The sequence below is a fragment of the Hyperoodon ampullatus genome (assembly GCF_949752795.1).
Source record: "Hyperoodon ampullatus genome assembly, chromosome: 2".
Classification (NCBI taxonomy): domain Eukaryota; kingdom Metazoa; phylum Chordata; class Mammalia; order Artiodactyla; family Ziphiidae; genus Hyperoodon; species Hyperoodon ampullatus.
This window is the reverse complement of record NC_136915.1, coordinates 103,570,170-103,712,428: the sequence shown is the minus strand read 5'-3', so window position 1 is coordinate 103,712,428 and position 142,259 is coordinate 103,570,170. Positions and strand designations below refer to the sequence as shown.

Below are 142,259 nucleotides of genomic sequence, written 5' to 3'. Positions count from 1 at the left end.
ATGGGAGGAATTAATTGTTCCTAGTTCTTGGGAACACAGGGGACTGCTTTTCCTCCCCCCTCTATTGCTCATGACACATGACAAATTTATCTGTTTTTAGTTAAAAGAGACCCAGCCAGAAGATAAAGACATAGAGATCAAGGGAACAAAATAGAAAGTCTAGAAATAGACTCACACAAACACAGTCATTTGATCTTTGATAAAGTGTAAACACATTTCAGTGGAGGGAAGATATTTCTTTCCACTAATGTGTATTGGAAAAATTGGTTGTCCATAGGAAAAGAAATAAACCTTGATATAAATCTCATACCCTACATAAAGATTAACTCAAAGTGGATCATAGATCTAAATGAGAAACATAAGCTAAATCCTTGTGACCCGAGGTTAGGCCAAGAGTTCTTAGGAATGATAAAAAAAAATTGATAAGTTAGACTTCATCAAATTTAAGAACTTTTGTTCTTCAAAAGATACTGTCATGAGAATGAAGAGACAAGATATGCACTAGGAGGATATATTTGAAAACTACATACCCAACAAAGGACTTGTATCCAGAATATGTAAAGAACTCTCAAACTTAATAAGAGAACAACACAACTTAAAAATGAGTAAAGGGCTTGAACAGACACTTCACCAAAGAGGATATAAGGATGGCAAATAAGCATGTGAAAATATAGTCAGTATCATTAGACATTGAGGAAATGCAAATTAAAAACACAAAAAGATACAATTACGTACTTAATTGAATGGCTAAAATGAAAAAATGGTGACAATACCTAGTGTTGACAAGTATACGGAGCAACTGAAACTCTCGCACATTTCTGATGGGAATGAAAAATGGTTTGGTAATTTCTTATGAAGTTAAATATATATTTGACCCCCAGCAATTCCACTCCTAGGCATATAGCCTAGAGAAATGAAAACCTGGTTTACACAAAAACCTGTACATGATTGTTCACAGCACTGTTATTTGTGACAGTCAAAAGTTGGATGCCACCCCAAAGCTTCTCAACAGGTGAATTGATAAACTGTGGTACATCCATAGCATATAATAATATACAACAATAAAAAGGAACAAATTATTCATATACACAACTTGGATGAATCTTAAATACATTGTGCTGAGTGAGAGAACCCAGTTTCAAAAAGTTACATATTGTATGATTCCATTAATTTGGCATTCTCAAAAATTCTTTTAAAAAGTCCAAGTTATAGTGGTGGAGAACAGATCAGTGGTTGCCAGGGGTCTTGGGGTGAGGTGAGGGTGTGACTACCAAGGAATAGCATGAGAGAGGTTTTTGGAATGGTCTAACTGTTCTGTGTTCTGATTTTGGTGAGGTTTTCATGAATGTGTAGATATGTTAAAATTCATACAACTTTTCACCAGAAAAAAAAGTGTTATTATAGATCATTTTTAAATAAAGAAATGCAAAGATATTGATTATAATGAAAATACAATCAAGTTACCAGGTCCTCATAGATAATACATTTTGTGTTATTTTATGGGAAAATGTAAGTATTGTGTAATCAAATAGTATCTTTTTAAAAAAAATTTTAGAGCAGTTTTAGATTCACAGAAAAATTGGGAGGAAGGTAGAGATTTCCCATATACTCCCTCCCCCAAGACATGCATAGCCTCCTCCATTATCAACATCTGCCACCAGAGTGGTACATTTGTCACAGTTGATGAACCTACACTGTCACACCATTATCACCCAAAGTCCTAATTTACATTATGGTTGACTCTTGGTGTTATGCATTTATGGGTTTGGACAAATGTATCCATCATTATAATATTGTACAAAGTGTTTTCACTGACCTAAAAATAACCTGTGTTCTGCCAATCATCCCTCCTCCACCCCCAGCCCCCACCAACTCCTGGCAACTATTCTTTTTTACAGTCTCCACAGTTTCACCCTTTCCAGAATGTCATATAGTTGGAATCATATAGTATGTAGCCTTTTTAGATTGGCTTCTTTCGCTTAGTAATATGCGTTTAAGTTCCTCCATGTCTTTTCATGGCTTGATAGCTCATTCTTTTTAGTGCTAAATAATATTCCATTGTCTGGATGTACCACAGTTTATTTATCCATCGCCTACTGAAAGACATCATGGTTGCTTCCAAGTTTTGGAAATTATGCATAAAGCTGCTACAAACATCCAGTTACAGGTTTTTATGTGGATGTAAGTTTTCAGCTCCTTTGGGTAAATACCAAAGAGGGTAATTGCTGGATCGTATGACAAGGATATATTTGGTTTTGTAAGAATCCACCAAACTGTCTTCCAAAGTGGTTGTACCATTTTGTGTTTCCACCAGCAATGATTATAATTTCCTGCTCCTCCACATCCTCTCCAGCATTTTGTACTGTCAGTGTTTCAGATTTTACCCATTCTTATAGTTGTGTAGTGGTATCTCATTGTTGTTTTAATTAGCATTTCTCTGATGACTTATAAGGTGGAGCATCTTCTCATATGCTTATCTGCTATCTGTATGGCAGTGGTGAGGTGTCTTGCTAAGGTCTTTGGCACATTTTCTAACTGGATTTTTTGTTTTCTTTTTTTTTTTTTTTTTTTTTTTTGCAGTACGCAGGCCTCTCACTGTTGTGGCCTCTCCCTCCCATTGCAGAGCACAGGCTCTGGACGCGCAGGCTCAGTGGCCATGGCTCACAGGCCCAGTTGCTCCACGGCATGTGGGATCTTCCCGGACCGGGGCACAAACCCGTGTATCCTGCATCGGCAGGCAGACTCTCAACCACTGCACCACCAGAAAAGCCCTCTTCTTAAATTTTAAGAGTTCTTTGTATATTTTGGGTAATAGTCCTTCATCAGATGTGTCTTTGGCAAATATTTTCTCTCAGTCTGTGGCTTGTCTTCTCATTCACTTGCCATTGTCTCTCATAGATCAGAAGTTTTTACTTTTAATGAAGTCCAGTTTATTCATTAGTTCTTTCACAGATGGTGCCTTTGGTATTTTATGTAAAAAGTCATCACCATACCCACAGTCATCCAGGTTTTCTCTTAAGCTATATTCTAGGATTTTTACAGTTTTGTTTTTTACATTTAGGCCTATTATCCATTTTGAGTTAGTTTTTGTGAAGAGTGTATGTGTCTAGATTCTTTTTTCTTTTCTTTTTTGGCATATGGATGTCCATTGTCCCAGCATTATTTGTTGAAAATATTATGTTTCATTGTATTACCTTTGCTCTTTTGTTAAAGATCAATTGACTATATTTATAGGGGTCTGTTTCTGGGTTCTCCATTCTGTTCATCCATCTATTTGTCTATTCTTTTGTCAATACTACACTGTCTTAATTACTGTAGCTCTACAGTAAGTCTTGAAGTATTGTCAGTCCTCCACCTTTGTTCTCTCCTTCAATATTATGTTAGCTATTTGTGTCTTTTGCCTTTCCATATAAACTTTAGAATCAATTTCTCAATATCCACAAAATGACTTGCTGGGATTTTTATTGGGATTGCATTTAATCAAGTTGGGAAAAACTGACATCTTGACAATGTTAAGTCTTCCTATCCATGTACATAGAATATCTCTTCATTTATTTATGGATCTTGTACCTAAGTATTCCATTTTGGGGGGATGCTAATGTAAATGGCATTGTATTTTTAACTTCAAATTCCACTTGCTCATTGCTGATATATAGGAAAGCCATTGGCTTTGTATATTAACCTTATATTCTGCAACCTGTCTATAATTGCTTATTAGTTGCAGGGGTTATTTTCTGTTGATTTTTTCAGATTTTCTACATAGAGGATCATGTCACCTGAGAACAAAGAAAGTTTTATTTTTCCTTTTTAAATCTGTATACCTTTTATTTCCTTTTCTTGTCTGTATACCTTTTATTTCCTTTTCTTGCCTTATTGCATTAGCAAGGACTTCCAGTATGATGTTGATAAGGAGTGGTGAGAGGGGACATTATTGTTTTGTTCTTGATCTTAGTGGGAAATCTTCTAGTTTCTCACCATTGAATATGATGTTAGCTGTAGGTTTTTTGTAGATATTCTTTACCAAGTTGAAGAAGTTACCCTCTATTCTTAGTTTACTGAGAATTTTTATCTCAAACCAGTGTTAAATTTTGTCAGATACTTTTTTTGTTTCTATTGATATGATCATGTGATTTTTCTTTCTTAGGCTGTTGATGTGATAAATTATATTATTTAATTTTTGAATGTTGAACCAGCCTTGCGTACCTGGGATAAATCCTACTTGGTCTTGGTGTATAATTCTTTCTATACATCGTTACTGATATTTTGTTGAAGATTTCTGCATCTGTGTTCATAAGAGATATGGGTCTATAGTTTTCTTTCCTTGTAATGTCTTTGTCTCATTTGAGTATTAGGCTAGTGCTGGCCTCATAGAATGAATTAGGGAGTATTCCTTCTGCTTCTATCCTCTGAAAGAAATTTTAGGGAGTTGGTATAATTTCTTCCTTAAATGTTCAGTAGAATTTACCAGTGAACACACATGGGCCTGGTGCTTTGTTTTGCAAGGTTATTAATTATTGATTCAATTTCTTTAAAACATATAGGCCTATTCAGATTGCCTATTTCTTCTTCTATGAGTTTTAGCAAATTATGTCTTTCTAGGAATGGGTCCATTTCATCAAGGTGATTACATCTGTGGGCATAGAGTTGTTCATAGTATTTCTTTATTATCCTTTTAATGTTCATAGGACTTGTAGTGATATCCCCTTTCTTTTTTTTTTAAATTATTTATTTATTTATTTTTGGCTGTGTTGGGTCTCCATTGCTGCACAGGGGCTTTCCCTAGTTGCGGCGAGCGGGGGCCACTCTTCATCGCGGTGCACAGGCCTTTGTGGTGGCTTCTCTTGTTGTGGAGCACGGGCCCCAGGCGCACAGGATTCAGCAGTTGTGGCTCACCGGCTCCAGAGCGCAGTCTCAGCAGCCGTGGTGCACCAGCTTAGTTGCTCCATAGCATGTGGGAACTTCCCGGACCAGGGCTCAAACCCATGTTCCCTGCACTGGCAGGCAGATTCTTAACCAATGCACCACCAGGGAAGTCCCATCCCTCTTTCATTTCTGATATTAGTAATTTCTGTCCTCTTTTTTTCTTAGTCTGGCTAGAGGCTTATCAATTTTATTGATCTTTTCAAAGAATCAGTTTTAGTTTTGTTGATTTTCACTATTGATTTTCTATTTTCAATTTCATTTATTTCTGCTCTAATTCTTATTCTTTTCTTCTGTGTATTTTGGATTTTTTTCCTAGTTTCCTAAGGTGGAAACTTAGATTATTGATTTTAGATCTTTCTTCCTTTTTAATATATCCATTCAATGCCATAAAATTCCCTCTAAGCACTGCTTTCACTGCATCCCACAAATTTTGATAGGTTGTGTTTTTTCATTTAGTTCAAAATATTTTACAATTTCTCCTGAGATTTCTTCTTTGACCCATGTATTATTTAGAAGTGTGTTGTTTATTTAATCTCCATGCATTTGGGGATTTTCCAGTTATCTGTTATTGTTTTTTTAGTTTAATTCCATTATGGTTTGACAGCAAACATTGTATGATTTCTGTTCTTTTAAATTTGCTTTATGGCCCAGAATGTGGTCTGTCTTGGTGAATGTTCCATCTGAGTTCAAGAAGAATGTGTATTCTGCTGTTGGATAACATAGTCTGTAGATATCAATTATATTTGGTATTTTTATTAGATAAATATTTAGTTGTTTTTTAACAACTAACAACTTTTAACAAGTTGATGGTGTTATTGAATTCAACTATGTCCTTACTGATTTTCTGCTTGCTGGATCTGTCCATTTCTGATAGAGGAGTATTGATGTCTCCAGCTACGATAATGGTGTCATCTATTTCTCCTTGCAATTCTGTTGGTTTTTGCCTCACATAGTTTGACACTCTGTTGTTAGGTGCATACATGTTAAAGACTGCTATGTCTTCTTGGAGAATTGACTCCTTTATCATTACATAATGTCCTTCTTTACCCCTGATAACTTTCCTTGCTTTGAAGTCTGCTGTCTGAAATTAATACAATTATTCCTGCTTTCTTTTGATTAGAGATAGCATGGAGTATTTTCTCCATATATTTACCTTTTATCTTTATATTTAAAGTGGGTTTCTTGTAGACAACATATACTTGGGCCTTGGGTCTTGTTTTTTGATCCACTCTGACAATCTTTGTCTTTTAATTGGTGAATTTAGATCATTGACATTCAAAGTGATTATTGATATAGTTGGATTCATATCTAACATGTTTGTTACTGTTTTCTATTTGTTGCCCTTATTCTTTGTGCCTGTTTTTGTCTTCCACTCTTTTTTCTGCCTTTTGGGGTTTTAATTAAGCATTTTTTGTGATTCCATTTTCTCTCTTTTCTTAGCATATCAGTTAATTAATAAGTTAACTTATTTTAACATTTTTTAAGTGGTTGACCTAGAGTTTGCAATATACACTTATAACTAACCCAAGTCTACTTTCAAAGAACACTATACCACTTCACAGGTGGTGTGAGTACCTTATAATAACGAAATAATCCTAATTTCTTCCTCTCATCCCTTGTATCATTGTTATCATTCATTTATATATAAGCATACATAAATGTGTGTGTATACATATAAATGTATTATATATATACACACACATATATATAATATACAGAAATACACATAGTCAGATTCATTGTTGCCATTATTATTTTGAACAAATTGTTTTCTGTTAGATCAATTAAGAATAAGAAAAATAAGTTTTTATTTTCCTTCTTGTATTCCTCCTTCAATGCTCTTCTTTTTTTATGTAGATCCAAGTTTTTGACTTATATTATTTTCCTTCTCTAAAGAACTTCAACTTCTTTAACATTTCTTGCAAGGCAAGTCTAATGGTAACATATTCTCTTAATTTTTGTTTGTCCAAGAAAGTCTTTCTTTCTCCTTCATTTCTGAAGAATACTATATTGGTGGTTTTTATTCTCTCAACACTTTAAATATTTCACTCCACCCTTTTCTTACATCATTTCTGAGAAATCAGATGTAATTTCTTTGTTCTTTTATAGGTCAGTGTTTTTTTCCTTGTCTTTGATTTTCTGTAATTTGGATATGATACACCTAGGTACAGTTTTTATGGCATTTATTACACTTGGTATTCTCTGAGCTTCCTGGATCTGTGGTGTGGTATCTGCAATTTATTGGGGGGAAATTACCAGTCATTATTGTTTCAAATATTCTGTTTGTTTCTTTTCCTTCTGGTATTCTCATTATGTGTATTTACACATTTTGCAATTTTCCCACAGTCCTTAACTATTTTTTTTATACTCTTTGTTCTCTTTATTTTTCAGTTTTGGAGGTTTCTATTAAGATAGTCTCTAGCTCAGAGATTTTTTTCCCTCAGCCATGTCCAGTCTACTAATAAGCCCATCAAAGGCATTTTCATTTGTTTCAATGTTTTGGGGTTTTTTTTCTTCTCTAGCACTTCTTTTTGGTTTTTAGAATTTCCTTCTCTCTGCTTACATTACCCATCCGTTATTATATGCTGTCTACTTTATCCAATAGAACCCTTAGCATATTAATTATAGTTGTTTTAAATTCCCTATCTGAAAGTTCTGACATCTTTGCCATGTCTGATTCAAACTGTGTTTTTTGTTGCTTCATATGCCTTGTAATTTTTTCTTGTCAAACATAATGTGCTGGGTAAAAGAACTGATGTAAATAGGCTCTAGTAATGTGGTGGTGGGAAAATATTCTAGAGTCCTATGATCAGTCTTTTAGTGAGCCTGTGCCTTGGACCATGGACTTCACTAGTGTTTCTCATGGTTTTTTTCCTCCTTCCTGAAGCGGGACAGGATGGCTAGAGTGGACTGGAGTTGTCTATCCTCCTTCTCCCTTATGGAAAGTTAGAGCTTACTAGAGTTTCCCTTCTCTCAGGTCTGATGATAACCCAGCAGGTTAGGTTTTGGTTAACCAGTTTCTGCTGAGGACAGGCCTTGCTAAAAAGAATAGATTGCTCTGGTTCATTTTCCCTCCCCTGCAGGAAGCACGAGGGATTTTTGGTTTTGTTTTGTTTTGTTCTTTCTGATATTTACTGTGAGGATCTGGTGGAGAACCTAAAGGTAAGTCTCACAAAATTGTGAAGGCCCTCCCATGACCAGGTCCCTGGAGTTTTCTGCATTGAGCTTCCAGCAATTCATCAATTACAGTGCAGGTTTCCCTACCTTGGTGCTGGTTCCCATGGTGGTTTCTATGTCCATGCCTCTGCTCTGTGACTCCCTGTATTTGCTTGTCTGTCTCTTCAATTTGGGGGAGAGTGGTCTGCCTTGTGTTATCTCCTCTTTTACTAATCCAAGAGGAGTTGCTGATTTTTCAGTCTGCTCAGCCTTTTTTGTCATTGTAAGCGTCGAGTAGTAACTTCCAAGCTCTTTACATGTGGAACCAGAGACCAGATATCCAATAGTGTCTGTTTTGAACTCTCATTATTAGATCTCAAATATTGCTAGTTATTAAAATGCTAATAGTAATTTAAAATTTTAAAATCAGACAGCTAACAAGTCAGATTTAAATAATTAAGTCTAATATTATGAGTGAAAATCAGGCGGGTAATTCTGCATAAGTAAATGTGCTATTACTGCCTTGGACAGTGGTCTTTCTGAATAATATATTTTAAACAGACATTTTGGAAATTTTTAAGAATATGTAGAACAAAGAGGAGAGGGAGAAAAATATGCAGTGAAATTAACAGTTGTTATTTGTGGATGGTGGAATAATTATGGGCTTATTTCTTTTTGTGAATTGGTTTTTATACATTTTCTACAAAGAGCATATGCTATTTATAATCAGAAAAAAGGTGTAAATGCTACAAATGCTATTTAAAATAAAACAAAATGAATTCATTTCTTGATGCTTCTTTTTATATTTGCTTTCCAGTTTTGCCAACATTATTCTGCATAATCAGAAAACAGACCCAATCTTATAAATGTTCAAAAGTAGGAAAATACTATTAGTGCAACTGTAACGTATATATTTCTATGTTGGTTTTCTTTATTAAGATGTATCATGCTGAGGCAGGAAAGATATAATCAGAAAAAGAAACAAATGTAGGTCAGAGGCAGTAAGAGAACATTCATAATCATTTTGCAGTACATGTCTATCTTTTCAAGGTAGCTACACAACTTCAAGGGCAAGCATTTAATATTTGAAAGTACACTGGGAGTCAGAATGGCCATCATCAAGAAATCTAGAAACAATAAATGCTGGAGAGGGTGTGGAGAAAAGGGAACACTCTTGCACTGCTGGTGGGAATGTGAATTGGTACAGCCACTATGGAGAACAGTATGGAGGTTCCTTAAAAAACTAAAAATAGAACTACCATATGACCCAGCAATCCCACTACTAGGCATATACCCTGAGAAAACCATAATTCAAAAAGAGACATGTACCAAAATGTTCATTGCAGCTCTATTCACAATAGCCCGGAGCTGGAAACAACCTAAGTGTCCATCATCGGATGAATGGATAAAGAAGATGTGGCACATATATACAATGGAATATTACTCAGCCATAAAAAGAAACGAAACTGAGCTATTTGTAATGAGGTGGATAGACCTAGAGTCTGTCATACAGAGTGAAGTAAGTCAGAAAGAGAAAGACAAATACCGTATGCTAACACATATATATGGAATTAAAAAAAAAAAATGTCATGAAGAACCTAGGGGTAAAACGGGAATAAAGACACAGACCTACTTGAGAATGGACTTGAGGATATGGGGAAGGGGAAGGGTAAACTGTGACAAAGGGAAAGAGAGGCATGGACATATATACACTACCAAACGTAAGGTAGATAGATAGTGGGAAGCAGCCGCAGAGCACAGGGAGATCAGCTCGGTGCTTTGTGACCGCCTGGAGGGGTGGGATGGGGAGGGTGGGAGGGAGGGAGATGCATGAGGGAGGGGATGTGGGAACAGATGTATATGTATGACTGATTCACTTTGTTATAAAGCAGAAACTAATAAAAAAAAAAAAAAAGAGAAAAAAAAAAAAAAAAAAAAGAAAGTACACTGGGAAATTTTAAAAGAATCTTCAGATGATACAACCAAACTCATTGCCCTCCTGCTTTGTCCAAGTCCTGTGTTGGGTGCCCAAAATGCAAAGATCCTATTGATTCCATAGGTTCCTCCCTCAGGTAAAATTAGAGAGTTGAGGCCATAGTATAAAGAGTGGTTATCATCAGTCCTATACTGAAGAGTCAAGCCCCAGCTGGCCCAGACAGGAATTGCTGTAGGGAAGCATGGGAGGGAAGGCTGAGTGTACACCGAGGAGGTGAGTGATAAGAGAGGTAGGTGGGAGGCGGCATCCTAAGCCAGGGATAACAGCTGGGCACAGGTATAGAGACATAGCCAGGGACTGTGGTCAGAGCAGAACACCTGAAGGATGCCAGATTAGCTTGAAGAGATTACACAAGGCACTGAATTCAAGGCTAAGGTATTTTGATTTTTCCTTGTAGGCAATGGAGAGCCTTTGAAGGATTTTAGACACTGATAGGACAGAAGTTGTTCTTTAAAGTGATTTATTTTGCAGCTAGTTGTCTATGAGATTATCCATCTCTATTAGCTTGTCAGCCTTGCAGGCATAGATTGTGTCTGTTGTTGTGGGACTCAGGGCTGATACTGGCTGCTTTAACACCACTGTGCAAATCAGGAAGGGTGGCCCCTCTGGGTAGACTCAGTCCTACAAGGCCAATGCTTGGTGAGCTGACCATACCTGTGTGAAAAAGATCTTCCAGGAAGAAGCAGCCCTCACAAAGGCTTATGGCTTGACGAGGAAATAGGAGAGAATTATATACAATTTCTCTGTATCTCCCTAACAATATAGTGTGGAAATTCCCACCCCCTTACCCTGCCATGTTTACTGCTATAGACAGAATTCACTCCTTAAGCAGTTATATAATAGTCTATAGTATAAGCATGTCACAATTTACTCCACTTCTGATGGGCATTCCCTTTGTTTCCAGGTTTCTGCCTGGAAACAAACAATGCTGCAATTCATCTATATTTTTTGAGAGTTTAGAATGGCTTAAATAATGTAAGGAATGTCTTTTCTTCAAAGCTTAGATACAACTCAGCTGCCAAAGCATTTTAGCTTGGTCCTTTTAAAAATAAAAAAAATTATTTTTGAACATCTCTCAATACTAATGATATGTTTAATTTTTCTACCTCTTCTAGGGTCAATGTTGGCAGTTTATAGTTGACTCAAAAAGCATCCATTTCCTCTAAATTTTCAAGTTTATTGTCACAAACTTTTATATAATAATATTCCTTTATGATTATTTTCATTTCTTCATACTAAACCCTCGATGTTTCTCCCAAATCTGCTCTTTGTCCAGTTTTATGAAGATGAGAAAAAGGAACCATCATCATCCCAAATTTAAAGTCATCTTTGTCTTTTTCCTATCCTTCACCTCCCACATTCAATCTTCCATTCAATCCTGTCTGCCTCTAAAATAACTCTTAGGTCCATCCATCCATTCCTCCTGACCGCCATTGCCATTGCTTCTCTACCTCACCCTTGGGAATCTAATTCAAAGAAATAAATGATCATATATGAAGATACCAGATACAAGTAATAATGACAACACCATCAATAATAATAGCTAACATATACTAAAAACATTTTATATGCCAGATACCATTTAAAATATTTTACAAATATTAAGCCATTTTATCTACATGACAACCCAGTGAGATAAGTACTATTACTTTTCTCATTTTACAAATGTACTAGAAAATGTAAATACAAGGATGTTTATTACAGCATTATTTATAATAAAGACAAAAGGGTTGCCTATCATTGCTGGAATAGTTGAATAAAATGTGACCATCAAATGGAAGCAACCTGGGACTTCCTTGGTGGCACAGTGGTTAAGAATCCGCCTGCCAATGCAGAGGACATGGGTTTGAGTCCTGGTCCAGGAAGATCCCACATGCCGCGGAGCAACTAAGCCTGTGCGCCACAACTACTGAGCCTGTGCTCTAGAGCCCACAGGCCACAACTACTGAGCCCGCGTGCCACAACTACTGAAGCCCATGCGCCTAGAGCCCATGCTCCACAACAAGAGAAGCCACCACAATAAGCCCGCACACAGCAATGAAGAGTAGCCCCCACTCTCCACAACTAGAGAAAGCCCATGTGCAGCAACAAAGACCCAACGCAGCCAAAAATAAAATACAATAAAATAAATTTTTTAAAAAATGGAAGCAACCTGAGTGTTCAACAACAGATGAATGGATAAAGAAGATGTGGTATATATATATACAATGGAGTACTACTCAGCCATAAAAAAGAATGAAAATTTGCCATTTGCAGCAACATGGGTGGACTTGGAGTGTATTGTGCTAAGTGAAATAAGTCAGAGAAAGACAAATCCTATATGATATTACTGATATGTGGAATCTAAAAAATACAGCAAACTAGTGAATATAACAAAAAAGAAGCAGACGTATAGAGAACAAACTAGTGGTTACCAGTGGGGAGAGGGAAGGAGGGAGGGGCAATATAAGGGTAGGGGAGTAAAAGGTACAAAGTATTAGGTATAAAATAAGCTACAAGGATATATTGTATAACACAAGAAATATAGTCAATATTTTATAATAACTATAAATGGAGTATAATCTTTAAAAAAATTGTTTAGGGACTTCCCCAGTGGTCCAGAGGTCTCTTCCAATGCATCAGATGTGGGTTCGATCCCTGGTCAGGAACTAAGATCCCACATGCTGCAGGGCAACTAAGCCTGAGTGCCACAACTAGAAGGCCCGTGCACCACAACTACAGCGTGCTCTGGAGCCCATGCACCACAACTAGAGAGAACCCCGCACACCTCAAGGAAAGATCCTGCATGCCGCAACTAAGACCCAATGCAGCCAAAAATAAATAAATAAATATTTTTAAAAGTTAAAAAATATCAGACCATTCACATCATACAACAGCGTGTAACTATTTAAAAGAATGATTTGGATTAGTTCTCAACCCTGGTTACACACAGAATCATCTGAGTAGCTTCTGAAAAACATGCTTGGGTCCCACCCCAAACCAATTAAATCAGTCTCTGGGGGTCAGTTAGGGTGACAGTCATTGAGTTATATTTGGCAGTTAACTTGGAGGGATGTCCATAACAAATTACTAAAGATGCCAGGAAGGTTGCATTTCATAATGCCATTTAAAAAATGTTATTTATTTATTTATTTATTTTATTAATTTTTTGGCTGCATTGGGTTTTCATTGCTGTGCGTGGGCTTTCTGTAGTTGCGGTGAGCGGGGGCTGCTCTTTGTTGCAGTGCATGGGCTTCTCATTGCAGTGGCTTCTCTTGTTGCAGAGCATGGGCTCTAGGGACACAGGCTTCAGTAGCTGCAGCACATGGACCCTAGAGCTTGTGGGCTTCAGTAGTTGCAGCACATGGGCTCAGTAGTTGTGGCTTGCAGGCTTAGTTGCTCTGCGGCATGTGGGATCTTCCCGGACCAGCATTCGAACCCGTGTCCCCTGCACTGGCAGGCGAATTCTTAACCACTGCGCCACCAGGGAAGTCCCCATAATGCGATTTTTTAAAACAACGACAAGCAAACAACCCCAATCTGAGTGTATATCTTTCTTCTACATTTATATTTGGTGTATATAGACACACTATTTGATATAGATAAAAAATATATATACTTATATAAAATGTCATATATTATATATAGTATACATATATCATATATAATAATACATGGGAAAAGTATATATATATGAACATGAAAAAAGTACAGATATATACACACATTGTTGTTATTGGTTAAGAAATGGGGTACAGGGCTTCCCTGGTGGCGCAGTGGTTGAGAGTCCGCCTGCCGATGCAGGAGACACTGGTTCGTGCCCCGGTCCGGGAAGATCCCACATGCCGTGGAGTGGCTAGGCCCATGAGCCATGGCCGCTGAGCCTGCGCGTCCAGAGCCTGTGCTCCGCAACGGGAGAGGCCACAACAGTGAGAGGCCCGCGTACCACAAAAAAAAAAAAAAAGAAATGGGGTACAAATGGCTTGTAAGTGGGAGACAGAGAGGGAGGAGGCGGAGGGAAGATGGGAAGAAACTAAAAAAGCAAAAGAAGCTTAAGGCTGCTCTTCACCAGGTAAAACAGCATATATTCTGATAGTAGTTATCTCAAGAAGGTAAAATTTCAGGTAATTTTTTTTACAGTTCCCTGCATAAAAAACATTTTCTATAAGCGTGCATCACTTATATAATCAGAAAAAACTTTCACATTATCTTCTTTTTTTTAAAGCTGTCTTTTGCTTATGGCTTTAGCACACACAGTGCTCTCTGCTGGAACAATGCTTCTCTGATTCTTTGCCTGGCTAACTGTTCCTTATCCTTAAGGCCTCAACTTACATGTCAGTTCCTCAGAATTCCTTTGAGTTGGATCAGAATGTGTTCTATCACTCTCAATCCTGTCCCACTGCCCTTTGATTTCAGAGCACTTATCACAGTTAGAGATTAAATGTGTGGCATTTAGACCACATCTGTTCCCTGCTCTAGAGTGGAAGCCACAAGAGGTCAGGGACGAGGTCTGCTTGGCTCTTAGTAAACTCCCAGTGCCTTGCCTAGGGCTGGACACACAGAGGTCTCAGAAAAACCTTGGTAAGTGTTTGGATCATTTCTCTGAACTTAATAACTTTCCACATGTTCCTACCTTGTGCTTTAATGAGATTTTGTGCTCTCTGATGTCTGGGACTGTGTCTTCCACCTCTCAGCACTCTCCTGAGTGCTCAGCAGATCTCTGGCTGATTGGACATGCTGATAAACCTTGATTTCTCCAGGAGCATAAGCATATTTCCTACCATTCCGCTGCTGCTGTCTCCTTCTCCTGCTGCTCTGGGAGAAAGATAAATGGGGATAAAGTTCCCAACTACCCCAGGAGTTTCAGTTCTTTTGAATACATTTCAGCTCTTTTGACTATACTTAGATGGTCATTAGTTGCCAAGTATTGTAAATTACAGGTCTTTTTTTTTGGGGGGGGAAGTGGGGGAGGGCTTTCCCTACTATCCCCTCTTATTATGAACTTATGTTGCCCCCCTGCTCAATTCATGTGTTGAATTCCTAACCCCTAGTATCTCAGAATGTGACTGTATTTGGAATCAGGGCCTTTAAAGAGGTAATGAAGTTAAAATGAGGCCATTTGAGTAGGGTACAAATCCAATCTGACTAGTGTCCTTATAAAAAGAGGGAGAAACATCAGGGATGCATGTGAACAGAGGAAAGGCCATGTGCAGACACAGTGAGAAGGTGGCCATCTGCAAGCCAAGGAGAGCCCTCAAGAGAAACCAAACCTGTTGACTCCTTGATCTTGGACTTGTAATCTCCAGAACTGTGAGAAAAGAATTTCCACTGTTAAGCCACCCAGTCTGTGGTATTTTGTTCCAGCAGCCACTGCACACCAGTACTCCTCTGTTGAAGACCTCATGTGGGTTCCCCAGGGCTAAACAGGCCTAAACAAAGGCACCGCCCTTTGTTCACTCCCTGACATCAGTCAACCAATTGCCCCAGGAAGGGCAACAACATTTCAGCTGGTGTCTTCTGAAGGGTGAGCTTCTTACTTTTCTGGGACATGTTTCTGCTACTCTTTCCACCTCTACCAGAAGCTGGGGACAGCTTTTTCTTTACTCAGGACTTTCAATCCTACGACCACAGAAAGCTCACTCTTACACCACAATTCCCTCTTTGTTATTTTTCTTCAAATGAGTCTCCCAAAAAGTCTTGATAACATAGCATTCTTTTTTAAAAAATTAATTAATTAATTAATTAATTAATTAATTAATTAATTAATTTTTGGTTGCTGTTGGGTCTTCATTGCTGTATGCAGGCTTTCCCTAGTTGTGGTGAGCAGGGGCTACTCTTCGTTGTAGTGTGTGGTCTTCTTATTGTAGTGGCTTCTCTTGTTGTGGAACATGAGCTCTAGGCGCGCGAGCTTCAGTAGTTGTGGTGCACGGGCTCCAGCAGTCGCAGCTCAGGCTCAGTAGTTGTGGGGGATGGGCTTATTTGCTCCACGGTATGTGGGATTTTCCTGGACCAGGGCTCGAACCTGTGGTCCCTGCATTGGCAGGAGGATTCTCAACCACTGCGCCACCAGGAAGTCCAATAACATATCATTCTTGATTTAGACCCCCAACTTGGAACCTACTAAAGTAAAATCTTTCTTTTGAGCTTTCTCTCAGGACTTTAGGAAACCTAGAAAGCCCACAAAGGCTACATGAGGAACAATGCCCTTTCTTTCCTCTCAGAGTGCATGCTGCGGGCTTCATCACCAAAAGAAACACTCAGACCCCCTTCTCTGCTTCACTACTCAGAAACCACAATATTTGTTCTTGAAACATGATTAAGGAAACCAAATGCCAAGGAAAACATAGCTTTTTACCATGGGTTTATGGAAGTTTATAATCTACAGTCAATGTTGAGAAAAAAAAATTTGGCCTTTTGGGCAGATGTTCCTTCAATAAAAGTGATCAAGGTCAACCCATCCAGAGAAAACAATAACAACAATAAGAAAAGAATGAATGAAGTTTGATTCCTAAACATCAAGGAGTCTTTATTATTAAACATTAAAAAAAAAATCATGGTGGAACAAAGTGCCAAGTGACTGGTGCCAATTGAAGTAACTCTTACATTTTGCTTTAGTTCCTAAGCTTATCATAAAACACTAAAATTTTTCTTACTACCAAGTCTCTGTCTCAGTATGTAAGCCTCCTTAGGGTCATGGGATAATGGAGTGAACACAGAGACAAGTCTGATTTGCAGAACCATAGGATATTTTACTGTCTTCATTTTATACTCTAGCATCAAGAGAGGCAACATGATATTACAAGCCCTATTCAGAGGAAGGCTATAACAAAGTCCTATTAACAAAAGATATGTAGGTTAAGTCCTATTCTTCCACATTGCAATGTCTATCACAGATCATTCTCTCCCATCACTATGACAACCCCCATCAGTCATAAGCAGCCAGAATACTATCAACCAAGAAGTAAAGAGTAAGCCTTTATCCCCAGCTCGTGTGGGTTTATTTCAAATCATGATCTTGTTTCTCAGTAAATTCTTGCCTTATTACATCAAGTAGCCAATCATTAGCACTGGAGAGATTCAAGGGCTTCTGGGCTCTTGGCACCAAAAACTGCTTAGATTCTGATTTCCTTTTTAATATCCAATTAAGGGTAAGATTACATAAATCCTCAGCTTCCCAGTTAAGTCTAACTATACCACAATCATTAAATGAGACTAAAATGATCTAAAATAAAAGGCAATGCTGAATGACACTGGGCAACAAATTAATCATAAACAGGCCTTACTAAAAAGGAAATGAAAGAAATAGCATAAAGGCTAACCAGGTCTGCAGTTTTTGTACCACAGCTTGGGGACCCAGTATAGCTCAACATAACTTCTTTTGATTAACTTCTTCTAGAAGCTTCCCAAACCAAAATATCTGTTAAAACTATTTCAGGTTAATTGAGACGACCCAGGTAAAGATAGAACAATCCATGGCTGTAATTATGAGGGGATTATAACAGCTTTTGTCCACAAGCTGGGGGCAAAGTAATTATTCTTCATATAGTTTTTAACCCTAAATTGGGTAAAAGCCAATCACTCACAGCAAGACTGCTATGTAGGGTGGATAGAAGAACACATAACTGACAAATCTGTCTGCCATTTGGAGGTCTATCAATAAGTAGGTTTTAATCTTTTGATAAGTGAATTTTGTATTTCCTACTTTAAAGCCTTAAGTAAAATCTTTCAGGGTAGCTATGTGTATTGAAGTTAAGCTGTAGAACACTGAGAACAATTTTCTTTACATTAAGTATGGCGCCACACTGAAGAGTTCCAAACTCATGGAAGGGAAACAAAAGGACTGTTTTCATGATGAGAGAAACACAGACACTTAATTGTCATATAAGGTGATAATAAGTACAACAGTGATAAGTACGAGCAAGACCATTAACGGTGCTAAAGTAAATAAGATCAATACTGTCCAGCAGGTTAAGGAAAACCTCACTGAAGAAGGAACACTTAGACTGAGTCTTGAAAAGTTAAAAAAATTCCATGAGGGAGTTTAGTAAAATGATCTCTATTTGAAGATGACATAATCTTGTATATAAAAAATCATAAGGAATCCACACACACACAAATCTATTAGTGCTAATAAACAAGTTCAGCAAAGTTGATGGATATAAGCTCAAAACCAATATACTAAATCAGTTAAGTCAGTTTTATTAATATACACTTAGAAATGAACAATCTGAACATGAAATTAAAATAATTCAATTTATAATAGCATAAAAAAGAATAAAATACTTAGGAATAAATTTAACAAAAGAAGTATAAGACTTGTACACTGAAAATTAAAAAACACTGACAGAAATTAAATAATACTTAAGTAGGTAGAAAGATATTTCATGTTCATTGAATGGAAGACTTACTATGGTTAAGATGGAAATACCCCCCAGACTGATCTACAAATTCAGCACAATCTCTACAAAAATTCCCACTACCTTTTGGGGCAGAAATTGACAAGCTGATTCTAAAATTTATATGCAAGTACAAGGGACAAAGAATAGCCAAAGAAATCTTGAAGAAGAACAAAGTTGAAGGAATCATGCTTCCTGATCTAAACTTACTACAAAGCAACTATAATCATGACTGTGTGACACTGGCATTAAGTACAGACATCTAGAACAATGGAATAGAATTCAGAGTTCAGGGGCAAAAACCCATATGTCTACGACCAAATGATTTTCAATAAGAATGTCAAGACAATTTGATGGGAAAGAACAATCCTTCAAAAAATCGTGTTGAGACAATGGATATTCATAGGCAAAAGAATGAATGTGGATCCATACCTCATACCATATACAAAATTAAATAAAAATGGAACAAAGATCTAAATGTAAGAACTATAAAACTCTTTGAAGAAAATATAGGTGTAAATCTTCATGACCTTGGAATAGCGATTATGTCTTAGACATGATATCTAAAGCACAAACAATTAAAGAAAAATAGATAAACTAGACTTCATAAAAATTAAAAACTATTGTGCTTCAAAGATCACTATTAAAATGTGAAAAGATAACCTACAGGATGGGAGAATATATTTGCAATGTATATTTCTGAAAGAGTCTGGTATCCAGAGTCTATAAAGAAGTCTTAAAACTCAACAATAAAAAGACAGTTAATTAAGAAATGGGCAAAGGATCGGAATACACATTTCAACAAAGTAGACATACAAATAAGCCAATAAACACATGAAATGATATTCAACACCATTAGTCATTAGGAAAATGCAAATTAAAACCACAATGAGATGTGACTTCACATCCAGCAAGATGGCTATACTCAAAAAGACAGACAATAACAAATGTTGGGAGGATAAGGGGAAGTTAGAATCCTCATAAATTGCTGGTGGGAATGTAACATGGTGCAGCCACATTGGGAGACAATTTTGCAGGACCTCAAAAAGTTAAACAGAAAGTTATCTGATGACCCAGCACTCCTAGGTATATACCCAAGATAAATGAAAACATATGTCCACACATAAATCTGTACCTGAATGTTCATAGCAGCATTACTAATAATAGCCCAAACGTAGAAACAACCTAATTGTCCACTGACTGATGAATGAATAAATAAAATGTAGTGTATCCATACAATGGAATATCATTTGGCAATAAAAAAGAATAAAATACGGATAGATACATGCCACAATATGGATGAAGCTTGAAAACATGCTAAGTAAAAGGAGCCAGACACAAAGGGCCACAAGTTATATGAAGCATCTATTATAAGTCCATAGAGACAGAAAATAGATTAGTAATTGCCAGTGGCTGGGAACAAGTGGGAATGGGGAACCACTGCCAGTGGGTACAAGGTTTCTTTTTGGGGTAATGAAAATAATCTGGAATTAGAGAGTGGTGATAGTTAATGCTAAAAAAAACAGTGAATCATACATTTTAAAAGAGTGGATATTATGGTATGTGAATTACATCTCAATAAAAAAATAAAGAAAACATGGAGTCACAACAACTTTCCTAAAGCATTCTCTATACGCTTCCTGTTATAGGAGTTATCAAAACTGGATTGATAATAAAACTGCTACATTTCTGTGTCTCCTCAACCAGTCTTAAAAGATCCTTAAAATTAGAATTTATTAGAAAGATTCTGTTTTCCTAGAGTCCAGCATAATGCTTAGCAGAACGTAGGCTTAAGGTATTTAAGCAACTGGAATGAGTTAGTCGTTGCTGGAATGAGGTGAAAAAGTGGTCGGATTTGAGACCCTAGAGGTCAGCAGTGTCCAGATAATGGCTGGGCCTAACATGAAGCGGCATCTGAACTTTGTCCTGTAGGTACTGGGGAACGCTTGAGAGTTTTTAAGCTGGGGAGTAAAATGATAACATTTGCATCTAGAAATAAATCCCTCTGATGGCATAAAGATGGCAACCAAATAGAGATATTAAGTTAGGAGGCACTGAGTGACCATAGACTTCCAATCAAATGACAAAATACACCCAGGCATCACAAACCCTCCTCTACTCTCACCCCCAAGCCAACTGAATTGACTAATGAAAAAATGTTTGTTTTTTAATTCACATTGGAACTAGCCTGCAGAGGGATACAAATTGGAAGACACCGAGAGCCAATTCCCTGTAATGATAGTGAGGATGGGATATATGTTATAATAGGTAGGTATGGGTTCTGCCGAAATCCATTAATCACCCTAACTTGGAAAGCGAGGGTAGGATACTAGCTAGAGGAGATGTGCTTCACCTCTCCCACTTCCCAGTTGTGAGGCACCAGTCTCAGAGGCTATTGTATTGGAAGTCTCTAGGTGAGAAGAAGCCCAACCAGATTGTAAGCCTGCTAGACCTGGGAGGATAAACTAGTAAGAACCGGGATGCATGCACATTGACCCCCTGGGGTGGCAGCTAAACCAAACAGAAAATTAAATTCAGTAAACCAGACCCTGGCTTTGAGGTTTTGCCCAGCCTGAAGGAGACAGATTTCCTCTGCTGAAACAGCCTGCAGACCAAGCTCTGTCTCCCCTCCATTCAGGTCCTGGGACATTGAATTACTTAGGTAAACTTTTATCAACAATTTCCCAAAGATAAAATCCAGGGAGTAAAATTCTAATAGTATTCAGGTGAGGGGATTCTCCAGTAAGAATCCAAGAAATTTGCTGGCAAGCATCAGGACTGGATTTGTCCTTTTGGTTCACAAACACTTAATAATTAACATGGGATTGTGAAAATATTATATAACCTAAAAACATGCAGGAAGAGCATCATTCAAGACATGGAGCATGAGGATATTTGTGAAAGTACTATAAGAAAGAAGATTTAGGGGGTTTCTGCTTTCATGTTGTATATAAAATTTTAAAAAACACATGGAATTGATTAAATCAAAGGCAAAAGATAAAACTCTAAGGCAAGAGGGATCTGGCTGGACTAGTTTAATAAAGATTGTGAGAAATATAACAATAATCAAAGTGAATTTAAAACAATTAAAAACAGAAAGAGAAGAATCTGCATTACTGTAAGTCAAATTAATCATGTGGACAAAATTGAGAAACCTCCTCTAATGCAAAGAAAAAGGACAAAAATATTAACATAATGGGAAGATGATGGATATAAAGAAAAGAAAATGGAAATCCTACATATGGTGTACCTTAAGAAGAGAGAAGAAATAGAACAGAAGCAATAATTAAATTAAAAAATAGAAGGAAGCTCCTTCCAATGAAAAAAGACCTGAATCCAGAGGATAAAGGACTCACATGTTCTATACAACATAACTGAAGAGACAAGATTAGTTAGGTGTGTCCAGGCAAATCTTTACAATTTAAATGATAAGTAGGGGGCTTCCCTGGTGGCGCAGTGGTTAAGAATCCACCTGCCAATGCAGGAGACATGGGTTTGGGCCCTGGTCCGGGAAGATCCCACATGCCGCGGAGCAACTAAGCCTGTGTGCCACAACTACTGAGCCTGAGCTCTAGAGCCCAAAAGACAAAACTACTGAGCCCGCGTGCCACAACTACTGAGGCCTGTGCGCCTAGAGCCTGTGCTCCACAACAAAAGAAGCCACCGTAATGAGAAGCCCATGCACTGCAACGAAAAGTAGCCCCTGCTCGTCACAACTAGAGAAAAGCCCACGCGCAGCAACGAAGACTCAACACAGCCAAAAATAAATAAATAAATAAATAAATAAATTTACAATAAATAAATAAATAAATGATAAGTAAAGAATTCTACTGTATGCAGGATGGAGAAAAATAACCTTAGAAGGAGCAAAAAATGAGATAGCCTCAGACTTCTCTACAACAATGAGTGACAGACTGCAATCAAGCAAACCGACAAAGTTTTTGGGGAAAATATTTTTATTCGTCATGAAGACAGCAAAAATATCCTCAGACATATACAAATTTAGAAAGTATACCACTATGCAGCTATCGTGAAAAATTTACTCAAATTCATGAGGACAACTGGATTTCCACATGCAAAAGAATGAAGTTGGATCCCTACCTTAAACAGCACACAAAATTTAACTCAAAATGGATCAACGACCTAAACATAAACACAGTAACCATAAAACTCTTAGCAGAAAACATAAGGGAAAAGCTTTATGACATTGGATTTGGCAACAGTTTCTTGGATATGACACCAAAAGCATAGGTGACAAAAGTAAAAAGAAATTGGACTATATCAAAATTTAAAACTTGTGCATCACAGGGATATCAGCTCCATGCTTTGTGAAAACCTAGAGGGGTGGGATAGGGAGGGTGGAAAGGAGGCTCAAGAGGGAGGGATACGGGGATATATGTATACATATAGCTGATTCACTTTGTTGTACAGCAGAAACTAACACAAGATTGTAAAGCAATTATACTCCAATAAAGATGTAAAAAACAAAAACAAAAAAACTTGTGCATCAAAAATCATTGTCAAGAAAGTGAAAACACAATCCACATAATGAGAGAAAATATTTGCAAATCATATATCTGATAGGGGAATGATATATAGGATATATAAAGAACTTCTACAACTCAGCAACAACAAAACAATTAAAAAATGGGCAAAGGACGTGAATATCATTTCTCTAAAGAAGATCTACAAATAGCCAATGAGCACATGAAAAGACGCTCAACATCACTAATCATTAGGGAAATGCAAAACAAAACCACAATGAAGTACCACTTCACACCCTTTAGGAAAACTGTAATTTAAAAAATCAGAAAATAATAAATGTTGGCGAGGATGTGGAGAAATTGGAACCCTTGTACATTGCTGCTGGGAATGTAAAATCGTGTAGCTGCTGTGAAATATAGCATGGCAATTCCTCAAAGAATTAAACATATAGTTACTACCTGATCCAGAAATTTCACTTCTGGGTATTGTACTCAAAAGAAATCAAAGCAGAGAGTTGGACAGATATCGCACGCCCATGTTCATGGCAGTATTATTCACAACAGCCAAAAGGTAGAAGCAATCCAAGTGCCCATCAATAGATGAATGGATAAACAAAATATGGTATATACAAACAATGGAATGGTACATGACGTTAGAAAGGAAGGAAATTCTGACAACATGCAACAACATGGATGAATCTTGAAGACATTTTACTGAGTGAAATAAGCCAGTCACAAAAGGACAAATATTGTACCATCCCACTTGTGTGAGGTACCTAAAGTAGTCAAATTCATAGAGTCAGGAAGTAGAAAAGTGGTTCCCAGGGGCTGGGGAGAGAAAGAATGGGGATTTAGTGCTTATTGAATAGAGTTTCAGTTTGGGAAGATGAAAAAAATTCTCGAGATAGATGCTGGTGATTGTTGTACAACAATGTGAATGTACTTAATGCCACAGAACTGTACACTTAAAAGTGATTAAAATGGTAAATTTCATGTTATGTATATTTTATCACAATAAAAAAACACAATTCATATAGAAAAAGATAGAAAATATATAATATAGCAAGAAAATACACAAGCCAGAAAACATAAGATGACAGAAGCCCGAAATATCAATTATGACAATAAATATCAGTGGGTTAAACTCCCTTATAGACTTGCATATGGAACACAGTCATTTCAATTTTCTGCTATTTTTAATAGGCATTGTGAATATGTAGTAATCAAGTAAGAATCTTCATGTACAATTACTAACATTAAGAATAATCATATAAAGCATAAAATACTAGAAGTCCAAAAAGAATTTGGCATAAACACAGTTGTGGTAGGAAGTTTTAACACTCCTCTTTCAGTCCCTGGCAGATCAAGTAGGCAAAAATTAAAACAGAAACATGAACAGTCTTATCAAGTGCTCGTAAAAAACACGGAAAAATCATGGCAAAGAGAATCTTAAATATTCTAAAAAGAAACTGTACTGACTACATATTTTGACCAGTGCAAAACAACAACAAAAAGTAATAATGATTATATACAAAATAATTCCAACTACCTGGAAATTTTTAAAAAATAATTAAAAACAACAGAAACACAAAGACACTTCAGTTAATCTCATCAAGTAAAAAAAAGACAATTACAATATACAAAATAGGAATCAGAAAGATATAGTCACAGATATAAAGAGATTACTCTGTTAAACCACATACCAATTAATTCAACACCTGAATAAAGTGGATAATGTCCTAGAAAAAATTAATGAGGAAAATCGACTCAAAACAAGTAAGAACATTTTAAGGGCAACCGCTATAGAAGAAATGATAAAACTGTTAAGAAGGTGTCAGGCTCAATTTACTGGTGACTCTTTTAAACTTCCAGGGAATATACAGTTCTCATAAATTTTTTTACAGAGCACCAGAAAAGTACAGAAAATAATTCTAGACCCATACATCTAGACTTCACAAATGAAAACATTTGTCATTTTTTGCTAATGATTTTTTTAAAAAGTGTAATTGACATAATACTACTCATAAAGTTGAAGTCTTCTTACTTTCTGCCTTTCCCAAGCCCCATTCCCTCCCACCCACCTCCCTTCTTCTGCCTGAAAAACCCTTGACCATGCACGAGCTCTGGATCCTTACAGGTTCTGAGATAAAGGTGGCATTTTTAATCTGTGGGGATAATATGAACCACTGAGATGAAAGAAAAATGCTCAGCTATTCAGGAATAAAAAAAAAAAAAAAGCCAGGCTCCTATATCCTTTCATACACCAAAATAAATTACAAGTAAATGAAGGAGTTACATATAAAAACAAATCACAAAAGAAACCAGAAGAAAAAGGAGATCAACATTTATCTAAACTTGTGTATATGAAGAACATATGCTGAAGGTCCTGAAAACTTTAAATAAAAATTAAAAACTTCAAAATTAGAAAACATAATTCCACAATATAGAATAAGCAGAGTATCCGAGTAGGCAATCCATAGAAGAATAAATACAAATGGTTAATAAACATAAAAAAAAAAAAAAAAAAAAAACCCGGGACTTTCCTGGTGGCGCAGTGGTTAAGAAGCCACCTGCCAATGCAGGGGACATGGGTTCGAGCCCTGGTCCGGGGAGATCCCACATGCCACAGGGCAACTAAGCCCGTGCACCACAACTACTGAGCCTGCGCTCTAGAGCCCGTGAGCCACAACTACTGAAGCCCACGTGCCACAACTACTAAAGCCCACGCACCTAGAGCCAGGGCTCCGCAGCAAGAGAAGCCACCACAATGAGAAGCCTGCGCACCACAATGAAGAGTAGCCCTGTTCACAGCAACCAGAGAAAGCCCGCGCTCAGCAACGAAGACCGAATGCAGCCAAAGATAGATTAATTAATTAATTAATTAATTAATTTAAAAAAAAAGATTACATCTCTAATTACAAAAACATGCAGGGCTTCCCTGGTGGCGCAGTGGTTGAGAATCCGCCTGCCGATGCAGGGGACACGGGTTCGCGCCCCAGTCTGGGAAGATCCCACATGCTGCGGAGCAGCTGGGCCCGTGAGCCATGGCCACTGAGCCTGCGCGTCCGAGCCTGTGCTCCGCAACGGGAGAGGCCACAACAGTGAGAGGCCCGCGTACCGCAAAAAAACACATGCAAATGAAATTCTAAGGATGAGATACTCCTTCATCTGGCCCATCCCCCAATTTGATAATTTGGCAAAAATTAGAAAAAGGTAATAGTGCTTAGAAGCCAGCTGGAAATGTGGCCCTCATGTTTATTAACAAGGGCAATGTAAACTGACAGGATAATTTTCATCAAAACTTTAAAGAAATCCTGCCCATTGACCCAATGAGTCTGCATCTTAAAATTTATATGAAGGAAACATAAGGGGTATGCCAACTCTCTGTATGCCTCATTTATAATAGGAAACTATGGACATAAACTAAATAACAACTGGACGCTGGCAAATAAGTTACAATTCATCTATATGATGGAATACTTTGTAGCCTTTAACAGTTATACAGTAAAATAATATTTAATAACAGAAAAATGTTTGTGATATTATTGATAGATAGAAAAAAGTAGGTCACAACATTACCCATACATGTAGAAAAAGTTAAAATGGTCTTCTCTGGGTGGTGGGAGTGCATCCAATTTTTACTTTCTATGTTACCTTTCTTTCCATTGATTCTTTTTTTTTAAAGTTAACATACTGATATTTTTATAATCAGAGAAAAGATATACAAATAATAAAATTCAATATTCAAAGTGGATGGCATTGAGATTGCTCAGGGAGAGTATATAAAGTGGAAAGGGAAAAGGGCAAGGGATAGAACCCATGGGAACAACTAGATACAAATGAGTGGTAATATTTGTTTGTTCTCAAAACAGTAAGACCTGTCCATCAACCTTAAGGGTGGTCCACATATTGTAACTGAATTTGCTTCCTGTTCCTTCACCTAAGGCTCCCTTGAGTTTCAACGATTTAAACACAGATGCCACTCTGGCCAGAGCACAGTCTTCCTGAGCACACCTACAGCCAGAAAGAATCCTCAAGAATCATTCCCTCTCCCTACAGCCCAGAGAATGGTGCAATCGGTGTTCGTGGCTTCCTCTCCCCAGTTCCCTTATAGAGCTCTAGATGGGAAACACACACAAACACACACACACACACACACACACCCTAACTGCCTCTCTCCCACACTTACCCTTCCAAGCTGGTTCCAAAAGGGAAAGAGAGAAGATCTGCCGTCCAGGGCTAGAGGAAATTGATCTTATAGTCCTTCCTCTCCTCCCACCAGGAGGCTACCGGCTCCTCCCCAAACCAGGATTCCTCAGGAAAGTGGGAGGGGAAAGGGGGAAGGGAGCTTACAGATCTTCAAGGAAGATAAGAAGGAAGTGGTCTTACCAAAGTCTTATTTCCTCAGTTACATGATTAGGTGGCAGATGAACTGGACCAGATTGAAAATATGTTTTCTTGAAACATTCCTTATCAATTTCATTTTTGGAAAAAAATATGGCACCATGAGAGTTCACTTTATTTTTAAACATTTAAAAAAATGTGTGTATTAAATCCTTGTTTTAAAATCTTTGGCAGTTTCTAGGTAGTAGAATTTATTGAAGCCCTCCTACTTGGCAGCTGGAGTTTTACATACACATTACTTAGTAATCAGCACAAGGACTTATAATAAAAATGATATTATTAATATTTCATGTTAAAGAAAAGGAAAATGAGAATGAGAAAAAAAAAATCTCTCTTGATTCTAAAACCATATTCCTGCAATACTGTGACGATTTCAGAGGGTACTTAAAATATCTTTTGGGAATATTCTGAACTACTCCAAAGCTAAAAGTTATTAAGAATCAAATAAAGAAATTTAATGAGGAATGTGGGGGAAAAAATGGTGGCAGTCGGGAAGGCCTGGTCTTTTACACTGGACTTTTAACTGATAAAGGGAAACAGTATTTACAAGAGGAAATGTTTAGGTGTCCTTTTGCTGATAGCAGCACGCTTACTCTCCCCAGATAACAGGCTTTAGCTTGTTAATTAATTTTAATTGATGGCATAATTAAAAGCATAGGGTGAGGGACAGCTCAAAAGTTCCGTAACTTAGACTTCCTTGAAATCACTATCAAAAGTCTCAGCCTGCGACCTCACTGCTCAAGAAATTTTTCATTGAAAAAGAAATCCATTTCTGTCACTAGCAAGTTTCCCAAACTTGGATCCCAGAGGCCATCTCAATTTCACCAAGGCCTTTTCATCTTTGTAGTACTTAAATCCCTCTGGGAAGGCTCACAGCTTGAGAAACCCACCTGACTGACCTTTGACAACTCCAAGCCTACGACAATGCCTAGTACACAGTAGGCGCTCAGTGAATTTTTCTTGAATATATTTGGTGAAATGGTAGGTTAATAGTTGCCCTAAAGTGAATAATGAAAGTAACCTCAAAGGGTACTCCAGAGATACGGAGAATTTTTCCATCTTCTCTATGAGATCATAGCTGGATTTGGCCCATTAATGAGGAGTTGGAATCTTGATGAGCTTCTGAATCCACATTTTTGACTGACAAATGTATTCCTTTACTGATTTAATTGTGGAGAGAAAAAAAACCTCAATGCTTCTAAAATACAGGGAGAATCATTAACCAATTAGAATCCTTAAAATGCTCTGCCTCCAGAAAGAGCCTAAGCAAAATGTCTGGGCCTTGGCATAAGACAAAATGGGATCTAGACTGAACACTGCCTCTTATTAGCTGTGACCTTGAAAAAGTTATGTAATGCCCCTAAGCTTCGTTGTTTTCATCAGCAGAGCAAGAATTATACACGACCTAATAGAATTGTTGTGAGAATTTTAAGACATAACCACAGAATGTATTGACATGGTGACATGGTTCATGGTACTCAATGCATAGTACTCAATGCATAGTAGTTATAATCACCATCATCAGTATCATCAAACAGCCTATGGAAAATATAAGGCCTGGCTAAAATTTAAGAGCCCCGCTAGAATTGTAGTGGTATAGCTTAGTCACTTAAGAAATGACCTCTGGTTGGTGGGAATGTAAATTGATACAGCCACTATGGAGAAGAGTATGGAGGTTCCTTAAAAAACTAAAAATAGAACTACCATATGACCCAGCAATCCCACTACTGGGCATATACCCTGAGAAAACCATAATTCAAAAAGAGTCATGTACCACAATGTTCATTGAAGCTCTGTTTACAATAGCCAGGACATGGAAGCAACCTAAGTGTCCATCAACAGATGAATGGATAAAGAAGATGTGGCACATATATACAATGGAATATTAATCAGCCATAAAAAGAAACGAAATTGAGTTATTTGTAGTGAGGTGGATGGACCTAGAGTCTGTCATACAGAGTGAAGTGAGTCAGAAAGAGAAAAACAAATACTGTATGCTAACACATATATATGGAATCTAAAAATAAAAAATGGTTATGAAGAACCTAGCGGCAGGACAGGAATAAAGATGCAGATGTACAGAATGGACTTGAGGACACGGGGAGGGGGAAGGGTATGCTGGGACGAAGTGAGAGAGTGGCATGGATATATATATACTACCAAATGTAAAATTGATAGCTAGTGGGCAGCAGCCACATAACACAGGGAGATCAGCTCGGTGCTTTGCGACCACCTATGGGGTGTGATAGGGAGGGTGGGAGGGAGGGAGATGCATGAGGGAAGGGATATGGGGACATATGTATATGTATAGCTGATTCACTTTGTTATAAAGCAGAAACTAACACACCATTGTAAAGCAATTATGCTCCAATAAAGATGTTTAAAAAAAAAAAAGAAAAAAAAAAAGAAATGGCCTCTGAAGTCAGATAATCCAGGCTTTGCCAACTATTAGTTGCCTGATTTGAGGAGGTGACTTAACTAGGGCCTCAGTTTTCTCATCCATAAAATGGAATCCATAGTATACGTTTCATAGTTTTCTTCTGAGGATTGGATGTACCAAGAAATAGAAGCTGTTTAGAGTGATGCTCAATACATGTTCTTTCTTTTAACCCAGCACCAAGAATAGGACACAGCACATAGTAGGTACTCTAAATATTTTATGAATAAGTAAATGATTTTTTTCCCTGAAATAATCTTTTGAATACAAGGAAACTAATTAAGGAAATCTTTTGATCTTTTGTGCACATCTTCCTAGGATAAACTTGAAGCTATCTGGGTGGTTTGAAAGAAAATTTAAAGACATACAAAGCCTAGGTGGTCACTCCACTTCTCATTGGATGTCATTTTATGACACTTTTGTCAACAAAACCTGTTAATGATTCTATACCTCTGCTTAACTCAAATACTTTGTTCCAAAAGACAAAACAACACTACCTCTGCTCTCTGATTTTTTTCCCCAAATTCTCTGCTGCTGTCCAGGTCTTCAACTTTTTACCAAGTCATTCTTTCCTTTATCAGTTAAATCCTTATCAAGCCTCATCTCTCTCCTGATGGACTGGATTGGGAAGATAATAAATTCTTTCACTGTGAGAAATGCATCTGCTATGCTCTGACTCTGCTTTGATATTGGCAAATCAATCATTATAGAATTCTATAGCTCAACAGCATCTGAATGCATTTTCTGGCCTTGAAGATGCTTTGGAACTTACCAATAATAAATAGTTTCTGGATATGGCAGGAGAGAAGTAAGTACAACTAGCGTAACTGTCCAGCATTCCCCTTAGGCTTTACTCTGAGTTGTTTTCAGGTATTTATTCATTCCTCTGACAAAGCATTCCTCTGATAAATCAAGGAAAACTTATATTTTAGTCAACATTAAAGCCAACTTCTGAATCACCTAGCAAACAGGAAAATCTAGACATTGATCCAACTCCTAAAAACTTTTTTCTTACTGGGCTGATCCCTCAAGCACGTGGAATCAAATTGACAGTCTGAACTTTTTACATGTTGTTTCCACTAGATGAATTATTTTAGGAGATCTGAATATTACAACATTGAAGGTTATACCAAAAATTCCTCCAAAGAATACCTTCATAGGGTAGAACGTCTCTCTATGGGGAGAGGGAGATGCCTCAGTGAAAAGCAAAGAATCACCAAATTAAAATTATCCTACAACTCAGTGGGAAGAATCGTATTTTAGTAATAAGCCTATAAATACATGGACAAGATTGTTATTTAATAATCAACCCTTCTTTGCTTACTTCTATTTTCAAGGTAGACATTTTAGACCAAGGTAGACATTTAAAAGGGATCATTTCTCTCTTGAACATATTCTAATCCTAACTCTTAACTTTGCTCAAAATGGTGATTTACGTGATAGGAAGGTTAACGTGGAATGAAGGTTTTTCTAGTTTCCTATGAGTAGTTTTCTCAGAGCTAAATAATCCATAGACCTTCTTTTCAAATTGATCTTGGGGAAGAGTATCCCGTTTGAGAATATTACTTGATAGGTCAGTTAAGCAAACCTGGACTACCTTGTGTCCAGGTATTCACTCATTTAAAAATTTAATAAATGCCTACCATGTCCCCAATACTGTGCTAGTTCTTAGAATTACTAAGATGAGTAAGATACAGCCCCCTTGGTTGCTTTTGAGTTCAATGTACTGACTGAGCTCACAGGAAAGAGAGGTGAGGGATTCATGCATTTCTTTAAAAGTATATGAATGCCTAATAAACACTGGGTCCAGTGTTATGGGCAGGAATGTAGTAGGAAAAAAGACAGACATGCACCCAATTTTCATAGAGCTTATGGCTTAGTAGGGAAGACATCGTTTATTAAATTACACAGTAAGTACTATAATTATGGAAAAGTATAGGATGCTTAAGAGCATGTAACAAAGGTAGAGATAATAACAATTGATTTTGATAAGAAAACTGGAAATTGTTAAGATACAGCAACAAAAAAAAAAACTCAGAAATAAAGTCTTAGTAGGTTCAAATTCTTTTGTAAGCAGTTCATTTTTTCAAACAGTAACTGGAAGACTTCAGGCTTAGACAACTGGGTCTATAAACTCAATAATAAAAGTAGATTTGAGGCTGTTACCTGTGGTCTGGGTCCAGGTTCTCTTGATAATGACTAGGTTTTCCCATAAAACTTAAAATTATACACTGATGACCCCAGCAGGTCTCATCTACTCAGAAAACTTTAATGACACACACTTAAGACACCTGTGATAAGCTGAATACTGGCCCCCAAAGATAGCCACATGCTAATCACCAGAACCTGTGAATGTTACCTTTTACAGCAAAAGGGACTTTGCAGATGTGATTAAGGATCTTGAAGTGGGGAGATGAGCCTGAATCATCTGGGTAGGCCTGATGTAGTCACAAAGGTCCTTATAAGAGGGAGGCAGAAGGTCAGAGCGAGTAGAAGGCCGTGTTAGACAACAAGACTGGAGTGATGTGGCCAGGAGCGAGGAATGCTGCAGCCTCTAGAAGCTGCGAGAGAAGCTGCAAGAGACAAAGGAATGGATATCCCCCAACGCCCCCCCCACCAAGAACTCAGGAAAAAACAGGCCTGCTGACATCTTCATTCTAACCCCTTATGATTCACTTCGTTGCCTAACCTCCAAAACTGTAATAGAATAAATCTGTGCTGTCTAAAGTTTGTGGTATTTTGTTATAGCAGCAATAGGAAACTAATATAACACCCGATTATTTATGTAAACTAAAAAGGGTCTTGGGAGTCTTTATGGAAAAGTTCATTTGATTGGCATTTCTTAACCACCCGTCTATTCTGCTGCCATTCTGCCAGTAAAAGCAAAATACTCTTCCTCTTCCTCCTCCTGTTGGTTATAGCATCCATTCAGAGAAAACTATAATGGAAAACTTAATGACAATAAATAGTACGGGAAGGATATTATTTGAAAGTGAACTGCTGCTCTCTACCAATTTCCTTCCCTGTTAACTGCAGAATTAAGTTTTCCAATCTATCTCTGCTGTATTAGAGGCAAGCATATCATAGACATAACAATTCATTTCAGTTCACCATTCTTCTATTTTGTATTTTCAGGGAAATTAGTGGGGGGAGATGTGAGACTTTAAAATATTTGGGGATCATCGTCAACCTGTTTCTTTAAGAAATATCATCAATATGGTGAAATGCTGCCCTTGATGTTACTAGTATTTCCTCAGAACCCATTGAAAGAATCAGAGCGGTTGAGGGAGGTCGTTTGGCAGATCACACTCCACTTGCAGGCAATGTAAAACATGTTATAGTCCCTCTTATATTCATATACATATAACTTGATCCTGCTACACAACTAAATAGATGCATGCCATCTGCAATAGCCAATAGGAAAGCAAACATCCTATATATGGTTAAATGCATCTCTAATAATTAAAGTGGCTCTAGGAAACAAATGAATCTATTATATTATCACCGGCAAGCATATTGTAGCTTCTACAATTTAAAAACCCTAATCTGACATGACAAATATTTACCATCTTTCAAGTGCTTCCCAGTGCTGGACAGTTTACCTCTCCGGATCCACTCCTCGACCTATGCTGTGTGGACTGTATCAATGGGCTTCCTTCTGCATACTGCCTTCTGTTCTGTGGTTTCTGGAAGCTCTGCTTACATATTGGTAAATCATTCATTGATTAAACTCACTTCCAAATTGTGTGCATTTTTGCCCATCTTACACAATCATTACACTCAATTTCTTGAAGTTATATTTTGAAGCAAAGAAATTCCATCAACATCTATTCTATTCAAAATCAATTGTTCTGCAAAGTCTAGAATGAAGTTATTTTAATACTACTTTGGCTACATCTGCCCTTGACATTTTTTAATAAATAAGTAATCTCTTCTAAGCTTTGTATTACAGAGCTCTAGGGTCTCAGCTGAGAAGTCCAAATGTTTCCACAGATGCAAAGCTCTTTTCCAAGAGAAATTTAGACCTATAGGGAAGAGGGATAACACTTCATTTGGGTGGGAATAACAGAATTCTGCAACAGAATATCAACAGTCTTGACTGTAAAGTATGGCCTAAAAAGCATTTGAATCTCTTTAACTGGCAAATACTCCTGTCACTCACTTAAGAATTTAACCATGAAATAACTTTGATCTAGCAAAAATTTTGTTTCACTTTTTCCAACTGCTTGGTTTGATTTGCATATGAATTGTGAAATCACTTTTGTGTGTCTTCACCAACATTTTTTTCATTTTAAAGTAAAATATAATACCATAGAAAATACAATGCAATGTATCTAGTAAGTATTATTTTATAAAACTTTTTTTGGTGATATATATATGTGTGGATATGTATGTGTGTGTACTGTGTGTCACAGTGTGAAAGTTTTCTTAAACTTTTAGTCAAAATATCTGAAAACTCTTCCACGACATAGATATAGAAGCAAAATTCCTGTCATAGAACATTTACATTGTTCAACCTCACTTGCTACTGACAATCTAGGTGATGATTAAATTTATACTATCAGGATGTAAGTAAATTCCTTTTTCTTCATATCTTCAAAATTTGGTATTAGACTTTTTCTCCAATCTAATTGATTTTATATAACTTAATCTTTTTTCAATTTGCATTTCTCTGATCCTCTACTGAGGCTGAGCATCTATTATCTGTGAACTGCCTAAAAATATTTTTGTAAACTTTGTTTCTCTTTCTCATCTGCACTAATTCTTTCTATATTCTGGATATTGATCCTGGTTTTTTTTTTTACAGCAGTTGCAAGTATTTTCTTCCTGTCTATTGCTTTTCTTTTAACTTTGTGGTGTGTCTAGTCATACACAAAGAAGTTTTAAATTTAGATGCAGTGAAACATATCAATCTGTCTCTTTAAAAATGATATGTGATTTTTACTTCTTGTCTGAAAAATCCCTCAATCCCCCAAGGTCATAAGAACATTCTCCTATACCACTTTATAGTTGTTTTAAAGTTTTGACTTTTTCCATTTAGGTCTTCAACTTATTTGGAATTTTTGTTATGGTGAGAAGGTCCTAATTTAGTTTTCTTTGATATGGAAACCCAGTAGTTCCCACATCAATAATTGAATAGTTCGTTCTTTTCCCACTGATTTGTCATGCCATCTTCAAAAAATGCCAAATTGTTATATATGTTTGGTCTTGTTCTGGGATCTATTATGTTCTATTGATCTGCTTATCTATTGCTACACTGACACCACAGCTTCAAAAGTTTCAATATCTAGGAAGTTGAGTCCCTTCTGCTTGCTCTTATTTTTTGGGATTGTTAAATACTTTCGAATAATTCCTTTTTTTTAAAGTTTAATATTATTTATTTATTTTTGGCTGCATTGGGTCTTCATTGCTGTGCGCGGGCTTTCTCTAGTTGCGGCAAGCAGGGGCTACTCTTCGCTGCGGTGCGCGGACTTCTCATTGCAGTGGCTTCCCTTGTTGTGGAGCACAGGCTCTAGGTGCGCAGGCTTCAGTAGTTGGGGCACACAGGCTCAGTAGTTGTGGTTCGCAGACTCTAGAGCACGGGCTCAGCAGTTGTGGCGCACGGGCTTAGTTGCTCTGCGGCATGTGGGATCTTCCCAGACCAGGGCTTGAACCCGTGTCCCCTGCATTGGCAGGTGGATTCTTAACCACTGCACCAAGAGGGAAGCCCCAAATCATTACTTTTCTTTACTAGAATTATTTTGCCAGTTTCTATGCAAAAAATCTTGTCAAGATTTTAATCAATATTGCCCCTGTCAACATCTCTGGTGAAACTGCCTCAGCAAGACCAAATGCCTCCATCCCTGGAGACCAGAGCAGGAAAAAACGATGCATCACAAATATGGTCTCCACCTTCCAAATTCCATCTGAATCTGACTGATGGAAACTTAATTGCACCTAGAAGCCTAGCTGCAAAGGGTGTTTGGGAAATGTACATCTTAGCTTTAAAGCCTCTGCAGTACAAGAAGACAGAGAAGAACCAAGGGTTTTTAAACTACAGTAGGTCATGAAATCGGTTTAGTGGGTGACAAGTGGCATTTTAAAAAACAAAATGGGACAGAATATAAGCTATCAGCGTACCAAGCAAGAATAAGCATGTTTCATGAAAGTTTTATGTATATATTTTAATATATTTTAAATATATATATAGTAAGTATTGTAAGGCAGGGAGAAAGAGACAGAGATAGAGACAGAGACAGAAACAGAGACAGAGACAGAGATTAGAAAGAGGTGGAGGAACAGGGAAGAGAAAGAATATGTAAAATACATTTCTTATTGTGGTCATTATCAAGAAAGACTGAAGGTCCCGGGAAGGTGAAGAGATGCTTAGGTCAATTCACCTTACGTGCTACAATACCCCTTATACTGCTAAGGAAGTTTCCTTTTACTCCTTGTCTGCTAGTAGCTTTTATTTTAAATAGGTGTTGAATTTTGTCAAATAATCTTCATGCACCTATTGAGATAATCATAAGATCTTTCCCTTTAACATACTACACAGATGCATTTTCTAACAATGCAGTATCTTTGCATTTTTCTCTTTCCAGAAATACTTTTATAGTTTTCTTTTGTACCCACTGACTCCCTAACTTTGCTACAGCCCCTGACCCACATACCACCCATAATTTCTAGCAGATTCTATATTTGCTCAATTTGTCAAAGATGCTACTGTGTACATCCTGATATGTTCTGTAAGAACAAAAGGTCTACATTTTATAATTCTTTATCATATTCACAAGAAACCAAAATACCTGCATTTTATTTTGTTAAAAAAATCCTTTATACGTATCCAATTTAAGAATAATCTAGTAAGAATTAGTAATGGAAGAGTAAGTCCTATTAGAAAGCTGCAGTTTAATTCAGTTTAATTAGTAGAGAGAATTATTTCAACATGTTTTCGTTAGGAATATGAATCTATTAAAAGTACCTTTATCAATTTGACCTCCATAAAAATACTTGCCCAGATTACATTTACTTAAGTAGTGTACCAGAAACTTTCATTTGCTTCTTATTTCTTGTATTTTATTTGTTCATTTTTAAGTACTAAAGAATGTCTACGTTGCTTGAAATCAGCCAAATGACAAATACTGCATTTTCAATGGGCAGTGGTTTTAACTCAACAATCAGGAAACTACAAAACAGTTTCTTTCAACATATCCATGTGGTGCCAGGGTTCTGGACAAGCTGTTGATAAGACCTTTGACCCTGGAAGCCCTGGAATTTCTTATGTGTCTTATGGTTTTCTTGCTGCTAAAAGGAGAAAAGAAATTTAATTTTGAATACAATAAAAAATTTAAAAGGATACCTTTTACAGATCATCTGAACAAACAAAATGTTACCAGTAAGAGTTTTCTAATAACTTAATCAATACAAATATGCTCATGTGCACCATCTCTACAATCACTATTTTTCAACAGTTAATAGCAAAAGGAAAAAATCTGTTTTTATAAAAGGCAAAGGGATGAAGAAACAGTAATTATTTTTTTAAATTAATTTATTTTTGGCTGTGTTGGGTCTTCGTTGCTGCGTGCAGGCTTTCTCTAGTTGCGGCGAGTGGGGGCTACTCCTCGTTGTGGTGCGCAGGCTTCTCATTGCGGTGGCTTCTCTTGTTGTGGAGCACGGGCTCTAGGCATGCGGGCTTCAGGAGTTGTGGCACGCGGGCTCAGTAGTTGTGGCTCATGGACTCTAGAGCACAGGCTCAGTAGTTGTGGCGCATGGGCTTAGTTGCTCCGTGGCATGTGGGATCTTCCTGGACCAGGGCTCAAACCTATGTCCCCTGCATTGGCAGGTGGATTCTTAACCACTGTGCCACCAGGGAAGTCCCCAAAACAGTAATTATTAAACTCTGCCAAAAGACCATCTAGGAAGAAGCAAAATTTAGTGACACATCTGATGTGAGCAGCTGATAGCCCAGCCTTAGCAACGTGTTCAAACTGTGTACCCTTCCTTCCCTTCTTCTACCCTGGAGCTGGGAAAAGAGAACACCCAGGGGCAGAACTAATGGAATCCTCAGTTATCTAGCCAGAGGCAGAGGGAACCCCAGTGCCAATAGAAAGATGGATTCCCAGTTGGTCTTCAAAGAGAACAAAGCCATGACACTGGTTGTCTCTGGGTGTTGGGCCTATGAGTAATACATTTTTAAACTTCTAGTTTCCACATGTTTTTATAATGGGATTATTACTCTTATAATGCAAAGAGGGCTCCAACCAACCAAGAATCACCTATGTGTTGGTTTCTTGTTTTACGTTTAACTTCACGACGAAGAGCTTCTAAGTGTCCTTGTAAGTTCTTCCTTTCTTCCTCTCTTGATGGTGGGCAGGGTCTCCATTTCCCAGAGAAAGACAGCGAGATTCCACATTTGGGGGTTTGGGTCAGATTTGCCTGTGATTTACAAAAATGATACTGGGAGGAGTTTTACAATTTCCCTGATGGCTAGAAACAGTAATACTGTGTTCTGGGCACAGCAGCGAGAAATAAACAGTAGTAGAGATGGCCCCTATTCATAAAGAGCCCACTACATAATCAAGGGCATGAAGGACATAAAAATACTTTAACAAAGGTACAAGCTGGTATAGTGCAAACCAAGAGGTCAATGGAAGAGGACAGGAGAGGGCTGGAGCCAATGCGAGGTGAGTCCTCCAAGATTTCCAGAAACAGACTCAGTGATGACTTCTCTTCATCTCCAGTTAAATTTCTTTTTCTCCAAGGGATTAACAGAAATGGAAATTCTGAAAACACAGAAATTTTCCCAGTTGGGAAAGTGACCTAAAGCAACACTGTCCAAACTTGTTGACTCCAGGTTAACACTCCTATTTGAGATAATACTCAGGTTTCATGGGAAACACTTTCAGCACATGATTTTAGGAAACTGAGTACGACTCTGATTTGAAAGCTGGCAGTACTTAATGAAAACCAACATTTACTAGGAAATTACTGAGTCTTCCATTCTAGCTAACCAAACAGGCTGGAGCTGATCTAGGACTAGACGAGTTCAAGTTCTTAAATGTTGCCCAAGCCCCTCCTTGCATAACACTGAAAACAAAACAAACAGAAAATTGTGAAAGATAATTTTCTTTTCTTCCTTATTGAAAACAGCACTTTTTTTTTCCTTTTTAACATCCAAAGTCTTGACATGTCACTTTTTAACTGCCCTCCCCCTTTATAAAACTTCGTCATTTACTGGGCATGGTTTGGAAGTTATTGCTGGTACTAGAATCTGAGATGGAAATTTTTCTCCAGGTGCACACAAGTGGGAACTGAAGAAATTACACAATTCGAGTATCAAAGGGAGCTGCCAGGGAGAGGCAGCCACACCTCGGACCCTGAACATTACTCTGGTGCAGCTGGCTTTTCCTAGAGGGTCATCTGTGGGACTGACTGAAAGCACAGGGAGCTCAAGCCAATCACTGGGCCAGGAACCAAGCTAGGGGCCCAAATTTCATCCGTTGGGATGAAGGTGGAGGGCCTCAGGCCACACAAATGACCTCTCAGTGCTTTTCTTCTGGCACAAAAAATGAATGAAATGCTAACACCAACCTGCCTCAAAAGATTCCTGGTGAGGAACAACTGAGAGGGGCGGATGTCAAATTTGGTGGACAGATTACGCGTTAATGGTGAGAAGAAATTTTACATATTTGCCTTTAGGTCACAATGGAGTTGAAAGGCAATGTAATCAAACTTCTAGAAACAAATGAGCTTACCACTCTGGCATGTGGACTTCAGCAATCTGGCCAGAGGTCATGATTTTGAGCTAAACCCGAATGGTGGGCAGTTAACAACTATTCACTTGATGCAGTGATGTCCTGTTTCTTGAAATCTCTTCTCCAACTTCCTTGGTGCCTAAAAAACATCAGGCCACACTGAGTACCTTCGATGTTTGTTCAAGCCTATCTTTCCACAGCTCCCTTCAGTTTCCTGGGAGAACCTGCCCTCGTTGGAGGCAGAGAAGATGACCCTCTGCGTCTGAGGAGGAATCTGGGGCACGTCACTTGATCATCTGTGTCTCTTCATCCGCATCGTAAAACTCTTCCTCTTCCTCACTCTCACTCCCTAAAGGGCTCTCCTTGTCCACAGACTAAAGCAGGAAAGGAGAAAAGGGCAGGGAAATGATGTCATGACATTTCTAAAATTAAATTACTGTCTAGCATTCAACTGACAAATGTACACTGATGACATTTATTCCCCTAAGAATTAGCCCCTAAAGTGTTCTAAGAAAGCTAATAAATCATCTTTATTTCTCTGACAATCAGCTGCTATCAGGTCCCACCTTTTTTTCCCAGCAGTTTTGCTCAGTTCTATTTAATATAACCAGATATTCTTTTTTTTGTTCTTTTCCCCCAAAACTATCATCATTCGAATGGTAAATCTGAATGACTAAGAAAAATTCCATCATACCTGAGGGGGATCCAAGGTCTGTAAAGATAACGCCTCCTCCCCCAGCCTCCGATATGAGTACACCTGAAGGTCAGAAAACGTCTCTAGCAATGGACTGTTAAGGGTTTCTGGCAATAATAAACTCAGGAGGCCTGAGGTCAGCCCCGTGGCTCCAAAGACAATGAAGGGTAAAGACCACTGCACGTACTTCTATGGGGGCAGGGAGTGGAATGAAAACAAACAAAAACTCAGTGTTAGTTTCCTAGCAGATGACATCAGCAGTCTTATGACCCAGGACCTGCCATGTTTACTGTCCAGGTCCTGCCTCCTCACTAGAATACACCAGAAAGCCCGTCTTCTTTCCCCTTAGAGAATTACCCCAGGAAACCAGAGCCAGTCCTCAGGCACAGAGACAGGAGTGAGCAGATCAAAAGGACAGAGCTGGCCTGTGGAGCAGACACAGCAGACAGTTCATGCACGGGCTGGGGACTGTGGGTAAGGGGCTTGGCTGTCTGAGCAGGGCAGACACACGACCAGAGTGCGTGGTGAGTCGGACACTCAGCTTCCACTCCAGGTCGAGTGGCCTGCAGCAGTGATCTCCACACACAGGAGACACCCCACATATTTGCTGACAATGACGAACTTTAACGTTCTCAACCCTGGAATGGGCCAAACAGTCCCACATATGTGTTCTGATTCACTAAGCACCAGAACTGAGAGGCACGGGGCTTAAAGGTGTAAACACCCTGAAAAGGAAGAGAAAGGCCTAGAGAAACCTATACACATGGTTTGGACATGGTAGCGGGCCGGTCCAAAAGACGTTCTCAGGAAAATTTAAATACAAACATACAATTTCAAGGATAACACCAAGATTCTTGCAGGACGGGGCTCTGGGGGATTTCTGAGCTGATTACCATTCCTGAGTTCCTGCACAGGAGCCACCCAGCTTTATCACCTTCCGGTTTGGGCTTCCAAATTCGGTGGCTAGTTAGGATGTCCCTTCTGATCATCTTTTCCTGATTTTTCAAAGGTGAAGAGATGATGGAGGAGGAGAGGGAGGCATGGGGAGGGGACAGGAGGGGGACGAAAAACTCTGACCTCCGGCCCCCCGCGTGCAAACATGTGCCCAGAACTATGGGCCTGTTGTTGAATCAAGGGGAACGTTCACCTCTTCTCAACTTAGTGGGACTCAGGGAAGACACAGCGCTGGGTGTTATAATGTTCTAGGACAGCGGTCCAAAGTCGGGCATCATTAATGATAAACACCTAGTGTTGGACACATTTTGCAAAATGGAACTAATATGACTCCTTCCTAAGAAGGGTCTTGTGATCTAAAATTGAGCATGATAGTGGGAGGCAGCCACACAGCATAGGGAGATCAGCTCTGTGCTTTGTGACCACCTAGAGGGGTGGGATAGGGAGGGTGGGAGGGAGGGAGACGCAAGAGGGAAGAGATATGGTGATATATGTATATGTACAGCTGATTCACTTTGTTATAAAGCAGAAACTAACACAGCATTGTAAAGCAATTATACTCCAATAAAGATGTGGGAAAGAAAAAAAAAAGAAAATTGAGCATGAAACACAGAGAAATACTCAGAAAAAGGAAGTGTATCCCACTTCCTCAAGAAAAGGCTACAGTGGCATTTCAGAGACGTCCTGTACTAGGATGAGGCGAGTAGTTGCCTGAGTGATGAGCAATTGTCTCCAGAACAGGCTCAAAGCCCCACGTCAAACCTAATCACGCTTCAACAAGTCTTGGCTGGGAAAGTCCTAGAGGAGACCAAGCAGAGACGTGCACAGGGGCTCCATGGGATCTTTCTCAGAACATGGACATTTTGAGATTGGATGGAGTTTACTTTATCTCCCTTTCACCTTCTTCTCTTCTAATTTTCTTTTCCGAGTGGTGTGCTGTGTTCTCTGTTATTTAATACAGGATACCAATGCCTACAGCATACGGTTGTGGTGAAGACTGCATGATATGATGTATGTAAAGGGCTTAGCACAGAGCTCAGCACACAGCAGGAACTTAGGAAATGTTCACTAATCAACTAACGTACAAATGGGGACAGGAAGGGGCAGGCTGGCATTAGCTAACTCTCTAATGAATACAGCCAATCCCTGGGAAGGGTCCATCTGCCCTCATCGATCCTTAATCTAAAAGGCACAAGGTGCACATTTGTGTCAGGCTGATCTTAAAACGGCAGCTGTTTGTTACCTCTTTCTACTCAAAAGCACATACATTTCCAAAGCAGAGAATCAAGAAAAACAAACTAGGAGTACAAACCAACCAGTGAGGGGATGAAGGGAGCAATAATCCCACCAACTCGGGAGAACATGGAACAAGCTCCAAGCCCAACATTCCTGAAAGGCAAAAGGAAAAGGAAAAAAAAAGTCAGTAAGTCCTAGGGGGACAATTTAAAGACTCTAAGGGATAGTGGGCTCAGAATAACAAATCCCAAAGTGGAAGTGCAGGATGCTACAGAGCAGTACTGCCCACTAGAACTTTCTGTGATGCTGCAAATGTTCTGTACTCGCCCTGTCCAATACAGAAGCCCCCAGACACAGGCAGCTACTGAGAGCTCAATGCAACTAAGAATGAGGAACTGAATTTTTAATTCATTTCATTTTAATTAATTTAAACTTAAATAGCCACATGTGATATTGGACAGTGCAGGTATGGAAGTCGTTGCAGAAATGAGCATGTGAATATTTCTTGTTAAATGTTCTCCTGGGTTCTCATGTCTTAGGTCTCTTATCAGTTAAAACATCCATAGAAGAACCAGGGTTTAATGATCTAAAGTCCGCCCATTTCTTTAAACTCAACTAATTAACTATGAAAGGATCAGGCATATAAATAGGAATTGATTGGACATATAGTCTCAGGAAACCAAGAACATTACCTTCTTGCGGAATGTGGGTGGCAAGGAGTGGGAGGAAATGAGAATGATAGTGATTATAGGTAGGGTGACCGTACAGCACCCTGTTATCCCAGCCGAATTGTTAATAATGCCCACATTCGCTCTCAAAAGTGTCCCAGTTTGGAACTAACCGGTCACCCTAGTTTTATAGGCAATAGCCAGAGAAAGCAGGTTCTGGGAATAATCAGGGAATGACAAGCCAATCACAGACGACCTGATCTCTTACTGGGAAAAAGGCAGACAGAACCATTACGCTTCTTGCATGGATAAGGGAAAAAGAAGGATCTTTTTGGAATGATCCTCAAAAAAAGACTGGGAAAATGCCGACTGGGGGACTATGGTCCAGCCCACAGAGGCCGTTCTCTAAAGACTAAGCTGCATCCCTGCCCTTCAAATTTAGGTTTGTTTTTTTGTTTTCAGACTTATTTTATGAGGGGAAACTTAGGATGGAATATGTTGGGTTTTTTGGTTTTGTTTCTGAATATGTTATTTTTGATATAAGCACGTCCTACTCATTGAAAACTACCTTTAACAACTAATATGTAAATATAATATTCACTTATAACTATAGGGAATTATCTTTATTTATTTATTTATTTATTTTTGGCTGCACTGGGTCTTTGTTGCTGCCCGCGGGCCTTCTCCAGTTGCGGCGAGTGAGGGCTACTCTTTGTTGCGGTGCATGGGCTTCTCATTGCAGTGGCTTCTCTTGTTGTGGAGCACAGGCTCTAGGCACGCGGGCTTCAATAGTTGTGCCATGTGGGCTCAGGAGTTGTGGCGCACGGGCTTAGTTGCTTCGCGGCGTGTGGGATCTTCCCGGACCAGGAATTGTACCTATGTCCCCTGCGTTGGCAGGCGGATTCTTAACCAGTGCACCACCAGGGAAGTCTCATCTTTTTTTAAATGTGTATTTTTTGTGCTAAAATATAGGCTCTTTGATAACAGGGACCTTGTCTCCTGGTCCATTGTGTACCTGACACAGGAGGGTTGACTGAATAACTCACATGCACTGAAATAAAAATGACATCTGAGCACTATTTGGGTGATGGGATACGTTTAGTGTAGAGTACTTCTCTCAAGATTGACAGGGAATTCAGCCCAAGATAAAGTTACGTTTTCCTCAGCCAAGTGGGCAAGAGCAGTCTCCACAGGTTCTGGGCTCACAACTGCTTGCTGAGTTACTGCAAGCCCACACTCGCTGTGCTCCAGGTGAAGTGAGGACCATGCCTCTGTCAATGCAAACATCTACAACAGAATTCAGGACATGGGAAGGAGAAGTCTGTGTGTGAGGCATACCTGATGACCGTGGGGTACAGCTCCGAGGTGTAGATATACACGACATTGAAGGCAGCGCTGATGGTCAGCTTCCCCAGCAGGGACAAGGAATGGCTGTTCACCACTGCGAACACACCTGTGTCTGAGGAGGACAAGTGCCACATCTGTGAGGTCCTCGGTGGAGAAAAATTCATCTAAGTGACACACTTAACTCTGAAGGAGCGAGAGACATTTGTGATGATCCCAAACAGTGAAGAGGTCATATAACCAGACACACATTCAGAAGGTTTAGTCATCACACACAGCACACAGCAAATATTTCTCAGCATTTTGGCCATCCCCAGGAAATCTTACACAGTGGCTGTCGTGATGTGTGATTAAACCTGCACAACCTAAATGTCCATCAAGAGATGAATGGATAAAGGAGATGTGATATATATACATATATACATACACACACAATGGAATACTACTCAGCCATAAAAAAGAATGAAATAATGCCATTTGCAGCAACATGGATGGACCTAGAGATTATCATACTAAGCGAAGTAAGTCACACAGCGAAAGACAAATACCATATGATATCACTTATATGTGGAATCTAAAATATGACACAAATGAACATGTCTGTGAAACAAAAACAGACTCAACAGATATAGAGAAGAGAATTGTGGTCACCAAGGAGGAGGGGTGGGGGAGGGAAAGATTGGGAGTTTGGGATTAGCAGATGCAAACTATTATATAGAGAATGGATAAACAACAAGGTCCTACTGTTTAGCACAGGGAACTATATTCAGTATCCTGTAAAAGCCATAATGGAAAAGAATATGAAAAAAGAATATATGTATAACTAAATCACTTTGCTGTACAGCAGAAATTAACACGTTGTAAATCAACTATACTTCGATAAAATTAAAAAACAAAACAAAACAAAAAAAACCCTGCAGTCACTCCTGAATGACAGAGCTCCCTGAAAACTTCTGTACTGGGGTCAAGTAAGCTTCACAGAAGTCAAGTTCCACCTATCTAAGGGTATTACTTGCCTCTCCTTTCTTCCCAACCTCATTCAACAATCAATGATGTAAAAGGTTGATCAGCATGACAAGCCCTGACACATGAGAGGAGTGTCTCAAAAAACTCCTATCTTCAGTTTGCATTCCTTGGTGTTCCATTGTAAAGATAAGGAATAATCCCACTAAACTACTACCGGAAGATATAAAACATTAACGTTCTTTAAAGAACAAGACTCTAAATGTGGAACTACTTTTCATCTTTCCTCCTCCCCAACTTATTACTTGAAGATTACTAATCAATAATGATATTTCAGTTTCTTAATGTAACGTTTTTTACATAAAATCCAAAAATACAGTTTATGCTAGTTCACATCCCCATCAAAAATGCTATCAAGGGCTTCCCTGGTGGCGCAGTGGTTGAGAGCCCGCCTGCCAATGCAGGGGACATGGGTTTGTGTCCCGGTCCGGGAAGATCCCACATGCCGCGGAGCGGCTGGGCCCGTGAGCCGTGGCCGCTGAGCCTGCGCGTCCGGAGCCTGTGCTCTGCAACGGGAGAGGCCACAACAGTGAGAGGCCTGCGTACCGCAAAAAAAAAAAAAAAAAAATGCTATCAATTGTCCAGTGGTTCTTTCCTTTATTAATACTCTCTTCTCTGGGATCTTACAATTTAATTATTCCCTTTCAAACATATTTAACCTCTCCCCTTCAGCAACCCACTAGGCCATAACCTTCAAAATAACAGTTTTCTTCTCCTTGGAAAAAGCAAAAATTCTCATTGGCTCCATTGCACTTTCTCCCCTTCACCATCAAACATCTCCAGTGAGTGACTGACCCTCCATTTCCTCAAACGCATCTGCTCTGTACATCACTACAATGTGGCCTCCAATACCATCCTCTCCTGAAACTCCTATTCTTGAAGGTCAGCAGCAATGTCCTGATCACCAAAGTAATTGCCTCTCATTCTCTTTGACATTTCTGACTAATAGAACATGCCTGTCCCTTCCTTGGGACTGCATACCTGGCCCATCCAAACCACTCTTTCCTTAAATAACTCAAATGCAATATTCTTTCCTGCCCTTGACCTCCATGGCGCCCATTTCCCAATCCATGCAAATGGCATGCTTTAGACACTCTCCTGTAGTTGCTTACTTTTCCATCTTGTCTGCCCCCAAATATATTTTGAGTTGTCTCAGGCTAAGGCCTTGTTTGTATCTGTTTCCCTCACGGCACCTCCCATAGTCTGATCACAGTGGTGCTCACTAAATATTTATTGAAAGAGTAAGTATAAGGACTATAACAGGGATTAATTTAAGTGAAAAGAATCTGTGCTTATGTTCTTTCAATGTTTGAGGAGGGAGGCACATAATATATCCCATTCCAAAATAAGTTTCACATTCCCAGCTTGACTATGAAATAAAACTTCAACTACTTTAAAGATGGCATTCTGAATACAGTGGCCCAGGCACTGCCAAACTCGACCATCTGGGGCCTTCTTCTCTTCTGCCAGGCTATTTGGAAGAATATGTCAGCAATTTTAAGTACTGAATATATTATTTTAAGCCATGAGGTGCTTCTGGAAAAAGAATCATGCTCAAGGTATAGGTCTGGACTTTTGATATCTAACAACTTCAAGTAAACCAATAATGAGGGCAAATTAAATTCATCAATGATTTTCCAGAAAACTGAGTGAGTCAGGAAGAGGTCCTGGGTGGCACTGAAGCAAACAGAAATGTGCACATTTGCTTGACCGCAAATGATCTTTGGGACTGTTTTCAACCCATACAGGATGGCACCTTCCAGAACTGTGTTGGAGATACTCTACAACATCTTTAAAACAGGTTAGGGGATTGCCATCCTGAAAATTAAATTAAAATAACATGTCGCAGAAGGCTTACCATCTAAACACCCACAAGATCCAAGGCTGGAAGATTTCTCCCCTGTGAGGCTCAGGACACTTCCAGCAGTGGCCCATCTGGGGAGCCTGGCTCCAGCCGCATACCCACAAGTGCTCCCATCAGCCTGACACCTCATCTGATGCTTGAAACTTCTCTCCTTGTTCCTGCCAGTGGAGTCTGCAGTGGCCATTTGAACCTGGGGGAACTCACTCTCTCCCAAGATAGCCCATGTCAATTTCAGACAGCTCTGTTTATTAGAAAATTACTTCTTAGCCTGCCTGTGGAGCTGCCGGTCTATCAGTCATCATGAGTTAATATTTAGGAAGGCTTTGCGGCCACTGGGCTGGTTCCCTGGATTTCTGACCTTGGTTTTTATCTGAAAATGAAATTAGATATTATTGGCTATTATCAATGTATGTTCAAAGTGACTGTTTAGGAAAAAAGAGTGATTTAAAAGGAAAAATTAAGCTCAATTATCTTTGGGAGAAAAAAAAGGGAATTTTCAAACCATTTGTATTCTTCAAAGTACTGAACTTCAGGGGTTTTAAGTTGATTCCAATGATGAAGATACTACGGACATCATTTTCAGAACTAGTTACCTGAAGTTTTCTCAGAGTCCACTAGGATCACCAGAACAAAATACCTCAGTATGTTACAGTCACATTTCACTGACCCAAATAAGAAAAATTAAACTTAATCATCCACTTCATTCACTGGGTGATTATAGTAAATTTTTATTGTTATGAATATGTTAAAAATCTTTAAGACAGCTGTAGGTCCTGTACTATGATACATAAGTTGGGCAAAGAACCACAATTCATTTTGCTTTCCTTTGGCTTTTTTCTAAAGAAAAATACCACATATGCCGAAAATTCTGTCACTACAGTTTTGCCATTTCTAGAATTTCACATGAATGAAATAATTCAGTTTGTAGGCTTTTGTGCCTGGCTTCTTTTAGTTAGCATAATGCTTTTGAAATTCATCCACATTGCTCCCTGCATCAGTAGGTCATAGCTCATTGCTTTGTTGTTGGTGAGTAATTCACTGTATGGATATAACACAATTTGTTTATCCATTCCTCAGCTGAGGGGCATTTGGGTTCCTTCCAGTTTGGGGCTATTATTAATAAAGCTACTATGAACATCAAAGTCCTTTTGTGGATCTCTGTTTCTGCTTCTTTTGGGTAAAGTTTAATCAGACAGTAAATTTATGTTTCTCTTTAAAATAAGCTGCTAATGTTATCCAAAGTCTCTGTACTATTTTACATTTCTATCAGCAGTGTATGAGAGTTCCAGTTCTTTCTTATCACTGCCAACATTTGGTATGGTCAGTCTTTTTAATTTTAGCCATTCTAATAGGTGTGCAGTGGTATCTCATTGTGGTTTTAATTTCCATTTCCCTAATGTCTAATGATGTTGAACATCTTTTCCCATGCTTATTTTCCATATTTATATTTCCATATTTATATTTTGCAGAAGTGTCTATTTAAACCTTTTTCCCATTGTTTTTTCATTACTGAACTGTAAGAGTCCATTCTATCTTCTGGGTACAAGTTCTTTATCAGGTATACGTTTTACAAATATTTTTCCCAGTCTGTGCTTTGCTTTTCATTTCCTTAATAATGTCTTTTAAAAAGCAAAAGTTTTAATTTTGATGAAGTCTAAGTTATGAACTTTTTTGTGTGCTTTTTGCGTCATATTTAAGAAATCTTTGCCCAAAGGCACTGAGATTTTCTTCCATGTTCTCTTTTAGAAGTTGTGTAGTTTTAGCCTTTATACTGTCGACTGAAAAAAAAGAAACACAACCTAAAAGTTGACAATTATGTTTTATTCCAGGGACACACTGAGAACTTACAACTGGGAGACAGCCTCTCAGATAGTTCTGAGGGACTGTTCTGGAGAGTAAGAGAGGACCCAGGATATATAGGAGTTTTTGCAAAAAAAGTCAGGTAGTCAGAACATCAAAAGATTACTGCCAGTTAAGGAAAAAACAGATATCTCAGGTTAATGAGTTTAGCACTTTTCTATGCATGGGAAAATGCAAGAATCTGGGCTCACTGAAATCATTCTTTTGATATGCACCTTAACTATCTAGGGCCAATATCCTGTTTTCTCCATCCTGAATCACCTCAGGGTGCATCACAGGGATAACCGATATGGTGGCTGATGGTCTGATGGCTGCAACATCCTTTGTTTACTGATATGGCTGGTGATTCTTTCTCCACAACATTTAGACATACCATTCATTTCAAGTGAATTACTGCATATGATGGGATGTGCAGGTTGAAGATAAATTTTTTACATATGGATATCCAATTATTCCAGCATGGTTTATTGAAAAGATTGTCTTTTCCTCACTGAATTGACTTGTCATCAAAAATCAACTGACCATGTATATTTTTCTCTATGTGTGTTATGATTGAATGAAACATTTTAAAAACGTGAATAAAATCTCAGCCCCCTCAAAAATAAAATAAAAATCAAATGACCATATATATAGGTCTATTTCATATTCAATTCTATTATCTATGCATCCACCATTATGCCAATATCACAGTCTTTTTTTTTTTTTTTTTTTTTTTTAAATTTTCAGGCCATGCTTTATGGCTTGTGGGATCTTAGTTCCTCAACCAGGTATCGAACCCAGGCCACAGCAGTGAAAGTGCCGAGTCCAGGGAATACCACTACTGTCTTAACATAATTTTGTAGTAAGTTTTAAAATCAGTTGGGATAAAGTCCTCCAACTTAATTTTTCTTGGTAAAAATTATTTTGGATATAATTTGCAGTTCCACAAAAATTTTAGTATTAACTTGTCAGTATCTATCAGCAAAAAGAAGCCTGGGGGAAATTTTATTGGGATTGTGCTGAAGGTAGATTGATTTGGGGAGAACTGACATCTTAGTATTTTCTGATCCTTGAGCATGGTAAGCTCTTCATTTATTTTATTATTACCATTACCACCAATTCATTTATTTAGTCTTCTTTAACTTCTCTCATCAATGTTATATATTTTACAGTTTTCTATAGGTCTCATACATATTTTTAAGTTTCTATTCCTAAATATTTCATTTTTTATTTTTTATAAATGGCATTGTTTTACTTCAATTTTTAATTGTTTGTTGTTAATATATAGAACTAAAATTATGTGTCAAAAGACTCTGCTAAACTCATTTCTTAATTCTAATAGACTTTTTTTTAGGATTTTCTATGGAGACAATCATGAAGTCTTGTGAATAAAGACAGTTTTAGTTCTTCCTTTTCATTTTGGATCCCCCTAATTTCTTTTTATTGCCTTGTTGTATTCACTAATAATTTCAGTACAATGCTCCAAAGAAGTGGCAAGAATGGATATCCTTGCCTTTTTCCCAGTCTTAGGGAACAAGCATTTAGTTTTTCACCATTAAACGTGATGTTAGCTGTAGGTTTTCCTTTATCAGGCTAAGGAAACTTCTACTTGCTGCTAGTTTTTGTAAAGAATGGGTGTTGAAACCTGACAAGTGCTTTTCCTACTTGTATTGAAATGATCAGATTATTTTTTTTTTCTTTTTGGTCTTTTAATATGGTGAATAACACTGATTAGCTTTTGAATGTTAAACCAACTGTGCATTTGTGGGATAAATCCTGCTTGGTCATGATGTAGTATACCTTTTTTATTCATTGTTGAATTTGCTAATGTTTAGTTAATAGATTTTTGCATCTATATTAATGAGAGATATTGGTCTGTAGTTTTCTCATAATGTCTTTGTTTGGTTTTAATATCAGGGTAATTGCTGACCTCACACACTGGGTTGGAAGAGTATTCACTCTTTTTTTTTATTTTCTGGAAGAATGTGTAGAATTATATTATTTCTTCCTTATGTGTTTCATAATTTACCAGTGAAGCCATCTGGGCCTGGAATTCTCTTTGTGGGAATGTTTTAAACTACAAATTAGATATCTTTACTGGATAAAGGGTTATTCAGGTTATCTATGGTTTTGTACACTTTGGTAGTTTGTATCTTTCAAGGAATCTATCCATTTTACCTAAGTTGAATTTATTGGCATAAAAATGTTTATAATATTCCCTTATAAATGTCTATAGTTTCTGTAATGATGTCCCTCTTTCATTCCTGATACTGGTAATCTGTTTCTTCTTTCTTTTTCCTTTATTAGTGTGGCTAGTGGCTTATTGATTTTATTGATCTCAAACAACCAGCTTTTGGTTTCATTGATTTTTCTCTATTATTTTCATGTTTTTATTTTATTGATTTTTACTTATATTTATTATTTCCTTCCTTTTGCTTACTTTGTGTTTAATTTGTCAGTCTTTTTTTTTTTTAATTTGCCTTCTATTCTCTTAAGGGAGATGCTTAGATCATTGATTTGAAAACTTCCTTTTTTCTGATACTTTTTTTTTTAAATTTATTTTTGGCTGTGTTGGGTCTTTGTTGCTGCACGTGGGCTTTCTCTAGTTGTGGCGAGCAGGGGCTACTCTTCATTGCAGTGTGTGGGCTTCTCATTGTGGTGGCTTCTCTTGTTGCGGAGCATGGGCTCTAGGCACACGGGCTTCAGTAGTTGCAGCACACGGGCTCAGCAGTTGTGGCACACTAGCCCTAGAGCTCGCGATCTTCAGTAGTTGTGGCGTGGCTCAGTAGTTGTGGAGCGCAGGCTCAGTAGTTGTGGCTCACAGGCTCTAGACCACAGGCTCAGCAGCTGTGGCACAGAGGCTTAGCTGCTCTGCAGCATGTGGGATCTTCCCGGACCAGGGATTGAACCTGTGTCCCCTGCATTGGCAGGCAGATTCTTAACCACTGTGCCACCAGGGAAGCCCGATACATTTTTTAATTATACAAATTTCCCTCTAAGAGCTGCTTTACTGCATCCCATAAACTCAACATGTTGTACTTTAATTATTGTTTAATTAAAATTTTTCTAATTTCCTTTCTGATTTCTTCTTTGACCCATGTGTTTTTAGAAGAATGTTTTTTGAAATCCAAGTATTTGAGGATTTCCTGAAAGCTTTCTGTTACTGATTTCTACTTTAATTCCATTATGGTCAAAGAACTTATTTTTGTAAGATTTCAATCCTTTTAAATTTATTGAAACTTGTTTTATGGCCCAGAACATGGTCTCTCTTGGTACATGTTCTGGGTGTGCACTTCAGACAGAATGCATATTCTGCTGTTTTAGGTAGTGTGTCTGACAAATGACAATTAGGTTATGTAGGCTATTTAAGTCTCCATATCCTAATTCTTTTCTGTCAGTTTTTCTATCAGTCATTGAGAGAGAGTACTGAAATATCCAACTGTAATGTTGATTTGTCTATTTCTCCTTTCAGTTCTGTCCATTTTGCTTCCTGTGCTTTGAATGTTATCAGACACACACATAATCAGGATTGTAACATCTTCTTGATGAACTGACCACTTTCTCATAATGCGTTTATAGTTTTCATCAAATCTGGAAAGTAGTAGACCATCATTTCTGCAAGTATCTTTGTTTTTTACTTCCTTCTCAGGTTCCAATTGCATAACTGTTGGGCTTGGTGTTGTCCTACCACTTTTGTTTGTTTCATTCTGCAGCTTCTTTTGTTATATCTTCCTCACTGATCTTTTCTTCTGTGGTTCATCTCATCTACTGCCTTTTTTATATATATAATGTATGTTTCATCCCTAGATGTAATGTGTGCCTCTTTTTCTATCTTCTCTTTCTCTGCTCATTATTATCTTGCTTTCTTCTACCTTCGTAAACATATGCAGTATATTTATAATAGCTGTTTTAAGGTCCCTGCCTCCTCATTCTATTGTCTGTGTCATTTTTGGTTCTGTTTCTATTGACATTTCTCCTGGTTGTAGGAGGTATTTTCCTGCTCATTTGCATGCCTGGTAATACTGACTGGATGCCAGAGGTTGTGAATGTTACACTGTTAGGTGCTGGATTTTATTGTATTCCTTTACATATTGTTGCTCTTTTTCCTGGAATGCAGTTAAGTTACTGGGAATCACTTGATCCTCTGAATTTTTTAAGCACTTTTAGAGCAAGCTCTGCTATAGCAGAATAGCCTATAGTGTTGGGCTACTTTGACCCAGGAGGTCTTTGCCCAGTGCTCCACGTCTGGCTAAAGGCAACACGAACTAGACATGGCCCTAGGTTCCAGGAATTGTTCAACTTGTTCCTTTCTGGTGGCCACCTCCCCAGCCTCAGTAGCTTCCTCAAATGCATGCCCAGATCAGTAAGCAGTCAAGGGCTCAGAGATCTTCTGCAGATCTCTAGAATTTTTCCTCCATATATTCCTCTATATATCTTACTACTCTCCAGTATTTTGCCCAGGAAATTCTAGCCATATTGGCCTTCCCAAGCTTTACTATCTGTCTTATCAATTTGGTAAGAGCACCAGGATTTGCTGGGTGTCCCTTTGTGCACTGAGGCCTGGAGACCTGAGCTAGGGCACTCTTAGGGCATATCTTGTTTCATTTCTCTCAGGGATCACTTCTGTCTTCTGCAGCCTGTTGTCCAATGTCTGAAAATCAGTGTTTCTTATATTTTGTCTGATTTTATAGTTGTTTAAAACAGGAGGTTAGCTGGTCTCCTTTACTATCATAGCCTGCTAAAATTAAAGTTCCTATAGCATTCTGTTGTCAATTCTCATATGGCACCTTCTGTTTTTATTGTTTTTGTTTCTGTTTTTATGAATCATTCATTTTCCTCACTAGGTTATAAGCTCTTTGAGGCCAGGAACCAGGTCATATTTATAAATAGTACCCTGTACATAGCAGGCCCTAGAGAAGTCAAATGAATAAAGAATGGGCAGGCTGAGGTTGAACAAAGCAATGAGAGATAAAGGTTCTGCTAGAGCTGAGTCTGAGGACACTCCCTTCAACTGTGAAACTGTTTATCTAGTCATGTGCTGTGACTTCCCAGTATTCAGATTCTCTGGCAGGATCACAACTGCCAGAAACCTCCTTGCCAACCTCCTTACCCAGTGCCACCCTGATAAGCCAGGTTCTTGAACTCTGGCCAATTCCCATCAGGCCTGCCCATTGAAGAGTTAAGAATGGGTCCTAGTCAGGCAGCATTAATTCTCTAAGGCTATGGTTTTACCATGTGCAATGAATACTCCGGTCTTAAAACTCTAAGAGGACAAATAAGCATTCCCAAAAAAGCACTGATTTTAGAGTCATCGAGAGACGTGGGATCTGAATCCCAGGTGTGCTGCTTACTTGCTGTGCAACCTTGGACAAGTTGCTTGACCTACCTGAGCTTTAGTTTCCTTAGGAAATGGGGATAAGAGGTAATACCTCTATGTATGAAGAGAACCCAGCACATAGTTAACACCTAATAAGTGGTCGCCAGGGGACTTCCCTGGTGGCACTGTGGTTAAGACTCCTCACTCCCAATGCAGGGGGCCCCGGTTCGATTCCTGGTCAGGGAACTAGATCCCACATGCATGCTACAACTAAGAGTTCTCATGCCACAACTAAGGAGCCCGCCTGCCGCAACTAAGACCCAGCACAACCAAACAAATAATAAGTAAAATAAATATTAAAAAAAAATAAATGGTCGCCAGTATTACAGCTTAATTAGGACCCTTTAAGCAAGGATAGAGATCAGGTAAAATGTATGAGGACCAATCTGTGGAAGAAATTAGTGGCCACTTGGTAACACTGCTCCCAGGGGAGAACATTTACTTGGAGGTCAACCAGGGTGCAAATATGTACTGAATAGGATACTTTTGTCCAATAATTATCAACCATAGGCTAAGGAATGCCAAGCAATCTATTTTCTAGCTTACTGGCTGTCTCTTACAGAGGTATACCTATGTCTGTGCCTCAGACACTGAGCATCACAGTCATACGTAGATGTTAAAAAAAGAGATGGTAGGTAGAGGGCCACCTAAGTTGACAGAGAGAGCAAATGCATGTTTGGTGGGAAAAAGTGAGGGCAAATGAGCATAAGAAGCAGTGAGAAAATGAGTGGTCACCAAGCTCACATAAGATGGTAACAGACATTTTCAAACTGCTAGATCTCTTTCTTAATATATATTTATCAGAACTTTCACAACAGGTAGCCTAAACCTCGGCACTTTGAAAAAATTGAGATTTAAAAGAAAGCTATCAAAATATTTTGAAGAATAAATATGAAAGGTTCAAAGAAAGTTTAAAGAATAAATACTTTTAGCTTAAAGTAGCAAAGATTCAGGAATAGCTAGATGACTCCCTGCAAAGAGAGAAAGGATTATGCAAAGAGGGGTGACCATCTGTTCTCTATCTCTAGTGATGAATAAAATGAAAGGAAATGGGCTCAGCTGTAGTGGAAGAGGCTCATTCTAACCTTTGCGTGGCTATTAAAAATAGAAACTACTTGCTAAGGAACATTATGGAACTTCTTTCTCTGGAAATCTTCAGAAATAGACTACATCCACTTTTCTAAGTATGACAGGAATCCTGTTCCTGGGGCGCATCTGTGGGTGTGTAAGACAGATGTGCTGTGTTTGTTACTCAGTGTCCACCAAGGGCATGATCCACAAGGGGCTCAGCTGCTTGCTTAGGACAGACTGGAAGTGAGCACAGTGTGGTGACCGGTCTAGACGGGTGACCATGAATCTGCTTTCCCTTTGGGTTTGTGTAGAAAGAGCTGTGTGCAGAGGCCCAGGGTGTGGGTTACCTGGAGTACAGATACGTGGGAGAGAGGAAAGACATGAATCGGCCTGGCTTGCCGAGGTGTGACTGCTTACAGGGGCATTTAGAGTAACAAGGAAAAGTTTCTCTCTATAGAGTAATAAATAGACCACTGGATACTACAGGTAGAAAACAACTGAATTTCTAGGTTGTCCATGAGAAACAGAATCTGCTGAACTGAAAGTTGCAGTGATTTGAAGCCCATCAATGTCTTGTCCCAGACAAAGAGAACTGGGCACTTAGTTCTACAAGCCCACGGCAGGGCAACAGCTGAGGAGTTTCTCCTTTTGTTGGCACTAGCACAGGTAACAACTAAGACTTTTTTTTTTTTGTACATGAAAGAGTATTTATTGAAAACATGGTTACTGACAGGAAGCTCCTGGCTACTCTCAGGTTACAATCTTGGCTCACAACTGGAAGTGTTTTTTATTTTTGGCCTTCCATTTTATTTTCCCTCAAACATTCCATCCTAGGATAGGTAGATCTTATATAAATATATATACATGTCTGTATAAGTATGGCCTATAGTAAAGAAAACATAGTACACTCTTCATTGGGCAGTACCCACCATGCTAGGCTACCAACACTGAATGCCACTGTGCCCACGCATGTCCAAGGAGAGGGGCTGTGCGTGTGGTTTACAAGTGCTGCAGCACCAGGGAAGCCTCAATGGCAAACTTACTGAATTCTCTAGTTTCCAGGATTCCATGAAAATCACATTAAGGCTGTTCTATTTTTTTTAGTTAATTAATTTATTTATTTTTGGCTGCATTGGGTCTTCGTTGCTGTGCACAGGCTTTCCCTAGTTGTGGTGAGCGGGGGCTGCTCTTCGTTGTGGTGCACAGGCTGCTCACTGTGGTGGCTTCTCTTGTTGTGCAGCACGGGCTCTAGGTGCGCAGGCTTCAGTAGTTGTGGCATGTGGGCTCAGCAGTTGTGGCTCGCGGGCTTAGTTGCTCCACGGCATGTGGGATCTTCCCAGACCAGGGCTTGAACCCATGTCTCCTGAATTGGCAGGCAGATTCTTAACCATTGCGCCACCAGGGGAGTCCCCAAGGCTGTTCTAAATATTGAGTAAAATCCTAACTACTGAACCAATAGTGCTCTGGATTTAAGGCACAGAACTCCAGGTGGCAGCTAGCAGCACAGCAGGTATACTGGAGGGCTGCATAACTAGGACACGTGGCCTTGGAGTCTTCAGTGAGACGCTGGTACACCTGACCCTTAAGGAGAAGCGATCACCAAAGGAGCACTTAATACGTGGTGTGCTCCGACGGGAAATGAAATCGTCAGCTGCATTTCTAGTCGTTATCAAAACTTTATGTTAGGGAGTCCCCTGGTGGTCCAGTGGTTAGGACTCGGAGCTTTCACTGCCGGGGACCGGGTTCAATCCCCGGGGAACTAAGATCACACAGGCCGCACGGTGCGGCCAAAAAAGAAAAATTTATGTTAAAACATTTCACAATGATTCCCACCTGAAGAACAAGCTCCATGGTGGAACCCTGTCAAAACCCAAAAGTCCCCAAAACAGGGCTTTCATTGCACCCTATTCCCTAGCAGCAGAGAGTTTGTTATGACCCACTTCTTATGGTTGAAAATCACTGCTAAAACCACAGTTTTTGATGGTAATAGAGGGCATGTCTCAGGTGTGCTAGTGTGGAAAAGAGGCTGAGGACCAGCACTATCTATAGAATTTCTATAGAGGGGCAGAAGTCATGTTAGATATGGATGCCAAAGGGACCTTTTTTTAAAGCTGTGTTTACATAGCAAAGCTACAGATATAAAAATAGCAAGTTTCCTAAGGACGTTTTATTCACACTTTCTATAAGAATGAGAGAAGGTCAATTGTCACCAACAGTGACTATTATTCTTATTGTGCTGTTGTTATTATCAGGGTGCCTTGGGAGTACTGATGGAGACAATGAGGGGTGCTGAAGCCACCGTGGAGAACCAGTGCCTCTCATCTTCAGTCTCGTGACTGGCTGGAATGAGGAGGGCAATCTGCAGCCTTGGACAGAGTCTCCTTCTGTGCAGAACTAAATGGCCCACATCATCATCAAATAAACAACTCCAACATCACCAGTACTGCAGTCCAGACACCCCAGATGGTAGCTTAATCGCCTGAAAGAATTAATAGTGCACCTCTAAGCACATTATTCACCCAGAGAATAGTTTAGGCATTGGAAAGAATCTGGCCCATTATACCCCACACCATTGCTAAATAATATGCAATCACAGAAATGAAGCACGGCATATGGTGATCGCTCCACTATATTGAGATTCATTGTAATAAAAGTACTATTCAAAACCCTCATGTAGAAATTGGAAAGGCATACCTTTCTTTTCTGGAAGAAACATGACAATAAGACAAGCCAGTCCTCCTAGGCACAGAAATGCTGCTAATGTCCGCTTCCGACCAAACCTAAATAATACAAAGAAATTCACGTTTCCCTTGAGAATCTTATACATTCATCTGCTTCATCCCCCTAACCTTCCTTTTTAAATGTCCTCACTTTCATTATATGTTCATCTTTTCTTAAGGAGTGGGTGGCACATGTGACTGACCAGGACATAAAATAAGTAACCATCACAAAGCAAAGGAAAACTTGCTGGATGGCGGGTTTAAATCATGTGTGCAGGAAAAGAATAGGGAATCATTCTATCTATTTCTGTGAGGGCTTACTATGTTTCAGGCACTTTCTGTGCTAAAATGCTTTCTGTCTATGTTATCTTACTTAATGCTAATAATAAACCTGTAAGGCATATGCTGTTATATTCTCCATCTTCTAGAGAATAACACTGAGACATGGAGAAAGGAGTCTTCCAGCTCGTTTCATTTTCTGGTTACTTGTATCTTAAGCAGTTAAAATTTTAAACACACCTCTGTCTCTTTTAAAAAGACAAACAGAAAGAAACTCTTGTTAGTATGTCAGAAGTAAGTGAAATTTATTGCACACTTTCTTGGGAGAAATAATTTTCAAATAAGAGCTCTAGACTTAGAAGAAAGATATGAACATTAATAAGCCTTCCTTTACTAGGAGCCGGCAATGTGCTAGGTCCTGTTAGGAGCTTCAATGTTATTGTAATTTTTATAACAATTTTTTGAGGGGAATTTTATAATCCCTGGTTTAAGGATAACTACATGGAGGTTTAGCAAGGTAACTTCTCAAAGTTATAAAACTAACACGAGGCTAAGACTAGATTTGGATGCAGGTCTGCCTGATCCCCAAGGTGGTGTTCCTTCCCTCTGCTTCAGATTTTAATCCTGACTCTGGTGCGGATGCCTGGGAGACAGGGAAGGACTCAGGTCTCCAGGTTATTGTGCTTAATTTAACAGTCAGTACTGAATGCCTTTCAAGTGATAGCCATCATTCTAGGCAGGCACTAGGGATGCAAAGACACGTAGGACACACACCCCCATCGACTCTGTCCTTGTAACACTGTCCATGGTCACCAGAGGGGGTTACAGGAAGCTGTAACAGGAAGCACACCGGGGATGGTGGGAACAGATTTCTGAATACTCTGCCTGGCTCAGCCCTTGGACCATGATGAGAGCACACTCAGTCACTAACAGAGGGGTCAGCAGAGGCAACTGGGACCACCCACTAGAGAAAAGCCCTTCAATTGAACAGAATCCAAAACTGCCCTTTAAAATGCGCTGACCACAATATCCATGACGACAGCACCCAGTGCAATGTTAAAGGAATGTTGTTTTTGGTAAAAATGATGATTTCTGGAGAATGAGAAATGGCAAAATCCAACTGATTCCTAGCTCACAATTTTCAGTTGCCCTGGTCAGGGGTTCAATAACAGAAGGAATCTGAGAAAGCTGAGGAAAGGGTGCTCTATAAAAGAACTTTTAAAAAATATTTCAAAACTGTGCCCACTGACAATGAACAGCAAAAGCAGGATCTCTTCTTCCTCTCAGCAAAGTCCAGGGGATCTTAAGAGGAAAGAAAAGTCTTTTTTCGTTCCTCCAACTCTTTGTCTTGTGTAAGAGCTTCTAAATGATAGTGACTGGATCACGGAGCTCTACCTCCATCGAGTCAATATTCCCACATGTTGGGATGAACAAACCACACACAGACTGCTCAGAAACAGTTGGGTGGTAATGTCTTAATATTGGGTTAAAAACCTATGAAGACCTAAATAGACATTTCCCCAAAGAAGACGTACAGATGGCCAATAAGCACGTGAAAAGATGCTCAACATCACTAATTATTAGAGAAATGCAAATCAAAACTACATTGAGGCATCACCTCATACTGGTCAGAATGGCCATCATCAAAAAGTCTACAAACAATACATGCTGGAGAGGGTGTGAGGAAAAGGGAACCCTCCTACGCTGTTGGTGGACCACTATGGAAAACAGTATGGAGGTTCCTTAAAAAAACTAAAAATAGAGCTACAATATGACCCAGTAATCCGACTCCTGGGCATATATCTGGAGAAAACTCTAATTCGAAAAGATACACGCACCTCAATGTTCATAGCAGCACTATTTACAATAGCCAAGACATGGAAGCAACCTAGATGCCCATCAACAGATGAATGGATAAAGAAGATGTGGTATATATATATATGATGGAGTATTACTCAGTCATAAAAAAGAATGAAACAATGCCATTTGCAGCAACATGAATGGACTATCACACTGAGTAAGTCAGACAGAGAAATACAAATATCATATCACTTATACATGGAATCTAAAATATGACACAAATGAACTTATCTACAAAACAGAAACAGACTCACAGACATAGAAAACAAACTTATGGTTACCAAAGGGGAAGGGCAGGGAGGGATAAATTAGGAGTTTGGGATTAGCAGATACAAACTACTGTAGATAAAATAGATAAATAACAAGGTCCTACTGTACAGCACAGGGAACTATATTCAGTATCTTGTAATAAACTATAATGGAAGAAATTATGAAAAAGAATATGTATATGTATATCTGAATCATTTTGCTATATACCAGAAACTAACACAACATGGTGAATCAACTATACTTCAGTAAAAAAAACCGACATAATAACTCATAAACTTGAAGCCCAAGAAATAACACACTAAAAAATGAATTCTCACTGTGTTTGGTCTGAAAAGAATTCTAATCACCATGGAGTACTTAGCAGATTCTGCATATGGACAAAGACAATAATACTTAGATATTTATGTATGTTAGTGTGTGTGTGTCCTCTACGTGGTGCACTGCATATCCACCCATACTCACCATTTTTGGTTAATCAAGTAGATGCAGATAGGGTAAGATGGAATCTCTATGAGGCCAGACAGGGCCAAGTTGGCATAAATACTTCCACCTAGATCACCTGCACTGAGAGTTAGGCCATAATACACCAAGCTGCACACAAACCTGCAATTGGGGGAGAAAGACAAGAAAGACATTGAAAAAGCCGATAAGAATTTACCAGAGAAGATTCAAATCTTGGTTCAATAATGCCATCTGGCTCAAGCAGTAAGCCTGACTCTCCCACTAAGCTTTCTATCCTAATATAATTTCTATACTAGGACAAAATAAAAAGTAAAGGGGCCTTGGAAATGATTTGAGCTACATGCAGATGCTCTATAAAGCGAATGTGTGGCCAGCTCCTGACAGAGGAGACATCACTTGTGCCTTCATCACACTTTTCTGCATTTAAATGAAGACAGTGACTCTATTCTTACTGTATTTAATTCAACAACTTATAGAACACTTGCCCTAGGCAATTGTGATATTATCGAAATGACTCTAGAATAAATAACTCCCAGAGAGAAAGCCAACAGAGGATGGTGTTGAGAACAGATGCTGATAAGTGCCTGGGTCACCAGCGGGTGGCCTGCAGGCCAGGGTGACAGGGACTCTAACCCCTGACCAAGTTCTCAACCCCTCCTGGCATTCAGCAAGTGCATACGCTATAGACGCCCAGAACAGGAAAGAGAAGACAAGGGCCACGGTAGAGGCAGGCCCCTCTAGGATGATCAAAGCACTGCATCTATTTCTGCACGCCACCGCCGAAACACTGAGGGGGCGCCTCCTAGGAGGCAGGCATTGTGCCAGGCACAGAGCCCACGTCCCGCAGCCCAGGAGCTACGCTGGAGCAAGGGCCATCCTGAAACTCCAGGTTGGGGAATAAAAGGAACTTCTTCCAGAGTGAAGGGACTATAGTAGCCCCTGCTTATCCGCTGGGGATACGTTCCAAGACTCCCAGTGGACGCCTGAAACCTCAGATAGTACCGAACCCTATATACACTATGCTTTTTCCTAGCCATACACCTATGATAAGGTTTAATTTATAAATTAGGCCCAGTAAGAGGGCATCCAAATTGCTGCCATGACTACTCTCGTGCTTTGGGGCCACTATTAAGTAAAATGAGGGTGACTTGAACACAAGCACTGCGATACCGGAGAGTCGATCTGATAAGAAAGACAGTGACTAAGTGGCTAATGGGCAGGATATGCTGGACAAAGGGATGATTCAGGTCCCACATGGGATGGAGCGGGACGGTGTGAGATTTCATCACGCTACTCAGAATGGCATGCAATTTAAAACTTATGAGTTGTTTCTTTCTGGAATTTTCCGTTTAATATTTTCAGACTGCAACTGACCTTGGGTAACTGAAACCACAGAAAGCAAAACCTTTTGTGCCTAGGAAATTGAAGTATTAAAAATAAAACAAACTAGAATAGAACGAAAATAAACCCTGACTAGGCTTTGTTAATATACGAATACATTTTGTAAACCATAAATTTTTTAAAGTAATTTTTAATGCAGTATAGTTGCTTTACAACGTTGTGTTAGTTTCTGCTGTACAGCAAAGGGAATCAACTATACGTATACATATATCCCCTCTTATTTGGATTTCCTTCCCATTTAGGTCACCACAGAGCATTGAGTAGAGTTCCCTGTGCTATACAGTAGGTTCTCATCAATTATCTATTTTATACATAGATCAATAGTGTATATATGTCAATCCCAATCTCCCAATTCATCCCACACCCCCTCCTTTTCCCCCTTTGTAAACCATAAATTTCTATACAAATAGTAAAAGACCTGGGCTTCGGAAGTTCATTAGTTTTTATGTTTTTACAATTCATTTTGACAAGTGTTTATTATGAGGAAATTCCCATTTGCTTCTCTTTTCCTTAGAAAAAGTCCAATGAGCTGCAGCTATGATGAGACCAACAGGAAAGGGAAAGCTTTCTTTCCGTCTCTGCCGAAACAGCAAGATGGGCCAAATGCCCTGAGCTATTAAGAATGGGCCACAGGAACCAAGGAGAGGGATGGGGAGGGACGACAGAACCCTGGAGCTGGCCTGCTTAGTGACTCATCCCTCTCTGGCAAATCAGCCCAGGCAGCAGCTACTTCCCATTACTTCTTCCTGGGTGGAGCTGTCATTCATATACTGAGGATGACGAGCAGAGTCATAGCTGGGACATCGGGAAGGATGCAAGGTGACACTGAATTTTCTGTTTTCCCTGTCCCCAAGCACTTTGCCTGTAAGCAGCTGGCTAGACAACTTAAAATATTTTCCTGAAGTACTTAAAAAATCCTTTCCATCTGCAGTAGAGACCCCCCACCTTATATAACGCTATTCCTAATGTGTTGTATGTGTTAGTGTGTATCTATTCTGCATTTAAAATAGAAATCCAAGTGAAGTATTCCAGCAATGGAAACACACATACATATTTAAACTAAGTTGTGAAGGTAGCAAGCAGAGCACAAATAAACAGAGCCAGTTCAAGACACTAAAGGAATTTAGTTACCAGCTGGTGGTGAGAGAAAATGGGGAGAACATGGGCAAGGAAGGCCTATGGTCTCAGACTCTGTTTGCAGATTTCTTTGCTGGTAGAGTTGGTCGTTGGGATGCATAATTATAGCTATTCAAATCATTCCAATCCTGTTTATGGGCCCCAAACAAAATTTAAAATGCTTGCGTAATATTTAACAGTATATTTAGGGCATTAAAGAACTATTTAAAAAGGCACTACTGTGGGAAATAACCAAAGGAACAGATGTTAAGCACAGAGGTATAATTTTACTCCCCAGTTAAGGTTTTCTTCAATGACAGATCAACAAAGAAGATTTTAGAATTCTATAGCATCTTCAAAAAGAACAGCAGTATGTGGAATGACACTGTCTCTGTTATCGTGTATTTTAACATTCTGAGCCGGGGGGAAGAAGTTTATTTGAGAACAGCTCCTTTGGCCGTGTAAGACATAAAATAAACATGAACATTCTCCCTAGCTCTAAGTCTAGTTTGTTTGTTTTTCTGTCTGTCTGTTTTTTATCCCCTGAAGGCCAGAACCCAAAAATTAATATTCCTGGAAAAAACAAAAACTTAAAAACAAGAAGTAAATAATCCCTAAGAAAGTAGATACTTCCTTCAAGGCAGAGGGTTTGACTGACTGTCTACTTGACATACAAATGCAGTTTTATGGAGCCTTAAGTACCTGAACATACTTTGTAAGGATTTCCTGTACAATTGGTGGAACCTCAAATTAGTAGCTCCTACGCTGTACTGTCAGGTTTGGCTTTAAAAAAGTATGAAATAATGCCATTTGCAGCAACATGGATGGACCTAGAGATTGTCATACTGAGTGAAGTGAGTCAGACAGAGAAAGATAAATATCATATGATGTCGCTTATATGTGGAATTAAAAAAAAAAGGCTACAAATGAACTTATCTACAAAACAGAAAAAGAGTTACAAATACAGAAAATAAACTTATGGTTACTGGGGGCAAGGCGGGAAGAGGGGTAAACTGGAGATTGTGATTGACACATACACATTACTATATATAAAACAGATAACTAATGAGGACCTAACTGTATAGCACAGGGAACTCTACTCAATACTCTGTAATGGCCTATATGGGAAAAAAATCTTAAAAAGAGTGGATATATGTATACGTATGACTGATTCACTTTGTTGTACACCTGAAACTAACACAACATTGTAGATCAACTATACTCCAATAAAAATTTTAAATAAATAAATAAATAAAGGCTCCCTTAATCTCCATGCCTCCAAACTTGTGTCCTTCATTCAACATTTCTTATGCATCTGTGATATTCCAGCACTAGGCTGGCTCAGTGGGGACGGTGGCAGCTGATGTGACCTGGCCCCTAACCATACAGGTGGTAGCCAGGGTTTGGTTGGGTGGGAAAAGAGAATCAAGATATAGAAAACTATCTTGGCAGTTTCTTATTCTCAATATACTGTTCTTTTTAGCTTTATATATAAGATTAATTTCATATAAAACGACTCTCCTCTTTTCCCAAGTGAAAAATGTAGGTTTCTATGCAGGCTTCTTGCCAAATACAGGCAAACCATAGCATAACAGTCCTCTAGGCCAGTAAATATGATGATCGTGTCCAATCCTGGACCAAGTTACATTTATGGCACTTTAACAGAATGAATAATATTAAAACCTATGGTACTCCACAAATTCTATGTATGAACCATCCATTTCTCCCCTTTCCACAATTTAATTCTTTAAATGGCGCAATCTTGAACCATTCAGTGCAATTTACATTAATGCTGAGAACATTTTGAGGGCAGGTCAGAATCAGCCAAACTAGAAAATCAGGTTCAGAGAGTAGTAATCTGTTCATTCACTGACTTGCACGTGTGGCTTTGAGGCTGTAACCTCACACTCCAAGGATCTCATTCCCACCAAGCATAACGTTCAGCCCACCTGTTGAGTGAGTGAGTGGGATGCCGCACAAAAATGCAGTATAGGGTGTTGCAATTAGAATGTACTATCTAAGTGCCTGAGGCCAAAACCAAGGGGAGGTGCCTCCAAGTCCTCCTTAGAAAGTTCTGTCTCTGGTGTGCTTCCTTGCTTTCCTTTTTTTGGAGTGGGGAAGGGAGACTTAAAAATTTACATTAAATACCTCATAAGTTCAGTAAACCTGCTGCCAGGCACCATCATTTCCTCCTTGAAGGGGAGGATGCTGAGAAAGCACAGGTGAGCACAACACCAAAGCTGGGGGATCGGGGGAAGGTTTGTTTCTCTGAAAACAACTTCAGGATGAAGAAAAGAGTGAAATTTTCTGTAACCCTGAAGAAATAACTGATTATCAATAACCTGAGCTGCAGATCAACAGAAGAGCCCTTAGAGAGAATTACCAGATGAACATCAGGGTCAGAGTATGCCCCAAGAGGACTCGGTAGCGGAACAGGTCCAGGACACTTCCCGTCTCCTTGCAGCTCCTGTTGGCCGGGTGTGTTAGCGAGAAGGTACACTTGAGCTGGCGGTTCCTCTTGGCGATGAGGTGCAGTGCAGCTTCAGCCTCACGCAGTCGACCCTGGGAGTATAACCAACGAGGTGATTCAGGAATGAATCTGAAAGAGATGTCATCAAAGGCTGTATATTCGTATAGGTACACGTGCACCAGAAGGAGACAAATCACCCACGCCGTACGTGGTCCCCAAACCACAACCGGATTCCACGTTAGGTCTAAAGCTTGACTCTCCCAATGACATGTGGAAGACAGAGAGGGCTGCTGTCAACAGCTGCCATCATTAAATGATGGCCTCCTTTACCAATGGAAACCAAAAACACACTCCCAAAATTGCAGTAAAAAAGTAAACAGTATGCGTTTACTTTTAAGTAAATGTTAATATATGAATGGCAAGTTAAGTTTACAGTACTGAGTAATTCTTCAGAAAGCACATGTTCGAGATATGGCTCTAAATCATAGCCAAGTGTTGCTAGAATAATACTGTAGAGTGGGTTTTTAAAGTTCTGAAAAAGCCTCACAAAGAAGATTAAAATCTCTATTATTCATCAGAAAAGAATTTTTAAGTGTTTTCAACACAGTGATATGTTATTTAAAAGGTAGAGATTATTTTAAGACTACACATAAAAATGAAAAAGGGTTTATCACATCTTAGCTACTTTTGAGCTTTAAAGCTTTAAAATACTCCAATCAGCTAACACATTCACTTAATATGTCCTGAGGATATTTCATGATCCCCCAAGACCTTCAAGAATAAAAGTTTATTTTCTGGTTAACTTCTCCAGTTCCAAAACAACAGTTACTTCTTACTATAGCTACAAAGTATTGAACATTTCTATTGCCACAGATATCTTTCAACACTTTCAAGACTTAGATATTACGTATCTTTTCTCCTCTTCACAGTTCTGCATGCTTTTAGAGGACTTTTCAAAAACCAAAGGGTGGCAGGAACATGGAAGCCTTGTTTACAAAACACAACATCAAGTACCTTTTGATCTAATCTGATATTATTTTCCTAAAATGAAACTTGCATGAATAATACTAAAAAAGGCTATTTAAGGTGCCTTTCAGAACTCCCCATGCCTTTCAGTAAGGATAGGTGAATTGGCAACAAACACCACAGGATCTGGAACTTCATGGACAGCCAGGTCATCAATAACCATTTACTGAACACTTTCATTTTGTACAGAGCAATGTAATAGGTGCTGAGAGCAAAGACACGGAAACAAAAAAGCAGGCATTTTCCCAGGAGTTCTGCTACTGGGGAGAGATTATTCATGTACAACATTTGGTTGTCAACAAAAGCAAGAACAAAGGCCTCTACAACATCCTAAAAAATTCTTTTATTTACTTTTTCACTGCTATCTGATGATTGTTACTAATACACAAGTAAATAATCAAGTAAAATATTGTTTTCTTGGAAGTTATGTCTGCCGATCATCACTGGATCCACTGGCCCTGTCCACCAGCCCATACATGAGGTACCTATGTAAAACTACCTGATCAAGTCTAAATACAAATGAAAAGAATATAAGACTAGTGGGGTGAATATAAAGAGTATACTTGGGATAGAAATATAAATGAAATGCTAGAAAGTCTATGACAGTAAAACTGAAAGCTGAGGAGCCCTAAGAGGAGTGAAAAAGGACCAACAAGGAAAGAGTCAAAATATAGGAAGTCATTATTATCTTTGGATAATTTAAGTCATTTTTCCCCTTCCTATTAAGCTTCTCTGTGTTTTCAGAATTGTTTATAGCAATAAAAATTACTTTTAAAACTATATAAATCATGTTTAATGATGATATTTGAGAGATGTTCAGGCTTTGGAAATTTGACTCTTGAGTTAATAAAACAATTTCTACTTGGGAAAGGGTTTATCTGGATTATGTAAACTTAGGACCTGATATTTCTCCACATTTTGAGAAGCCTATAAGCTTCTCAGTAACAAAGCCTCACCTAGTTGCCAGTGGACAGATTTGGGAACATGAGTTCTAACACACGCTGATTGCACGTGCAAAACAGTAAGACATGTTTTTAAAAGAAAAAGCAGGCCCTTGAACATGCTGCCTGCACAGTGCTGTGCTCACCTTTAGAAGCTACAGTGCTAATTTAACAATGAGGCCTCTGCTCAAAAATGTCCTGTGAATTTCTTTAAAGGTGGAAAACCTTTGTAAATTAAGGGGGCACTGGTTTCTAAAGTAAAACTATCCAAATTCAAGTACTGTGAAAATAAGGAATTTTTAAGCTAAGTAATAATGTCTCTAGTAAAACAAACAAGGTATGTCTCTAAAATAACATGACTTTTTCTGATGTTGCTGATGGCTAACGCAGGCTAATTCCAAAGGTTTTTTGTGCCAGCATCTGCCCAATGGATACGAAGTGTCTACCGTGTGGAGGAAGGCCCAGAGCTCTGGAGCTGGGGGAAATGCAGCTGAGCAAAGAGCCTGTGCTATCAGAGAGCTCCTGCTTTATAAAGAGGACAGGCTCTGGGTGAGGCAGAAATAAGGGGCCACTTGAAGGGTGCCAGTTTAGTGCTGCAGAATTAAGAAAAGAAAGAGAATGACTGGAGGTCTGACCTGGAAAAGTGTGGAGGGAGTGGCATTTGAGCAAACTGGGAACGCTATTAACTAATAAAGAAGGGGGATGGGGAGAAGGGCGTTGAAGGAGCCAGCAATAGCACTGAGTAGGAGACACGGAGGCAGCCAAGCCTAAGCTGTAAACTGGAACAGAGAGCAGCTTAGTGTGCCTGGAGCAGTGTGTGTGAGATGGGATGGGAGGGAAACTGGAGGCCGACTGCAGCAAGCCTTACTTTCTAGGCCTGATGGAACACACATATATTGTGATTTTACATGCTCTTTTCTCTGCTTTCTATTTTTCATGACCTGAATTAATTTCCCAGTGAGTCAATGTCCCCACCTAGCACTAAGCAGTAACAAACAGACTACACATTCTGAAAATGAAAAGCAGAATGGCTTGGATCATCCAGTGAAGTCACTCTGCTATTGAAGGAGAGATGAAAGCCAGCCTGATTAAGAAGTATGTGGCTTATTAAATATTTAAAAAGAAAATTCGTTGATCTACTGACATTTACATGAATGCTTATTAATTCAAGGAATTATACTAGGAACCCATTTATTCCAAAAATTTACAATACACAAACTAATAAAATATGGTTAGTTTTCCTTTCTAATAAAATTATGTCACACTATTTCACATAACTAAATGCATTTCATAAATTTTGCCTTTCTAAATATATGTTAACTATTTCTACTATATTCATTTTTGTACTTAACAATCCTCTTACTTTCAAAGAGAGAATGAAAACAGATTTCAGGTCAATTCCCACCAAATCTCAGTTAGTAGAACTTGAATAAAGAATTACTATACCAAATCGCTATCTGAGTGAAAATTCTATTACGGGTATCTCTCACTTCACAGAAGAAAGCTGGTACTATTGGCTGAAAACTGTATTTATCTCAAAGATTTTAATGATTAAAATTAGAGGTCTGATACCTGAGGGGAGAAAACCTTTCAGAAGCACAATAAAACTTCTGGTGAAATAGGCCTAAGTTGGTGGCTCATCTTACAGCCTTTGAGGACCATGGTGTGATACCCTGGATGAGTTTTTTTGTAGAACGCTGCCCTGAGCAGGGCATCACCCTTTTACTGCTTTGAGTCCATGCACTCTAAGGATTTCTCCCATATCTGAGTATCTTCCCATGTCCACATGTAGAGGCCCTGTAATTATACTCATCCGTGGGATGAAGAGGTGTCACTATATATTCAATATGCACAGATTGCTCTATAATATCATACCTCAGTCGCACCCCTAGCACGTGATCTGACCAAGCCTGAAGATCTTTAAGCTTGAAGCATTAGGTTAAAAAAGAAATTGGTACCCTCCATTGGCAATATGAAGGTTAAAATGCACTCTACTGAGAGGTTACTTTAAACAAGGGGTACCTGCATTCTGAATTAATTAAGCATCTCTCTTCCCAGGAGCTGCCAAGCATTGGAGCGCTTGCGGAATTTAGTTCTTCACCAAAGTCAGTTCAGGCAAACTCCTGAAAGGGAATAACGCTGCTCATTGACCCGCATCCTCTTAAGACATTCCTTCTGCTTATTAAATTAAAAGTCTAAGAGGAAAAACTACTTACAAAGATAAGAGAAAGACCACTGTTCCCTGCAGGTTAACCAGAATGGCTAGGGTTCTCCAGGAGCGGATGAAGTATCCCAACAGGGCATATTGGGCGATGCCGACTGCGAAGAAGAGGCCACCGATCGACCCTAATTCAGGAAAAGAGACCTGTTACTGGGGAAAGGACCATCTGCAGCCCCATTTCCAACCCAGGTCACGGAGTCAATCCCTTCCTTGTGAGATATCAGCAGAAAGAAAAACCTACACAAATATGGATGATCAGGTGATATAACTAGAAGAGAGGCCAGAAAATTAGTGGAAAAGAAGGAAGGACAGATGAAAAATACAAACCACATGTGGTCAAGATGAATTTTAAGGGCCTGCCCAAGTGCTTTCTGCATTGATGTTGCACTGACATCCACCTGAACTTGTGGCTGAGGCTTGGAAATATTGTTTGCTACATGGTGGGAAGGTTTTTAGGTCATGAGACTATGACAATGCTGGGACTGCATCTTTATCACAGGGGCTGTCCCTGAAATCCTTATCTTAAATCACAACCTACTCCCCAGTTCTCCCTATTGTCCTTCTCCACTTAATTTATCACCATCATATATATCACCATCAGTTATATTTGTTTCTTGTCTGTCTATCCCAAGTAGAATATAAGTTCTATGAAGCATGAATTTTTGTCAGCACACTGATAGAAAAAACATCAACTATGGGGTTGTTAAGGATCCTATGGTTTTTGAAATAAATGCTGAATGGGTACAAACCCACTGCCTTGCCCAATATACTTGCAAATTCTATACCTCTGACATACTTTCTGTACCTGCTACTATTAGTAGTAGTTAAATCTATCGCTATTTACTTATATCATAGCTACTATTTATCGAGTATTAAGCCTTATCCATACCTTGTCCTATAATGCAGGTAACATTATTAGCTATATACAGCCATATAGCTCAGACAAGTTCGGTGCCATTGCCTAAAGACACAGGGCTGTGTGTGGCCCAGACAGGAGGCGTTGTCCCCTGGTCTGTCTGACTGGAGAGCCTGTACTCTGTACCATTCCCCTCCCCATCACCACCCTTCTGGGGAAAGGCAGGCTCCTGTGGGCATCCCACAGCAATAGGACTTGTTACAAGAATTTTGTACAACAATCCTATAAGACAAATGTTTCTTTTATTCTTGTCCATAGATTATTAACCTATAACAAAAACAATGCCTTGTATGCTGTCTGCCCTAGTGAGGAAAAGGGGGACGCAGAAGGGAAAGCTGCTGTGACAGCAAGTTCAGTGTGCTCAGAAAACCAATCAGAGCATGTGGTCCGCTAAGTAAGGGAATGCGGACTTCCAATCCCTGTGATTTCCCTGGAAACTTAAGATAATCAATAGCTATTACAGGTTCATTACAGTGCACTGAATAGCACCTGGTTTCCAAGAACAAGGCTTTCTGTCATTGCTCAGAACAGTCCTGAGTACTCAGTGTCCACTGACAACAATGAAGGCAAAAAGACGAGAGACCACAGGATGGGACCACTTCAGAGGGACCAAGTTCAGACCCCAGTTCTGCCACATGCTGCTGTGTGACTTTAGGCAAATCACCTAATGTCTCTGAGCCTCAGTTTCCTTATCAAGGAAAGAGAAATAATAATATCTACTCCAAAGGGTAGTTATTGGTTTCAAATGAAACAATGCATGCAGTACAAATGTGAGGACGTTATATCATCCTACTGTTAAAATGGGTATAGCCCCTTATGTCTATTAACCTCCCCCAAAAAGCCATCTAGAAGCCTCCTCTACCTAGCCTCCTCTATCAATAATTATAAAATACTGTCCACCTAGCACTCCTTTCTAATTCCAAGAACGCTTTCCCTTTTTCAAAGAGATGATCTCCCCATACTTTACCCCTGTGGTTCAAGTCAGGGCTGCCAGTCATGGGCCTCTTGCTGGGACCATCAGAGCTCCTACCAAGGATTTTAAATACTGGATGTGGTGGTGAAACCTGAGAGCTGCTGGGCCCCATCCCTGACTGAGCAGAGTAAGCTTCTCAGAGATGATGGGAAACAGAAATGAGATGCATCTGACTTCTGGGTTCCAGGTATCGCAAGGGCCTGGCTCTTCTGTGGTTTGGTTGTGTTAACCAAATGATTTCCCTTTATACCTAAGCTCATCACGGTTGAAACTCTGTCTCAGAAAGACTTGGTATCAACTGGATATAATGGATAGGAGGAAATGATTAAAAGGTTCTAGTTTAATGGCTTTAAATAAAATCATGACATTACTATAGAGAGAGGTCTCAGAAGAGGATGGAGATTTTAGGTAAAAGAAAGCAATATGTTTAATTTGAGGTGCCAATAGATATTTATATCTAATATCCAGCAAGAAGCTGCAAGTGTATGCCCCGAAATGACAACAGGGATAAGGTGAGGATACAGGTGTGGTAAGGCTCTAGGTCATTTGGTTAAAAAATTTAATTAGAAAAAAAAGAATACTTCAAATCACCACTTTTGCACATTGTAATTCTGGAGAACCATAGGTGGCTGTGTAACTGTTTATGGGCATTTGGGTATTTATGCCTATTTTTCAGATTTCTTTTCTGCTTATTTTAAATTAATTTCATGTCTGCTATTCCCACTCAGTTCGCACTAGTAAAAGCCAAATTTCAGCAGGTTAGAAAATAGTGTATAGTGATGACTTCGTTTTTGTAAATGTCTCCAGTGATCCCTCCAGTTTTCAAGCACAAGCCATGAAGTCCCCTTGATTCCTCTTGGTCTTGCCTTTTCTGCTGGTTCTTTAACAGGTCACATTCCCACCAAATCCAGCTCAAACGCACCCTCTTTCCTCCTCCTCCACTACTCCCACCTGGTCTAAGCTGCCTCTGGGTTGCATGGGGCCAACCACACCAGCCTCCTGAATGACCCCTTAATTTTTACTCTTGCTCCTCTATAATCCATTCTTCACACGCCTACCAGAGTAATCTTTCTGTATACAAGATCCCATTGTTCCTCTCTTTAATTCACTCACTGCACTGTGAGTGAAAAAAAAACCCAAAATTCCTCACTTGGCCTATCATGGGCCCTATATCATTCTGCCCCTCCAACCTGATCTTATCCCAACCTCCCCCTGCCTCTCCACACTGCATCTTTTCAGGTCCTCAGAGAAGCTCATTCCTACCTCAGGGCCTTGGTCCTTGCCATTCCATCTGACTGGAATGTTCTCTCAGAATCTCACATGCCTAGGTCTCCCTCATCATTCACACATCTTTGATCAAATACCTACATCTCCGTTTTCTCTAACTATCTGTCCCCTGCACTTACTGCCTAGTCTATTACCCTGTTTAATTTCTTCACTGCACTTAAAATTTTCTGAAATTACCTCATATTGGTTATGTCTCTCCTGATTAAAACATAAGCTCCATAAGAGCAAGTATCTTCCCCCACCCTGGCCTACCATGTTCACCCTTTTATCACAAGTGTCTATAAAGGCAGTGTCTGGTACATGGCAGGGTCTATTTAATAAATGTTGTAGAACAGATATGCAAAGGAGAAGCTCTAGGATACACAGTAATATGTTTACAGTGGTGGTGTTCACATGGGTAGGACTATATGTATTATTTATATTTCATTTCTATATGCTCTTGATTTTTTTTACAATGAGCATCAATTCCTTTTGTTATAAGATATTTATATAAGAAAAATAAATAATAAATATATTAATATGACATTTTTCATAGCTTTAGTATTTTATTTTTTCTACTCTCAATAATTTTCAATCAATTATCCTCATTCTTGTTAAGCAATACACCGCAAATTGGTCAAAAATGGATGTTTTCAGTTTGTACTTATATTTTTTATATGTACTTTACATAGTATTTTATACATACTGCAAATATTTTGTAATCAAGCACAATTTTTCAAAAATCTTTTTTAACCGCTAAACAATTAGGCTATTTCCAACTAATCCCCTGTTGCTAACCTTTTAGGTTTTTTTCTCAGTTTCTTGCAGTTCATGAGCATATCTGAAGCCACAGGAGTGTATAAAATTGTGCTGGAGAGAAAACAGCTTAGAAAGAAAGGCCAAGGACAAAATTCTGGGGAAGACTTGGCTCATGGGAGAGGGATGAAGGAAGCTCCTCACAAAAGAGTTCCGGGGCATCAGAATCTTACTTCTGTCCTGGTGCAGGTCAAGTGCACTGGCCTTCAGGGAACTCTCTCAAGCTCCTTCTGAATTTCACATTGAATTTGGCAAACATCTGATACCACTGTTACAGGTTTTTTTCCATTCTCCCTTTTCCCTTTGCTATAGAAATTTTAATAGCCCCATCTTAACTCAGCTTCAAGGACAACAATGGAAGGTAAATGAGCTTTAAGAGCAATCTTTTCACTGGCTTTAGGCCGAATGGCAAGGAAGCAAGAGACCAGGAGGTCTTTCTTTTTGCCCAAAATATGCAACAGGAGAGGAATAGTCCTAGAGAACTGGGTAGGGTGGGGGCAGGATATGTGTTTTGTAAGAGAGCATCTTCTTCATGGAACAACTAGAGTCAAATGTGAATATTTTAATAGAGGAATGTGCTGGGTACATGAAAAATATGTACTCATGATGCTCTACATGAGCAAGATTTTATTTTTTTAATTTTTTAATTATTATTTTTTAAAATAAATTTATTTATTTATTTTTGGCTGCACTGCACCTTTGTTGCTGCCTGCGGGCTTTCTCTACTTGCAGCAAGCGGGGCTGCTCTTCGTTGGGTTGAGCGGGCTTCTCATTGCAGTGGCTTCTCTTGTTGGAAAGCACAGGCTCTAGGCATGTGGGCTTCAGTAGTTGTGGTTCGCAGGCCCTAGAAAACAGGCTCAGTAGTTGTGGCGCACAGGCTTAGTTGCTCTGTGGCATGTGGGATCTTCCCGGACCAGGGATTGAACCCGTGTCCCCTGCATTGGCAGGCAGATTCTTAACCACTGCACCACCAGGGAAGTCCCTGAGCAAGATTTTAGACTCAGGAAAACCAAAACCCCAGGAGAGGGTGCCTTTGTGTCTTCCCTGCACAATGTGAGTGGTCGTGATCACCATCATCACTCATTTCTCAGGAAGTCCCAGCAAGTCTGAACCCACTACTTGAAAAAGTGACCTTAAAAGTCTCAATGCAAACTGAAGACTCAGAGGACATTTTCTCACTGATCCTGACTTAGGAGCTGGGCTAGGGAAAAAAGAAGCTCATCTCTAAAGGCTTTGAAAGCTGCTATAGATAAAGTGAGTCATAAAAAAGCACCACGTGGGCTTCCCTGGTGGCGCAGTGGTTGAGAATCTGCCTGCCAATGCAGGGGACACAGGTTCGAGCCCTGGTCTGGGAAGATCCCACATGCCGCGGAGCAACTGGGCCCGTGAGCCACAGCTACTGAGCTTGCGCGTCTGGAGCCTGTGCTCCGCAACAAGAGAGGCCGCGATAGTGAGAGGCCCACGCACCTCAATGAAGAGTGGCTCCTGCTCTCTGCAACTAGAGAAAGCCCTCGCACAGAAATGAAGACCCAACATAGCCAAAATAAATAAATAAAAAAAAAAAAAAAAAAAAAAGCACCACGTGTAAGAGATAGGCAGGAAGCCTGTCCTGCTAGGATGGAGCAGGTGTCTCTTGCTTCCCAACTTAATTCTAATTTGTCCAACCCTCTGTGTCCTTCAGCTTGGACAGCAGTTTGGTCGACATACAAATAGAGCAAAATTTATTTTATTTACCTTTGTCTTCCAGCTCAATACATTAGCCCTCACCAACTTCAAAAACACCAAGTGAGAAAAAAATAGGCTAAGCAGACCAGTATTTGTATAAGGTAACCCACTGAAGATCTAAGAGGGGAGTACTCAGGGAACAGTGGGACAACAGGAGCCTGGCGTCATCCTAGCCCTGTCAGTCATTAGCTGTGTGAAAATGGGCATATCACCCCTCCTTTCAGAGGTGAAGTGTCCTCATCTGTAAAATGAAGGTAGAAATTCTTAGCTTGTAGGCTCTTGGAATATTACAGATATGAGTCAGATGCCTAGCATGGTACCTGGCACATAACAGATGCTCAGCAAATGGTAGCTGGCACGCTCTCATCCACATCCTCATGCAGGCAAGTTTCTACAGTCCCATAGTCAACTTGTTCCCATATTAGTACAAGAACATCAATAGCACTCAGTAATTGTCAAATGAATGGAGAGCGAAACAAAGGTTTCACTGCAAACCTACAGTCCACAAAGTAGAGTCTTAGTGCAGTTGTTCTCCTAAGACGTTATTTTAAGTCAAGGAAGCCTTTAAAATCATTTATTTTACTATAGTGTAGTTCTTAAGAAGATGATGGGATAGTTAAAAATAATACAGAATATGGCTTCTATTTTGGAACTTAAACATCATTAAAGAAATACAAGAGTACTACTAACTTGAAGAGACCAGTAAAAATCAGAAAGGCCTATGAGACAAGGATTTAATACAATACAATACGAAGACACTGAGAAAGGAGTTTCTAGTATTTCCTCTGCACTATTTTTCACCTTACTGGTAAAAAGCAGTTAACGAACGCCCTTAGGCAATCTGTGAGGATAGGGGCAAGGTCACCATCTGTGAGGCAGGCCCCATGGGAGACTATCTAGAGAGGAATACAAATAAAATGACTAATGACTCGTTCAAGGTTATATAGAACAAACTCAGGAAAGCAAATCTAATAGCTGGATAGAACACCTCAAGTCTGAGTGCATTTTTAGACTCGATGGTTGAACTGGTTCCTATCAAGTTGTCTGGAGCAGCTCCCCATCTCCATGTGTGCATGGATTGAAGCAGTACCTGCGAGTGCCCAGTAGGCGGTGCCCACACATTCGTTCAGCAGGACAAAGGCCACCAGCGACATCCCTCCATTCATGACGCCCACCAGGAAGCGAGTTATTGCAAAGAACTCATACGAGGGGGAAAACCCATTTGCGATAGCAAATAAGATGTCAAGAGCAAAACCTAGAAAGAGAAGAACACTATTCAATAATGCAGAGGCAAACAGCATTTGATGAACGTCATGTATTATATTCATTAGTTTGTAAAGATAAATCTTTGTGAATTTAAATTTTCTGAGCTATGTTATTTTTTAAAAATAGTTTCTCTTAAAGACTAACAAGAAAAACTGAGGTTTTCTTTGTTACAAGTTGATTTCTGTCATGCGCAGTTTTCAATTATTAACAATAATGCTGGAAAATGAAAAATCTTAGCTCATACTCAGCTTGTCAAGAGGACTATGCTGAGACCTATAGAGCTCATCTGAAATGAATCAGCACACAAGACATAAGGAAATGGATCTAGTAGACTGCCTCAATCTTTGTTCTCCTTAGAAACATGGCATGAATTAGAATCCAGGGATTGTAGAATTCACCACCATGAAAAGCTTACAGTGCAAATATCTGGCCTTCCTCGGGTATGCTGGTCACTTTAAAATGCTTGGCCAGAATCAACTCAGCCTCTTGCCAGTGAAATAAAAATCAGTTCTGGGTCCACATGGCAATTCCCTGAGAACCTTAAGGAAATGGTCCCCTTATTATTTCCCTGGGAACCTTAGGGAAATAACTCCTCTTATTCAGTCCATGAACACTAAGAGATTACCTGTGAGATAGACTTTTTTCCTTCCGAACCGATCTGAGAGCTGACCAAATGAGATAACTCCCACAAACACACCACTGAAGAAAAAAGAGCTTGCTGCACTCACTTTGTATGATCTGTTGGCAATTAAAAACCACTAGAGAAAGAAAAAAACAAAAGGCAGACATTTAGGTCACAGAAAAGATGCATGGATGGAGTTAGCTATTAAAAAAACCAAATGTACAACAAAAACTTGAATATTGGAACTTCTCCACTGCATTACCACTATTAACCGGAATTCAGTAGAACATCCATCCAGGACAACACCCAAGGAGCTTTTGTCTTCAGGAACCCCAGAAATCATTATTATAAAGTGCTCCCACAATAGTCTATACACATCTTGTTCCAGCACTGAGCACAGTATGTAACAGCTAATTACTTACACATCTGTTGGTCACGTCTTTCATCCTAAGTCCCTGTGTTTCTAGACAGGAGGAGCCGTATCCCATTAATTTCCATTTCTCTGACACCTAACGTTTTACACGACATATATGAGGCAAAAAATGAACGGTCCTTTTCTCCAATAAATTAATGGGCTTAAAATCTCGAGTACTTTCCTTGAAAAATTGAACATACAATTACCTTATGATCCAGTGATTCCACTTCAGAGTATATACACAAAAGAACTGAAAGCAGGGATTCACAGATTTTATACACTAAGGTTCATAGCAGCATTAGTCACAATAGCCAAAAGGTATAAGGAACCCAAATGTCCATTCACTGATGAATGGATAAACAAAATGTGGTATATACATCTAATGGAATATTATACAGCCTTAAAAAGGAATGAAATTCTGGAAAGCTACAACATGAATGAAACCTGACCTTACGCTAAGTGAAATAAGCAGACAAAAAGGGAAAATATTGTATGATTGTATGATTATAGTGTGATATTGTAATTTACAATAAGCAACATATATTTGGTTTTTATCCATTGTTCCTGGAACACAGCTCCTGAAATCCTCGTAATTTCCTATGTAAGAACCACAGGGATATCTTTTTTAATAATATTTAGATTTTTTCCCAGGTCCTGGAAAAGCTTCAGAGCAATAAAGGTAAAATGGGTGTCTTTTGTTATTTATAACAAGCCCCTTGCAACCACACTGAGCTTATGTTAATGAGGGGACTTTTGGAAAGCCCCTTAGATGGGGGCTGGTTGTCAGGGGAACCAACCATGTGAACAGAGGGCTGGGATTTCAGCCCTACCCTCTAGGCCTCTGGGTAGAGGAGACTGACTGGAGGTTGAATCAACTGCCTATAGTCAGTGGGTTAATAAATCATGCCTTCTTAATGAGGCCGCCATAAAAATTCAAAGGGAAGGGGTTTGGAGAGCTTCTGGGTTAGTGAACATGTGCAGGTGCTGGGAGGGTGGTCAGCTCAGAGAGGGCATGGAAGCTGTGTGTCCCTCCCATCCTTCCATACCTTGCCCTGTGCATCTCTTCCACCTGGCCATTCCTGAGTTATATCTTTTTATAATAAACTAGTGATCTGGTAAGTAAAATGTTTTCTTGAGTTCTGTGATCTGCCCTAGCAAATTAATCTAACTGAAGGAGGAGGTCATAGGACCCTCTGATTTATAGTCTGTTGATCAGAAGCACAGAAGCAGCCTGAACTTGTGATTGGTGTCTGAAGGGGGTGGCGGGGGCAGTCCTGTGGGACTGAACCCTAGCCTGTGGGATCTGACGCTAACTCCAAGTAGATGGCGTCAGAACTGAACTGAACTGCAGGGACACTCAGCTGGTGTGGCGGAATGGCTTGAGGTGGGAACCTCCCCCTCCACACACACACACTCCCACCCACCCACATTTGGCGGCAGAAGTGTCTGAAGGGAAGTAGTTGCCGGTGGAGGAGAAACCAGAGGAGTGCTCTTCCTTTACCTGGAGTAGTCACATCCACAGACACAGAAAGCAGCATAGTGGTTACCAGGGGCTGTTAGAGTGAGGAGTTACTGGTTAATGAAGACAGAGGTTCGGTTTGGGATAGCGACAAAGTTGTAGAGATGGACAGTGGTGATGGTTGCACAAAGATGCAAATGTACTTAAGGCCCCTGTACTGTATACTTTAAAATGATGCATTTTATGTTATGTATATTTTACCACAATAAAAAATAATTCCTTGAGCACTATTACCTTCTATTTTAAGAAAACTTATAAACTCAAAGAGAAAGTAGTCATCCTCTGCTTAAAATGTCATTATCTAAAGTCCTGCCTAGTGATGTGCTACTGTGATCTTTGATTATAAAGCAACCTGTGTCTCAGAGGTGACCTCAGAGAACCAAGAGAATGCTCATCTCTCCCCTCCACAGCCCCCTTCCTAGGCTCAGCAAAGACAGGTTTAAGAAAGGCCCTTCTCGAAAACTCACATGGAGACACCCCTTAATTGTCCCTTCTCTGTCTTTCAGACCACTCCTGTCCCACACTTTGACAACCAGTCATTATGGCCCAAAGCACATCTAACTTCTCTCCTTCTCTTGTATTTCCTGTAAGACAAGATTGATAAAGATCTTGACAAGACAGCTTCTGTGCATCTTTATGCAACAACTACACACACACAAATTTAGGCACTGGAAAGTAAACAAGAATAATGCCCCTCACTAATGCTGTGCTTTACTTCTAAGTTCTTCTGTCCTTCACATGCGGTTTTTAACGAGATTAACTAACCGGTTTTCCTAGCTCTTCATCGATTAGAAATAGTCGTCTAGTGTGACACTGCCCTTAGCAATAGGAATCAGGCAGTTACCGCTCTTGGTGGCAGTCATCATTTAAATAAGAGAGTGATGGAAGCTATATGATTAAAAAAATTGGATACATTCCAGGCTTTTTTCATTCCGGTATTCAATAAATAGTTGATTAGTTTCTACTAGAGGTTAATAACTATTCTAAACACTGGGAATACAGATGCGAATGATCTAGACTTGGTCCCTGCCCTCGTGGAGTATAAGTTCCAGTAGCGTAAGCTAGACATTAAACAAGTAAACACAGAGGGAGAGACTGGGAGGAAACCTCTTTAAATAAGGTACTCAGGGAAGCCTTCTCTGGGGAGGTGACACTTGTGACCTGAATGATGAGAAAGTGACCAACCCTGAAAAGCTGTTTGGGGAACATGAGGAAAACTGCAACGGCCCTAAGGCGAAGACACATCAGGGCACCTCTCATAGGGGTGGCATGAAATGAGGCCAGAGAGGTGGGCAGGCATCAGGTCATGCAGGGCCCTGAGCCACGGTAAGGAGCTAGGATTTTATTCCAGTGCAAAGGGAAAACACTGAATTACTGTATTTATGTTTCTAAAGATCAGCCTGGGCCACACTTAGAGAATGCATTACAACAGGGAAAAGTGGGAGCAGGGAGGCTACTGCAATAGTTCAGGAGATAATGGGGGCTTGGACTAGGATGAAAGCAATGGTGATGGGATTACATGAATTACATGAACGTGGGATGGATCTTGAAGGTAGAACTAGCAGGACTTGCTGATGAATGAGATGTGGAGCGGGGAGGAGAGAAAGGGAGAGTCAGGATTTAACCTAAGTTTTTAACTTTAGCCATTCAGTGAATGGTGATGACATGTACTGAGATGGAGGAGGCTGCAAAGGGATATGAGGTATGTGGTGGTAAATTTAAGAGTTCTCTTTAGACACGTGGAGGTTGAGATGCCTAAAAAACACCCAAGTGGAAATGCCAAGCTAGCATTTGGATGTGGGTCTTGAGCTCGAGGGAGAGGACGTGAGGGGTTATGAACTTAGAGATAAGGAAGGCGGCTGCGGACAGAGGCCCAGGACACATCCACATTCAGAGGCTGAGTAGAAGAGAACCGCCACAGAAAACTCACAAGCAGGGGTCAGAGAGAGAGCAAGAAAACAGGTGGGAGGGTGGTGTCACAAATACTACAAGAGGAGATATGATTCAGGGAGAAAGGAGTGGTCAAGTTATGTCGAATGCTGCTTTAGAGGTCAAGTTAAGATGAGGACAGAGATGTGCAGTTATATTTGGAAACAAAATGGACACTTAAAAGATAGCAATTTCGGGCTTCCCTGGTGGCGCAGTGGTTGAGAGTCCGCCTGCCAATGCAGGGGACACGGGTTCGTGCCCCAGTCCGGGAAGATCCCACATGCCGCGGAGTGGCTAGACCTGTGAGCCATGGCCACTGATCCTGCGCGTCCGGAGCCTGTGCTCCACAACGGGAGAGGCCACAACAGTGAGAGGCCCACGTACCGGGGACAAAAAAAAAAAAAGCAATTTCAGTAGAGTGTGAATGGCAGCCAGATTGGAGAAGGTTGAAGAATTGGACAAGCTTGAGGAACTGCAGGCAGAGAAGCTATCCTTGCAGGAGAAAAGTACTTGGAAAAGCAAGAAGGAAGGGGCTTGAGTGTACCAAGTAGAGAGGGTAGCCTTTCGTAGAAGCAGGGAGGTTCCACTGTAAGTGGGAGGAAGGCAGAATGTGGGTTCAGAAGCAGGTAGTAAAGGAACCCTTGCTGGATTGCATCATTGCTTTTTCACTGAAATATCCAGTGAGGTCGACTGTTGAAGGGAGTGTAAGTGGAGGGGGAGCTAGAAGTCTAAAGAGGAAGAAGACAGGCCCTTCTCAGAATGGGACATGGCCCATTCACAGGAAATGTCACACGACTGCCATACCGAATGCACACTTGAGTTTTGTACTTATCCATTTTGTGAGGAGAAGGTGGGGAGCTGGGGGGTTCCCAGGAGTATTCCACAGGGAGAGAGGTACCAGGAAGTTGCAGGGATTTGCAAAGGAGTGTTTATTATAATAACAAAATACATGCTGGTTAAGGAGACAAAGAAGACATAGGAGGATGGTAGGTAGTGAAATAATGTCACCATCAGGAAATCCCCCTATTTCTTTAACTCCTCTGTACTTTCCATTCTTGCCCTTATTGAAATTTGGTTGTCCCCAGAGGAAATCACTCATTGAACCAGATCCCTCTCAACTGGAGGCTGTTTTTCCTTTTACACCCATGGACCTGAGAACCTGAGATGGGAGAGATAACCAAACTTCAAAATTGTCGGCTCGTGTGAAGATCACATCATTAGACTGTGTAACCTACTACATTTCTGGGGCAGAGAATCTAGCCCATTTGGAAATAGCCACTCTTCCTTTCTTCCATAGGAAGAGAATGTTTAGCTGGGCATAAATTTCCCAATATCCCTGACAATTAGGATGGCCACGTTACCAAGTTCTGCACAATGAATGTAAGCAGAAGCATCATGTGGCAGCTTCCAGGAACAGGTCTTAAGAGATGGCTGATCAGCCCTTTTCCCCTTCTTTATTTCTATTACCCTACTGCTTAGAATGCCCATTTGAAAGCTGGAGCTCTAAAAACATAAAAGCAGAGTTACCATATGATCCTGCAATCCCACTCCTGGGCATATATCTGGAGAAAACCATAATTTGAAAAGATACATGCACCCCTATGTTCACAGCAGCACTATTTACAATAGCCAAGACATGGAAGCAACCTAAATATCCATCAATAAATGAATGGATAAAGAAGATGTGGTATATAAATACAATGGAATACTACTCAACCATAAAAAAGAATGAAATAATGCCACTTGTAGCAACATGGATGGACCCAGAGATTGTAATACTAAGTGAAGTAAGTCAAACAGAGAAAGACAAATACCATACGATATCACTTATATGCGTAATCTGAAAAAGAAAAGATATAAATGAACTTATTTACAAAACAGAAATAGACCCAGAGACATAGAAAACAAACTTCTGGTTACCAAGGGGGAAGGCGGGGGATAAATTAGGAGGATAAGATTAACATATACACACTACTATATATAAAATAGGTAACCAACAAGGACCTACTGTATAGCACAGGGAACTCTACTCAATATTTTGTTATAACTATAAGGAAAAAGAATCTGAAAAAGAATATATATATATATATATATGTATATGTAAAACTGAATCACTCTGCTGTACACCTGAAACTAATGACATTGTAAATCAACTATAATTTTAAAAAATTAAAAAATAAAAAGATAATGTGTGTATAGAAAAGAAAAAGAAAAAGAAAAAAAGCTGGAGCTCTACCTGAGGCCATGATGAAGAGGGTCACTTGTTAGTGACAGTGAAGTCAAAGGCGGGGTCCCTGACAACACTGCGGTAGAGCCCAGGCACTGCATATGTGTTTAAGTTCTCCAGATGATTCTCATAGGCAATCAGGTTAAGAATTCCTGCCCTGGACCTTGTCATCCTCGACAACAGTATCACCTCTAAAATCTTGATTTTGAACAGCCCATTCCCTAGACTTCCACCCACTTCCTCCAGTACCCCTACTCCAAACATTCTTCAACCTCTGCAAGGCCTCCAGTTACCAAACACTATAGGAAGTATGGCCTGAGTCATCAAAAAAGCTTAAGTCATGTTAAGAAGCCCTGATTTAAGGATATGTAAAGGAAATGGTAAAATACATTTTAAAGTTTCACATAAAATGATTAAAAGAGGTTCAGAATTTGAAGGAGAAATTCTGTTTTGTGAAAAATTAACTTATTTTGCCGTACGCGGGCCTCTCACTGTTGTGGCCTCTCCCGTTGCGGAGCACAGGCTCCGGACGTGCAGGCTCAGCGGCCATGGCTCACGGGCCCAGCCGCTCCGCGGCATGTGGGATCTTCCCGGACTGGGCACGAACCCATGTCCCCTGCATCGGCAGGCAGACTATCAACCACTGCGCCACCAGGGAAGCCCATATTAACTTATTTTGGATGTATGGATAGTCCTGTGACAGAATTTTCAACGTACAAGGAATGCATATGAGGGTATTTTTCCAGGTTGAAAAATGAATCAAATATTAAATATTAGGTTGGCCTAGAGAAGACAGGGCTGCATTTGTCACAGGGCTATATCCCTTCTCTTACAATGGTCAATAAAAAACAAGTACAATTAGGCCTTGTTAACACCCTGGAGTTCAAATACTTGCTTTTATGTCTTTCATATTCTTAGCGTTTGTTTTGGTGCTTTCATGCCTTTAAAATCTGGCCTGCAAGTTTAGCTTTGACTATCCTGCACCTCAATTCTGCTGGTCTGTTTACATGGCCAAGAGGTTCAGGCTCACACTGATTGGTTTTGTGTTTGATCAATAAGGAGAGGTCAACGTGGCTGCTCCATCATCAACTATCCCGTGAACCATTTGCAGAACTTCTCAAACTCATCAAAAAGGCTTTAATACTATCCTTCTAGCAACTGGATAACTATCAACATGGATGGCAAATTTAGGAAGACATAGCCCAAGGAATGTTTGACCAGCAAATTTCAAATTCTAATTCTTAGGCTGCCAGTTCTAAGTGTCAAAGTACTTTCTAGTAGTTTTTCTTCAGGTCAATGTTGGCTGGGCTAATGCATCTTCCTACTTCTTCTGTAATACATGCAGGAACTGATAGAAAAATTGAAAAGCACTGCCAGATTTTAAAAAAGCAAATTAGAAAATGTGAAAAATGGAATCCAAGAGATCTCACTGACAGATGTAGGTGAACTGGGGATGGCTGACCCAGGAATGCCAAGTCAAGCACTTATGACAATGTGTTTACAATACACTTTCCACATTCCCCGTGCCCTAATATTGTGCAATTTTGGTTTCAATGTTTTGTCTAGTTTTCAATATTAAAAACTTTCCAAATATAGTTTACATACTTATCACATACCTACTATATGATCTAAGGAGTTTCATTTCATCAAAGCTCAGACAAAATACATCAATAATACACTAGGAGAGTGATCCCTACAGTATTTGAGAAAACGTATTAGGGGATGACCTATTTTTACAGTTTTAGAAAGAGGTCACCCACCAGGCTAGACTCAATTACTAGGTTATTTTCTTGTCCCTTTGGTCAATACTTAGTAACAAGGTAAAACCCAAACCAGGATACCATCAGGATACCAGAAATTAAACTATAAGAAACCTAAATATGATGACTGTGACATTCTTGAAACATGTGTTCTTTATGAGGCTTTACATTTTAAAAATCATAAATTTATAAGTCACTCAAACCCTTAATTGGCTAGAGATTTAAGTGATGACTCTCCTATTATTTTTCTTTTTCTTTTTTTTTTTTTTCTGGGGGTACGCGGGCCTCTCACTGTTGTGGCCTCTCCCGTTGCGGAGCACAGGCTCCGGACGCACGGGCTCAGCGGCCATGGCTCACGGGCCCAGCCGCTCCGCGGCATGTGGGATCTTCCCAGACCAGGGCACGAACCAGTGTCCCCTGCGTCGGCAGGCGGACTCTCAACCACTACGCCACCAGGGAAGCCCTCTCCTATTATTTTTAATGACAAGCCAAATTCTAAAGCTGCAGAATGTTCCTTTTTATACTATTTCACTTCAAATTGAAAAATCACTTGCAAATTGAAAAAGCAGGAAATCTACTTTTCTTTTCCCATACATTAACAGAAAAGGAAGAATGTAAAGACAAAATATTTTCAGTGCCTCAGTTTGACCTAGCTATAGCTAAATCTATTTGTGTTTCATAACCAACATCTGTATTTTTGTTCATATGCTTACCACAATCACTATATTGAGTTCTTAAGTTCACTTATCATACTGTATTTTCAAAAAGGATATAAGGAACCTAGCATTAAAAGCACTGGTACAATCATTCACTCATCTAAAGAAAGCACACCTGAGAGAAAATCGGGCACAACTGGGGACTGACACCAAGAGCAGGTGCCTTGAAAAGAAAAGACGAAAGGAACATAAATATGGCAAATATGGGTTCGAGTACAGAGCCAGGTGCCATGCTAGGCCTTCCAGCTCTTAAAGAGGGAAAAAAGGCAGGCAAGCAGAAGCAAAGAGTTGAGACAGTAACTATTGACCGGGTATTAAGGAAGCATCTGGGAGGTTTTTGTTTAATATTAGGATTCTTACTGCTTAGAGGCTAAGAATAAATGGCATCTCTCAAAAAGGGATAAAGTATTGGTGTATGTCAAGAAAAGTTGCTCTAACTATAATATATAGAAGGGATAAACAGCAAGCTCCTTCTGTATAGCAGAGGGCACTATATTCAATATCCTGTGATAAACCATAATGGAAAAGAATATGAAAAAGAAGGTATATATATATATGTATATATATAATTGACTCACTTTGCTGTACAGCAGAAATTAACACAACACTGTAAATCAACTATACTTCAAGAAAATAAATTTAAAAAAAAAAAGAAAAGTTGCTCTAGCTGCAATTCAGAGAATGGAAGAGTAACTGTAAGCATGGGTGTGGGAAGATCTTTCAAGGTCATTACAGTGATCCAGGCCAGCTGGACAAGGTGGAGACCTCAGAGAACAGAACAGATTCAAGCCGGATATACTAAGGCTGACTCACCCATGAGCAAGCATTATCTGACACCACTAGTATGGACTAGATCAACCACAGATTGAGTGAAGCTTGAGATAAGGTGGTAACAAAATATGTTTTAAGCATCTCCCTTGAAATCATCAAACCTTAAACTTTAAGGAACTGTCACAAATCAAATCATTTTTTTCTGACATGGCAGAAATATAATTTGAAAAAATTAATTATTGCTTTAAAATGGATTGCAGGGCTTCCCTGGTGGCACAGTGGTTGAGAGTCTGCCTGCCGATGCAGGGGACACGGGTTCGTGCCCCGGTCCGGGAGGATCCCACATGCCGCGGAGCGGCTGGGCCCGTGAGCCATGGCCGCTGAGCCTGCGTGTCCGGAGCCTGTGCTCCGCAGTGGGAGAGGCCACAACAGTGAGAGGCCCGCGTACCGCAAAAAAAAAAAAAAAAAAAAAGATATGTCAAATGGGAGTATGCCACTTCGAACCAAATAATTAATAACCATCCAACTTTCATATAATATTCTCCTCTAATCCAAAACAACCACCTTTTAAAATAGATATTTATTATTTCCATTTTATAGATGATACAAACTGCAGCTCAGACACAATCATACAAGCAGTGGATTCTGGCCCTAACACCAAGACATCTGCCTCAAAATCTTCTTTGAGCTCCATATGTTTGAATTAGTTAAGTCTTAGAATTCTGGAGCTAACTAGTGATATAACAGTATATTTGAGCACAGAAATTACAATATGCTGGGTAAAGACTTTCTATTTTTTAGCATGTGTTCCATTCAGGAAGCTATGGAAAAAATCAACTGAATATTAGAAGAAATACTAGAAGTAAGAAGGTCCTTGTGGCTTAGGGTAACAGAACCAGGGGTAGGCAGAAAGGAGAGGGAAAAGAGAAAAGGAAGATGGCATGTCAAATATGAAGTGAAGGTTCCGTGGCCTGGGTGCTTGGGAAATGACAAGGAAAAGGCTGGGCATGAGGAGATGTGAATAATTAATTTTAAAATCAACTTCCAAGTTGGTTTTGTTTATTTATTTACTCATTTTTTGGAGTAGATTTAGTTCATTCTACAGTGTATGCTTTAAATACAAATACTTAATAAAATTTCTGACTTTTAATTGAACTTTTTTTTTAACATCTTTATTGGAGTGTAATTGCTTTACAATGGTGTGTTAATTGAACTTTTATCCTTTACTTACTGTCTATCTGACACCCTGGTGTAGCCAAATGGACACAAACAAACCATCCCCAGGTTGCTTTCTTTTCTTTTCTCCGCTGAATAGTCCTGTGCTGCCTTATCCTTCCCCACTGGCCTAGAACGCAGATTATAAGAGATGTTTCTTAAGTTGGTCATGAATATTAGGAAGACTTCTTTGGAGCAAGAAGGACCCTTAGACACACATCCAGCCTCTGCTCTGAGCAACTTCTCATTGGCTGTCAATGTCATGAATTTGTCTGTCTCTGCTTCAGTTTTCCCTTGTGACCTGAGCTGCCCATTTCTCCCCCTCCCCACCCGCCATGTCCCCCACTAATGTATGGTGACATTTCATGGAACAGGGGTTGAGAAACATGCTATAACCAGAGACCTCTCTAATGGAAGGGGCGGTGCATGGTAAATAAAAGCCCTTTCCCCTAAGCTTTCTCAAGCGTGGGTCATTTCCCTCCCTCAAGGAGGTTGTGCCCTTCCCGTCTTCCTAGCTTTGGCCATCAGTAGGTGAATGATTCTGCATTAGCCACACATGAATAATGTAGGACCATGCCTTGCAGCCGCCTAGGGAGGGCACACTCCCCAAAGGAAAACAAACATTACTCACTCCACCTTTCCAGAAGCCTGCTACCTTACAGAAACTGACTACTCTTCCTGAGGGCTGTGCCCCTGCCCCCGACGCCTGTCCCCAACCCCGCCTCATCCCCTAATGAGCTCCTATTCACCCTTCCTCCTCCTGTGAAGTCCTGCCTGACTCAGGAAGCAGGGCTCACCACTCTGTCCTTTCTGCCTTCTCTCCTATTTTTGCTTCTGCTGTGACGTATGGTGAATTATATGTTTACTTGTCTCTTCCCCTATGATGCTGAGTTTCCTAAGGGCATATTTATATCCCAAGTGCTTACGTGGCAGTGCCAGCACAAATTAAATATTTGCTGAACTATCTATGCAATAAGAGTGAATGCTAGAGTCTTACAGCCATCTTCATATACACTATCTCAATGTCACGACTTCAAGCATCAAGTTGTAAGTTTACATACACCCGGAAAACTATCTAGCTCGTCATCTTTTCCTTGGAGTCACTGAATGGCTTTCTCGTAAAAGGGAATGTGAGGGACATTTGGAATTTGAGGGGTTTTCCTTCCTCCTAGAGCCAATCTGACAAATGGAACACTTTAGTTTCATCTTTAGCCCTACATTAATGAGAAAGAAAGATAAGGAGAAACATAACTATGGCAGTTTTCTGGAAACGTGGCTGAAAAAGCTGTAAAGGCGAAATCTATGCCATTGAAACATCTACTTCCCAATGCCCGAGTGATTGAAGCGGTGTGGCCCTGAAAGCACTTTCACTGGTCCACAGATACCCCACTAGAAGCACGGGGATCTCGCAGGGCTAAGAACTTTGCCACAGATGATACAGAGTATCAGTGAGCCCACAAGCCAGGCAGTAGCTGCAGCAGGTTGGAGAGGGGCACCCAAGCCCCCCATCTGGCTGTTGTGTCTCTTCCAAAAGGCACACTCGCTCACGAGCCCAGAGGAGGTCACTAGTCCCAACTCAGCCTCCCCTGGAAGGGGGGACAGAACCCATGGCTACTCAGGGGTGTAGCCTGCCTGACCATAAAGAAAAACAAAGACTAAAGCAGCTTCCGCAGGCTGACCAGTGGGCCAATGAAAATGGGCAAAGACGACTGGGCACGTGTTATTGATCGAGCTCCTTTTCGCCCAAAGTCCTGCTTTGATGAAAACTAAGTCAGATCACCAGCACCAGAGCCCGAACCAGACTGACTCCCCGCGTGTCAGTATTTCAAGGCTGCAGGGCTGGATCAGACAGTAGCTTTCCCCACACCCTTGCAGTGCATCCCCCAGGGCTCTGCACAACCAGTGCCCTGGTTACTGTTCTGAGAAAAATTCTGAATGGTTCTGGCAACAATTCCAGCCAAACTTCAGCCCTCCGCTGTTCTCTATGTCCCATAAAAATACTTATGGCTTCGTACAGGAAAATCTTCCTTCTACGTCAGAAGCCTCCTGTGATTAGGGAGGACTTGGACAGGGTAGTTCAGGAACAGTTTCATGGTGATTAACTAACTTGCTTCATTTCAATGTAGTTGTCACTCTGAATTACCACTTAATGGGTGAAGTGTGCAGCCTATAACAATCAGTAGTACAGGAGTAAGGAAGCAAGACATTAAAAAAAATTAGCCCCTAAAGCAATTATTGCAGTGAATTTTTCAAATAGTTTTAATACTCTGTCTTTTGACCCCAGGGTATGGCTTGGGGAAAATATATTAATCTCAAGATAATAATCAGTCAATTTCAGTTCTTCAATATCCACAATGATATTAAAGATTCCAATCTTACTCTTTTTGGTTGCAAACATTAATTAAGCATGATAATTGTGTGTCTCCATGATATTTGGTGCTTTCTGAATGAGTCAGAGCTCAGGGAATAATTTGAATACAGCAGACAGCAATTTGCTACATAAATTCACCCCAATGGCTATTAGCTCATTTTAAAGTAGTCAAGACTCCTAGATTAGAGGGGTTTTTTTGCATTAATACCAAGTTAATCACATCTACATAACCTTTCATTCACCCTTCCCCAAAACCCTCCATGAATAACTTCTGCAAGGCCTGACCTGAATGTAATAAGGTAGCGGGTAGGAGTTTTCAAATGTGTATTTTTAAGACAATCTCCTTAAACTATAGAGTTCTGTAGACTCTATCTTGATATTTATTTTCAGGAATTTAATATGAGAAGTCAATAAGACTTTATAATTTTTTTAACTCTCATTTTATACCGAATAATTTCAATATGAAACATGTATTATCTACATACACAGACTGTATACTAAGGATATTTACCAACTTACCGGCAAAGTTTGAGGGCTGCTTTTAATACTACCACTTTGGAAATTTGAAGGAACAATTGAAAGACTAGAGCAGTAAGCAAAATTAAAGTAATGCTAAGCAACCAAGTGGAGGGTTTGGCTGGGGCTGCACTCACTCCACCATAATAAAGGGGAATGCGACTGGGAGTGAGCCTAGAGGGCAGCAGCTCCTCAAGGACACTGGCTGAAGCGCGGCCGACGCTGCCATCCCTCCTGGCACCGCTGCCCCTCGATCATCATCTCATTATTCTGCCCTCTGCTGCGGCTTCCCTGCTAACTCTTGTCATTCTGGTAGCGGCAGCAGGAAACCTGGACGCCACCCATACCACCGGCGCCAAACCACTCCCGGACTTGGAACACCACCCGACTGGGGCTCTGACGTCCTAGGGAGAAGTGGAGTGTGTGAACCTGTGTGGAACTCACACACTCTGAGCGCTGGAGAGGAGGGCACACGGGGGGGGGACACTTTATTTGTACCTCGAAATAAAATGACTTCAGGGGAGACATGAGATTCTGCACTAAAAATGCAAAGCAGACAAGCCTCGTGCTGGGTCTATGTGGACATATGCAAAGAGATGTGGTGACGCTAGGAACACCAGGGCGGCAGGCTGCTGAGTTGTGAACATGCAGGCGAACCGCCGAGGGGCATGGGAGTTGTTGCTTGTTTTATTTGATTCTTTGTTATTTTTGGTTAGATCAGGACACCTGTAAGTTTATTTGGGCTTGACAATTATGAAAGCTGAACTGAATCGTTACTACTTCTGTAGTACTTGTGTGATTTGTTTGTGTGGGACCGCTAGCCAGGATCCTTGTGAGCTGGATACAAATATCCTGAGAGTCCCATCACTTTAGAGAAGACAAGCCCGTGACAGATTCCTAAGTGGGCTGACTCCCTGCCTTCCTCCCTGCCTCTGTCACATGCCACTGTAGAAAGGCCACGGAAATCAGTGGCCACGCTCCTCCATTCACCAACCGTGACACTAACTCACCCAGCTACTCTGAACCTGAGCAGTCATATTTTTCATTTGCAAGCCGCGATACAAACATTACGATTGTTTGCCCTTCTCCCTTAGAATTCGCTCTGTAGGAGGCAATTTCAAGCAGGCAACTGGCAGCTGGGGGAGGTGAGCATCTACTTTGCTTAGCTTTCAACCCAATGTGTGTGCACCATGTGCTATCACCCACAGTCACCCTGCTAACCTTCACTCTCACTGATCCATGCACTCACGCTCCCGTCCACTCCTCCCAGGCAGAGCTGAGCTCTTGCCCTGCTCCCCACGGAAGGGCCTGTGCAGCTGGCAGGGCTGGCTGCTGGCGGCAGAGTGCTGCACCCTGGACTCTGTTCCTCTTCAGTGACAGCCGCACAGCGCCCAGCTCTTTTCATACTGAAATGCCAACTGAGGCGCCATTCAAAACTAAAGGCTTCTGTTTGTTAAGAGAAAAAAAAAGAGTTTGAAAATCACTGGTGTAATGGGAAGAATATGGGCTGGCCCATTGAGTCCCAGATCAGTGGCTTATTAAATATGTGACTTAGGGCAATTTAAAAAATTCTCTACACGTCAGTTGTTTAATCTACAGGGTAGGGCTGTTGGCAGGAGTAAATAAGCAGCACACGTGGAAGGCCCCTGGAAGGGGGCCTCTCACACGAGAGGGCATTGGGAAGTAGTCACGGTTATCTGCCTCTTCACTCGCCTCTACCTAATAACTCTTACAAGACTCATCATCTCACCCACAAACTCTCTGCCAAGTATGCAACAGTCTCGTTGCAGCTGAGGAGCCTGTGGGGACTGTGGACTTCTGTCCCACTGTGCAGCCGGTGATGCCACCCGTGCTCCTCCATCACCAGGGCAGGCAGGCCACAGCCACCCTTGCAAGCATGAACCCACACAGGCTGGGAGCAGCCGGTTGAGAATCCAGGATGCTCCAAGAGAATTCATCCTAAACCGTGACCCCAGACTCTCCACGGAACATCCCCTGGAGAACCCATGGAGCGGCACATTGATATCAACCAGCTGTGCAGCTGGGCAGGCCCCCTATCCCCCACGCATAGCTCTGGAGCACCTGCTGGAGACTGAAGGTCACTTTCTGCACAGGGGATGTTTGCGCCTTGAGACACACCTCGGAGGTGGAGAACTGTCTGACCTTCTGATGGCATGGGAACATAATGTGTGCTTCTATACCATGGGGTGGGGGGGAAGTATCGTGTACTTATAAATCTATAGTGGTATATGTATAATCAAGATGGATAACGGTATATGCAAGTATACGTATCTCAGTGGAGCAACATAGGTGGGAATGAGAAAGAGGACAGGCGAGTAACCAGGAAGACGGAGAGAGGGCAGGGAAGAAAATGAAAAAGAGAAAGACACATGGAGATATACACAGAGAGACAGAGACAGAAACATCAGAGAAAGAGGCGGAAAGGCAATTCAGAGACAGCCAGTGAGACAGAGACACAGAGAAAGACAGAGATGAAGAAACGGGATAAATACAGAGAGACAGAAACTGAGATGGAGAGAGCTAGGGGTAGAGAGAAACAGATTCAGAAAGACGAAATGACAGAGACAGAGGGATACAGGAAACAAGGAGGGAGAAAAGGAGGAGGGAAGGAAGGAAAGCACGCAGGTAGACACAGAGTTCCAGTCTGTCTGATAAAGACAGATTTCAGGAGAGACAGTCACTCACCTTACACACGCAGTGGTAATAAGAAGAGGGGCCTGAGGCTACTATCACAGGTAGGTCAGGTAAGGGCCATCTTAGCCCTTTATCTCCTCTTTCTCTGAGCTGCTTTACAGACCTTCAGCACTTGCTGCGGAAGCTATCTAATTCCATTTCTCCTGCATCTACCAACTCTTTGTCTTGGGAGTAGTAGCCCTCAGGGCTCCCTTCCCTCCATATTCAGCCTCCAGTCAAGCAGTGTTAAGGGTGAGCCTCCCAGGTGCCAGCACAGGAGAGGAGCTGGTGACCAGGGTGCCCATTCCTGCCGTCCCAGAGCATAGTGTCTGACAGCACTCTCCTTCTCTGTATCAAGGCTTTCTCTGGCATTGGGCAAGTAGTCATTGCTCAATGACATTTGCTAAGAATGGTGTCCCTCCAGTGATATCTAAAAGGGCTCCTAATCACAGATTTCCTAAGTATTCATTTAATTCAATTCTACTGAAATTTGCTGAGTGTCTGTGATGCTGAAGCATAGTGCTGCTATGTTACCTAATTTACTTTAAAGTATTAAGCACGTTCAGTGGGATATTCTGTATCAATGTTAGGTCAAGTTTTCACCCTGGTACTACGAGCATTCTCATTAAGGTTGCATTGTCCACTGGTGGTCAGCTGGCCTTCCCTTCAGAAAGCCCATTCTCCAGAGGGAGCTACTACAAGGGCTTCTGTAATCATTGTCTCTGTCAACAATGGGTGCTTTGCTTATTCTTGATTAAAATAGTGGCCTGTTGACTAGCAATGATGAATATAAAAAATAGGCTATCCCTAGTGAAATTAAAGACATTCAAGATACACAGATTAGCTCAACATATTTTAGAGACACTCACTACCCTTCCATGAATTTTTGAGATAATCCAATGTATTCTGTACTCTATCTATAGGGGTGGTGCCCTAGGTTAAAACCCCTCCTTGGTCCTGAGCCAATATGAACTCTGGAAGTTTCCATGTGCTTGAAGCTGATGGGAAGTACTATTTTCCATAGTACCCTGACTACGGAAAACTGGGGTTTTCCTGTAGCGACCTGCCATACAAGCAGTGTACAGAACACCTATAAAAGCAGAGCTTAGACTTCTAAAGCCTGCAAGATAGTTTATTTTGAGCTTCCTTGAGAATAAGAATTGACTTAATAAGTTAATAAGTTCATTTTATACATGTGGCAGAATTTGGTTTGAGATCCACTTTCATTATAATGTGTTTAATGGATTTGTTGGAAAGCAGACCGATGGCTCTCACCCATTTCAAAATCCTATGGGGGCAATAAATAGAACCAGGGCTTTTTGGAGAAATACCTAATCCCACAGTTGGAGTAGGGAGATGCAAGATAAACCTGGACTACTAAGTTACGTCACAAATTTTCGAAGTGCTCAGAAAAATTAAAAAAATAAAATAAAAGATGGACACATCAAGAGGACACAGGACTTTCAGCTCCAGGAAGACAGAGTAAACATGAATATAAAAATTAGGCTAAACATAGGAGCAAACATACTGTGATATTGTGATTTAGAGGAGAAATATATATTTGGTCATTCAGATGACCAGATGCAGATATATTTGTCACGTATATTTGGTCTCCATTCATAGTTCCTGGCTCACCACTACCAAAACCCTTGGAATTCCTGAGCTTAGGTTAAGGGCAATGGGATAATTGTCTCGTCCTTAGTTCCTGAAAACTGCCTCAGGGAACGTGACTTTGGGTCCCACCCAAGAGTGGAGGCTGGAGGGGAACCAACCATGTGATTAGAGGGTTAGATCTTTTACTCTCAACCCCCATCCCTCCCGCCAAACTCTAGGGAGAGGAGAGGGGCTGGAATTTAAATCAATCACCAACGGCCAATGATTTAATCAATCATGCCTATGTAATGAAGCCTCCATAAAAACCCAAATGGAGGGTGTTTGGAGAGCTTCTGGGCTGGTGAACATGTGGAGATTGGGGAGAGTGGCACTCAGAGAGCGTGGAAGCTCTGCACTGTTTCCCCATGCTCTGTCCTATGTAGCTCTTCATCTGGCTGTTGTTCCGTATCCTTTAATATCCTTTCATAATAAACCAGTAATTTAGTAAGTAAACGGTTTTTTCCTGAGTTCTATGATCCATTCTAGCAAATTAACTGAGCCTGAAGAGGAGGCATGGGAACTTCTGATTTATAGTCAGATGGTCAGAAGCACCGGTAACAACCTGTGTTTGTGACTGGCATCTGAAGTAGAGGGCAGTCTTGTGGAACTGAGCCCTTTACCTGTGGAATTCCATTCTATCTCTGGGTAGATAGTATCAGAATTGAGCTGAATTCTCGCACATACTGCTGGCATCCGAGAACTGCTTGCTGGAATTGGGTCCAGGAACTCTTTCGGATGTACTTTTCCTTGTTTCCCCCACTATGTACTACTAAAAATCCTGGACATTATACATAAAATAAACATTAACTCTGAAAGGTGGAGAGAAGACCAGCTAAGGACCTTGGGACTCAAGGAATGGTGCAGTGGTGAGTTCCCTGGGTTTCCCTTTACCTCACACACCCAGACTGGGTACTGGAGAAGCCAGCGACTTAGAAATGCTAAGAGGAGCCACAAAAGAAGTCCCAGTGAGGTCTGCTCTCTAGCAAAAGGCCCAGGAGAGGGGCAGCCCAGCAAGACAAAAGACTTTTGGGCAATCACTGTTTTATTCTGGCCAATTACCACCACAAAAAAATAAACGAATAAACCTACCAACTGGGGCTCCAACCCCATCTACACCAGCAAAGTCGAAGTGGGGAACTGAGGCTTCCACCTGGTCAGGCAGTAATGAGTTGCTCCACCCAACCCCACCCAGGTGGTGTCACAAAAGACAGGTAGGAGCCAGCACTTTCATTCCTGCCAAAGCTCCCCTCCCTCCTGCCCCAGTACCACCATTGCCACCACCACAAGTGTCAGTGGAGACCACGTGGGGAGACTGGATTTCACTGCCTGGTAGTAATGAAACACCCCTCCCTTCTTCCTGTGCCAGAGCAGTGTCATAGAAAGCCAGCTAAAACAGAAGGCTTAAATAAGACACAGTATCTCTTAGCCTAATCCCCCAAACTTCAGGTTTCAAACAAAAAAAATCTCTCATACCAAGAATTAGAAGAATCTCAAAGTAGAATGAAAAAAGACAACCACTGAGATGATAGAAATAACTGACAAAGATTTTAGAGCTGCCATCATAAGCACTTGTAAACATGCTTGAAATAGATGACAAAATAAAAAGACTCAACGAAGATAAAGTCTCCACAAAGAAAGAGGATATATAAAAAAAATATAGAAAATTTTAAACTAAAAGATACAATGAATGGATTCAACAGCAGAATAGAGGAAAGAATCAGTAAACTTGAAAACACAACAACAGGAAATACCCAATCTGAAAACAAAGATAAAATAGACTGAAAAAAAAAAATAAACAAACCTTCAGGGATCTGTGGGGCTAGAACAAAAGAATTAACATTTTTGTCACTGGAGTTCTAGAGGGTAAGGAGAAAGAGGGAAGTACTAAAAAAAAAAAAAAAAAAAAAAGAGTACATGAACAAATAACAGCTGAAAATCTCCCAATTTAAGAGATATAAACCTGAAGATACAAGAAGCTCAGAAAACCCCAAATAAGATAAACCTGAAGAAATCCATACCAAGAAACATCACAATCTAACTTTTAAAAACTAAAGACTAAAAAAACCTTAAAAGTAGCAAGAGAGAAATGACACCTTCCCTATAGGGGAAAAAAAATTCAAATAACACCATATTTTTCGTCACAAACCATAAAGGCCAGAAGGAAGTAGCACAGGAGTTTTTTTGTTTTTTTTTTTTGCGGTATGCGGGCCTCTCACTGTTGTGGCCTCTCCCGTTGCGGAGCACAGGCTCCGGACGCGCAGGCTCAGCGGCCATGGCTCACGGGCCCAGCCGCTCCGCGGCATGTGGGATCCTCCCAGACCGGGGCACGAACCTGTGTCCCCTGCATCAGCAGGCGGACTCTCTACCACTGCGCCACCAGGGAAGCCCAGCACAGGAGTTTTTAAATGCTGAAGAAAAAGAACTGTCAACCAAGAATTTTATAAGTAGTGAAAACAAGAGATGAAGGGAAAACCAAGATATTCTCAGATAAAGGTAAACTAAAAGAATTTGTCGCCATCAGAACTACCCTAAAACAATGGCTAATGAAAGTTCTCTAAAAAGAAAGAAAACATAAAATAAGGGACTTCAGAATATTAGGAAGGAAGAAAAAACAATGTAAGAAAAAATAGGGGTAAATACAACAGACTTTCCTTCTCCTCTTGAGTTTTCTAAATTATGCTTGATTGTTCAATGAAACAGAATGTTGGTTCTTTAAAAAGAACCGTAAAATTAACAAAACTCTATAGGACAGATGAGTAACTAAATACGAAAGGACACAAATCACCAGTATCAGGTAATAAAAGGGGATATCATTTCAGACTCTGCAGACATCAAAAGGATAATAAAGTAATACAATGAACAACGCTACACACATAAATTTGAAAACTTAGATGAAATGGACCAATTCTCTGAAAATCACAAACTGCCCCAACTCACAACACAATAGAGGTCATTTAAATAGTCTTATAACTTTTGAGGAAATTGAATTCATAATTTTAAAACTCCCGAAAAAGAAAACTAAAGACCCAGATGATTTTATTGGAGAATTCTCCCAAATGTTTAAAGGACTAACACCAATTCTATATGAAAAGCCAAAGGAACTAAAACAATCTTGAAAAGGAATAAAGTGAGAGGAAACAATCTACCTGCACATAAGACTTATTGTATAACTAAAGTAATATAATTAAACCTAGATGAGTCTGTAGAGAATTATGCTGAGTGAAAAAAAAAGTGCTGATCCCAAAAGGCTACATGTATGATTCCATTTTTATAATATTCTTGAAATGATGAAATTAAAGTATAGGAGAAAAGATTAGTGGTTACCAGGGAAATTAGACAGTGCTGGGGAGGGAGGAAAGTGGGTGTGTCTATATATAAATATATATGGTAACAGATCCTTGTGGTGATGGAAATGTTCTGTGTCTTAGCCGTATCAATGTCGTTATCCTGGCTGTGATAGTATATTATGATTTTACAAACTGCTACCATTGGGGAAAACTGGGCAAAGTATTCACAGAATTTATCTGTATTATTTCTTGCAACTGCATGTAAATCTACAATTATCTCAAAATAAAAACTTTAATTAAAAAAATGGAGACACAAGTAAGCTTGAAGAGGTTCCCACTGGTAAACTGGGGATAATTTAAGCACCAAAATAATTAAAAGCTGTAATAAATTATAAATTATTGAAAAGACTAGGAATCCACTAGTACATACTAATGACAGAGAGATAGAGAGATGGAGAGATAGAGAGACAGATAAAAGAAGAGGGAGATGAAGAGGAAGAGATAGAGACAGACAGGCAGACAGATGGACAAGGAAGGAGAAAGGGCTGTTGCTTACAGCAAAATCTAAGAAGACAAAAAACAAAACATGAAGCTCTGACACATAAAGAACAGACTGTAGTTGCCAGAGGCAAGAGGTGAGGGGGTAGCTGAAATGAGTGAAGGGGGTCAAAAGGTACAAACTTCCAGTTATAAAATAAATAAGTCACAGGGATGTTACGTACAGCAGGGTGACCACAGTTAATACTGTATCGCACATCTGAAAGTTCCAAAGAGAATAGATCTTAAAAGTTCTCATCAGAAGGAAAAAAAAATTTTGTAACCAGGTATGGTGAGGAATGTTAACTAGACTTGATATGGTGAGTTTTTTCACAGTGATAGAAATAGCAAATCATTATGTTGTACAACTGAAACTACTATAATGTTATATGTCAATTATACCTAAATTAAAAAAAAAAAAAGCCCAACTGGCAAATGTAGAGGAAGCACTAGAGTTAAGAATTCATCATTTTGTAACCATCATAGTCTAGCTTGGTTTATGAAAAAATCATCAAAGGATGCTAAATTGGAGGGAGGGGTTTCTGATAAGGAATAGTAATTTAGCATAATCTTAAAGTGACTCGACTCCACATAGATTACTTATTTCTTGAAATGAAAAAAAAAAAACTGTACAGGGGAGAAATCAGGCAATACCTGGATGGTCAAATTAACATCACCCAAAAAGGGCAGATGAATATTGTGTGTCTCCCGTGTGATTCTCCAAGGACACACATTACTTATGTACTAGTCTGACTGTGGATGCATAACCTGAATGAGGAGTCATCAGACAGACCCAAAATGGAGAACATTGTTATTTTTAAAAAGGGAGAGATTATGCATTCTTCAAAAGTATAGTATCATAAAAGAAACAGAAAGGATGAAGGTGAAAAGATACTAAAAAGCCATGACAACTATATGCAGTGTGTGATCCTAAACTGAATTCAATGCAAGAGGGGAAAACCACCACTATCCAGGACATTACTGGGTCAAGTGGCAAAACTGGGTGTGGATAGTAGATTCGATAAAACTGCAGCATCAATGTTAAATTTCTTGAAGTTGATAATTGTACTGTGGTTATGTAAGAGAATGTTCTTATTTTTAGGAAATACACACTGAAGTATTTGGGTATAAAAGAACAGCAATATGTGCAACTTTCAAATGGTTTTAAAAAATTGAGAAGGACAGTAACACCAGTGAGGTAAAATACTAACAACAGATGAAACTAAAGGATATAAGGGTATTCTTTGAACTATTCTTGAAATTTCTGTCAGTTTGAAATTAGTTCCAAATAAAATAACTTTTAAAGTTCTTTGGCTTTTGTTAACCTATCAAAAAGAACTAAGAGGGCTTCCCTGGTGGCGCAGTGGTTGAGAGTCCGCCTGCTGATGCAGGGAACACGGGTTCGTGCCCTGATCCGGGAGGATCCCACATGCCGCGGAGCGGCTGGGCCCGTGAGCCATGGTCGCTGAGCCTGCACATCCGGAGCCTGTGCTCTGCAACGGGAGAGGTCACAGCAGTGGGAGGCCCGCATACCGCAAAAAAAAAAAAAGAACTAAGAGATGTGCATACCAATTTAGATGGGATAGGTCCCTAAAAAGTACAATAATAAGAGCATAGGCTTCTGAGTTAAGACAAATCTGGGTTCAAATCCTAGCTCTGCCCTTATTAGCTGACTTCAAGAAGTCTCAATTTCTTCATCTATAAAATGCAGAAAAGAATGCTTACCTCATAAAATTTTGAGGATTAAATGAAATAAGGGCTGTAAAATATTACAATGTCTGGCATACAGTCATCATTCCACAATGCTATTTATTATTTTTATAGCTGAGTAGTGGTGATACTTGTGATGGTAGTTATTGTGGTGGTGGCCAGAAGGCCATGGAAATACAAAGACAACCAAAATATGGTTCCTGACCTCAAAGGACTTAAAAAAATAGAGCTGAGCCACAAACTACAGTGTGTCACATAAATGCAAACAAACTGTTGCTGGAGCAGAAACAAAAGTGTATTTACTTCCTCTGGGGAGTGGGTCAGGAAAGACTTCTCAGGGAAGGTAATGGTCAAGTGAGCAGTAGAGGGTAGGTTAGGATTTCACCAGGCAGAGGCGAGGGTGAGTGTTTGGGGCCATCCTGACGCAGGTAACAGGTATGGGCTGAGGGCTCAGGGCACATGTGGGAAGCAGGGGAGGCAGAGAGAAGTGTAGAACAGGACTGGAAAGTACACCCAGGACCAAGCTGGGGAGGGTGAAGGGTTTTGAATGTAACATGTAGGGTTTCACTGTTTTCTGGGTGTGGTGGGAGAACCACTGGAGGTTTTTGGGTGAGGGATAACAGGACTGGATCGCTGTCATGGAAATGCCACTGGGCTAGGGTGTCAGTGTGCAAATGGATAGCTTGTGGGGAGCAGGCAAAGGACACACAGTATTTCAACACTTTAACAACCAGGACCCGTGCTTTCCAGCTGTGCCTGGGCCCTGCACCTCTTATCCCAGGGTTTCTCTTCACCAGACTATCTATCCTCAGCTTATATACCTCAGGCTGGCCCAGACGGTGCTCTCCTTACCAGAACCAGGAAAGTCCCCTTGAAGGTAAGGCTTTCTGCCCACACTGGGCAGTACCATTTGTATTTTATGTTGTACAGTCAAGGTGCCCCATGCAGTCTACACACAGGACTGGACTTAAACATCAACTTTGGATGTTATAGATGAGCCATTACATTTCCCTCTCTTTACTTTGTTAATTTTTGAGGATATAAGAAAAAGACATGGGGACTTCCCTGGTGGCCAGTGGTTAAGAATCCGCCTGCTAATGCAGGGGACACGGGTTCAAGCCCTGGTCTGGGAAGATCCCACACACCACGGAGCAACAAAGCCCGTGCGCCACAACTACTGAGCCTGCATTCTAGAGCCCGTGAGCCACAACTACTGAGCCTGCATGCCACAACTACTGATGCCCGCACACCTAGAACCCGTGATCCACAGCAAGAGAAGCCACCACAATGAAGAGTAGCCCCCACTTGCGGCAACTAGAGAAAGCCCGCATGCAGCAACGAAAACCCAACACAGCCAAAAATCAATGAATAAATAAATTAATTAATTTAAAAAAAAAAGAAAAAGAAATGAAAGCTTTAATTCACTTTTTAAAAGGATACTCTAATCAAAATGGGGCTCTTCTGGAGTTTATGTCTTACTTCATCTATAACTAGTTTGGTAGGACTCATGCTTCTCCCATTTGCAGTAAGAAGGAAGAACAATGTATTTCCTTAGGATAGTCTCCTTTAACTCTCAAATTTACTATAAAGTGATTGGAAGGTGAGCTGAAATTTAAATCAACAAGACCAAACAATGGCTCCAGGGGGATCATTCAGTGGTCAGAAGGGCCTGTCCTCTGCTCCTGCCATTACCTCGGAGGCGATGGAGGTGAAACTGCTGCTGAAGTGCACGTGCTTGTGCATCTCGCTGCCGTTGGCCGTCAGGAGCCAGGCCCCGAGCGCCTGGTCCTCACCAGCCGACCGGTTGCTGTAGCTCTGGTTCGGCAGGAGCTCCGCCAGGTCCCAGTGGTACGACGGTGTGGCCCCGACCAGCGCAATGAGGATGGCCTCCGTGGCCACATAGAGCTGAAAAGAGGAAACACAATTAGTAAGCTCACAAACCTTGAAAGAGCAGATCTCGCTTTTATGTCTATAGGAGCTACAGAAACGAGGTGCTTCAGAAACAAAGGAAAAAACAGAAGGAAGCTTCCTGATCTACTATTAACGGAGCCATCAGCAATCCCATCTGTAAAGCACCTCCGAGGGTTTTCTTCTACTTTTGAGATACATCTGATGCTGAGGACACGGCACATAAATGGCTCCGCAGTGGCAGGGAGTTGGGGAGGGGGTGATATTACTGGCTCTGATTTAGAAGACTAACATTCCAGCTCTTTTCTCCCGACTACTACACCTCAGTTCAGATAAGCAGTCACCAGGGCCCAGGAGTATCTTGGTCTTGAATTCACGATCTAAACAAGAAAACATGTTGTGGCATAGTTAAATGTTTCCAAAAATAGTATGTGTTTGTATACATACACACACACACACACACACACAGGGAGGACAGATGCTCTATTAAATCAGGGAAGCATTATATGTACTTGAGTAGGTACTAAAGTATAGTATACAACTTATAAGATGTAAAAAATTCAAAATCCCAGGAATAGGTACCCACTTTATAACCTATAGCTGTAGTAATCATTGTTTAGTCTAAACATAGTCTCCCCCTAAAGAAAAAATTATTTCATTCATTCATTCAAGGAATATTTATTGAGTACATACGACATTTGTCACTGACTGTTTTGGGCTTTCTGGCGATTCACAATTGGGTTTACAAGCTGTTGAGCCCTGTGCAGCATTCTAATGCTATAGATCCATTTATATAACTCTCCTTGGATGATTGTTTCAAGCTTAAAATTTATTAGGAAAACACAGAAATAGTCTGTTCCATAGTGAGACAATCTTATTTGAAGCAATCGCTATTTCAAAAAAAATTTTTAGTTAAAATTATCACTATTAACTTAGAACTTAATGTCTTAAAATAGCTTTAAACAGAGTAAGTGTTTAAAAAACACAAAGCATGTGATTTCGGTACAGCATATGGTAACACCCCCACTGGATGGACGAGTTGACTGCGGCATGAAAGGATGGAGAGACCTGCCCACAGCATTATCTCCACTGTCAGGGAACTCCCAGCTCCTTCCACACCCTTCTGGAGGGGCATGTTCAGCTGTTAAGGGGATAAGCTAAAGCGCCAAAAGCAGAGTAATTTATCACAAGTAGATGATGGAATCACTGACAAGGAAAGAGAAAAGAAGTCATGACATTGATTGTGTCATAACAGAGAGCTAATTTAAAACCCAAGATGTGATTTTTCCCCTCTCTGCCAAGGCTGCAAGGCTGTAAGGCAGCCCCAATCTATTGTGAGTCGGATGACTGTGGGCCTCTGGAGATGCACAAAGCTGCCACAGGTCAGTCTGCGTGTGTGATTTACTGTAAAATGCAAAGGAAAACACGTTTCTCGGTTTATATTGCTTCCTGGCCCCTATTTGCATACTATTAAGGAAGTTTTCAGGTCAGGAGGCAATCAGCTTACAAAAATGAAAACCTTAATAATTACAAGAACAGGTAGATTACACATTTAGCTATAATTACAAAGCCACTTGCACCCATTTTAGTAACTGCCCTTCCCAATTACAATCTGCTGAATTTTTTTTTTTTTTTTTTTTTTTTTTGCGGTAAACAGGCCTCTCACTGTTGTGGCCTCTCCCGTTGCGGAGCACAGGCTCCGGACGCGCAGGCTCAGCGGCCATGGCTTACGGGCTCAGCCACCCCGCAGCATGTGGGATCTTCCCAGACCAGGGCACGAACCCGCGTCCCCTGCATCGGCAGGTGGACTCTCAACCACTGCGCCACCAGGGAAGCCCAATCTGCTGAAATTTAATTCATGGGTAAAGAAATGAAAAAAAAAATGGGGAAAAGGGAACTCAGGAGATGATGCAAAACACATGTTCCAGTAAACGCACAGCCTTCAATCTGGCAAAGCTAACTAGTTATATTTTTTTCTCTAAGCGTGCTCTTTTCTGCTTTTGTTCGTATCATTCACTTCACCTAGAAAGCACTTTCTCCTGCTGTGAATGTCTGAACCTTTCCCATCCTCCAAGATGTGACTCAGATGCCCCCTCCTTCTTGCCACCTCCTACCACCTTGCCTTCCCTCCAACCCTTCCAGAAGCCCTCTCCTGCTTCTGCTCACCTCCAAAAGTTCCATTTAGACCTTTCTTAGAACCCATATCATTTTCTTCACTGCACTATATGTATCTGCTTGTCTTATTTTTTCTATTGAAATATACTCTCTCTGAGGGCAGGATCTGTGTCTGATTCACCTTTAGGCTCCCAAAGCAAATAACTCAGGGCCTAGATAGACGATATCACGCATTCAACAAGTCCATGGATGAATGAATGACCATAACAGAATACTAATAATAACAGCAAACACTTCTCTAATGCTAACTATATGCCAGGTACCATTCTAAGTGCTTGGTGAAAATATGTTAATGCATCTTATTTTTATCTGTATTATTCTAGGATAAGCAATGTTCTGTGTAAAACAGGAAATGCTCCAAAGGGTCCTCTAATCTGAGGTGTATTTCATTGTGGAGGCTACCATTCTTGGAAGAAACTACCATGTGCAGAAAAAAAGTTTAAAAACAAAGAGGTGGTGCTGATATATAACCTTATTTATAACACAGGGAGCAGTGAAACCTAGCTAAATCAGTATTATCTGTATTAATCAGTATTATCCTTAGCAATCAGTAGGTTGAATAAGCACTTTCCTCCTTTCTCACTTTCTCTGCTCTCTTCCTACCCCTCACTATGTTTCTATTACCCACCCCATGTGAGCACACACACACACACTCACACACACACTCACACACACACACACACACACACAGGGACCTCACTGAATACACAGGGCCATGGCTTTGTGTCACCCGAGGGGTCGGAAACATGCAGCTCTTCCTTGCAGTGCCAGCCTCCATAACATGGTGTCAGCCTTTCTGTCTGACATAAATGGCCACGCCTGGTTTTGCTAAAGGTAAAAGAGAGAGTAGGCGGGCATCTATGATACATGCTAACTATGAAAGGTGAAAGGGACATCATGAGGATTAGGTAAAAGAGGAGATGCTTAAACTCTGCATACAGATTACTGTTAGGTACTTTACACCAGAGCCACATACATGGGTAACATGGTCCTATGAGGTCAAAGATGGTTTAGCCCTTAGCTAGTCAAGGGGATGCACCACCTATACAAGGCATATGGGGCGGTTTTCCTCGGTTTGCCTTCTTCGTCTGCAACAATGTCACAGAGCTCTCATCTTGCTTCTTCCTCCAGAGTACAAACACTCTCCCACTCTTCCCTCTGCTGTGACTCCGTGCACACATTCACTATGTAGCCCTGTCTAGAGAATTGCACCCATCAGCAGATGGGTCTTAAAGCCACAATGAGAAACCACCATCCATTCTCCTTCGGAGTGGGACCAACAACATCTCAAATAAATCATTATCTTCTCTAGTGCTACCTCCAGGGAAGGAGAACGAGTGCCACAGATGGCGAGACTGTTTTTTCCCCTTCAATGTAATTATAATTAGAAAAGTGACTAAGATGCACTAGGGGATTGAAATTTTTAAAGTTTCAAAAGTGAATGCTTTAAAAGTAATTTTATACTAACAGCATTATAAGCCTTTATAATACTCAGGAAACCAAAAATGTCTCCCATAAATTATCTCATCACAATATCTTGTGCTGTGAAGTCATGGTAGATATGATGTTTATGTCGTAAGTGGGAAAGATGAGCCACAGAGTGATTAAGTGAATCGTTCAAGGGTACGTAAAACACTAATGGCAAAGCCAGGATGAGACTGGGAGCCACCTAACTTTGGGGCCAGAGCTTTTTTCAGAGAAAAAGTTGGGGGGAGGGATCAAAGATGATTTTATTGTTGTCATCACTGTTAGTATTTTATGCACTTAGAACTCAGTTATCTAATTGACTCAATCAAAAGCATTACATGAGTATGGCCACATCACGAAGGCAGCTCCAAATGCCCAGGGCCCAGCACAAAGTGGGTATTCAATAAATATCTGTGGAGTGACTTACTGATACTATTTCTTGTGTTTAAAAAATTTAATTACGCCCTGAATAACAGATGTCTCTAAGTCCCATTTCTTCCCTGACTCTGATTTATCCACATGATGCCACCAGATCAGTCTCCCTGAGACATTCTTCGTGAAACTCTTCTGGTCAAAACATACTAATGGATAAATGATAGCTGTCCTAGCATCCAGATATCCACCACATGACCCGATGGCTACCTTATCTGCATCCAGGCTTTCTGTACTAGCCTGTTCAGTTCCCCAAACAGGACTTTTCATTGTGTGCTGTGAAAAGCATATGGGATCTGTACACCTGAGTCTGAATCTCAGCTCTAGTAAACTTCCAGCAAATCAAAACCTTTTTAAACTTCATGTTTTCTTCCAGTAAGACTGGACACTGGCAGTACATCTTTATCTAGTTCATTCATATCTAACTAACCTAATCTGAAGGTCAAAGGGATATTTCTTTAGCCAACATCACACAGTAAATCGCACAGCACCATCCAAATAGCATCTATCAGCGCCTCCCAACTTTAACATGCAGTGTGACTCTTCAGGCCGGGATGAGACCTGAGATCCTGCTTTTCTAACAAGCTCTGGTGAGGTCAAGGCTGATGGTCTGGGCCACACTTCGTGTAGCAAGGGTCTAGGTTATTCCCTCTTCTATACTTTCTCCAATGTTATGTTTTTCCACCTGAAACGGCCTACCCACTTCTCTCTTAACCCAACCTTCAAAGTTCAGCTCAAGCTCAACCCTCTTTCTGAAGTTTCAACAAACCACTCTGGACCATGCTGATGTCTCTTTCTTAATGTCTAAAGCATTCAGTGGCTGTATTATTTACTGGGGAAATATTACTTTGTACCATTATTTAACAGTATAGATATAAATTTTCCTCTTCTAATGATTTGCCATCTCCTGAAGAAAAGAAAACCCTAATTTCTACTTCTATATCCTTTCAAGAAACCCAACACACTACTGTGTACATAACAGGCTATAATATATTTGGTTAACTAATTCCTTGCATAATGGTGTGGCAAAGAAAATGATGATGGATTAAAAACCAGTAATTATGGGACCTAATCTTGGTTCCAACCACTAATTAAGACCTTGGACACATTATTTGACCTGCATCAGTTTCCCTCTCAATCTCCCAAATAAAATGGGAATGCCACCACCTGACCACCCTCCTTCTGTTATTTCAGTTTAATTTTTAAAAAATTTTAGTGAGTACCAACACATTGCAACACAGTGTATTCTGAGCCTCAGGTGATAACAATGGGTAAGAAACAGTTGTTTCATTCTTAGGCACATACATTCAAGTGAGGACAACAAATATGTCCAGAGCTATAAATACAAGGCAGATTTGGACAAATGCTCTATTACCCAGAGTAGAAATGAAGTTAATGGGAGAACAAAGAAAGAAGATGTGAATTCCAACTCGGGGAATCAGGAAAAGGTTGCAAATGTGACACCTGAGCTAGGCAGTGAAAGACTGCTAGGGGTTTAGTCAAAACAAAAATCAGGGAAGGAATTCTTAGGCCAAAGAAAGAGTCTGATCAGAGTCATGAGAGTAAAGAACCTATTTTTAGTGTTCTTTGAAGAAGTATTACCGGACAGGCTCAGCTTTTCCCAAACTTCAGTCGTGTGAGTACACCCTACAAGAGTGTTACGTGCCCACTTGTTTTCTATTATTTACTTAATGGCCTGCTTTTAAATTGACTCAAATTTTTTAACTTAAGTAAATTTACAGAGAAATAAAATTGTATATCAATACAAATATAACCAGCCAGATGGAACTATAAAAATACAATGTTCTGGGGCTTCCCTGGTGGCTCACTGGTTAGGAATCTGCCTGCCAATGCAGGGGACATGGGTTCAAGCCCTGGTCCGGTAAGATCCCACATGCTGCGGAGCAACTAAGCCCGTGAGCCGCAGCTACTGAGCCTGCGCTGTAGAGCCCGTGAGCCACAACTACTGAGCCTGTGCTCTAGAGCCCGCGAGCCACAACTACTGAACCCATGTGCCACAACTACTGAAGCCCATGCTCGCCTGGAGCCCGTGCTCTGCAACAAGAAAAGCCACCACAATGAGAAGCCCGCGCACCGCAAGGAAGAGTAGCCCCCGCTCACTGCAACTAGAGAAAGCCCGCACACAGCAATGAAGACCCAATGCAGCCAAAAATAAATAAATTAAATAAATAAAAATTTAAAAAATACAAGTTCTTCTACAGTACTGTTAGCTGCACATTTTTATTTAAGGTGGGGCACAAGAGAGATTTTCGGGCAGGTTTTGGGGCCAGTGATTTTGTGCCTCACATCCACCGTCATGTTTCTGCTGCCTCACCTTGTCGCTGCAACACAGCAGCTGGACCTGCTACTGATCTACACTCCCTTGGATCCTCCTTTGGCTGCTCTGACTCCTGGGCCAAGTGTGTGTTTAGTTCCATGATGAAACAGATGTGCTTCATCAAGGTTTGCAGGCAGTGAGAATGACACAGATTCCAGTCAATTCTGATGTGTTCCAGGCTGCCTTCCCTGCAGACTTCAAGCTCCAACAACAGACACAGAGACAACAGCCTTACAGGGACTGCCGAACTAGCTCCCACAATTATATATGGTCAAATCCTCATAATAAATTATTCACCAATTACATATATAATCACGTACGTATATACAGATACAGATACATGTATATATACAAACACATACATCTCCAGCCTAGAAGTTCTGCCTCCTGTTTCTCTGGTTGAACTATGCTGACACAACCTTAAACAAACATGGCAAAATATCAGCATTTGTTAAACCTGGAAGTAGGTACATGTGTGTTTGTGATATTATTCTATGTATTTCATTTGAAATGTTTAATAACTTTAAAAAGTGTCAAAAGAAAATGAATAGTAAGTACAATAAAAACATAATAATGTTATTCAAGTCTAACTAGGTAATGTTTTCCACCAAAGTCTGAACTTTCCTTAATTCTGGTTCATTCCCTTTGTTAAAATAGAAATATTTGCAAATGTTTTGAGAAATACTAGCACCAAATGAGACTTTCTTCTTAGATAAACAAAAGGATTAAAGAAGAAGTGAAAAGAGAATAACCCTCTCACTTTACGAGTTAGTGTTATTTAATAACATTTCCATAGACCACCTAAATCTACCACGCAGGCCACTCCTTGGGAGGTCAGAGAATGCAGAAAGATAGAAGATCAGAAATAACTGATATAGAGTAATACGGAATCAAGAATAAAGTGAGAGGATATCCCTGGGAAGAGGGTAGAGATGTATCTTCCTCTTGATCTACAAGAACCCGCCTGCCAGTGCGGGGGACACGGGTTCGATCCCTGGTCTAGGAAGATCCCACATGCCATGGAGCAACTAAGCCCGTGTGCCACAACTACTGAGCCTGCGCTCTAGAGGCCGAGAGCCACAACTACTGAGCCTGTGTGCTCCAACTGCTGAAGCCCATGTGCCTAGAGCCCGTGCTCCACAACAAGAGAAGCCACCGCAATGAGAAGCCCACACACGGCAACGAAGAGTAGCCCCCGCTCGCCGCAACTAGAGAAAGCCCTCATGCAGAAACGAAGACCCAACACAGCCAAAAATAAATTAATTCATTAATTTAAATAAATAAATAAATAAATAAATTTTTTTTTAAAAAGAGAGATTCATCCATGTGGCTGTGTGTAGACCTAGTTTGTTCATTTTAACTGTTATATTCTATAAAATTTATGTCAGATTTTAATTATCTAGTCCTTTTTTTTTAAAGATTTTTTTTGATGTGGACCATTTTTAAAGTCTTTATTGAATTTGTTACAATATTGCTTCCGTTTTATGTTTTGGTTTTTTGGCAGAGAGGCACGTGGGATCTTAGCTCCCTGACCAGGGATCAAACCCGCGCCCCCTGCATTGGAAGGCAAAGTCTTAACCACCTGACCACCAGGAAAGTCCCCAGTCCCTTTTTGAGAGTCATTTAGGTGGTTACTAATTTTTGTCATTACAAACAGTGCTGCAATAAACACCCTATACATATCTGCTTATGCACATGTTCAAGGGATATTGTCGTACATATACCTAGGAGTCCAATGCTGGCTGTAATTTTACTAGACAGTGCCAAATTATTCTGTAAATGGGGTACTTCCTACTCATTTTCATCACACTTGTACTGTTAGACTATTTAATGTTTGCTATTCTAATAAGTGTGAAATGATATTTCATAGTCATTTTAATATGCCTGTCCCAGATGACCACTGAAGGTAAACATCTTTTCATGTGTTGACTATTATAGTTCCCTCTTCTGCAAAATACCTGTTCAGTCATTCCACTTTCTAAAACACCCTGAAAAGATAATTATTGAGTGGATGATATGAATGCACTGGTAGTTCGAGGATCTGAAAAGTAAGGTTGGGTTTATTAAGAGTTTACATAAAAATAATGCATTCCGAAACACCAGAGTACTGCATCTCAAGATGGGGTTCACAGCAGCATCACAATTCTGCTGGTGAAATGAATGTTTATTACAGGTTACATGTTCCTGTTGGTTAATGGATGTTTTAAATTCTGTGCAAATTATACCATAGCATATGATTCATGATCCTGAGGAAAACGAAGGAGCCGGAGTCTCTGACTTAGAACAAAGAAGTAGGGTCCATTTCCACTTTATGTCTAAACGGATCAAGAAACAAAGGATTGTATTCAAACCTTCCTCCAAACAGTCTGGCAAATAAGCACACACAAACACAAACACAAAATAGTGATAATGGCGTCAACTTTGAATCATGATTGGAAAATAGAAATGGTAATAAAGTAAATAGAATATTCATATTTAAATACCACAAATAACTCTTACCCAAAGGAGGGCATGTATATTTGAGTGGGTAAGAATTTTTCTAACTGCAAAATTATAAATCTTATTGCTTGTTCATAGGACAACCAGTTTTACAGAAGGCAATTTTTCTCCTCTAGCTTTCTGCTTAGTGTACTGTAAAACCAAGTATCTCTATTATCAGGGCACTTGCATCTTATCATGCTGATGAGAAATCTACAAAATCTGCATTTATTCTGTACATATCTGAAGTTGACCACTATGGAGATTCCAAAGATTGTGTCTGCAAGGCAAGTGAAGGTAGGTCTCCTAGGCAAAGGAAACGATATTGAGACGTTTGAGGAGCTACTTGATGATATCTATAATCCAAGAAAACAGTTAACCTAAAGACCTTTAGAGTTGGCTTGTAATGTGGTTTTGTCCTCTTAGTTTGAACCTGGATGTGTTTGAAGTAAAGGGAGTTAATATCATTTAAAAAATAATAATGATCCTAGAAGGAAGAAAACAAAAGAAACTGTAAGGTTTCCATCTCTGTCCCTCTAGTTTTGTGTTTCTCAGCTGGAGTTGGTCATCACCAAACCACAGATGCAGATAAGGCTGCAATAAACACCCTCTCCCTGGTGGTCCCTCTCCCTGGCAGTCCCATCTACAATGTGCAGGACTCCCCCTCTCTGGCAGGGCTGCTATACCATTGGTCTGTACACTCACTGGGCACTGGTAGACAAGTGCTTTGGTTTTAAAAAGCAAACATCAAGCTCCTTCCGTTCAAGCTAACCAACTCTGAAAAAGGCTTCTTACTTCTTCCTGTTAGAGGAAGCAACCCCCAGAAGAATGATGAAAGCATCGTGTTACAACTGTGTACAACTGAGTACTAGAGGTTACAACCCTCTAGTACTTGCACTCTGCAGGCCAGCTCCCCTAGTCTAAATCATCTCCAACAACAGACTTGATAGGGCAGCCTTTGGGGAACTCCACTCTCATATCCAGGAGAGCTTTGGGTGACCATAGGATCATTTGGATTATGTATCTCAATGGGGTAGTTGAGTCCTCACAAACAGGTAACAGCTGTAAAGAATTCACTTCTGCTTGGACCTGGGCATCTACTCTTTTGGGATCCGCACAGCTACAGGGCACCTCCTCAGCCCACACCTACAAGATAAAGTCAGTCACTCATTCCCAACACTCTAAGAGCTAGTTCTTCTATGGTGAATACTGACCACACGTCAGGCAGGGTTCAGTGAACAGTCATGGTCATGGGCTTAGACCTCTTTGGGACCAAACTCTAACCAACTGGGTCAACCGTAACAAAAAGTAAATGATAGGGCTTCCCTAGTGGCGCAGTGGTTGAGAGTCCGCCTGCCGATGCAGGGGACACGGGTTCGTGCCCCGGTCCGGGAAGATCCCACATGCCGTGGAGCGGCTGGTCCCGTGAGCAGCTGGTCCCGTGAGCCATGGCCGTTGAGCCTGTGCTCCGCAACGGGAGAGGCCACAACAGTGAGAGGCCCACATACAGCAAAAAAAAAAAAAAAGTAAATGATGGAAATTTAACAGGTCCTGAACCCAGAACGGTGGCCTTTTTAGTGTCACACTCCATTCAAGACAAACTTATTCAAGGTCAGTGGATACCTGGCTAGGCAGGTGAGAACATAATGATACAGGAGATAGAGTGTAGGTGAGATTACTCAGAGAGGGAGTTATGTTCCTGAAATTCTTGGTTAAAATAGGAAAAGAATTTTCTCAAAGAGAAAATATTATAAATGAACGTCAGACATCATGGTCACAATTCTATTCTCTCTGCATTATATACTCTTTTGTGATTTAGCACAAATACTTTTTCCCCACAGGTAAGTGCATTTAAAGCTAAAACACACTTAAAGGAACCTCAGAATATCATATATTTGTGAACTGAGAACTTGTTTTGCTAGAGAAAGAACTAATTTCATCTGTCAGTGCATCATTTAAATGGTTCTTCTGGCTGGTTATGAAATCAACTGAACTTTCAAACATTTTAATGGAAAAGAGAATCGCTTAGTCAACCCTCACCTCCAACCCTCCCAGTTTTCCTGTTGAGCAGTTGATTTATGCAAGGTTTAAGCAACTGGTGGACTGGTGCTTATACCCATGACCACCCACCCTGTCCTTCCCTCAGAATAACTATCATCACATGTTAATTGTAATTATTTAACTGCCTGCCTGCTTCATCCCACCCCCACTAGAATGTAAACTTCACAGGAAAGGGGCTTTGATTTATCTGACATCATAGCCCCTGATAAGCACATAGTAGGCACTCATTAAATATACGTTGAATGAAGGAATAAGTAAAATGGCCGACTGGCAGATACTAATAAAGGATCTGTGAATGAAATGCCTTTAGAATAAAAGAAGTAATTGACGTCAAATGGGCCATTTAAGCTGGCAAAGGAGGAGGAAATTGCGTGGCGAAGTGTATTTGTAGTGACCTTGAGCATATGGAACCTACATTTTTAGGCTGGGACATCAAGTTTTAACTCCTGTAAAACAGTTCCCTAAGTTCAACTTTGTGGGAAAGCTTTTGGGGCCACGTGGCAATTCTCTGAAGCGTTTACAAGAAGAAACCTTGACAAAAATGTCCATCCTTGGAAAAGGCTCCATGAGAGACAAGGCAAAAGAAGAAGAGTTGAGGAAAAGTGGAGAAGCAAAGTACTTCCACCTCAGTGATGATCCCCATGTTCTGACTGAAGTGTTTGCCCCCCCGCCCCCAGCAGAAGCCTATGCCCGGATGAGACATGCTCTGGAGGAAATCAAAAAGTTCCTCATTCCTGAGCAAGCACAGCTCCAGGAATTAACATATTTGAATGGTGGTCCAGAAAATGCAGATGTACCAGTTGTTACCTTGCGTACAAGAGGGGTACCAACCCCAGCAATAACCAGGGGAAGGGGAGGAGTCACAGCCCAGCCAATGGGAGCCGGGTTACTGCGAGGGGCACCGACTTCCAGGGGAGTCCTTTCCACCTAAGGGCCAGTGAGTCGGAGAAGAGGACTTCTCACTCCCAGAGCAAGAGAAGTCCCCCCAACTGGGTACAGACCTCCACCACCACCCCCAACACAAGACACCTGTGGAGATTATGACTATGATGATGGATATGGCACTGCTTATGATGACCAGAGTTATGATTCCTAGAACAGCTATAGCGCCCCAGCCCAAAGTGGTGCTGATTACTATGATTATGGACACCGATTCAGTGAAGAGACGTATGATTCCTAAGGGCCAGAGGAGTGGACTAACTCAAGACACAAGGCACCCTCGGCGAGGACAGCAAAGGGCGTCTACAGAGACCAGCCATACAGCAGATACTGACTGTACTGTCTGATGTTGTGACATAGCCACTCTCCATCAGTCCTGTATACTGTTCAAAGTAATTGTTTTCTATGAACAATCCCTTTTTAAATAAATCAAAATGCTTAAAATCTGGAGGAGAAAAAAAAAAAGCAGTCTCTGAGAATTCTGTACAATGAAGAAGAGATTCCATTTTACACCACACGTTGTAGATGGCACTATGGACTTAAAAAAAGTCTCAACCCAAGGGGACTCTGGGCAGAATGACCCAGAAGAACTTAAACCAGAAAGAAATAAACCCTATGCATTGAAAGCCCCTGGATAGGAAGCCCCCTCAAATCCAGGAAAAGATGGTAAGTAGATACCAGAGCGGAAGGAGGCCCTCTAAATCAGCCCTTTTGTCAGCGGGTGATCAGGGCCCTCTCTGTGTTCCAGATACCAAAGTGACAGCGCCACAGGTTAAAAATTCCCTTCCTATTCACAGCGTATTCCAGGTAACAACTGGATTTTTCATCTCTTACTAACCAGCTCGCTGGCTTAAGTACCCCCCACGCAGTCCTTCCCCACTCGAGGTGAGAGGAGCATGGCGCCTAAGGGACGAGGATCCGAGGCTTGGGGTGACAGGCCGGCCGGCGACCTTGGCTTTCCGGGGCCCAGGCCAACGCGCGGCGCCTACCCCAGCGCCGCCCTCGAGCGGGGTGAAGGTGGAGGCGGGAGAGGCTCGCCACACCTGGGGGTTTGCAGAGGCTCGGCATCCGGGCCGGGCGCTGGGGAGTGGGGAGGGAGGTACGCCTCTCCCCGGGCGGCCAGGAAGCGGGGACTTGGGAGCCATACGAGCGGCGCGGACTCACCTGCAGCAACACCGCCAGCAGGAAGCACAAGTACATCTGGTAGATGCCCATCTCGCCCACCGCCTGGAACGCCTCCTCCACCTCCATGGCCGGCCGCGCGCTCTGCCCCGGCCTAGCAGTCAGCGGGAGCCTGGCCCCGACCCGCCCTCCCGCCGCCCTCCCGCCGCCCCCGCTCCGGCGCGGCCCTCCCCGGCCTGCCCGGCGCGCGAGCTCCACGGCGCCCGGCACCGCCTCGGCCACGCCAGCGAGGAGCCGGGCGCGGCGTGGGAGCGTGGGCGGGGCGGCGGGAGGTGCGTCTGCGCGGGCGGGGTCGGGGGCCGGGGGCCGGGGGCCGGGGGCCGGGGGCCCGCGCGCCCGCGCGGGCTTTTGGGTCCGGGGCGGGATGCCAGGTACCCGGGCCTCTGGGCTTCCTGTTAAAGATTTTTTTTTCTGAGAGGGATGGGTTTCTGCGCCGCTTAAAGCGAGAGGAAAGAGGAAGTGGGAAGTGGGCTCGGGCGTCGTCATCCTCTCTGATGGAGAAATACGGGAAGGGCAGCGGCGTCTAAGCCACAGCCGCTGCTTCTAGGGCGGGGGAGGCGATGACTGTTGGGAGACCCGGTGACTACTAGCATAATCTGTCCTTTTGTACAAATCAGTTAAATGCGGGAAGTGGGAATGGGTTCCAGATCCTTCGGAGAAGAGTGCTGTTCAACATTTCTTTCCATCCTGCTCTGTGCTAGCTATGTGGTCAGGCAACCAAATTCTTGCAAAACCCTGAGATACATTTGGTTATAGAAATATCCATGAGGTACGAAGGAAATACAAAAGATGAAAGATTAATTTGTGGGACAGGACGTGATGGCTGCCAAAGTGTTTGAAGGATAAACAGCAGTTTGAAGGGCTGGAAATGGAGAAAGATGCAGCAGGACCTAGGGACGCTAGTCACTTGCCTTAAGCCTCCTCGTCTCTCCACCTCCTTAGATTGGTTTTAACAGCTGCATAGTGTTCCATCGTCCAGGCCACGGCACCCAATACAATATTGAACAGAAGAGGTAACCAGCTAATGCTTTATCTAGGCTTTTACGTCTAAGAGAGTGAAATAGGTCTATAATTTTCTTGTTTCTGTTCTTGTCTGGATTTGGCTGTGAGATTATAGTAGCTTAGTAAAATGAGTTGGAAGTGTTTAGTAAAAACTCTTCTTTAAACCATCTGGACTTGGTTTGTTTTGCAGGGGGAGCCTCTTTATTACAGAGATAGAGACATAGAGAGATTTATGTCACTTATTTTTATGGCTTTTTGTTCTTGAATTACTTTTAGTTTTTTTTCTAGAAGTGTCACTATTTTATCTAGTTTTTCTGTTGTTTTTGGAATAAACTTGTTCATCTTGTTCTCTTGGGGTTTTTATAATCATGCTCTAGCTGTATTTAGGCCCCATTTTTTATTCTGAATATTATTCATTTTTATTGTCGCATTCTTATCAGTCTTGCCAGAAGCTTGTCTACTTTATTATTTTTTTAAGAAACCAGTTTTTATTTTGTGATTTTTCTTTCTTTATGTCTTTGTTTTCTATTTTATGGAATATATGAACTATTTTCTTTCTTTACTTATTTTTGCTAGTACGTAATTCTTTTACTGCCTACATGACTTGAAAGTTTAGCTTTTTGCTTTCAATTTTCCTTTATAAGAATAATTATACATAAGACTATGCATTTCTCTCTAGGTACTTACTTTGCTCTATTCCACAAGTTTTGTCATGTGGTACTTACATTGTCTTTAGTTTTAAATATTCCATGACATTGTAATATCCTCTCTACCCAAGGAGCTATTTGTTCATTTTTTTTAAGTTTTCAATTAAAGGGTTGTTATTTTTTAACCATCTTTTTATTGTTGATTACTAATTTAAATGCTTTGTGAACATAGATGATATTAAATCTTGGAAACTGAATTTTCTTGTGACCTAGTATGTGGTCATTTTAGAAAAGTTACTGAATGTATTGAAAATACTCTCCATATTTTTGGGTGCAAGGTTCTTTATCAATTAGATCAACCTTGTTAATTTTATCAAAGTAGTCTGTATTACTACTAAATTTTACTTTGCTGGATGTATCAGTTTTTAGTAAACGCGTCAAAATCTTACAAAATGATTATCATTTTCGAGTTTTTATCAAGCTCTCTTTTTATTTGTGAAAGTTTATGAAAGTACCAATTGTATCATTCCTTTTATCGTGATAAAATACCTTTTTATTCTCTTAATGCTTTTTATCTTAATTTTTATTTTGTCTAATGTTAACATTGCTGTGTCAGTTTTTTGTTGTTGTTATTTTCCTTGTAATCCCTTTGTTTTCATCCTTTCAGCTTTGTTACATTCTAGACATGTTTTTGGAAGGAGGGTTTATTTGTCTATCCAATTTTGTAGTCTCTGTCTTTTAACAGGTGAGTTAAACCCACTTATACTCATTGTGAATGATATATTTAGAATCATTTCTACTATTTTGTGTTTTATGTTTACCATCTTCTTTCTTTTTACTTCCTGGCCATCTACTGAAGTCTTAAAGCCATTTTTATATGGTCCTTCTTTCTTTCTTCTATTTTTGGGAACTACACATTACACTATTATTGTTATTATTATTGTTGTTATTATTATTATTTTAGTAGTTACTCAAAGTTTTAACATCCACATAACTGTACACTGTTCTACAATGTTGATAGTTACTTAATATATTTATTCTCTTTTCAAACTACACAAGATTCCAGAATGCTTTATCGGAGAAAACATAGGAGGACATAAAATGTTATGTTCTGAAAAGCTTTGTTAGGGGACTCAAGAAGTGACTACTGTGATGCCAAAGCACTGATGAACAAGACTAATGTGAAGTGTTTTAACAAAAAACTTTCACTGTTAAGGAAAATTGTCCTGCACTTGGAAGTAATCAGAAAGCAAGAAGAGGACTGTATGTCCCTTCAATGTAATCGTGAAGCATTATTCAACAAGCCCACCCCCAGGATTATTTAATTATTTAATTCAGTAGGAAAATTTACCAGTGTTTGACCTGGCTATTTGCTATGAATTAGAGTCCAGATACTGTGCAGTTACATGTAAATTTGTAGATTTTCTTTTTGGTAGAGATGTAAATGATTATGTTTAATAGGAAAGATAATAATCTATTATTTCATTGCCCTGCAGAACATTAACTCGTTTTATATATAATCTAGCAATCTTTTTTTTTCCTAGAAATAACCAGTTCTTCAAATGCTCGTAGAATGCAGCTTTATCATCCTACTGCTTCCTTCATCAATTAAAATAAAATCATTGACATGGGTTCATTCTGTATAGGTAAGAGAGTCATATTTTTAACTTTTGAAATTTTCCTTTGATATTATGATGTGTGAGAGTGAAAAAATTATAAATCCATATTTTATGATATATAGCTAAATTAATAAATTAAGTGTTAAGTAGAAGTTGGGTTATTTCATCTTACTTGCTAAAAGTTTATGTATTTTAAATGGGTCAGAAACTTTTCTACATATTCCGTGTTAATTCACATTGTGTTGGAACATATATCCTAAAAGCAGTTGGTTATTGTGAGAACAGAAAATACAACCCTGAGAGTGTCAGAAATGAGGTCTGTGGATTGATAGAGGCCAGGTATGCAGTGCTAAGGAGCTTCAACTTTTTCCTGCAGGTGATGGGGACCACTGAAGTGTTTTTTCAGGTTGAGCGGTGTGATGTTTAAAAGATGATTTGGCAGCAGTGGAAAACACGCATAACACCAGTTGAGACACTGTTGTAAGGGCCCAGGCAGGACCCAGTGAGGGTCTGAGAGCTTAAACCAGGACAGTGGTAATAGGGATTGAGAAGTGAAGTCAAATTTAAGGTAAAATCTGCAAAAATTGACAGTGATTCATTTTGCAGAAGCATACGAGAGAGAAATAAGCAATGATTCCTATGTTTCTGGTTTCAACAACTGGGAAAATGGAGGTAGTACTATTTTTTTTTAATAAATTTACTTATTTCATTTATTTATTTTTGGCTGCACTGGGTCTTCGTTGCTGCGTCTTGGCTTTCTCTAGTTGCGGAGAGCGGGGGCTGCTCTTCGTTGAGGTGCGCGGGCTTCTCATTGCGGTGGCTTCTCTAGTTTCAGAGCACGGGCTCTAGGCACACGGGCTTCAGTAGTTGTGTCACGCAGGCTTTGTAGTTGTGGCTCTCGGGCTCTAGAGCACAGGCTCAGTAGTTGTGGCGCACGGGCTGAGTTGCTCCGCAGCATGAGGGATCTTCCCGGACCAGGGCTCGAACCCGTGTCCCCTGCATTGGCAGGCGGATTCCTAACCACTGCACCACTAGGGAAACCCGGAGGTAGTACTATTAACTGAGGTAAGGAACACAGAAGGTAGAGTAGGTTGGTGGTGGTAGGTTGAAGGGCTGAGACAGGAATGGTTGGGCCTAGAGCCATTGCTCTTTTAGATGGTCGTTGCCCCTTTAAGATCCTGCCCTTCCCCCCCTTAACCCACCCAGGCCCCTGCTGGATTTCCTTGCCCTCATTTACAGTCCATGCCAGAGCTTCTGAGCATGCGCTGAAGGAAGAGCAGGACTAATTAAAGCTCTCCTGAGGCTCAAGGTATTGCCTCTGTGGCTCTTAACAAAGAGTTCCATTTTGAGAGCATATTTTCCCCATCTGACCATTCTTTACTCTTTTTTCTTTTTCTTAAGTCCTTTCCTACTATAATTTTATAGTACCTGTATTTCTTTTTGTAACTCAGAAGTAATGAACATATGGGGTTTTTTTAAATAATAAACAATTAAAATAATGTTTAAAATAGTGTGTCTATCAAATATACACTTGTTGGGATATGAGAGGAAGAAAGGTTAACTTTATCTGGTAAATTACATAAAGCCTTGAAGCAAATATACTCAATTATTGTCATCTTCTTTCTTTTATTGTAAAACCTCCACACCTAACCACAGTGTCATGCCTTTTGCTTCACTGGTAATTTGGTGTCCCTGAAGGCTACTGAAATTTGGTATGCAGGATAATAGAATTCATGTGTGTTAAGTGTTGTTTCAAATTCTTGGAAATCAGTGTTGTATACCAGCCTAAATGTACCCAGAGTTAGTCTTTTAAAAAATCTAAAGAACATTTTTCCTTCTGCATAAACCTTCATGTTGAAATAACTCTTTATTGTTAGTATGTCACAGCAACATGCCTTAATAAAGACAGCCAAAGTCCAAATACCTCTGTCAACATTAAGTTGATATAAACACAGCAAATGTGATGGGAGTGACCAGATCACAAGGAAACCAGACTTTGAGGACAGATGTCTGGGAGGAAGGAGCAAGAAGACAAAGGGAGGAAAAGCAAAAGGAAAATGGAATTAGCGGTGAGATGGACGTGTCTCTGTGTTCTGGCCTCCCAAACCAACAACTATCATTCAAAAACCGTCTGTAAGTGGGTGAAAGCATATACTAAATTAGATCTAAATCTGATATGGAGGAATTGGCCATTTCCATGTCTCAAACCTTAGCAATAAAAGAGTATGAATAGAGCTAGGTCTAAAGTTCTATTTTTAGGTTACAGCAGAAAGAGATGAAATATGAGGGAAATTAGCCATTAATTATGTTTGAATTTAGATCATAGAGTGTTTTGCTTGCTAAGAGTCCAGTTTTACATGCTGTCCCAAGAGGCACTGAGCTTAGAGGATGGGACATTCATTTAATTCAACAGATTCATTCCTGAGTGCCCAACTTAATGAAAACGTCAGGGTTGTTGCTGTTACTGCCGCTATGCTGCTGCTATTTCTTATGCAGGGAAGTTTTACAACTAGGGAATACAGACTGAAATGATGAATTTGCCATACTCATGGACGTCTGTCATTTGAGGATATAATTCAGTAGGATGGATAAAAATTTGCCAAATGTCCCAAAGTTCCCCAGGATTAAAATCTGGGTGCTATTGGAATTGCCTGAACCACTTGAGTTGGTTAAGTATTGTGCAAACATGATGATAACCTGCATATCAAGAGTCTTAACCCCAACTGGGCTTTCTAAATTAAAACCAGCAATTTACACTAGCTTCAGAAAGTAGGAAGCCAAAGTAGATTTCAGAGAATCAAGTTTGATCCACTGGAACTACTCAGTCTCAGAAAGGAGAAGTCACCAATCCCAAAACCATTCTGAAAATCGTTATGTATGAGAATTCATTCAACAAATGCGTCCTGGGCATATTATTCTAGGTGTGAGGAATACAGGGTTAAACCAGCAAAGCCTCTCCTCTCACTAGTGGCGCTTGCCTTCCAGTGAAGGCTTTCTTCTTGGCTGCAGTACTGGATGGGGTGGTAGGGGTGAGAGCAAGGAAGAGGAAGAGGAGGAGGAGTTGTCGACTCTGGAAATTGCTCACTTGCTCTACTATCTGATCATGAAATGGGCTCCAAATTAAAACATAATGATGTGACTAAGTAGATTAGAAAGAAGGGTGGTATCCATTATGTCTTCTTCAGTATGAAGGCTCTTGTCCCTATGTTTATCTGCCTTAAGAAGAATTAGCCAGATCTTGTAATTTCCCTATAGAAAGTTACATGAGTGCACAAATTCACATGATTTTCAGAACCAAGTTAATCCTTAATTTACTGGCATCCAGCTATTTGAGCCAGAAGATCATATTGCATCTTAAATGATATAAACTCATCTTCATTGGTTTTCATATGAATGAGAAGAGTGTCTTATTCTCAGCCAAACAGCAAATCAAATCCTCTTGTCAATTATCTGTTTCAGTGCAAGATTTTGAATAGTCTCAGTTTTATTTGCCCCTCCTACCAGGCCTGAGATTCTTCTTTCACCTTTTTTTAATAAAGACATTTTTAAATTGAATTATAGTTGATTTACAATCTTATGTTAGTTTCAGGTATACAGCAAAATGATTTAGTTTTACATATATATGTATATATATACGTATACTTTTTCAGATTATTTTCCACTATAGGTTATTACAAGATATTGAATATAGTTCCCTGGGCTATACAGTAGGTTGCTGTTTATCTGTTTTATATTTAGTAGTGTGTATCTGTTAATCCCAAATTCCTAATGTATCCCTCCCCAACTCCTTTTCTACTTTGGTAACCATACATTTGTTTTCTATGTCTGTGAGTCTTATTCTGTTTTGTAAATAAGTTCATTTGTGTCATACTTTAGATTCCACATATAAGCAATATCATATGGTATTTGTCTTTCTCTTAGTATGATAATCTCTAGGTCCATCCATGTTGCTGCAAATGGCAGTATTTCGTTCATTTTCCTTCACCTTTTTTTGTCACAGGACCTTGTGCAAACCCGATGAAGTTAATGTTTTTTTAAAAAAATTATTTTATTTATTTATTTTTGGCTGCACTGGGTCTTCATTACTGTGCGTGGTCTTTCTCTAGTTGCGGCGAGTGGGAGCTACTCTTCATTGCAGTGCGCGAGCTTCTCATTGCAGTGGCTTCTTTTGTTGCGGAGCACGGGCTCTAGGCGTGCAGGCTTCAGTAGTTGTGGCATGCAGGCTCAGTAGTTGTGGCTCATGGGCTCTAGAGCACAGGCTCAGTTGCTCCACATCGTGTGGGATCTTCCCTGACCAGGGCTCGAACCTGTGTCCACTGCATTGGCAGGCGGATTCTTAACCACTGCGCCACCAGGAAGCCCGAAGTTAATGGTTTTTCCTCAGGACAATGAGGGTACTGGAGAGGGTGCACTCACACACACACACATTTTGAATGCCATTTTTTAGAAATCACTGAGCCCACCCCCCCACATTATAAAAATGTTAAATTTAGGCTATGGGAGGTTAGATAATAGGTTTAAGATGATTCCGGGACATACAGCAAGTCACATAATTAGTTAGCACAGCAGTAACTACAACCAAGTTCTCAAAAGTTTGTGAGTTGTTTTTTGTTTTTGTTTTGTTTGTTTGTTTTTACTAACAGATTCCACTCTCTGGTACAGGCCCCATCTCTGAACCATTTTTTTCTTATCTGGAAATATTAATATAGAACAATATTATCTTTGTAACACATTTACACTCTGATTCCTTTGTAAACAGAGTAAATGTGTCCCCACATCCACAATTTTAAGGTTGGGACTTTAGCTCAATAGGGGCCCTCCCTCCCTAATAACTCAGCGACATGACTGCAATCGCAAACTCGTGCTGAAGTCTTTCTCATCTGTTGTGTTTGAAGCCAGAGAATGGAGTAGCATTGTAGCTTTCCTTTGTGGATTATTCCTTACTCAACAGCCATTCTGCTTTTGACCTGAAAAACTGGGCCACAGAGATCTTGCACCATCAGGCTTCTTTCTTATTGGACTGTGAAAGTCTAGCATATGGCTAATTACAATTTACACCTCCTGAAGTGCTCCAACAATCCTCTAAAGGATGTTTTGTCTCTTTGGTTTAGTGTTCAGAGCACTTTTTGCAGACAAAGCAGTAAACAGTTCCTTTGGAGGTGCTTTTTAATTTCAGATGATGATGGAAGATGATGATCTTCTGTCTGGGTTCTTAATGATGTATTCTCGGCCTGGTCTGTTATATGACGGTGTTCCTAATGATGTGTCATTGCCATTTACAGCATCCTGGTGACCAGCTTGCCTTTTCCTCAGCATCTTCTTCCCATGGTCAAGACATGAGACAGGTCCATTGAGAATAAAATGAAGAACAAAAGTAAGTGAAAGAAGATGAGATTTTAGGAGCAAAATGTCTATGGCATAAAATAAATATAACTGATGATAATAAAGATATTTGATCAAAGATACCTGAGTCATTTTGTGTTTATGTTTTCATTTTTGTCATTGCTCTTTTCAGCTGTGTATGTGTTTATGAGATAAATACATGCTCTGTTGCAAGGAGATGGGTGCTTCTTGAAATAACATATAATGGAAAGTTATTGCTTCAGACTAAAAATTTAGTTTTAGTGTGTTGGATGTCAAAATACAAGCTGATAACGAGAAATCACTTAAGCAGAGAAGTTTTATATTCAGCGAAGTGGTTTGCACAGGGAGAAGATGTGCTGATGGAGATGTTTTATTTGAAGCTGGATATAGAAGGTAAGGATGGATTTAGTCCTGGGGCTCTCTTCTGGCCCTGCCAACAGGTGACCAGCTGGCACCAAATATAAGCATGACAGCTTGGGGCAGTCAACTGAGACCCACATTTCTATTTTCCTTCATCCAGGGAATAGCTAAAAACATGACTTCTAATTCCCTTACTGGCATGGGGCTGTGCAGAAATAAATAAGTTTTCAGTTAAATGAGTGTAAATAAAAATATGTCCTATCATTTATAATTTTAAAGTTTAAGTTCGTAGTAGTGCTTTAGAGCTAAAGTGATCTATGAACTAAAGTAATGTGAGCTCCCATGAGTTCTTGACCATATGAACAACCTTGGAAAAGCTGATAATATGGGAGATTTCAAATTTGAAAATTCAGCTTTGAGATCAATGTTTATGGGATGAATATCCTTAGGGGAAACCTATACCTCCTTAATGGGGATGCAGACCTAGGTGAGAAGATCTGGTCTTTCTCCTATTACCTTAAATTGCTGATGTGCCCAAGACTCAACATAGCTCTGATAAAGATGCTCACAAATATACCAGATGAGCTCCTGAACTTTAATGTTTTCCTTTTAATTAATATTTCTTTTAACTTTAAGTATACCTTTAAAAGTACTCTTAAAGCTCCCAAAGGATGGTTAAAAGAGAATGTGGCCAGCATTTATGAGAGTTCTGCCACAATAAGGCTCAGGACTGTTAGACCTTAGGTCAGAGGGACCAATAGGCAGGTGGACCCGAGACACCAGCCTGTTCAGGAGAACACACAACCTGGTCATCCCTGCAGCTCTAGTCTGCTCTGTGCTCATCTGCTCTGTGCTCAGAGACCAGGAAGTCTTGTACTTTCTACAAACAATGTCAATTCAGGGCAAAAGTGCATCTGGAATTCTATCACAATCACAGCTCCCTCCCTCCTTCCCCCAGCACCTATCAAGGTCACTTTAAACTTTCTTTAAAAATTACATATGATATGGCCCCCAAGGCAATTTAAAAATACTTCCATACAAGGAAACAAAAGTACAAAGTTATAGGGGGAAAAAAATCTTTTGCAAAAAAGAGGCTGCAGGGCATGTTATAGTTTTTTTTTGGTGGGGGGGGTGCTTACTGAAAAAGAAATCTTGATATGATTGCTTATATTTTCTTTTTTATATCTTCACTTCTCATTGTAGTCATATTTTCCCCAATACATGGCCATATTTCTAATACCTGTTTTGAAGTCTTTGTCTGCTAATCTGCTCATTCTCTTATCTCTTCCTTTCTGGGTTTGTTTCTATTGATTGATTTTTCTCCTGGTTATAAGTCCCAATTTCTTGCTTCTTATATATAGTGATTTTTAATTTGGGGGGAGGTTTTAAAAATGGAAGTATAGTTGATTTACAATGTTTCAGGTATACAGCAAAGTGATTCAGTTATATGTATATATGTTATATATATATGTATATATATATATATATATATATATATATACTCTTTTATATTCTTTTCAACTATAGGTTATTATAAGATATTGGCTATAGTTCCCTGTGCTATACAGTAGGTCCTTGTTGTTTATCTATTTTATATATAGCAGTGTGTATCTGTTAATCCCAAATTCCCAGTTTATCTCTCCCCACCCCTTTCCCTTTTGGTAATGATGAGTTTGTTTTCTATGTCTGTGAGTCGATTTCTGTTTTGTAAATAAGTTCATTTGTATCATTTTTTTTTAGATTTCACATATAAGTGATATCATATGGTATTTGTCTTTCTCTGACTTACTTAGTATGATAATGTCTAGGTCCATGCATGTTGCTGCAAATGGCATTATTTCATTCATCTTTATGGCTGAGTAGTATTCCACTATATATATATTCTATTATATATATATTCCATTATATATATATATATATATATATATATATATATATATATATATATATACACACATATCTACCACTTCTTCTTTATCCAGTCATCTGTTGATGGACACTTAAGTTGCTTCCACGTCTTGGCAATTGTAAACAGTGCTGCTATGAACATTGGGGTGCGTGTAAATGATTTTTTATTGGATTCTATAAATTGTGAAGTTTTGTTATTGACCACTGGATGTTGTTGTCTTAGTTAAAGCTTGTTAGCCTTTGTCCTAGCAGTCAGTTTATTTATTTGTGCATTAGCTTGACCTTTTGAAGCTTTTTCTTAAGCTTTGTTGGAGTGGGTTTGGAGCAGCCCCTGCTGCAGGGCTAATTTAGGCCTCCTGCAAGGGCATGACTCTTCTTAAGTGTCTAGTGACTGCCCCACATGTTCATGGTAGACTCTTCACACCAATTTGGCTTTTGCTTTTTCCATACCCTAGAATCACTCTTTCTGGGATCACCAAGGACTTTTTAGTCCAGAGGATACTTTTCAGTTTTCATCTTACTTGACTGAACAACAGTAGCATTTAATATTGTTCACCACTCCCACCTTTAAAGACTTTCTTCTTGAGACTTTTGTTTCATGCCATTCTTGTTTTCCTCTTACCTCCATGGATATTTTGCCAGTTCTCCTTCTACCCAATCTTTGTATATTCCTCAGACTTTTTCCAAAGCTCTCTTCTTATTTTACTCCACACTCTTCCTCTTTCTCCAGGGGATCTCATGGTGTCCCAGAGCTTCCACTACCTTCTATTTTACACTGAAAAAACCGTGTGTGTGTGTGTATTTTCTCAACCCCAGATGTTTTCCAAGCTTCAGACTCCCCCATTACCAATCACTTCTTCAATATCTCATCTTGAATATTTCAAACACATCATGTTCTAAAGTGACCACATGATTCCAGCCCACTGCCCTGCACCTGCTCCTCTCCCTAGTTTCCTGTCTCGTTGAAAGGCACCATCCAGTTTGTAATGCCAAAAAATCTACAAGTCATTCTTGAAGCTTCGCTCTCAGTGTATATGAATCATTAAATACAATCATTTTTTTCCTTCTAAATATCTCTTGAATCTGTCCCCAAGATCCAACAAGAAACTATTGGTCCTACATACCAAGCATGATTCTAGAGCAGAAGAGAGATATGTGACCAAGGATGTGTCCGTGGATTTCAGAGTAGAACACAATCAAGGAGACAAGATTGTTCCCCCACACCCACTTCGTACAAGATCTCAGCATACCTTCTTCCCCAGATTCAGATACATACCAAGGAAGAAGTGGAGAACCCCGCCCCCCTGCAAATTGACTGTAGTCAAATTTACAAATTCCAGAAGAATGTGGCTTGAGACTGAAATTAATTTCACTTATATAAAAAATAATACCCTACTTCTTTGCAAAGGCATAAAAATCATACGCAGTATCTGACCAACATAATTGATAAAGACTTGATATTTAAATTGTAAATAAATGTAAATGCAAAGATTAAATAGGCTCTGCAATTAGGAAATCTTCATCCTCATTCAAGCCACCCTCATTTCCTGCCTGAAAGCCAGCAACCACCTTCTGAATGTTCTTTCGCTTTCAGTCTTATTTACCTCCAATCCCATTCTCTACACCAAAACATGGGTGATCTTTTTGAAATGTAAACTTGAGCCTATAACTCTTCTGCTTATAACCCATTAATAGCTTCTCTTTGTTTATAGAGTAGAGTCCAAATTCATTTACCAGGGCCTCCAAGGTTACCCATGCAGTCCTCTCTCTTCCATCCTCACTTTCAGTCTCTACGCACTGGACTCCTCTCAGCTCTTCTAGTGTGCTACTTCCATAGGACTCCAGACAGACCAGGAGTACTCCTCTTCAGTTCCTCGCTACACACACACTGACCTGGCCAACTCCTATTCATCCTTCAGTTTCCTGTTTAAGTGCCACTTCCTCCCTGAAGCCCTCTTCCTTTGCCCAGATCCGTCTGGGGCCTGTTGTGAGCCACTCTCATTTGCTCCCTACGATTTTCCCTCATAGCACTTTACTACCACTGTGCTCCGTGAGAGCAGGGCCAGGCTCTCTCCTATCCTTCATACCCGTGTAGGACCCCAAACGGGGCTGTCTGGCACAAGAGGACATGCGGTAAATGTTGAATCAAAGAAAGGAGTCCAGGAAACTAATTCCCACCAAAGTGTTAACAGATAATGGTTTAAAATGCTCTCTGGAGGGTGGAAGATATTCAGATAAAATTTCCAAATTTAAAGGAATGTACCTCTACTGGTAAGGCTTCAATTACTGGCATATTTCTTAGCTAGAGGCTTTCCAGCTCCTGATACTTCCAGGCTGTTCACCAGGAGAAAAGGGACCAGCGATGTCTGCCATTACCCTTGAATCTCTAGGTCATCTGTCCCCTGCCTACCTAACTTCATTTGTGCTCTTGTCCTCCCTTCCTGCTGTGCTCTGCCCAAATGGGTTTGTTTGCATCTCTGACACACACTAAGCTCTTGCCCTACCTGGGTCCTTGGGTGCTGTCTCTCCATGTGGGATGCTGTCTTCCCCGCACCCTGCTCTTTACAAGACAAATGCCATTTCCTAAGACAGGCCAGCTCTGTTATTCCCTGGCACTGTACTCTCTTTGTCTCTGTCACAGCATTTAACCACACTTGGTCCTTTTATGTATTTATATGTTTACTTGCTGTAGTCCATCTCCTTTACTAATCTGTAAATGAAGGCAGGGACCACATCTACCTTGTTCCCTGCTGTTCTGCCAGGATCTAACATAGTGCCTAGGGCATAGCTGGTACTCGATAAGTATTTGTTGAATAAATGAATTAATATTTATTATAAACCATGAGCTGGTAGTTACATTTATTATTATACCATAGATGATTTCACAAGGAAAATTGGAATGTTTCTGTTAACATTATAGTAGTTTGGCAAGTCAGACACAAAAGTACATCTGAAGTTGCATCTGGATGGGTTGCTAATCTTGGGGTGGAGGATATTGGGAGAGGGAGGGCAAGGAAGGACAAGGGGATGGAGAATCCAAGGCTAGAGAGTGGGATAAAAGCTAAGGAAAGATGAGAGGGCAAATGCCATTTAGAGCACTTTACCCTTTGATCTGTGTTCTCCCAAGACCTTTATCTTAGAGATTTCTATTTTCCATGCTTTAAGCCTATAAAAACTAATGTGATTGAAGGGAAAAAATTCAGCCTCTAGGTTAATTTTGTGAAGTCACTGGGGCCCTGTATTAGGGTCCTATTGCTGCCATTACACATTGCCACAAATGTAGTGACTGAATACAATAAGAGTTTACTCTCTTACAGTTCTGGAGGCCATAGTCTGCAATGAGTCTAATGGTACTAAAATCAAGGTGTCAGCAGGGCTTGTTCCTTCTTGAGGCTCCAGGGGAGAATCTATTCCCTGCCCCTTCCAACTTCTGGCAGCTGCTGACATTCCTTGGCTTGTGTTACATCACTCAGGTCTCTGCTTCGTGGTCTGTAGTCTTCGTGCCTTCTCTTCTGTAGTCAAATCTCCCTCTACTTTTCTCTTGTAAGGACACTTGTGATTACATTTAGGGCCTCCCTGGATAATCCAGGATAATCTCCCTCTGTCAGGATCCTTACTTAATCACACCTGCAAAGTCCCTTTGGCAATATAAGGTCACATTTCCAGCCTCCAGGGATTAGAATGATTGTATCTTTGAGGGCCATTACTCAGCCTATCGTGGGTCCATTTCAAATTTGAATGTCTATCATACTGTCTCTTTAAAAAAGCAAGTGCGGGGTTTCCCTGGTGGCGCAGTGGTTGGGAGTCCGCCTGCCGATGCAGGGGATACGGGTTCGTGCCCCGGTCTGGGAGGATCCCACATGCCGCGGAGTGGCTGGGCCTGCGCGTCCGGAGCCTGTGCTCCACAACGGGAGAAGCCACAGCAGTGAGAGGCCCGCGTACCGCAATAAAAAAAAAAAAAAAAAAAAAGCAAGTGCTTTATTTGTTTGTTTTGGGTTTGGTTTATTTTTAGAACTCTAACAGGCTCTTCATAATTGTTCTTTTCTTCAGAGCTCTAGCAATTTTCAGTGCTAACCAAACTTCAGCTCTAAATGTAGTGCCTTTCATTTCTCACAGAACAAAACTTTGTTTTTATAAAAAAGAGAAAGTACCGCGGAGCGGCTGGGCCCGTGAGCCATGGCCGCTGAGCCTGCGCGTCCGGAGCCTGTGCTCCGCAACGGGAGAGGCCACAGCAGTGAGAGGCCCGCGTACCGCAAAAAAAAACCCAAAACAAAACAAAACAAAAAAAGAGAAAGTATATCCTAAGCCAACAAAGCACTTAAGTTTTGTTTTATGTCAGGCATTTCTTTTGAAAGGCATCTCCCGTGAGACTAAAATATATATTTATCTGATAAAAGGTTTGTTTTAGAGATGACAAAAAAATAAAACTTCCAGAGATTTCTGTTAGGCAAAGTCCTGAGCAACATAGGTTTTAGTATGTTTCTGCTTTTAACAGATCTAATACCACCTACTTAGAAAGTAGAAATTCACTGTAGTTTTTTGCTTTTTTGCTTTGACACCACAGACGTGGTACTTGAAAATCAACTTAAATGGAATTTGCCCTTTAGACCGTTATCTCATAACCCTGAAAACCTGCTAAATGACATATCCTCAGGTTAAGTCAGATTTCTGATGCAAATGATTTTAATGACCACTCCCTGAAGGCACATAATTTGAGAGCCTGAGTGAAGAGCCTGGAGCTGCTCTTTGATGGAGACCTTAGTTTTGGGCCAGGACCATGCAGAGAGGAAGCTATTCCTGGAAAGAACCCCATCCTTCTCAGCTCAGTTGCCATGGACATGAATTAGTTACTTCCAGCCCAGTGCTGTCCAAATAGAAATATAACACAAGCATTATATTTAATTATGTAATTAACATTTTTCTAGTAGGCACGTTAAAAACAGGAAAAAGAATAAGTGAAATTAATTTTAATGATACACTTTACTTAGCCCAATATATCCAAAATATTATTTCAACACGAATCAATAAAATAAATAATTATTGAGAGATTTTACATTCTTTAAAATTTTTTTTTCATATTAAATCTTGATTCTGGTGTATATTTTACACCTCCAGTGCATCTCAGTTTGGACCAGCCCCATTTCGAGTGCTCAGAAGCCAATGTGGCTAGCAGCTACTGTGTGGGTTACATAGCCTTTTTGGATGACTAAAAAAACTTTACTTAGTCAGTTGTGGTTCTTCGCCATCACAGATGCACGCTTTTACTTCTTTATATACTTTCTGGTTTTGTTGTAATTTTGCTTATTAGTTTTCTTGTAAGCTGTAAATCTTTGTTTTTATAGGGTTTTTTTAAATCTTTGTTTTTCTTCAGTGGGAAACAAGAACTTTCTCTTAAAGGATGAGAGTTGGAGGATAACCCGTGTACTAAAAATGAGATAAAATGATTTTTATTCCCCTGGTTAGCTTCACAGATGCTCTCTGAGCCCTTCAAAAAGATCTCCTCCAGGGCTTCCCTGGTGGCGCAGTGGTTGAGAGTCTGCCTGCTGATGCAGGGGACATGGGTTCGTGCCCCAGTCCGGGAAGATCCCACATGCCGCGGAGCGGCTGGGCCCGTGAGCCATGGCCGCTGAGCCTGCGCATCCGGAGCCTGTGCTCCGCAACGGGAGAGGCCACAACAGTGAGAGGCCCGCATACCGCAAAAAAAAAAAAAAAAAAAAAAAAAAAGATCTCCAAGTCCATGGCTGGAAAGGCACACATGGGAGATGGTGATGGAACCATATCACAGCTGCCCTAGCAAAGCCCACATGGCTCCCAGGACAGAAATAACACCTTCTCAACACACGGTCAGGGACAGATTTTGGAATAAACTTGTTTTCTTATATCTGGGATTCCTCAGTCTCTGCCTAAGGAAAGAGTCTTGAACTGAGACTCAGAACACCTGGCTTTCTTAGCTACTTGGGAGACCTTGGATAACTTATTTAAATTCTCTGTGCCTCAGGGCACTCATTATTACGTAAAATGATGAAGTCAGAATAGATCAGTGGTTTTCTAATACTAAGCAGTGAACTTGTTTTCCAAACAAAACTTTACAAATCCCGATACATTAAACAGATCCGAGTGGAGCTGCTCTGATAGCAGTCAGGGCAGGGAGTTGTAGGAGATGGGGGTACAAACAGGAGCAGGGCAGACCAGGGCCCCAGTGCCTCAACCTTCCTTTTGTATCTGAGGCACAGCTTGAAAACCTGAATAGATGGTCTCCACCGTAGCTTTCAGCATTAAATGTTCTAATTCTCAGGCTTCCCTGGTGGCACGGTGGTTGGGAGTCCGCCTGCCGATGCAGGGGACACAGGTTCGTGCCCCGGTCCGGGAAGATCCCACATGCCGCGGAGCGGCTGGGCCCGTGAGCCATGGACGCTGAGCCTGTGCGTCTGGAGCCTGTGCTCCGCAGCGGGAGAGACCACAACAGAGAGGCCCGCGTACCGAAAAAAAAAAAAAAAAAAAGTCCTAATTCTCTGTTATTCTCCATTGTACTCTATCCGCCAGTGCTCTCAATAAACAAGTTTAGACCAAGAACAAAGTAGGTGGAAGATCATTCCCAGGAGGTTCAAGGCTGGCTTAGGGCTTGCATATGTTCTAAATACTTTTCCTTTGGAACCCCAGTACCCTACCCCATAGCATATCAAACATGTAATTTTCTTTTGGTATTTGAGAGACAATTTTTTTTTCAGATCTCAAACATTTCTGAAAGTCCTTTAAAAGCTCAGAGTCTCAGGGGCTTCCCTGGTGGCGCAGTGGTTGAGAGTCCGCCTGCCGATGCAGGGGACACGGGTTTGTGCCCCGGTCCAGGAAGATCCCACATGCCGTGGAGCGGCTGGGCCCATGAGCCATGGCCACTGAGCCTGTGTGTCTGGAACCTGTGCTCCGCAACGGGGAGAGGCCACAACAGTGAGAGGCCCACGTACCACAAAAAAACACAAAAAAACAAAAAAAAACAAAAATACTCAGAGTCTGAAGGTACCATGCCTTCAGTACCTGATGGATAAATAGCCCAGGGGAAGGTATCTCAGTGTCATGTCTCCACGGGTCCAATTTCTTTATTTCCAGGGATGGAACGTGATGGAGCAGAACTGGCCAATGTGCAACACTGTCCATGTCCTTCAGCAACTCTTTTTTTAACCCCCAATAATTCCTATCTTGCAGTTAGAATATAAAAAAGAGCTAGTCTAAGATATCAAAACCATGAGCAAATGAATGAAAGGAAATAAGAGCTATGGAAAAATTGCAGTAGAACTGAAGCTCAGTAAATATTAAAATATCTGATCTGAACCTGAGTATTTCAGGGTATGTGACCATTGACATAATAAATAATGTCTGACTTTGATATTACTGAGTGAAAAAAGTACCTAATTTTAGAACAAATAATATAATTATTAGACAATGAACTTGTTTTGTTTTTCTAATCTGACTGCCAGTTAGAAATATTATTGTTTAAGTGTAGGCAACATTTTATTTTGTGGCATTATCAGAGAATGAGGTACTCTACTTGAACAAAAAGCAAATTAACCCTTTTGCTTAACTAACCCTTTTCTTAAACCCATATAGATCCTGCATTTAACTAAGCCCTGTGGTGCTTTCTTGATATTTTTACTAAAGGTCACTTCCTTTAAAGCAGTCACTGCTTGATGATCACAGGTGAGGCATGGGAGGAAGTTTCCTTTTCCTGACAAGATGGCAAAACTTTGTTTTGTCCCTCAATCTCAGCTCTAGGTATGCCAAAGAAGTGAAAGAGAGGTTAATGAACTGGCCAAACTATACAAACAATCAATAAAATCAAGAGAGAAACAAAACAAAATAACTAAGAGAGAGAAAAAATAATCATAAGCAAAGGTCTTAATAATTTAGGGAAATAACTGGAAGAATAAAAATAGAATGTGTAACTTTTTGACTCATTATTATGTTCTCCATCTCTGCTGAAATTCCCTCATGCTTCTTGTCCTCCTTTTCCATTAGATCCTTCAGCATATGCATAATAGTTATTTAAAGTCCCTGTCTGATAATTTGAATATCTGGATCAGAGTCTTTGATTGCTTTATGTCTTGGCACTGTTTTTCTTACCCTTGATTTTTGTCTGTCCTATAATTTTTTTCTTTTTAGTTCTATGACTTTTTTTAAATTAAAAAGAAATTTTAATACAGTTTTTTAAAGTTACTTTCCATTTACAGTTATTACAAAATATCGGCTATTACAAAATATTGGCTATATTCTCCATGTTGTACAATGCATCCTTGAGCCTATCTTACACCCAACAGTTTGTACGTCTCACTCCCCAACCCCTATATTGACCCTCCCTCCCTACTGGTAACCACTAGTTTGTTCTCTATATCTGTGAGTCTGCTGCTTTTATGTAATATTCACTAGTTTGTTGTATTTGTTAGATTTTACATACCAGTGATATCATACAGTATTTGTCTTTCTCTGTTTGATGTATGTCCTATAATATTTTACTGAATGCTGGACATTGTGTGTGGAAGAAAGTTGAGCCTGAGATAGTGTTTATGTCCAGAAATAGGTAAACTTCTTTTTGTGACAGGCCATAGATATAGAGGGTTAAGTCAGTCCAGTCAGGAGTTGAGCTGAGTGTACCACAGGGTTTCTGTCCAATAAAGAAAATCTAGGGGCTTCCCTTGTGGTGCAGTGGTTCAGAATCCGCCTGCCAATGCAGGGGACATGGGTTCGAGCCCTGGTCCGGGAAGATCCCACATGCCGCAGAGCAACCAAGCTTGAGCGCCACAACTACTGAGCCTGTGCTCTAGAGCCCGTGAGCCACAACTACTGAGCACGCGTGCTGCAACTACTGAAGCCCACGTGCTTAGAGCCCCTGCTCCACAACAAAGAGGGGCCTCTGCTCGCCGCAACTAGAGAAAGCCCGCGCACAGCAATGAAGACCCAACACAGCCGAAAGTAAATAAATAAAATAAGTAAATTTTTTTAAAAAGAAAATCTAAACATAGGTAATAAAAAAGTGATGACTTGAGAGAAGATATTTCCAATATCCAAAATTAGCAAGTGCTACATATCTAAAATATATAAGAAACAGCTTCAAACCAACAACAACAAAAATACAGGATGCCCAATAGAAAAACAGTCAAAATATATATATAGATAATTCTCAGAAAAGACATAGGAACAGCTAACAAGTATATGCTCAGTCTCACTCTCCACAGAAATGAAAATTTAAAAACTATTTTTGCCAATCAGATTGGCAAAAATTTTTAAAGTCTGATGACACTGTGTGTTGGCAAAGGTGTGGGGAAAGAGGAGCCCTCGTGTGCTGCCAGCAGATGTGTAAACGTGTGAGCAGGTGACCAACATTCAGTGAATTTAGGTAAGTAACCCCATCGTGGTTGTATGTCTCTGGGAAACTAGCTCTTGCACAAGACTAAAGGAAAACGTTGCCCGGCATGTATTAGGCACTCAATAAATGTATATTGAGTGAAAGTCTGAAAGTGTTCATCACAGCGTTGTCTTTGGTAAGTGGAGTTGAGGCAACCCGATCATCCATTATTAGAAGTACAGGCAAGTAGAATGTATACGAAAGATGCACTTGACAATACAGTAGCTAACATTGGTCAAATTATTGCAGTGTGCCAGGCAGTCTTTTAAGTGCTCCATGTGTATTAACATAATTGCCCTCATAACAATGCTGCCAGGTGTTTATTTCACACCAAAGAGATTAAGTCAGATTAAGCAGGAGGTCATGCAAACAATAAGAAGAAGACCTGGGTTGGAACCCAGACATCTGGCCCTAGCAGCCAAGCACTGAGCCACCTGTGACCAAGGGCTGCCTGCCTTCTGTCCTGGGTGTCTCTACTGGAGACCTGCCCTGTGGTGGGACCATTCCCACCTTCCCAACCAGCCCCTTCTGTCATGGGCCTTCTGTCCCTGTTTAAGGGGAGACTGTTTCCTGTCCAGTATATAACTAAGCTCCGAATGCTTCTTCCCCTATACGGTTAGTGAAAATGTATCCTCCCAGGCCTTTCGAATCTTTTAAGCCCTGTCATGAGGAGCTGGGACCTCAGGCAGCCTCTTTCCTAGTCTTGAGGTTCATTTTTAAATAACCTGAGACAATATGGTGATTCCCTCCTCCAAGTCCCTTCCCCCTGGGGTGCAGGCACACACAGTCCTAACAGGGTCTTTCAGAGATACTCTTTGTGTATCTTTGTGTATTGCCAAGAGGCTTTAGACATGTCAGTGTATATCATCACACTGGGCTATGAGGTAGGGAATCCCTCAGAGGCAACTTAGGTCCGAGGGCTGTTTTTATCTACACAAAAGGACCCTAGGCTACCAAACTTTGGAATTTTGTCTTATTTTTATTAAATGTTCTATTTTTCTTTATGTATTTAGCATCTCTTTTAGCCCTGTCTCTTTTATCCCTTGTCAGTGAGTTTCCCCCTTTGCAGATGATCAGGTGACCCGGCTTGAATTTTGCCTAAAGAAGAGGTCATTAGGTCCTGAGCCAAACACTGAAGGGCTGTGTGCCTGAGCTCTGCGGAAATTATTTTCAGGTTCGAGTTCAAACATTTGTTGAGTCATTAAATGCCACACACTATATTCCGCATTGTGCTATGTTTCTTACTTCATCCTCATGACCACCCTGTGAGCTGGGGAAAAACGTCCCCGTTATGCAGACACTGAAGTTCAGGGAGAGGAAGGGCCCTGCCAAGGGTCAAACAATTAAAAGCTTGCAGAGCTGGGATTCACCCCAGGTCTTTGGCACGACTACCTCCATTTTTTGTTGTTGTTGCTGATTTCCATGCTCTAAATTGCCAGTTAATTAACCTCTACATAAATGGTACATTTCTGTATCAATTTCCTTTTTTTTTCCTAAAAATAAGTTGCCTGTAATTTGAAACACTTCCTTACTTTAAAATATTCAGTGGTCTAGTAGAGATGAATTAGCAAATGGAAATTTCCTGCAGGGAAAAATATCACTTTATAACCTGAAACGCAATTCAGTTCTTTGCAAGCAAAGCTCTGTTTCCACCAGTCTGGCTGTTCTGTCAGGAGGAGGAGTCCCCTTTGCTTGGAGCATGTTTGTTTATTGATTTACCAAACAGATGGTGCGTTACGTACTGGGCACTATCCTGGACCTTTCGTAGATATTAACTCAGTCCTACAGTTGAAACTAATAATACCATCCACATCTTACAGATGAGGAGACTGAAGTTCAGAGAGTTCTATCTATTTGTAAGTGGCACAGGCAAGACTTGAACCATAGAAGTTTGTGTCTAGAGTCCAGGGGCGTAAGCACTGCACCACGGTCCTTCTTTGCTAACTCACATTCCGTGCTTTGCCAACTCACGTTCCGTGCTTTGCCAAGCAAAGTAGAACAACAGCATGTAGAAGGCAAGAGAACTCAGGGAGGAGCCCTGGGGATCCGTCTCTGTGGATGGTTGAAGGAGCTTTGAAAGCCAAACAGCCTAAGGTGAAACTATCCTCAGTGCCTCCATCAGCTGTGCTGTTCCAGCGGATCATTACCGTGGGCTCAGAAAGGGAGAAGGGGCCCTCAGTCTTTGTTAACTGACACTGCTTTGGCCTGAAGCAAATTAGTGTGAAGGAGAAACATGGTAGTCTTTTAGGTGACCTATAGCAAAATGACTGCCCACTCTGTCTTTTCTCACTCAAACCACCTGCCTGGCATTTTACAGGAAGGAGCCAGGTGTTTAGAACACCTTAGACTTAAGTAGAGCAGGTTGTTGAATCAGAAAAAAATATATCTTTTGTAAGGAAATGGATTGATGTGTTTGGTTCATAGTCATGAAATGGAAGGAGGAAAGAAAAATTTCATTTTGCTTCTAGTTTTACAGTTTATAGGATGAAAAATAATCTCAATTCTGCCTTTATCCACAGAGGGGAGCAGAGAAGTGATAAAAGCCCAGGTCTCAGCACAATGTAGTCAAGTTCTAGCACTCAGAGTCTGGTTCTTATGTTTGTGGAATATCCTGACTTCTTGCTTCCCATTTCACTTTTCTCTTGGTTCCAGCATTTAGATTAGTTAGGTCACAAGAGGAAGAATGGGGTAACACTAAAAAGTTGAAGGACCAATTGGTTCACAAGTTTCCTTTTTAAAGGTTGATGAGAAAGGGAGTTTCAAACAGGATCAGGGAGCTGTAAGGAACAGAGATCCACCAAAGTTTCCTGGGAAATTCAGAAAACCCTGGAAGGCGTGGGGCTCTCCCCTCAGCCCCTCCCCTTTATTTTCCTCTCTCTCTGAGTACCTCTGTGTCTCTCCGTCCATATACTCTGTCCACTTCTCCCCACCAACCAACTTCCTTGTCCTCTGTTTTACAGAGGATAGGCTTTACCTCCTCATAGCTTAGTTTTAGTGTGATTTTTAAAATCAGTTTGACATCAGAGCATCCCTCTCCCTTCAGCTCCATTGCTAACTTGCTCAGTCTCTCAGTTTCCCAGTTCCTGGCTCCCGTGACAGCTATCTGAATGACCCATCTTTTCAAGACAGGCTGCAGAAGCCACAGGCTAGCCTCTAAACGGTGGCCTTGGGCAAGTTGTCCATGGCTCATCAGCAGTGGCAATTAGTATAAGTGTCTGCTTCAGCTACAGGGACTGGATGGAGATGGGACTTTCTCTTCGAGGGCATGTGGGTGGACAAGCTCCATAAACGAGTCCAGTTCAAGGCAGGTGAAGGTCAGTTAAAATGAGTACATTGCCTGGAGACATAATTTAAAGGTCATCTCAGCATTTGTGCCACTGACCTTACTCTACATTAAAAAGTAATCAATGTCTTTATGGTCCTTCAGAACAAAATCCTTGGGATGGACTCCAAGATAGATTTTTTTTTTTTTTTTTTTTTTTTTTTTGCGGTATGCGGGCCTCTCACTGCTGTGGCCTCTCCCGTTGCGAAGCACAGGCTCCGGATGCGCAGGCTCAGCGGCCATGGCTCATGGGCCCAGCCACTCCGCGGCATGTGGGATCTTCCTGGACCGGGGCACGAACTCGTGTCCCCTGCATCGGCAGGCGGACTCTCAACCACTGCGCCACCAGGGAAGCCCAAGATAGATGTTTTTGATATTAACTTCAACAATGGCTGAGTTGTATTATGGAGATTTGGTTGGGTCAAATCTGTCACTTTAATTTCTGATAGCATAAGTAAATGAAAATAATGACCTGGTACCCTGGGAAGATCCAGTCAAGCAGACTTGGGTCATTTGTCACTTGTACCATGTGTGACCAATCTTCAAACCAGCTTCCTTATCTGCAAAACATAGACAAGCCAGTAATATCTTCCTCATAGGAAGATGTGAGAATTGAACCCATACTAAAATACTTTTGTAGCACCTGGCACCTATTAAGCTCTTGATAAATGGTATTTGTGAGCAGCTATATCACCTTTCTCGGGACACCCTTCAGGACTTGTATGGCCTGAATTTTACTGAGGTGGGGGGGAGGGGTATTAAAATAACCGCGAGACTTGATAAATATAAGCTACATTCTAGTGATGGTATATTTACTCACTGGCCATCTTTTGAAACCCTCTGAGAACACCAAAAAGAACAACAACAGAAAGACAGAAAACCTCATTTTCAAAGAACCAATGAAACAGCCAAGTTATCAGCCAGGCTTCTTAGCTACAAACAACAAAAATCAATTCTTGCAGATATAAGTGGAAGAAAGATATACTGAAGAGATATTCTGAAGCTTATCAACTCACTGGAAAAGCTGGAAAATCAGGGTCAGAAAATAACCAGGAACAAATGGAGGTGAGAAAGAGAGAACCACACCAAGATCACACCAATGGAACTGCCTACACCTTAGGGGTCATTCTTGTGCTGTACATTCTATGGGTTTGGACAAATGTAAAATGACCCCATTATGGTACCATGCAGAGTATTTTCACTGCCCTAAGAATCCTCTGTGCTCTGCCCACTCATCCCTGGTTCTTTGCCTCACTCATTCCCTCACTCCAGGCTCTGTGGCAGCCATCTTGGCACCATGAGGGGAGGCATTACCAAGCAGCTGAGGATGGAGGGATGAGAGGCTGGAAGAGCCTGGTTCTTGGATGATGTTGTTGAGCCACTGAATCCACCCTTAGACAGCCTTCCTCCAGACTTCCCATGATTTAGGTCATTTTAAAATGTATTGCTATAGTAGATATTTAAAGGCAGTGCACCCTAACTGATATATTCCCTTAAACAGTTGGGCTCAAAAGCCCTGACTTATATCAGATCCCCTCCCCACCCCCTTTTGCCTATTCCCTTGACATTAGGAGTTTAAAATGGCCAGGTGAGAGTCTCAGCTTTTAATTCAGTGGAACTACTGCTTTTTCCCCCTGGACGTTTCCTCCTTTAGAGTATAAATCCTCTATGTCAGCAGTGCCCTGAGTTATGGGGAACAAAAGCAGTTTCCCAAGTGGGAGTGAGGCATACCACCCACTTCTACCTTCTTGATTCCCCAATAGGTAGATTCTTTCTTTTCTTAATTTTAAAAAAAATTTTAAATTGAAGTATAATTGATTTACAATGTTTCAGGTGTACAGCAAAGTGATTCAGTTATACATATATACATATATATATATATATATATATATATATATTTATATATTTATATCTTCTTTTTCAGATTCTTTTCCATTATAGGTTATCACAATCTACTGAATATAGTTCCCTGAGGTAGATTCTTGCTACAGCAGAAATGGCACCATATGTTGGCCACTGGTTCAGAAAATAAACTTCACTTCCTAGAACCATGCTGCAACCTCACCTGCTTTTGTTTCTAGTGAGGCTCCATGCTGAGCCTTTGATGGACTGTTCTACTCCTCTGTCATAGGCAGTGCACATCGGTGGTTACAAGTATAGCCTCGGCAGCTGGACTGTCTGGATTCAAATCTCAGTCCCCTCTTCCTAACCAAGTGACCAGAGGCAGTTTATTTACCACTCTTGCTTCAGTGTCCTCTTGTTAGAAATAATAATGATAATTATATCAAGGGCTGTTATAAGGGTTAAATGAGCTGGCATATGTGAGGTTCTTAGAATAGTGCCTGGCATGTAAATGTCAGTTGTCATTACTATTCTATAAAGCCAACTGCTTCTGTGTGATAAGGAGTAAG

General features: G+C 40.4%; 1 protein-coding gene and 1 pseudogene across 2 annotated transcripts; one reads left to right on the top strand and one right to left on the bottom strand.

Annotated features, from left to right (window-relative positions):
• Window positions 1-36,847: 36,847 nt before the first annotated feature.
• On the bottom strand, window positions 36,848-116,301 carry SLC22A15 (solute carrier family 22 member 15; the record flags this gene model as incomplete). The annotated part of the gene is made up of 13 exons (XM_079698583.1): window positions 36,848-37,062; window positions 39,513-39,886; window positions 40,207-40,395; window positions 42,477-42,549; window positions 44,403-44,523; window positions 58,277-58,362; window positions 61,174-61,314; window positions 66,074-66,289; window positions 70,344-70,473; window positions 77,135-77,299; window positions 77,936-78,068; window positions 102,945-103,157; window positions 116,215-116,301. The coding sequence occupies 12 exons, from the start codon at window positions 116,299-116,301 to the stop codon at window positions 39,797-39,799; spliced, it is 1,644 nt and encodes a 547-aa protein (XP_079554709.1). The 3' UTR covers window positions 36,848-37,062; window positions 39,513-39,796.
• LOC307048591 (KH domain-containing, RNA-binding, signal transduction-associated protein 3-like) lies at window positions 112,309-115,384 on the top strand (annotated as a pseudogene). Its single transcript has 2 exons — window positions 112,309-112,337; window positions 114,535-115,384. The product of its transcript is annotated as a KH domain-containing, RNA-binding, signal transduction-associated protein 3-like (transcript).
• Window positions 116,302-142,259: the final 25,958 nt, after the last annotated feature.